This window comes from Lepidochelys olivacea, assembly GCF_965140295.1.
Source record: "Lepidochelys olivacea isolate rLepOli2 genome assembly, chromosome: 14".
NCBI classification, from domain to species: Eukaryota; Metazoa; Chordata; order Testudines; family Cheloniidae; genus Lepidochelys; species Lepidochelys olivacea.
In genome coordinates, this window is record NC_140424.1 from 42,378,897 (window position 1) to 42,507,295 (window position 128,399).

Consider the following 128,399-nt stretch of genomic DNA (forward strand, 5'->3'; position numbering starts at 1 on the left):
TCACTTAAACAGAACCATGTTGAGATGTCTGGATAACGTGAGCATGCTTTCATCCATTTCCCAGAGGGTGAAATTTAAGGTAGAAGCAGTAACCAACCCCCTGCCATCTTCACATAATTAATGCAGTAACAGACATTGGAGTGGTTTCAGAGTAACAGCCGTGTTAGTCTGTATTCGCAAAAAGAAAAGGAGGACTTGTGGCACCTTAGAGACTAACCAATTTATTTGAGCATGAGCTTTCGTGAGCTACAGCTCACTTCATCGGATGCATACCGTGGAAACTGCAGCAGACTTTATATACACACAGAGATCATAAAACAATACCTCCTCCCACCCCACTGTCCTGCTGGTAATAGCTTATCGAAAGTGATCATCAAGTTGGGCCATTTCCAGCACAAATCCAGGTTTTCTCACCCTCCACCCCCCCCACACACAAACTCACTCTCCTGCTGGTAATAGCTCATCCAAAGTGACCACTCTCCCTACAATGTGCATGGTAATCAAGGTGGGCCATGTCCAGCACAAACCTTGGACTAGAACTTGAGATCCTCACTCATCCTCTACTTTAGCCATTGTAGAACGCCCCAAACCTGAGCTGGGCATAAAGTATGTGCTCCAACCGCTAGACCTCATGCCCATCCCAGGAACCAGAACAGAGCCCAAGTCCTCACTCTCACTGTGGAGACCCATATGTCATTTAAATCACCTGAAGTGAAACAGCAACTCTGCCACACTGACAATCAAGCAACTACTTGAGCAGAAGTCAAATTATTTTAGTTTGCTCTCCTCTATCTTTCCCCAGGGGAAAAGGAAAATATAAACACTGCTCCTTCAGGCTTATCTTCCCCATGTCATCTCACAGAAAATATAATTTGAGTGATTCCCCCTCCAGAAACTTAAATGTAGTGAAAAAAGGGATTGAGTAGGGATACCTTGGCCACTAATAAGACAGAAAGAGGTATAGCTCCAGAAGTCCTCCCCCCTCCTCCAAAAAATCCCAAATCCATGGTTTTAATGCCCTCCCCCCACCCCAGTCACATCTTCCACTAAAATTAAAGGAAGATAAGTGCTGTCATAAATATAAAGGGAAGGGTAAACACCTTTAAAATCCCTCCTGGCCAGAGGAAAACTCCTTTCACCTGTAAAGGGTTAAGAAGCTAGGATAAACCTCGCTGGCACCTGACCAATGAGGAGACAAGATACTTTCAAAAGCTGGGAGGAGGAGAACTTCAAAGGGTCTGTGTGATGCTTTTTGGGGACAGAACAGGAATGGAGTCTTAGAATTTAGTAAGTAATCTAGCTAGATATGCGTTAGATTATGATTTCTTTAAATGGCTGAGAAAAGAAGTTGTGCTGAATAGAATGAATATTCCTGTCTGTGTCTCTTTTTTGTAACCTAAGGTTTTGCCTAGAGGGATTCTCTATGTTTTGAATCTAATTACCCTGTAAGGTATTTACCATCCTGATCTTACAGAGGTGATCCTTTTCTTTTTACTGTTTCTTCTATTAAAATGTTTCTTTTCAAGAACTGAATGCTTTTTTCATTGTTCTAAGATCCAAGGGCTTGGGTCTGTGGTCACCTATGCAAATTGGTGAGGATTTTTACCAAACCTTTCCCAGGAAGTGGGGTGCAAGGGTTGGGAGGATTTTTGGGGGGAAAGACGTTTCCAAACAACGTTTTCTCAGGAACCCAGAGAAATGTTTGGTGGTGGCAGTGGAAAACCAAGGGCAAGGGGTAAAATAGTTTGTACCTTGGGGAAGTTTTAACCTAAGCTGGTAAAGTAAGTTTAGGAGGTTTTCATGCAGGTCCCCACATTTGTACCTTAGAGTTCAAAGTGGGGAAGGAACCTCAAAAAGTGCACAAGAGGGCCCTCATCTCAGCTGGAACATCTAGGCCAGTGATTCTCAAGTGCTGCTACCAGAGACTTCACAAGCAGCCACCACAACATTTGGGATCCCAGAGCTCCTTCCCACAGTCTCTGCCCCAGGGAGCCTAGGGATGTTTCACTGAGCGTAGCAAGGTTGCTGGTGCTTCTGGATGTGGGACAGAATGAGCCCTCTCTCCATGTCCGCCTTATCTTGATTCATAAGGGGCACTAGCAGCAGGGCCCTGATTAGCCTGACCCCCCTGTTTCCCTGCTCACCTCCATTGGAGGAGGGCAGTGTCACTCATCAAGGGAGCCCATGGCTCTAAGCTAATCAGCTTTCAGGGGGAGCAGCCAGCCAGAAGCAGGTGCCTGTTACCCAGTGGAGGATTCTGCTCTGCTGTTGCTTCATCATACAGCATGAGAAGAGGAAGCAGAAGCAGGAAGATGCTAGCAGGGAGAGGCTATAGGTCACTGCTGAGCCCCAAAAGCAGCTCCAGGGCTGGCTGGCACAGCAGTGACTGCATGGGTCCAACAGGGAGAGGATACAGGCTGTTACTGCTGCAGGGCCAGGGCCAGCCAGAACAGCAGCATAACACAGAGCACCCTGGTGTATGGGCACTAGCAGTCTCCCCAAAGGTTCCAGTTGGGAGGAACCCACTAGCAAGGGCAGCCCGCACCACAAGAGTTGCTTCACATTTTGCGTGCACTACAATGGATAGACAAAACTTTTTTGCTAAAAAAGAGGCACGGAAAGTGACCAGCTTACACCAGACTCAATAAGAGTGACCCAAGGAACTCCAACTTGTCAGCACTACCTTTTGCAAAGTGCAGCAGTGACTTGCACGATAAAGAGGGTAAGTTAGTGTGTGGGAAGAAAAGTCCTTAGTTTTGTTGGAACCAAATTTAACAGGAAGCACTGAAATTTATGCTTTACACTGAAATGATTGTATTTGCATGACACTTCCAAATAACCATGCGACTAAACTGTCAGTGTAATATTTTAACTGTTCAAACTGTGGCCACTTTGAATTTGCTATGACTGCGTGGGCAGACAGAGCAAAAATTCATTTGAGAACTGCTAATCTAGGCATTTCTTCAATTCAGATAATTACGCATCTAAATCACTAAATGACTGCTCGGAAAGTCTCAGCCTCCATATTGCCACCATGTGATTTTATCATGGGTCTCATGGTATTTGAGGTTTCCAAGAGACCACTCTTGGTGCTGACATCCAATGGCTATATGAGAACTTCAGCTTTCATTTAAAAAAATTAAATTGAGTTTCTAGCCCTAGTGGATGCAGAGGATTGAAAATGTGACCTCATTCCTCCTGAAAGGTTCAGAAACCAAACAGCAAAGAGTGCCTCTTACATCAGGGTTTGGGGGACCCTGGGGAAGATGCTGGTAGCTCAGTCCCCAGCCGAGTGGGGAACCCCAGAAATTATCCTGAGACCTGCAGGATCTGCCTCCACCCCACCCCCATGTACTTGGAGTGAGTCAGTTTCCCTGTCACCAACGTGGCACCCCCACCACCACGTGTCCCTTCTCTTCTCAGTTCCTTGCAACCCACCCCATTTCCCCTGCACCCCAGGCTGGGTCACTGCCAGCCCCCCCTTCTCTGCTCCTGACCCCAACATCTCCCTGTCCCTTGCGGGTCTATGGGACTGGATCTCCCTCCTCCCCCCCAAACATCCCCTGCCTCTGGGGGTGGGGATCTCCTTCCCTGATCCAATCCCATGCTCCCCACTATCCCCCCGGCCACCCCCCCGGGTGTCTATGGGGCTGGGTCTCCCCCTGGCCCCCACTATCCCCCCGGCCACCCCCCCGGGTGTCTATGGGGCTGGGTCTCCCCCTGGCCCCCACTATCCCCCCGGCCACCCCCCCGGGTGTCTATGGGGCTGGGTCTCCCCCTGGCCCCCACTATCCCCCCGGCCACCCCCCCGGGTGTCTATGGGGCTGGGTCTCCCCCTGGCCCCCACTATCCCCCCCGGTATCTATGGGGCTGGGTCTCCCCCTGCCCCCCACTATCCCCCCGCCACCCCCCCCGGGGTCTCTGGGGCTGAGTCTCTCCCCTCGGACCCGCGCACCCCTTGCCCCGGCCGGGGGGGGTAACAGACACTCACCGTCCTGCTGCTCGGGCGGCGGTCGCGTAAGACGGACGGCAGCCAAAATGGCGACAGAAGCTTAACCACAAACCCACCGAGGGCGCGGTTGGAGCGGGGCCAACGGCCGGCAGTTGTAGCTAGTGGCGGCCTGGGATTGGCTGACAGGGCCCGGCGGGGGCGGGGCCGGGGGGGTGACGGGCAGGAGGTGGCTGGGGCGGGGCCGGCTCGAGGGGGGCCCCTCGCTACGTTCTGCTGGCAGGAGCCCGGCCCGCTCCCCAGCGTCGCCCCTCGCCCGCCCCAGCGCGGACCCCCTCAGCGACCCCCCCCCCCGCACACCGGGCTGCCCAGCGCCCCGGGGAGACCAGACGCAGCGCACGTGTCGGCGGGGTCCGCGTGGGCTCGGCCCCGGCCCCTGGCGCGGAGCTGTGGGAAGGGACTGATCGCCTTGGCTGGGGCACACGGGGCCGCTTGCCCAAGGGTCACGTTGGCTGCTGCGGGGATCCCCCCCGGTCTCTCTGTTATTAACAAAGCGTTGGTAGCCTGGTTCTGTGAATCAAGGGCAGCAGAGGCGGGGCGGGGGGGTGACTTGAGCGGTGGGCACCCTCCCCCCGGGGGCACCCTCATAGAATATCAGGGTTGGAAGGGACCTCAGGAGATCATCTAGTCCAACCCCCTGCTCAAAGCAGGACCAATCCTCAATTTTTGCCCCAGATCTGTAAATGGCCCCCTCAAGGATTGAACTCACAACCCTGGGTTTAGCAGGCCAATGCTCAAACCACTGAGTTATCCCTCCCCCCCCCCGAATGCCTTCCTCCTGATACCGCCTTGTAGAGAGCAGAGTTACCGAGAGCTTTGGGTTTGACGGGACCGCCGGTAACAGGCAGGCGGAAGCTTTTCCCTTGAAGGTTTCCGGGGGCGGGGGGGGGGAGAGATCCCGATGGAGGAGGATCCTGTAGTGGGAGTCCAGGAGGCAGGTTCTTCCTCCACTGGAAGGTTTGGGGGATTCTATCCATTGAGGTAAACGACTGGGCTGGGGTGGTTCAGGGACGGAAGGGGATCGAAAAGGGAAGAGGTCCAGGGTGTTCTACTGGGGGAATCAGGGAAGCAAGGGGCCTGGGCGTGCAGTGACTCCTGTATTGGCGGGGATATGGGGGGGATCTAGGCAGGAGGTGTCTCCTTTTTGGACTACGAATCCTTGGTGAATCCCAGGCTGTTTCCCCAAGCTCTTCACAGAGCAGGATGTCACTTACCCTGGAGAGAGGTGGAATGGCAGGAAAGGGAATCTCTCCGCTCCTTGCCACAAGCACAGAATGATCAACGTCTATTCTGGCTGAACATCAGTGACTTCTCTAGTCATGATGCTCAGGTGATTTTTTGGCCACTGATCTAATCTGCTGGTTCACATGATTTATTCACTGGAATCTAGCTCCCCTGCAGGCTGGAGAACTGTCCGGTTTGAATCCATGAGAGGGAGCTTTGTCGGCCACCCCAACAGGAGAGGGAAGCAGAGAAAGACAAGGAACCCCCTATTTAATTTTCCAGTGAGGGGCTGTGACAGTAGAGCACAGCATTAACACCTGGAAAGACAAAGAGAACTGACAAGGGGTGGGTGGATGGAACTGGGTGGGGGGTGGAAAGAACTGAGTATGCGTAGATTAATGGGGGGGTGAGGAATGGAGGAGAGAAGTCCCTCCATTGGGAGCTCAAAAAGGGGGGGGGGGCTCTGAGCAGGGAGGGAGGGATATTTTTCCACGGGGAGGGAGGGGGTATTCAGGCAGGAGAGTAGTTTTGTGAACTAGTTACATGCCAATTTAGTGACTGTTTGGAAATTTGAATTGAAATTGAAACATTAATACACACTTATTAATTCTCACTTATCCTTCAGCTCTGAGAAAACTTGCTTTCCATGGGCCACAGGGACTGATCCATGTGCAAAAGGAGTGATGGATTCTCCTTTCCCCAGCTCCCAAAGCAAAGACTTGTGATATGGCCATTACCGGTGGGCAATCAGGAAAAGACATTTCAAAAAGTATGCAGGATTTTTAAAGGGCCAGGGGCGGGGGGGGGGGGGTTTCCTGTCTGCATGACCCCTGGGCAGTGGAGTTCACAGTTGTGACCAGAGTGGTCCCTGTCAGGCATTGTGGGACAGCTGCTGGAGGACGGACATAGGTCACAGAGGGTCTACACTCGCACTGCATCAATCTCAGTAGGTTGGGAAGGTCACGGAGCACGTGGGAAGGTCACAGAGTAGGTGTGGGTGGCAGACAGGTTGGGAAGGTCAGAGAGCGGGTGGAGACAGCAGAGCGGGTGGAGACGGCAGGGCAGGGAGGATGGCAGGGCGGGTGCTGGGAGGGTGGCAGGGCGGCTGAGAAGGTCCCAGAACCTTTCATCAGAACTTGGCCTGTCCACAGCGTGACAATGATGTGCCCAGCCCGGGAGTGCCCCACTGCCCTCTGCTGGCTGTGCGCTGTCCTGCGCGTCCACGCATCGGAACCGACCCATTCAGTCCGGGCTGCAGTAAGAGGAGAGGCGCGGCCGGAGCTCAGAGCGGGCTCTTTATTCAAGCTGTGTTACCGAGTGACAGCAGGGTGGTGGGTGGCGCGGGGAGAACAGGCCATAGGGGGTGGGGGAGAGATCCCAGTGATGGGGCCGGGATCGGCGGGGGAGCCCAGCTGATGGAGAGCTGGGTAGTGTGGGGCTCCCATGCCAGGGCTGGAGGGGAGATGGGTGACATGGGGAGCACAAGCCAGGGCGGATTCGGGGTGTACAGGGTGGCTCCCAGCAGTGGGGGTGAGGGGGAGCAAAGGCCAAGGGGTGATCAGGATGGGATCTAGGCATGGGGGACAGGGCCAGCTGCAGCAGCATGAGACGTGCAGGATGGGGACGGGGATGGGGGGTGGGCAGACAGATTAAGGTCGCTGGGTTTAGCAGGGGTGTGGTGTGGTGAGGGAGGTGCAGGTTTGCTTTGAGTGCTTCAGGCAAAGGGTTTGGGGGCATTTCCCGATGAGGCGCGTGCCTCAGTTTCCCCACCAGACACCGCTTCCCGGTCGCTACTCGTTATAAGTGCTGCGCCGGATCACGCGGCAAATCTCTACAATGAGATCCCAGTACTCGTCGAAGGAGATCTTCTGATCGTTGTTGGCATCCACCTTCTTAAACAGGTCCAGTGCTGCCTGCTGGTCCTCGGAGCTCTAAAATGCACCCGGGAGATAGCAAGTCACTGCTGGGGAACCATCGGGCACCTGGATCAGGAAGGGGCTTTGCTGCCCTTTGTGTGTCTGTGTGAGTGTGTGCACGCTGCTGCCCCCTGCTGCAGGGGGTCAGACTAGCAGGGCTCCCCACACACAGACATACGTGAGGGTGTGTGAAGGAGAAGTGAGATACAAGTCAAGCTTGAGGCCCATTGGCAGAGCTGTGAGGGCTGTCGGGACCCACTGCTGGCATCGCGGGGGGTCTGTGGGTCGGGATTTAGTGGCACTGGCAGAGCTAGCTCCTGGGAGAGCAGGGGGATGTGTATCGGGACTGAGGGGTGCCAGCGGGGCGCTGTGTGTGTGGGGAGCCAGGGCTAAGCTAATTGGGGTCTCTGAGTGGGGAGTGAGGGGCACCAGCAGAGTTGTGGGGGGAGCCCAGGGCTGGGAGAGCAGGGGGCTGTGGGTTGCTATTGAGGGGCCCCAGTGGAGTTGGCGGGGAGCCTAGGGCTGGGACAGAAGGGCACTGGAGGGCAGGGTTGAGGGTCACAGACAGACCCCCCTTTGCTAGGAGCCAGTGGTTGATGTCTCCAGTTGCCTTGGGGGGCCAGTAGCCGGGTCTCACCGTGAGCTGATGGCTCAGCTCATTGCTGAGCAACGTCTGGAAAGCCGCCTGGTCCAGCTCCTTAGCTCCCTCGGAGCCCTCGGCGTATCTGTAGAAGCTGCCCACGATGGCATGGAGGCCCCGTTCCAGCTCAGAGCCCTCCCCCTCCATCTCGGCCGGCTTCCTCCCACCTCCAAAGCAAAGGCAGACGGTGTCACTGTGGGCCCACCAGCCCCAGAGACCTCAGCTAGGAGCCCATGTCCTGGGAAGGCTGGGGAATACCTGCTGCTGGGGACACCAGACCTACTGCAGTCTGGGAGTGGGGTGGATGGCGCTGTGTGTGGGGCTAGCGAGACAGATGCGGCCCAGCTCTGCTACGATGATAATTGTGGGGAAAGGGGGTGGGTGTTGAGAAAATGTTGCATTAAATTGAAGAGAGACCCTAGGATTTGGGCCATTATTATTGGCTGGTGTGGTGAAGGCTCCATGCAGAACTTCAGCGAACCAGTTCCCCAGGGCCCAGAATGGTGAGATTCGTTAACAACGCGTCTCTTACCGCTCCTGTCCCCGGACGGCTCCGGCTGCAAACTCTGCCCCATGGGCCCGCAGGGGAAAGTGCTCCTGGTTTGCTATAGAGACGAGAATTGGGTGTGAGCACCCTGACGACTGCTCGGCAAACCTGTAAGGCTCAGGCCGAGACTGTAGCCTTGAAAAGTAGTAAGTTAGAAATGGACAGTATGCAAACTATGGCCATGACTGTTAAATGGTTAAGACGACACGCCGGGGGCTAGTAACAAGAACAGAAAAAGAGTTAAAAGAAACAAGAGAAAGAGCAGAGGCTGGGAAGCAGGCAATGCAGAGACATGATACCTTAAGGCAAGCACCAAAACAGCCTACAAGGGTGGAAACAGCTGTAGAGAAACTGTGAAAGAGAGACCTGCCGCCCCCTGGTCTGAGTCTTGCTGGGCAGCGACACACTTTGGGCTCTTTTGTAGAGCCTGAACAATGGGGACAGAAAGGGAACCAGAATTAAAAGCTGGAACATGGAATGATTGGAATGGGTGCTGCAATGGGGACATTGGGAATAACCCAAACCGGCCACCTAACAAGCCACGGGCAGGGGTCACCCGTAGGATAAGAGCCAGGTTCCTGTAAAACCTGAACCAAGACCTAGACCGAACGGGAGCAGTAAGTGCCCAGGAGGGAGAAGTAGCAAACAATACTGCCACTGGGTTGGTAAATCAGATGAAGTTAAAAATGGACCAGGTGACAGAGCACCTGAGGAGACAGGAGCTGTGATTTGATCGCAGGGGAGTGATAAAAAAGAACTTCCAAGTGAAAACCCGAGAGTGAGTGGGTTAACACCTGGGATTGCTGCATTGACGCCTGGAGGTGCCCAGGAACAGTTAACTGCAGCTGGCAAGGGCCCTCCTGCAATCCAGTTGGCAGGCAGACAAAAGCAACAGACACTGGGGGAACAAACTCAAGTTTTTCAAGAGCAGGCGACAACCCCCACTCTCCGCTGAGAGCCAGGATCTAAACCAGGGGTGCGGGTTCCCGACGTGTTTCACCCCCGGAGCCTCATTCCTTGCTCACAGCTCATAATATAATCTTTATTCTCAAAGATTTTACCATACTGGTTAAGTTTTCCTTTATGTCCTCTCTCCGTTTGCTAAACTCACTGCTGCTGCCTGTACTTTAAGACAACGTGACAGAGTTCACTAATTGCCCTTGGCTCAGGTCTCCCTCCCTTCCTAGGTCGCTTCTCAGCCCGTTCCCCCCGCCTCCCTTCACTTCTGCCCTCTCCTCCTTTTAAAAGTGAAAAGTTACAGTTATTACAGAACCCTCCCTCGCTGAAAAAGACGAAGCAACTGAAAACAAAACAACAAACGAACAAAGAAAACAAGCTAAAAACTTTCTTTTTAATAAGTACATAAGAACAGCTATACTGGGTCAGACCAAATGTACATCAAGCCCAGTATCCTGTCCTCTGACAGTGGCCAATGGCAGGTGCCCCAAAGGGAATGAACAGACAGGTTATCATCAAGTGATCCATCCTTTGTTATCCAATCCCAGCTTCTGGCAAACAGAGGCTACAGACACCATTCCTGCCCACCCTGGTTCATAGCCATTGATGGACCTATCCTCCATGAATCTACCTAGCTCCCTTTTGAACCCCGTTATAGTATTGGCCTTCACAATCCCTCTGGCAAGGAGTTCCAGAGGTTGGCAGTGCGTTGCATGAAAAAATACTTTCTTATGTTTGTTTTAAACCTGCTACCTATTTCATTTGGTGGCCCCTTGTTCTTGTATTATGAGAAGGAGTAAATAACACTTCCTTATTTACTTTCTCTAGACCACGCATGACTTTATAGACCTCTATCATATTCCCCCTTAGTCACTTCTTTTCCAAGCTGAAAAGTCCCAGTCTTATTAATCTCTCCTCATAGGGAAGCTGTTCTATACCCCTAATAATTTTTGTTGCCCTTTTCTGAACCTTTTCCAGTTCCAAGATTCCTTTTTTGAGATGGGGCGACCACATCTGCATGCCGTATTCAAGGTGTATAAGCACAGGGAATTAATTATTTTAACCCTTCAGGAATGCAGCAGCTGGAATTACTCCTAACTTTTGTGAAGATAGGGCTGCCAAGCAACAGAAATGCAGACCCTGCTTCTAATCCTAAACACGGACTGAGATTTGTAACATGACCTTGTCTTATTTCCGTGTAATAGCATTTTTAAAAACGATTGCAAGTTCATTTTGCATGTCGTATATATTATCCTGTCTTGTATGTTGTTTGTGTCATATGACTATTAATAAAAAAACGTGTTGCAACAAGTCAGTTTTATACTTTTTGTAACAGACGTGGTACCGCTCTGTTTGGCATATAATTATTATCATACCTATTCATTTGTTTGCAAAGCGCAAAAAGGCCTGAGTGATAAATAGATGTGTATATATTTTTGCCTCAACAAGTCATGTAATTGCAAACAAAAAGAATTCTCTTTTTTATTAATCACAGCTTTTTTATTCAAAGGAAACCATGTAAGGGGAAACCTCAGTGTTGATGTAAAGGTAACAAGAGCAAAATGTCAATTTGGGGGGGGCAGGGGTTATTTTATTAGGGCTGTCAAACGCTTAACAAAATGAATCGCGATCAATCGCAGCTTTCATCGCACTGTTCAGCAATAATTGAATACCATTCATGTGCTCCTTCATACTTCGGCCACCATTCCAGAGGGCACGCTGCGGATGCTTGTTTAAAAAATGCCTTAATTTGTGGCTCAACTCCTTGGGGGAGAAGTGTATGTCTCCTGCTCCATGGTTTTATCCGCATTCTGACGTATATATTTCATGTTCTAGCAGTCTCAGATGACGACCCAGCACATGTTGTTCAATTTAAGAACACTTTCATTGCAGATTTGACCAAACTCAAAGAAAGTACCAATGAAAGATTTGGAAAGGGGTGAGGGATAGCTCAGTGGTTTGAGCATTGGCCTGCTAAACCCAGGGTTGTGAGTTCAATCCTTGAGGGGGCCATTTAGGGATGTGGGGCAAAAATTGGGAATTGGTGAGCAGGGGGTTGGACTAGATGACCTCCTGAGGTCCCTTCCAACCCTGATATTCTATGATTCTATGAAAGCGAGCTACAGCACTAGGTTCAAGGATCTGAAGTGCCTTCCAAAATCTGAGAGGGAGGAGGTGTGGAGCATGCTGTCAAGAGTCTTAAAAAAGTAACACTCCAATTAGAGAACTACAGAACCCAAATCCCCCAAAAAGAAAATCAACCCTCTGCTGGTGGCATCTGACTCAGGTGATGAAAGTGAACATGCCTCGGTCCACTCTGCTTTGGATCGTTATCGAGCAGAACCTGTCATCAGCATGGACGCATGTCCTCTGGAATGGTGTTCGAAGCATGAAGGGGCACATGAATGTTGAGCATATCTGGCACGTAAATACCTTGCAACGCCGGCTACAACAGTGCCATGTGCATACCTGTTCTCACTTTCAGGTGACATTGTAAATAAGAAGGGGGCAGCAATATCTCCCGCAAATGTAAACAAACTTGTTTGTCTTAGCGATTGGCTGAACGAGAAGTAGGACTGAGTGGACTTGTAGGCTCTAAAGTTTTTGAGTGCAGTTATGTAAAAAACAAATAATTCTACATTTGTAGAATTTGTAAGTTACACTTTCACGATAAAGAGATTGCACTACAGTACTTGTATTAGGTGAATTGAAAAATACTATTTCTTTTGTTTCTTTTTACAGTGCAAATATTTGTAATCAAAACTAATATAAAGTGAGCACTTTACTCTTTGTATTCTGTGTTGTAATAGAAATCAATATATTTGAAAATGTAGAAAACATCCAAAAATATTTATAAGACGTTTAAATTGGTATTCTATTATTGTTTAACAGTGTGATTAAAACTGAGATTAATCATGATTCATTTTTTAAATCTAGTTAATTAGTTTTGAGTTAATTGCATGAGTTAACTGTGATTAATTGACAGCCCTTGTTTTTATAAACTTGTTTGCACCTTCAAATATAATTATAAGAAATTTATAGCAAAGATGTCAAAAGTATAACAATATATACTATGCCTGCTTATGCAAAATGTTAGTTAACCAAACAGTAGCTTTTACACTGTAGCCACATTTATCCTCATTTCAGTGATAAAGATTTAAAACCACAGCCACGGGAACTCACTTTGCTGAGTAATATACATCTTTAAACACCAGTTAGACCTGGCCCAGCAAGTGGTTTCTAGCTGAAATATGGATACATTTGGCTACAGTGTAAAAGGCACTGTATGATTGCTGTAAACATCTCTGTGACGTGATCTACTAGCCCCTTATCAGAACTGTGCCCAGGCCAAAGGGGCTGGGTAAGAGACTATTCCACAGTCTGGGATCTCTCCAAGTAGCAGACTCCAAAGTCTAGATGGAATGATGGGTTACATTTCGAGATGATCCGGATCTGAAGGCCTATTGGAAACAGGCTAATAGGAAAAATACATGTACGTAACAGAACATTCACTATTGTGACCAGCAGGGGGGAAACCCTCTAAGCCTGGTATTCCCGGCATTAAGGGCTGGCTGCTGGAGAAGCCGTACCCCTCTTACAGTGCGCGTGACATCGCTGAACTGTTTCACCAAACGCAAGCAAAAATTAACCAACTCACTGCTGCAAACCACCTAAAGGCAAGGGGGGAAAGAAACTATTTGTACTGCTGAGGGCAGTGCCATAGTGACGAGAAATTGTGTGGACACATCCCCCCTTAGCCCCAGTCCCAGTCTGGGGTCAATGACACTGCCTCCAAACAGACGCGTGTTCCTCAAAACGCTCATGTTCAGTGTCTGGGTACCAATATTAAATCCTGAGATCGCAATGCCTGATAAATCGGTCACTGTCCATTCAGTAGGTTCTCTGGCAGGCAGCATCTGCAAGAAAACAGCTGGATCTACGTCAATTGCTGGTGTACCATGCAGCAGGGCAATGCCATTCCAGGGGTGTCAGTTTTGTCTGCGTGTCTGTCTGCCCTCTCTGTCTGCTGCGCCAGACCTCCATCTGCCTGCCCTGAACGGCCACATGCTCGGTTCAGCGGTGAAGGTGTCTGGCCAGGTTTATTGCCGACAGAGCACGGTACGAGTGGCCCGTACCGTGCTCGGGTGCTCTAAGGCATGTCTGCCCGTGGCAATGGACCAGCTCAGTCAGCGGCGGGACTTTCCACTGCCGCCTATGCCAGGCAAAGATCCCCCTCCTCTGGATCTCTTCGGTCCCCAGATCCAAACAAGTGGCACAGCAGAACCCACGTGACGTGGTTAGTTACTCCCCTGCGCCTTGTACCCGTGGCCAGCCCCATCCATCACCCTGGCCTCCTCTTTCCTTGGGGTCGTGTGCGCCTGTACCAGCTGTCAGGATTGTGCTTCTGCCCTAGCTTTGTGCTGGGCCTGTCCTAGCCTCTGGAGCGTGTGCCGACGAACACCCAACACCTCGTACGGCAGAGGGGCGCCTGTGTTTTAGCAGCACTCGCGATACTGCTGCCCAGTTCCTGTACCAGATACTGAACTTGTAGGCCCCTGCTTCGACACAGGGCCTGAGTTTGGTTCGCAGCAGGGCCTCGGGTCTTAGCCCAGGCCCTGCGCTCCAGGCTCTCTCCACGACGACGGCGTTGCCAGCAGGAGTTGCGTGCACCCTAGGAGCACTTTGCTGGCACGACGCACCAGGCAAGTGCTTCTGGTGTAGACGCGGCCCCTCCCGCTCTGACTCTGTTTGCTGCACCGATCTGCCCCATGCCCCGCCATATAACAGCCTGGCCAGCCCCTGGGTCCCTCCTGGGGCGGGCAGCCCCGATCCTGCTGCTGGGACCCAGAGGATGGCAGGGGGGAGGAGGCCAGGGCGGCTGAGAAGGTCCCAGAACTTTTCATCAGAACTTGGCCTGTCCACGTCCTCCCTGCAGTGTGACAATGATGTGCCCAGCCCGGGAGCGCCCCACTGCCCTCTGCTGGCTGTGCGCTGTCCTGCGCGTCCACGCATCGGAACCGACCCGTCGGATCTGGGCTGCAGTAAGAACAGAGGCGTGGCCGGAGCTCAGAGCCGGCTCTTTATTCAAGCCGTGTTACCGAGTGACAGCGGGGCGGTGGGTGGCGCTGGGAGAGCAGGCCGTAGGGGGTGGGGGAGAGATCCCAGCGACGGGGCAGGGATTGGCGTGGGAGCCCAGCTGATGGAGAGATGGGCGGGGTGCAGGTCCCGGGGTGCCAGGGCTGGAGGGGGTGTTTAATGGCGAGGGATCCTGGCAGCAGGGGAGGTGGGTGACATGGGGAGCACAGGCCAGGGTGGATTCGGGGTGTACAGGGTGAATCCCAGCAGTGGGGGAGATGGGCAGCATGGAGAGCAAAGGCCGAGGGGTGTTCAGGGTGGGATCCTGGCAGAGGGTGATGGGGGCAGCATGAGACGTGCAGAACGGGGGTGGGGGTGGGGGGATCCCAGCAGGCAGATAGATTAAGGGCACTGGGTTTACAAGCGCGGGGGAGGTGCAGGTTTGCTTTGAGTCTTTAAGGCAAAGGATTTGGAGGCATTTCCCGATGAGGTGCGTGCCTCGGTTTCCCCACCAGCCACAGCTCCCTGGTCACTACTCGTTATAATCGCGGCGCCGGATCACTTGGCAAATCCAGGCGATGAGCTGCCAGTACTCGTCGAAGGAGATCTTCTGATCTTTGTTGGCATCTAACTTCTCAAAGGTGCGCATCACGGCCGCCTCGACCTCTGTGTTCTAAAACACACCGAAGAAACAGCGAGTCACCGCTCGGGGCAGCGTCCGGCACGTGGATCAGCAACGGGCTCTACTGCCGGGATGGAAGCGATACCACCCCCTGCTGGAGAGGATCCACCTGGCAGGGCTCCCCCCCATACACGTGTGTGTATGAAGGAGAGGTGAGATACAAGCTCAAGGCCCATTGGCAGAGCTGTGAGGGCTGTGGGGAGCCAGAGCTGGCATAGCAGGGGTCAGTGGATTAGGATTTAGTGGCAATGGCAGAGCTGTGGGGAGGGGAGCCAAGTCCTGGGCTAGCAGGGGTCTCTGGGTCAGGACTGAGGGGAACCGACAGAGTTTGGGGACACGGTGGGGAGAGTCCAGGGCTGGGATAACAGGGGGATGCAGATCGGGATTGAGGCACACTGGCAGAGCTCGGGGGAGGCTCAGGGCTGGGATAGCAGGAGGCTGGAGGGCAGGGCTGAGGGGTATCAGCAGATCCCCTTTGCTAGCCGTCCGTGGCTTATGGCTCTGGTTGCCTCGGGGAGCCAGTAGCCGGGTCTCACCGTGAGCTGATGGCTCAGCTCGTTGCTGAGCAGGTTCTGGAAAGCCACCTGGTCCAGCGCCTTCGCTCCAGGTGGGCCCTCGGCATATCTGTAGAAGCTGTCCACAATCACACAGAGGCCCCGTTCCAGCTCAGACCCCTCCCCAGCCGTCTCAGCCGGCTTCCTTCCACCTCCAAAGCAAAGGCAGACGGTGTCAGTGTGGGCCCGCCAGCCCCAGTGACCTCAGCTAGGAACCCATGTGCTGGGAGGCTGGGGAGTATCTGCTGTTGGGGCCACCAGACCTGCTGTGGTCTGGGGGAGGGATGGATGGCTGCGGGAGAGGGGACAGATAGATGGATGGGACCCAGCTCTGCTATGGTGATGGTTGAGCATCACCTTGTGATTAAAGGTCAGTGACTCTACGTGCTCTAACATCGACCTGCAAACTCACATTGTCTTGACATTTTCCCACCCAGCTCCACATCTGAACCTTCATCTCCTTAGCCCTCAGTAACCCAGCTGTGAAATGGGGAAAACAGACCTCCCCTTGTCTAGTTAGATTGTAAACTCCTTGGGGCAGTGACTTGCTCTCTCTCCCTGTGTGTCTGGGCAGCGCCCGGCACAATGGGGCCCTGATCTTAGCTGGGGCAGGGACTGTCTCTCACTGTCTGGGCAGTGCCCGGCCCAACGGGGCCCTGGTCTCAGTGGGGTCACCTACCTGTTTCTCTAATACAAATATAGCAAGTGGTAGGTGAGGGTGCCGGGTGGAGTTGATGGGTTCTGGGTGAGTCTGACGGATTCAGGGAAGAAAGGGGGAGGGTGTGGAGAAAAAAATGCATTAAATTGAAGAGAGACCCTAGGATGTGAACCATTGTTACTGGCTGATGTAGAGAAGGCTCCATGCAGAATCAGGGCCCAGAATGGTCAGGTTTGTTAATGCCGTGTCTCTTACCACTCCTCTCCCCGGAGGCCTCCGGTGCTTCTGGGTTGCTAGAGAGACCAGAATCATCAGTGAATGACAATTGCTCAGCAAAGAGCTCTCTGCTGCTCCCGACTCAGAGCGGGGATGGGACGGGAATAGGGTGACCAGATAGCAAATGTGAAAGATTGGGGCGGGAGTGGGGGGTATAGGGGTGTCCCTATATAAGACAAAGCCCCAACTAATGGGACTGTCCCTATAAAATCAGGACATCTGGTCACCCTAGACGGGAAAGAGAAGTGCAGCGGGGCTGAATTTCAATGGGAGGGGATCGGTCATTGGTTAGACGGTACCAGATGGGCATCCTCTTCCCCGGCAAGTTACGACAGCCCAAGGCTGGAGCCCCCTTCAAATCTCATTTGCACACCAACGCAGGTGCATGGGATGGCTAGACAAGGTGCATCATAGCCACCCTTCCAGCCCAGGCCCCAGCCTGCATCCAAAGGACTGCCCTGTGCCCCCGCAATGCTCAAGGGGCTGGTAAAATAGGCTCTGTCTCTTCCCACTGTCATCAAACAGCCCGGGGTCCTAGTGGCTGGGGTCCCAGTTGGGCTGGGAAATGTAAAGCCAAACAGGCTGCTCACTCACCTGGGGTGGGGGCTGCTGCTCCCAGGTATCAGGAAAGCCCGAGATCCAAGCAAGCCACAAACGGAGGCCGGGTATGGGACAGGGCGCTGGGGGCTATTTCTGGGCTGGTGCCTCATCTGGGACGAGACAGCTGGTCATGGAGTGGCAGGTGGCAGAGTGACGGGGACTGGGCTGGCGGGGAGGGATATGGGCACTGACATAGGAACAGAGACCGAGGCCTGCTCTGACAGAGCTAAATCTGGGGGATGGTGGGCTGGTCCAAACCCTGCCCTCCCAGCAGGGTCCGTGATCAGTGTACAGTAGGAAGAGAGCTGGGGAATCGAGGGAAGCCTACTGGGACACAAGCGTAGCCAGAGGGACGCCTTAATCACAACAGAGCCTCTGGGGGTATGTCTACACTGCATTGTAAACCCGGATCTAGTCTGTCGGACCCGGCCTTGAGCATCCATGCTGCATTGTAAACCCAGATCTGGTCTGTGGGATCCGGTCTTGAGCATCCACACTGCATTGTAAACCCAGATCTGGTCTATGGGACGCAGCCTTGAGCATCCACACTGCATTGTAAACCCAGATCTGGTCTGTGGGACCCAGCCTTGAGCATCCACACTGCATTGTAAACCCAGATCTGGTCTGTGGGACCCAGCCTTGAGCATCCACACTGCATTGTAAACCCAGATCTGGTCTGTGGGACCCAGCCTTGAGCATCCACACTGCATTGTAAACCCAGATCTGGTCTGTGGGACCCAGCCTTGAGCAGCCACACCGCATTGTAAACCCAGATCTGGTCTGTGGGACCCAGCCTTGAGCAGCCACACTGCATTGTAAACCCAGATCTGGTCTGTGGGATCCAGCCTTGAGCATCCACACTGCATTGTAAACCCAGATCTGGTCTGTGGGACCCAGCCTTGAGCATCCACACTGCATTGTAAACCCAGATCTAGTCTGTGGGACCCAGCCTTGTGGACATGGTGTTTCCAAGCCCATGCTTTAGCATCCCCACTGCATTGTAAACTGGCTCTGGTCTGTGGGACCCGAACTTGAGCGTCCACACTGCATTGTAAACCCAGATCTGGTCTGTAGGCCCCGGCCTTGTGGACATGGTGTTTCCAAGCCTGTGCTTGCAGTGTAAACCTGGGCTGACAACTGCTAGCCAGTCTGTACTGCACCACACAGACCTTCTGACTCCTGTCTGTGGCTTGAACTGCGTCCACACTGCAAAAATGACAGGGGCTCGGGCACCCTTGAACAAAGAACATTGGCCACGCTGACAGGACCGGGGACTTTATCCTGGGAAGCAGTGACAGATAATTGTGGCAGATAACGCGCTGGACATGAGCTCCCAGGGTGATTCTGTGACCAGAAGAGCTAATGTGATCCTGGGATGTATAAACAGGGGGATCTCGAGCCAGGCGGTTATTTTACCTCTGAATTTCGCCCTGCTGTGACCGCAGCTGGGATTCTGTCCTGGTGCCCGCAGTTCCAGAAGGATGCTGATAAATTGCAGAGGGCTCAGAGAAGGGCCACGAGAATGATAAAAAGATTAGAAAACCTGCCTTATAGTGATAGACTCCAGGAGCTCAAACTATTTAGCTTAACAAAGAGAAGGTGAAGGAGTGAGTTGATCACAGTCTGTCAGTACCTACATGGGGAACAAATATTTAACAATGGGCTCTCAAATTGAGCTCACCTGACCTCTGTGGGACCTGAGAGAGGGCAGCTGGTCCCAGAGGGGAACAGAGAGAGGAAGCTGTGGCAGGGGCTGCAGAGAGCAGGAGGTTCTTGACCAAGAAGTTGGACCGGAAACATGGAGCGAGAGGATGGAGCAGCAGGGGAGTTTGGTCAGGGAACACAGAGCCAGAGGGCAGAGCAGCAGGGGGAATGGGCCAGGAAGATGTAGCCAGAGGGCAGAGCAGCAGGGGGGTTGGGTTGGGAACATGGAGCCAGAGGGCAGAGCAGCGGGGGGGTTGGGCAGGGAACATGGAGCCAGAGGGCAGAGCAGCAGGGGGGTTGGGCCGGGAACACGGAGCCAGAGGGCGGAGCAGCAGGGGGGGTTGGGCCGGATACACGGAGCCAGAGGGCAGAGCAGCAGGGGGGTTGGGCCGGGAACATGGAGCCAGAGGATGGAGCAGCAGGGGGGGGTTGGGCAGGGAACATAGAGCCAGAGGGCGGAGCAGCAGGGGGGTTGGGCTGGGAACATGGAGCCAGAGGATGGAGCAGCAGGGGGGTTGGGCCGGGAACACGGAGCCAGAGGGCAGAGCAGTGGGGGGGTTGGGCCGGGAACATGGAGCCAGAGGATGGAGCAGCAGGGGGGTTGGGCCGGGAACACGGAGCCAGAGGGCGGAGCAGTGGGGGGGTTGGGCCGGGAACATGGAGCCAGAGGGCGGAGCAGCAGGGGGGGTTGGGCCGGGAACATGGAGCCAGAGGATGGAGCAGCAGGGGGGTTGGGCCGGGAACATGGAGCCAGAAGGCGGAGCAGTGGGGGGGTTGGGCAGGGAACACGGAGCCAGAGGGCGGAGCAGCAGGGGGGATGGGCCAGGAAGATGGAGCCAGAGGGCTGAGCCCCATGGGGTTGGGGTGGGAACACGGAGCCAGAGGGTGGAGCGCTAGGGGAGCAGCATAGGGCTTGCCTGCTGCCTCTCAAAGCCAGAGACTAGTTGGCCCTGGGAGAGAGCTGGATCCTGTCCTGGAGAAGAAAGGGCACCAGGTAGAAAGATGGGGGTGTTCTCTGCTGGGAAGAGCCGGCCCATCCACTTGGGTACTAATATAGACCAAATGCATCAGTGTGTATCTGGTGTTTAAACATCATGAAAACGAAGGGGATGCTGCATGCACTGGGTTCACTTATCTGCATCCCGACGGACTGCAATGGCCAACATTCGCACTGTGTCTACCCCTCTCACGAAATAGCCCATCACACGAGACGGACGCCGTGTGGCGCGCAAATGAAGAACTCGAACAGCGACAGTGCGAATTTCAAAGCAAGTCATGGTTGTGGGTGATGACGGGAGATCAAAGACTCTAAATGCAGTCCTCTCTCTTAGCCCTCAAAGAAAGACTCCACACGGGTAGGGACCCTGTCGGCTTGTTTTCCGTGAGAAGAAGCTGTAAGTACGGACACGAGTTACAATTCTTCATCTCTGGGCTGTTTGGATTCCAGAGGGCCGAATAACTGAACGGAAAGACGGAGATCCCCCGCGTTCCTCTGGGGAGCCCTGAGAGGGTTTGAGAAAGTGCCCGAGGGCGACATCTCTGCTACCATTTGGATTTATAGACCGTGACTCACCTCTACATATATTTTTACTTGCTTTAACCGCTCAGTGACTCTCATTCCTTTTACTTGGCTAATAAACCTTGAGTTAGTTATGCTACTGGGTACCAGCGTTGTCTTTGGTGTGAGATCTGAGATGCAAATTGAGCTGGGGGAGTGAGTGGTCTCTTGGGACTGGGAGTAACCTGGAATATTTTGTGATTTTCAGTGTAAGCAACCGTTGATCACACAGTCCAGCTTGCCCGGGTGGGAGGATAGCCTGGCGTGTCGAAGGAGGCTGTCTGCGACTCCCTTGTAAGACAATTGTCGAACTTTGGGAGTTCACCTTCGGCACTGGGTTGGTGAAATTGAATCACAGAACGTACCACCAGTGTGGGGTCTCTGCCCTGCTTTTGTCAGTCTGCCCTGAGGTTGACACTCAAGGTCGTGAGGCACTCCAGAGAGTGGGAAAATCTGTGCTCCCGGCCGAGTGCATCTGTGCTGTAACTAAAAAGGGTTTCTTTTATCAGACCGCAAGCAGCTGCCGTCTCTACCTGGGTGGCACTTCCGCGTAGGGCGGCCAGGTGTCTGGTTTTCGACTGGAAAGTCCAGTTGAAAAGGGGACCTGATGGTATCCGGTCAGAGCTACTGACCGGACACCCAAAGTCCAGTTACTGCGGGTGGGGGAGGCACCTGCACCAGCCCCTACTCAGCTGGGGCTGCTTCCTACCTGCCTTGGCCGGCTGCAACTCCCAGCCCTGGCTCCACAGGCAAGTCCCTCCTGACCCAGGGGGTGGGGAGGGGAGGGAGGAGAGGGGAAAAGCAGTGAGTGACGGGGAGGGGGGAAGAGGAGCAAATGGGGGCGGAGACTTGGGGAGAAGAGGCGGGGCAGGGGCGGGGCCTATAGGGGATGAGGCGGAGCAGGGGCGAGGCAGGAGAGGTTCTGGCATTCCGGCTGGAATGTCCGGTTTTTAAATATTACATAGTTGGCAGCCCTACTTCCGTGCCCCTCTGGCCCTGAATACATTCTGCCGTCCCCTCCTACCAGCGGGCCACGGAGTCCTTCGCCCAGCGCCCCCGGCGGGTCCCGAAGCACTCTGGACTAAGGCAGGCTGGTGGGCATGTGGGCCGAGTCCCTGGCAGAGTCTGGGCCCCATGCAGGGGGCAGAGACTGCAGCGGGAGTCAGACCCTTTCTCAGCTGAGCACCACTGGCCCGGGCACACTCGGGTTCGGGGCTCCAGGAGAGTCAGAGCAGGAGTGATGGGGAAAACAATGGCCCAATTTGTCATTTAATAACAGGAGCCATTGCACCACGTGCTCGGGCAGCAGCTTTGGACTCCGGTCCCCCAGCCACTGCAGCTGCCCCAGGTGCCCTCGCGGCCTCGTCTCTTCCAGGCTACTGGCCTAGCTGCGCTTCTGGGATTCCTGCCGCACGGAGATGCCGAGACGCAGCTTTGATGGCTCCCATCATCGCTCTGGCAGGGGTGGTCCCAGCCCTCTCCCCCCCCACCCGGCTCCATGTGTACCATCCCCCCACCTCTGTCCGACTCATGTTCACTCCCCCCAACCCCCAGCTTCTCTGGATCAGTGCTTGGGTCATAAACTATTTATAGAGGAGGTGGTGTCCAAACTTCCCCTCTGTCTCTGGTTACAGCTGAGTCACTAACCCCTGTTGCTGCCTGGGGTTTCTCTGCTGAGCCCCTTGCCTGGCCTGGTAGGGGTGCCTCTTTAAACAACAAGTGCACCGAGTTAAAGCCGTCCTCAGAGCTGGTCACTCCCATCTCTGGGGCCACTGTGTGGACATCTCTGGCTCATGCTTCACAGGTAACAAAACCTTTGCCCACCCTGTCATTGCTCTAGCGTGGGTGTTTGCTGCTGGGCCCCTGCTCCTCTCTGCCCAGGATCTAAGCTCAAACATCCAATGTAGCTGGACAGGGGCAGGACATCAGCACTGCAGGGGAGGGGTGGGTGTGGCAGTGAGATCACAAGGGCCTTTGGCAGGACCTCAGCCTATTGGACAAAGGTGGTGGGGAGGCGATGACCTCACAGAGAGATCTTGACATCAGCCAGGCAGGACAGGGGGGCAGGACAGGGGCAACCTCGGAGATCCCTGTGGCTTTGCTTCAGCACGTCTCCTTCTCGAGGTCTCTCCTGGAGGACTGAGAGAGCATTCACTTTCACGTACGTGAGCGCAAGGAGGACCCTCTTCGGAGTTTTCTCCTTTTCTTTCAGTGGTTTTGCTTGAAAACAGACGTCCCTGTATAGAAGGTAAGAGCCTTGGAGAGGTTTGGAACCTGTTCAGTCTGATCCATCAGGTGCCGGCTGATTTCTAGGAATGGAAAACACTGGATTGTGGGGGCAGCATTTTATTTCCGACCTAGGACTTTGTCCCTTAGAATTACTGGGGACATTGGGGTTTCTCCTTTTTGTTTTCCCTTTTCCTGTCTCTCCCTCCTTTCTCGTCTTCTCTTGCATCTTTGTCCTTTTCCCCTGCTTTCCTTTCACCACCAGGACCTGTTTGTGCGTGTGGAGTTGGGGATGGAGAGGGGGCGGGGATGGGGGGTTGCACTCCAACTCTCCTTGCGGGAGGTGCTCCCAAAGACATGTGGCTGGAATGGTGCTCTAAGAGTGACACCTTCCGGTGGTGACCTGGGACATCTGGTGAGAACTCTCAGCTTTCTGCTTCTCAGAGTCTCAATGCTGATTGGGGGAGCTTGGGGCTATTGTGAGGGAGGAGGCTCAGGTCCTTGTTACCCTCTTTTAAGACCAAGGAAATAGGCCGTAACCAAACATGTATTTGATTGCTCTTGCCGCTTTTCTCCATTCATTGTCTTTGAGTAATTCACGATTCTCTCTCTAATGGGCTAGTTCTTCTAAAATACTTACTAAATAAGTAGGTTTTAATAAAGCCAAATGCAACCCCATACCTCCAGTAACAAAGGAGTCAGGCGGCACCCTACAGAATTGGGGACAATCCGCTGGAAAGCAGTGACCCTGAAAAGGATTTTGGGGCCATAGTGGACAAGCTGCTCAACATGATCTGTCAATGTGAAACTGTGTTAAAAAAGGTTCAAGCCATTCTTGGCTGGATAGAGTAGTGAGGATGGAAAGAGAAGAGAAACAGCATTGGTGAGACTGATGCTGGAATGTTGAATCCAGTTCTTGTGTCCACATTTTGAATATTATGTTAAAACAACTGGAGAGGGTGCAGAAAAGATTCATAACTGAGTGATGGGGATGATGCCCTATAATGAGGCATGGAAAAAGCTCAATCTGTTTAGTATATACAAGAGAAGAATGAGAAGTGAGTTGCTTGACTTCATGGAGAGAAAATGTTGAGTATAAAAGGGCTCTTTTATGTCGCAGAGAAAGGCATGACAAGACCCCATGGATGGAAGCAGAAATCAGAAAAAGCATAATGACAATAAGATCCAGATTTGTAAGAGGGTGGTTTGTCATTGGCACAAAGTACCAAGAGAAATGATAGCTTCTCCATCTCTTGATCTCTTTGAATAAAGACTAGATGCCTTTCTGGAAAATGTCTGAGTAAAAGAAAAGCCCAGCTCTTCTGACATACAGGAGGCCTTAGGATACGCAGGGGATCAGATTAAATGCTCGAACAGTTCCTTCTGGCCATAAAGTCGACTAACTTGTGAAAACCTAATTGCGGCCTGGGGAAGAACCTCTGTGTTCTACTATGTAGTCGGTGTCACCCCACAAGGAAGAGTCATTGAGTGGGGTGATCCAGGGGAAGCAGCTCAAACATCCAATGTGGCTGGACAGGGGCAGGACATCAGCACTGCAGGGGAGGGGTAGGTGTGGCAGTGAGATCACAAGGGCCTTTGGCAGGACCTCAGCCTATTCGACAAAGGTGGTGGGGAGGCGATGACCTCACAGAGAGATCTTGACATCAGCCAGGCAGGACAGGGGTGCAGGACAGGGGCCACCTCGGAGATCCCTGTAGCTTTGCTTCAGCACGTCTCCTTCTCGAGGTCTCTCCTGGAGGACTGAGAGAGCATTCACTTTCACGTACGAGAGCGCAAGGAGGACCCTCTTCGGAGTTTTCTCCTTTTCTTTCAGTGGTTTTGCTTGAAAACAGACGTCCCTGTATAGAAGGTAAGAGCCTTGGAGAGGTTTGGAACCTGTTCAGTCTGATCCATCAGGTGCCGGCTGATTTTTAGGAATGGAAAACACTGGATTGTGGGGGCAGCATTTTATTTCCGACCTAGGACTTTGTCCCTTAGAATTACTGGGGACATTGGGGTTTCTCCTTTTTGTTTTCCCTTTTCCTGTCTCTCCCTCCTTTCTCGTCTTCTCTTGCATCTTTGTCCTTTTCCCCTGCTTTCCTTTCACCACCAGGACCTGTTTGTGCGTGTGGAGTTGGGGATGGAGAGGGGGCGGGGATGGGGGGTTGCACTCCAACTCGCATTGCGGGAGGCCCTCCCAAAGACATGTGGCTGGAATGGTGCTCTAAGAGTGACTCCCTCCAGTGGTGACCCGGGACATCTGGTGAGAACTCTCAGCTTTCTGCTTCTCAGAGTCTCAATGCTGATTGGGGGAGCTTGGGGCTATTGTGAGGGAGGAGGCTCAGGTCCTTGTTACCCTCTTTTAAGACCAAGGAAATAGGCCGTAACCAAACATGTATTTGATTGCTCTTGCCGCTTTTCTCCATTCATTGTCTTTGAGTAATTCACGATTCTCTCTCTAATGGGCTAGTTCTTCTAAAATACTTACTAAATAAGTAGGTTTTAATAAAGCCAAATGCATCCCCATACCTCCAGTAACAAAGGAGTCAGGCGGCACCCTACAGAATTGGGGACAATCCGCTGGAAAGCAGTGACCCTGAAAAGGATTTTGGGGCCATAGTGGACAAGCTGCTCAACATGATCTGTCAATGTGAAACTGTGTTAAAAAAGGTTCAAGCCATTCTTGGCTGGATAGAGTAGTGAGGATGGAAAGAGAAGAGAAACAGCATTGGTGAGACTGATGCTGGAATGTTGAATCCAGTTCTTGTGTCCACATTTTGAATATTATGTTAAAACAACTGGAGAGGGTGCAGAAAAGATTCATAACTGAGTGATGGGGATGATGCCCTATAATGAGGCATGGAAAAAGCTCAATCTGTTTAGTATATACAAGAGAAGAATGAGAAGTGAGTTGCTTGACTTCATGGAGAGAAAATGTTGAGTATAAAAGGGCTCTTTTATGTCGCAGAGAAAGGCATGACAAGACCCCATGGATGGAAGCAGAAATCAGAAAAAGCATAATGACAATAAGATCCAGATTTGTAACAGGGTGGTTTGTCATTGGCACAAAGTACCAAGAGAAATGATGGCTTCTCCATCTCTTGATCTCTTTGAATAAAGACTAGATGCCTTTCTGGAAAATGTCTGAGTAAAAGAAAAGCCCAGCTCTTCTGACATACAGGAGGCCTTAGGATACGCAGGGGATCAGATTAAATGCTCGAACAGTTCCTTCTGGCCATAAAGTCGACTAACTTGTGAAAACCTAATTGCGGCCTGGGGAAGAACCTCTGTGTTCTACTATGTAGTCGGTGTCACCCCACAAGGAAGAGTCATTGAGTGGGGTGATCCAGGGAAAGCAGCTCAAACATCCAATGTGGCTGGACAGGGGCAGGACATCAGCACTGCAGGGGAGGGGTGGGTGTGGCAGTGAGATCACAAGGGCCTTTGGCAGGACCTCAGCCTATTCGACAAAGGTGGTGGGGAGGCGATGACCTCACAGAGAGATCTTGACATCAGCCAGGCAGGACAGGGGTGCAGGACAGGGGCCACCTCGGAGATCCCTGTGGCTTTGCTTCAGCACGTCTCCTTCTCGAGGTCTCTCCTGGAGGACTGAGAGAGCATTCACTTTCACGTACGCGAGCGCAAGGAGGACCCTCTTCGGAGTTTTCTCCTTTTCTTTTAGTGGTTTTGCTCGAAAACAGACGTCCCTGTAGAGAAGGTAAGAGCCTCGGAGAGGTTTGGAACCTGTTCAGTCTGATCCATCAGGTGCCGGCTGATTTTTAGGAAAGGAAAACATTAGATTGTGGGGGCAGTATTTTATTTCCGACCTAGGACTTTGTCCCTTAGAATTACTGGGGACATTGGGGTTTCTCCTTTTTGTTTTCCCTTTTCCTCTGTCCCTCCTACCTTTCTCTTCTTGCTTCCTTTGTCCTTTTCCTCTGCTCTCCTTCCACCACCAGGAGTTTTGTGGGTGGAGCGGAGGCCGGGGGGGGGGGGCTGTGGGAGGCCCTCACAGAGAGGTGAGGCTGGACTAGTGCTCCGAGAGTGATCCCCTCAGTGGTGACCAGGGCCATTCTTTGGGCTATTTGATGAGAACCCTTAGCCTCCCACCCCTCAAAGTCCCAACCTTGATTGGCTGAGGAGGGGGCTATTGACAGGGAGGAAACTCTGGTCTTTGTTGTTCTCTTTTCTGACCAAGCAAATAAGTCACAACCAGTTAGATGTTTGACCAATGTGGATGCTGCTCTCCATTCATTGTCTCAGAGCAGTTCATGATCCTCTCGAACATTCCAATTCTTCTGAAATAATTACTGAATAATTACTATGAACAATTGTTGGTCTGTAGCTAATTTGAGAGCAACTCTGCTACTGACTGGCTGCATCAGCTAAGACAAGTCCCTGCTCCTTTCTCAGCCTTCGTTTCTCCTTCTGTCAAGTACGAATAACAATCCTCTCCCACCTACCTCGCCATGGGTGGATGCTGGGGATCCACTGAAGAGTGTCACTCGGAGCAGTGCAGACTAGGGGCTGTCCTATCACACTGAGCCATAGCAGATTATGACCTAATATTTGATTTCATTTGTATTTTATTGTTTTGAAATTGTGAAAAGCAGCAACTGCTTAGCTCAGACTGAAGCATCTCGTCTAATTTTCCAGAGCGTCGTGTCTCCCCTTTGAGTACGACGAGACAGTTTAATGCGCTGTGAGGGACAGGAGATGTTCTTGTTTTGCAAACAAATATTTTTGCAAAGAATTTTCATCCTACTTGTTACGATTTCAAGAAACAAAGTGGTTTCGTCTGAATGGATTTTCTGACAGAAAACGGTTTCCATGCAAATGTTCACACCTTATTTCCTGGACTTTATCACTGCCTCCATGGGGGTTGTTGTCTGTTAGAACAGGAGTCAGGACTGTTGTCTTCTCTTTCTGGCTCCGTCACCGCTTTGCTGTGTGACACCTTGGGTAGGTCCAATGGGAACAGGGTCAATTCTCGAACTCCAGGCAGCAGGGAGCCTGGGTGAGATAAGGGATGTTAAGGCCGTCTGCGAAGGAGAAAGGGATGTTTCCAGGTGCTGAATGTCAAGAACTCTAAACTTTGCTAAAATGGCTAGTCTCGAGAAAGAAGAACGAGTTGGGGCCAAACTTTAACCATTGTCTTTTTTAAAGCCCATTCAGGGATGTGAGTCCCAGAGAGCCATAGAGAGGGGGAGCAACTTGCCCAAAGTCCCACAGATGACGAGGCAGCAATGGAAGCAGGAGTGACCCTCCCTCTCAAAGTCAGGGGGACCAGACATTAGGGCCTGGTTACAATTGCCAGCTGTGGGAGGGAGTGTGCGGCAGTGGTTAGTGAAGGGGTCCATCCATGGCTCTGACACTCGGTGTGACCCTGAGCTGGTAGCTGAGGCCCGTTTGCCATCAGTAGGGTTGGGGTCCCATCGCTCCAGCCCAGCGGGGTTGGGAGGCTCCAGGAAGGTGTGTAAAGTGCGGGGATGTCAGGATCCTGGAGGCGCTGTGTCACCTCTGCCCTAGGGCCGTGTTCTGCACCCCCCTGCTGCTGGCTGAGTTTCTCCGTCCCTTGGCAATAAGACAGACTCTTGTTTTCACAGCCGGTCGATCGCCCTCGTGTCATCACCCTGCCTGCTGGCTGGGCAGGGTAACTCCTGAGGTCATCACCCTCTCCAGCCTGCCTTGGGCTTGGAGAGTGAGGAGGAGGGCGAGGGACGTCTGCTGACCCTGAACATCCGCCATCCATCGTACCATCACTGAGAGCACGTGAGTGGCATTCGTGTTCCTCGGTGTCTTCCCCTGTCTGTCTGGGGAGAGGAGAAACAGGGGGAGAGACTATCTCCAAAGGGGGATTTCATTTGCAAACAGCCCCCAAGAGCCCCTCACTCTTAGGCCAGGCAGGGGCTTCTCCAGAGGGGTCTCCAGTGTGTTTGGAAAGGTTCCAGCAATGGGGCTCCCAGCCCTTCCCTTGTGGGACACTGATCCCCAGGCTGAGAGTCTCTGAGCTGGGCCAGACCCTGTGAGCTGCTGAGCCTGGAAATCAATGGGGAACGAGGAGGGCCCTGGTCTTCCGGTGCCTGGGGTCTTTGTGACTTTGACGTGGAGAATGGTTTCGCAGGAGAAGTCCGGGCTCCTGGGTTCTGTTTCTTCTCTAGCCTGGGTGGGAGAGTGGCCTGGGACGACAGGAGGGGGCTGCTTGTCCAGAGTAACCGATGGTCTTTGGGACTGACCCCATTGCTGGAAAAGGATGAGACTTCCTGGCTATTGCAGCAGCAGGGATTACGAGGGGGAACGTTGGGAGCAGATCGTGCAACGAACTCCTGCCCGTGTGTGTAGATGGCTCTCCCTGCACTCCTGTGGGGGCAGAGGGGGCAGCTGTGGTTGAAGCAGGGAGGAGGAGGGACGGAAAAGGGCCAGGAGTGAAAGGCTGCCTTGAGCCCAGACTCACCCCTGCTCCCCGCTCGGTTCCAGGATGGCCAGGCTCCTGCGGATGTTGCGGAGGAAGGCTCTGCAGGTGGCCCCAGAGCCTGAGGGAAGCAGCTGCCGCCTTCCCGAGGGGCAGAGCAAGCCCTGCGTCCCCGCTGGCGGGGAAGCAGGTCCCGTCCAGGCCAGACGGCGGAAGTGCCCGGCCTTCTGGAAAAGGACCCCGGCTCCCGGCGCAGGCGCCGAGCTGGGAGCGGCCCCGACCAGGCCCCGGTGGAGCTGGCCCAGGCTGCGGTTTTGCAGACGGGACCCAGCCCAGGAGGGGCGCCGGGCAGGGTGGCTCTGGGGCTGGTTGTGTGGGCAGCAGCGGCCCCAGGAGCCCAGCCCTCCTTCCCATCAGGAGGCCTCGCCCTGCCCGGTCTCTGAGGCCCTTCCAGCCCCCGCCGGCCAGGAGGGGGAAGGTCCCTGGCCCAGCACCGGCAGCTCAGCCTGGGACCGCGGCAGCACCTGGGCCTCTGGCAGCAGCCAGGCCGATGGAGGCCACTGCTTTGTGCCAGGTGAGGAGCCGGCCTGGGCTCCGGGAGGGCTGAGGACGGGATGTGAACACCCTGGGCCCAGACGCTCTCCCAGGGAGACGGGGGGGGGTCCCCAGCCCAGGTGTCTGGCCTGAGCCCCGCGAACCCCATGGACAGCAGCAGCCGTCACACAGCTGCCCCTTCGCACGGGGCCCTGGGGGTGGGGGCGTGAAGAGCTGCTGCCACCTTGGTCCTTGCTGCTCCGGGCGGGGGGAACAGGCCCCTCCCCTGGGGTCCTGGGCAGGGGAGGGGGGCTCTGCTCTGGGCTTCGGCAGCTGTTGGGGGCTGACGGCATCCCTGAGAGGGAGATATGGGGCCCCATCTGCCCTGGGTGCCTGAGGTGGGAAGTGGGGTCTTGAATCCTGCTCTGCCCACCACGCCCCCGTCCACCCCCCAAGTGGTAGCAGGCATCACCCTGTTCCCTTCTCTCCTGGGTGCAGGGACCCCCCTGGATTCGGAGCAGGAGGAAGGGGTGGACGTGGCCAAAGATGAAGCTGCTCTCAAGGTCATCCGAGAGCAGCTCCAGTGCAGAGATAAGGTACAAATGTTCCCCACCTGGGCTGGAACCAAGATGGCCCTGTCCCTTCCCAGCATCCCCACCCCCTGCCGAGGGTCTTGTCCCTCCTGATCCACCACCCCTAATGGGGCCCTTTTACATCCATGATGTGGGACCCCCAAAATGGGGGTGTTTGTCCCACAACAGCCGAGGTCGTCTCCCCCCACAGCCACTGTCCCAGTTCCTGATCCTGCTTGCGTAGGAGTGGGGGGGGATTTGGAGAATAGGCGGGTCCCCACAATCCCCCATTGAGGCCTGAGCCCTGGAGATGGTGTGGGTGGGGCAGGAAGGTCCCTCACTAACAGGTTCTCTCTCGCTATACCCCACTCCTGGTGGGTCCAGGATGAGGGGCAGCAGCTCCTGTTCCTTCAGGCCATCTACCCCGCATGTCTGGCTGCACAGGAGAGAGGGGAGGACACGCTGGAGCCGCGCTGCTGCAAGGCGGCTGTGGTGAAGAGGATCGTGGTGAGTGAGACGCGCCATACGGCAGCTGGCGGGAGGAGAGAGACATGGGATTGGCAGGGGTATGGCCAGGCTAATGGGTGGGGGCTGGGTGGTGTTGGAGGGGGCAGCAGAGGGCAGGGATTGCTGGGGCTGAAGACTTGGGAGAAGAGAAGGGAGAAATTCTGAGATTGGTGGGTAGTGGGCAGGGGGGGAATTGTGGGGCTGAGGGCAGCTGAGAGTGGGGGACAAGGAATCCCATGGGCCCAGATCGGTCGTCGGGATGGGGCTGAATGGGGGCAGTTTTGACAGGGAGGAGGAGAGAAGGGGATTGGGAGTGAGCTGGGCAGGAATCCGGGAAGGGGGACAAGTTGGATGGGCAGGAAGGAATCGGGGGAGCGGGAGGTGGTGGGGGATCCCGCTGGCCATGTGGGACACTGGCTGTGTCATCTCCTCACTGGGAGGTGTCAGTCGGGCCTGAATCTCACACGCTCCTTTGTCTCCTTCGCGTCTCACAGGAGCTCATCGAGGAGCTTCCCGACGACTCGTCACCCAGCGCCGTCCTCGCCCACTCCCTGGCTGCAGTGGGCTACCTCTGGTACCGAGACAGCCCCACCCCCCACCCCGCTGGCTCCCCTCACCCCAGTGCTGCTCAGGCCCAAGGCTGGGAGTCACCGTCACTGTCCCGCCCAGGTCACCTCCCAAGAGTGGCGCCTCTGGCAGAGATGGTGGGGAGGGAAGGGTCACTCCCTCCTGGCGGGGCTCTTCTTTTCACTCCCATAACATGACAGGGGCCTTGGGGAGGGGCTCACTCCTGGGCTCAGATACAGGAGCGGCCGCAGGCTCCAGGGAACAGGAGCTATTCCTGTCCTGCCACTGTCTGTCTGGGACGCCTTGGCCTTGTCATTCCCGAGCTCAGTGCCTCAGTTTCCATTCTCGCCAGCCTGTGCCTCTATCCCTGTGGGTTGGTGTCCGTGTTGGCGACAGTCCCACCCCCGTACTGCACAGTCTAATACCAGCTCCTCTCTCTTGCCAGCACCATGAAACCTGCCCTGGAGCCAGCCCTAGAGACCCACCTCTTGCGAGCTGCCCTTCACTCCGTCTTCACCCTGGGCACGGAGAAGGACACCACCGGCATCCAGGTACATCCTCCTCCTCCATCCTCCTCCTCTTCCAGAGTGTTCCTTGGTCCTGCTCCCTTGATTCGCTGGAGCTCCAGATTTAGGGGTGGGATAACGGAGTTGGAACAAGCTGCAGGGTTGGATTCTTCCCTCCAGCAGGGAAGAGATTACCCCTCCCTGGGGGATTTCTTTCTTTCTTTCTTTCTTTCTTTCTTTCTTTCTTTCTTTCTTTCTTTCTTTCTTTCTTTCTTTCTTTCTTCCATAAGCCGTGTTTTGCCCAGAATCCCAGCTTCCATCCATAGCAACTTGGCTGTTTCATACTCTTCTGCCTACAAGGCCCTCTGCAGAGACCTCCTAAGCTCATGGATCAAAGGTCCAGGGGTCATCAATTCTTGCGAATTGCCTGCAGTGGGATGTGAAGGAGAGAGGCCAGGATATGTGTTTGGAGTCTCCCCAGTGCTTCCCAGAGACCCCTCTTCCCATCCTGTGGCAGGTGTAGGCCCAGGTTCCCTAACTCTGACCCATGCTTTGCAGGCTCTGCATAAAGTCATCCCAGAGGTCCTGGATGCCATGCTGGGGAACCTGCTGGCAGAGTCCCCAGACACAGACAGGCTCCACTTCATCTTGGAGGTGAGTCCCATTTCACCTGAACTCTTTGGGGGACTGGTAAGGAGAGACTGGAAGATCCATTTTCCACTCTGTCCTCCTAGCTGGGTCCCCAGTGGGCCGTCCTTGGTTGGGGAGGTCAGTGCAATGCAGTGTCAGGTCCTTCCTTCTTGAGGGACAGAGGAAGGAGCTGGGACTTCAAGCCAGAGCTCTGCCTGGTTCTGCTGAGCACTAACCACAGGGCTCCTGGCTGTCTTGGGGAGTGAGAGTCTGAAAACCCACCCTTCCCCCACCCCTCCAACACACACACCCCATGAGATTCGAGAGATGGTTCTCAGAGAAGAGGCACACACTCCTTCCTAGAGAAACAGGAGGACCCCAGGGAATCAGCCCTTCCCTCTGATCTGCTCTGAAATTCCTGGGGGAATTGTGTTCTCAGTCACTCCCTACATCCCCCCAAGGATTTTCGTAGCAGGGAAGGGTCAAGGGTTCAGTCTCCTTTCTGGTGAACTGTTCAGGAATCAGGAGTTCTGGGAGGATGGGACCATCTGCCATCAAGGCCTCAGATATTCCCCCCTGTGCAGAATGTCTCAGGCCCCTGGGGCTAGGGGCATGGGGGGATCATTTGCAAAGTAGGTGCACCTGGCCACTGAGTCTGACCTGCCTCCTTTCCCCACAGGATATCAACTTGTGGGTCGTGTCCAGGGTGTCGCAGGAGCGAGCCAGGGCCATCAGGAGCAGCACAGCCCTGCTGAGATACACGGTCACCCTCCCTGAGTTTGACGTAAGTGACCTCCGATCCCAGCTTGCTGGCTCCAGGCGGAGACGGGCTGGCTCCAGCGGGCTGCAGGATCTGCTGCGGCCGGGGCTGTGGCTTAGGAGGGTTCTTCATGGGGAGGCAGAGGCAGAGCAGGGACTGAGCTAGGCTTGAGTCAAGTTCTTCTTGTCCTGGTTCAGTGTTGTCCCTGGGCCTTTAAGGAGCCCATGCTCCACCCCTGCTTGGCATCCCAAAGCAGCTCCAGGCTCCCTTGGCAGCAGAGCAAATGAAGGGTCGATCTCAAGCTCCTCTCCCCCAGCATCTCCTGCAGAGGAGCTAAGGGGAAGGAGCCCTCTGGCCCAGGGGAGCTGACAGGAAAATGCTGATGGAGTCCCCTCTCCTCTCCCTTCCATTAGATCTCAGCCGAGTTTCCTAGGATGGGGCACCATGTGGCCCAGCTGGCTCTATTTGTCAGCGATCCAGACAAGGACATCAGCCGGCAGGCCAGGGAGGGGACTTACCGGCTCTACCAGCTGCTGCTCCGACAGAGGGGTAAGAAACCCAGCTGGGACACGGAACCCAATAGGGGACTGAGAGTGACCACAGGTGGATAATGGGACCCCAGACCATTTCTCTCCTACTGACCCCAGCTGGAGGACAAGTCTCTCTCTGCCTCTGTTCTTCTCCACTCCACTGTGGAGCCACCAATGGGGTTGGAAGGACACAGAAACTGCAACCAGAAGGAGAAAAGTCTCTCTCTCTCTCTCTCTCTTCCAGGCCTGACCATACATGACGCAGAAGATCTCTGGTGCTATGACTGGCACCAGGACAGCAGGCTCTTGGGCTACAAAAATACAGCCAGAGTGGGGGAGGTAAGGGCACTGTGCCAGGGCATGACACAGCCCGGGGAGTGGGGCTGGCTGGGTTCCCTGCAGTGGATGCCTCCTGGAGACAGGAGAAGAGCCCGCTCCTTATTTCCAGCTCAGAGCTCCTCCTCCAGCAACCAGTGGGACAGGCTGGTGCTAAAGGTCCCACATTGGAACCTCGCTAGTTGCCGTGATTTGAGTGTCTTACATGGCTGCATTGCTACGTAGCATAAGGAGGATCCCCGGGTGGGTGAGTTAATATAGGATTTTGGCTCTGGGTGTCTCTCTGCTCCTTGTCCCCCTGACTGATCCCCAAGTGTCTGAGAGGAGAGCCCTGAGTCAGTCAGTCATGATTGCTTGATCAGACCCTTGTTTAATTCCCTGCATCCTGTAGAAGCAGAGAAAGGAGGTGGGCTTTGCCCAATTCCATTGCAGGTCAGGAAGGAGAATGCCCCAACCTGGGAACTGGGTAGGGGACATAGTGAGCTCCAGAGCCAATATGGACCACATGCGCCCCCCTCATATCTCCAGACCCAGCCAGGGAATGGCAGAGTATCTGGACCTCAGCCACTGTTCCAAAGAAGCACATTGTCACTGACCCAAGTTGCGGCTACTTGCTGCACAAGTAGAAAATCAAAGACACCCCCCAGCCCCCATCTCACAACTGTGGTGAGAATATCCAAACCTTCGAACACACAGTAACACAGTGCCCCCAGCCTGGAGTAAAAGGTGAAATGGGTGATTGCCACAACATCACAGAGGAGGCCCTGGAGCGGCTCCTGGATCGACAAGGGCATCGACAGAATGCTGCTCCACAGACGCCCTGTGAGAGAGACTGTGTGAGGTTGTCCCGCCTCCCACAAGCTGAATTGCTGCAGCGGAAGAAAAGTCTCCGAGGAGCATCTGGGATGGGGACTGGGCCATGAGTCTCCTTGTCCTTGTCAGGCTGCAGGTTGGATTCCCCTTGAAGAAACCAAGGAGATGCAGAGGCCATTCCCAGCAATGAGAGAAATCACTAAGCTGGGGTGAAGAGACTTTTGGTCTGTCAGCTCCAACCCCCTCGCCCCCCACAACACACACACACTCCTCTAGCCGCTGAGGTGCAGGAGATCTCTCTGCTGGAAGCAACACAGGGTCCCCTGTCATCTCGGTGCCCTGCACAGCAGAGTGGGCCTGCTCACACACATTAGAGATCCATTTCCAGCCCATCCTGGCCCCTGCCAGAAATTGCCCTCCCGGAAGAGCCACTGGAGGCTTTGGTCCCTCAGCATCTACGACCTTTTAATAAAGGGGCTTCCCTGAGCCCTGGGACCCTGAAAGCCTCCTGGGGAATGAACTGCCTTGTCCACAGCAGCTCTCTTCCCCGCCCTTTGGGGCACTAGACGGTGATGCCATTGTACGGCCAGGACTTGGAGGCTGGCTCTGGCCAATCTGCTTGAGCCTCGTGTCCTCTTGGTTTTAGGTCTTTGGAAAATTCTTCTCCATCGGTCAGAAAAGATCCTTCCTTCAGACAGCAGTGCTGGCTATCCACGACCCTGTGCTACGTGTCAGCCAGGCTGGGCTGGTGCTCGTCTACTCCCTCCTGGGGGAAGCCCAGCAACTGATGGGGGTCACGGTAAGCAGCTGCAATCGACTCAGGAGCTTGGGGTGGAGGCCAGGGCCTCATTCCCATCTTATCGCCATTCGCTGGCCTGGTGGCAAGGAGCCTAGTCGGGACTTCTGGACTTCATGGACTTCTCTTCTTAGGATGTGGTGCTCTGCTATCACTCCTGGAAAGGACAGGAGAGTCCCCTAAGAGCCCTCTGGGAACCTTTCCTGCCCCACAGAGCTGCACCCATTTCCCCATAGCCTAGTGTCCATGTCACCTGAGCCACCATCGAGAGTTGCTCCCTTTCCCGGCAGCCTGGGAGGCCAAGGACTGACTGGTGATGGCGACTGAGCAGGAAGGGCTGAGGCACATGGGCGTGGGAAGCTGGTCTTGCTGCTGGTAGGGCTGGACCCGCTCTCGAGAGATTGGGAGGATTCAGTCAGCAGGGGCTGCTGACCTGCCTCGTTCACCAGGGCTGCCATCCTGTGGCTTCAGCTTTTGTCACTAGGGTGACTTGGGGAAAGGTCTCAACCTCTCCCCATCCCACTTTACTGCTGCCAGAATCCCTCCTGCCCCCCGCCACCCTGCTAGAGCCCCCTCCCTGCCCTACCTGGGTGGGGATGGAGGTGGGGGTGGAGGAGAGGGTTCTATGAACTTGAGCGGTGTCCCCAGGTGGGTTGGAGGTGGAACAGCTGTCAGGGGCACTGATGGGGAGGTGGCAGGAGCTCACTCGACAAGGAGGGGGGTTGGCACTGGAGGTCACTAGAGAGGACAGCAAGCCTCCATCCTGGGGGTCGGGAGGGTGAATCCACCACTCAGACATGAGCAGCCGGTGGGTGGAAATGATGGTGCTGGTTCCAGGTGCCCTTAATCCTCCCTGATTCCTGGGGAGTGTCTCCGTCTCTGACATGTTCTCGTTCCCCTGCAGCACGAGGATGTCACAGCCAAGGTCATGGGCCAGCTTCACATCATCAGGCACTTGCACCAGATGCCCGAGGCGCTGCAAGGGCTGTGGCTCATCTGATGCTCTGAAAGGTTCCCCTCCCTGTTCAGCAAGTCCCGCTCCCTGCTGCAGGTACTGCTCTGTCTCACTGTAAATGCGGGGCTAGTGGAAGCGGAAATGGAGGCCCCTGGCACTCACAGAAATTCTCTGCCCTCTCTGTGGAGCCGGGTCCTTCCCTTGGCCCCCCAAATTCATTCATCTGGGGCAGGAGCTCTTTCCCTCACACCCATACCCCTCCCCTCTTTCCTTGGTCTCACCCCCATCCCATTCCCCGTGCTCCCAGGCAGAGATCTTCCTGCCCCATATGGCGCAGAAGGACCTTTGGGTCAGGGCTACAGACTGTCTGCCCAACTGAAGCTCAGGAAGCTCCACATTTGAGGAGGTGAGGATGGGACAGAGGCTCAGGGCTAGCTTCATCTCCTGCCCTTTATTCTTCCTTTGGCCCCTCTATGGGCTCTCAGAGTCTGACATGAAGAGGAGCCTCCTCTGCCCGTGTCTTCTAGGCCCTGGAGCGTCTGACAGCCTCCCAGATGGGTGTAGTCAGAAGCTGAACCACCTCAGGGAGCAGTGGGGGCAGGTCCCTTGTCCGAGGAAACCAAGCAGTGGTAGTTCTCAAAGAGGCTGAGAGGGAAGACCCCGCTCCCTCATGGAGGTAAGAGCCATTGACTTCTTTGGGCATATGGGTTTCTTGGGGGAGAAATGGGATCCCTGCTGCATAGCCTGGCTGGGAGCTTCCCCCATCCCTGGGACAGAGACATCTCCAGCAATGTGCCACCCTTGTTTTTTTCCTAGCAAGAGGCTCCCCAGAGAACTCCTCAAACCTGTTCTCCTGGGAGCGTTTCTGGGAGGAGGCTCCCGTCCCTCAGTCTCCAACTCCATCATGCAGTCTCTTTCACCTAACATCTCTGCTCTCCAGCTCCACTTCCCGCAGCAGGACAAACGGACCTTCAGCTCCTAGAGAAAAGACTCTGACCTCCTTCTGATCAGCAATCGGGTTTCACCATCCCCTCAGCAAACCTGTCAGCCGGGCTGGACCGGATTTGAAGGAGGAGGATATCTAACAGGGTGGCTTGGCCTATGGCTGCCTAGCCTGGGGCTAGGCCAAATTGATGACCAAGTGAGCCCCACCTGAGAGGAAACAAGGGGAAACAGCAGCAAAAGTACAGAAGCAGAGGGAACTGTTCAGTTGACGGCCTTGGGCCAAAACCTGGAGTCCAGGGTAGGACTGGGTTCTCTCACCGTCCCTAAGGAAGGGGACACAGAAGACCATAGAAACCCAAGAAGGGCAGGCCGAGCCAAAATCAGGCTGAGGAAGAACTCCCCACGAGGGTGGAAGGCCTTGTTTCTGTTCAAGACATTTTTGGACTTTGTTTGGAAGGAGCACGACCCAGGAAGGAGTGGAGTAAAGGCCAGTCACCTGGTTGGAGGGCTGAGTTCCCAGACAACAAACTGCAAGAGTGAGTATCAGCGGGGTTGCTAGACCAGCGAGAAAGTGGTGACACGAGGCCTGGCCAGCATCTAGCGGTGAGTGAACTCTGGTACGCACCTGCTTCCATTCTGGAAACAGCCTGGTATTGGAGAGTGGTTGGGGAGAGCAGGGAGGTGGGAGGGGTTCCTGAGGCTGGGGTGGGGAGGAAGCTGTGGGGCTGGGAGGGGAAGGACATGGCCCAGCTTGTGGGAGGGATCCTGCTGGCTGTGTCTGGAGCCCAGTGTGGCCTCTTCTGTGGGAAGTTCCCATGGGTCAATGGGGCCTGAATCTCTCCTGCTCCTTTGGTCCCTTTGGGCTTCACAGGAGATGTCTGGTGAACTGCCCTTGGACTCTGGGCCCAGCACCGCTCAGAAATTATTCGCTACCTTCAGAGAGACAGGGCACAGCTCAGCCTGTTGGGTAGGCTGGAGACTCACGCTTCACTCGAACATACGACACTGAGGTGCTTGGGGAAGCACAGTAACAAAGAAGAAATTTAAGTGAAACTAAGCAAGAGAAAAAGACAAATTTCAAACAGAGAAACAAAACAAAACACACTTTGTAGTGACTTAAACTGAACGTTAACAAGTCACAATCTTTGCCTTAGCAGTTTCCAGACTAACATCTCAGCTTTCCTAACAGACCTTCTTTGATGTCCCTGTAGGGTACAAAACTTCTCTGTCGAATCCGCTGATTTGATTGCTTCGTCTTCTGGTTTCAGACCCTCTGTTCTCCTTCTGGGGTGCCTGGACCCTGACTGTAACATCTCTCTGGCCGAGCCCCTTTCACAGATGTGTGCTGCAGCCAGCCCAGCGCAGGGAGCAGTGGGGACAGATGATCTCATCCCGTCAGACCAAGAAACAGGGGTCCCAGTGAGGCTTAGATGGAAGATCCCAGGCATCTCCTGGAGGTAAGAACCGTCCACTCTTCTGGGAACTTGGGGCTGTTGCAACAAAGAGGGGGCTCCTATTCCATAGCCTATTTGTCATCATGACTGTGTATTTTTATTCTCAGAGGATGCGTCTGGGACCCTGGAGACTGTTTCGTGCAGGAGGTTTGAGCAGCGAGAGATCACTCACTGTCATGACCCATGGGTCATTAACCCGGGTGTGCAGGGTTCCTGGGTTCAGCCACCCTCCAGGACGCCACCTGGAAGCCTACGAAAAACTGCTTACCTAGGACTGATGAAGTCCAGACCCAGTTTGAGGCTCCATCCCTGAGGTCCATTGGCAGAGTCCCAGAGCAGCTAATCGGCCCCCAGGACCTCCTTAAACCAGCAGCAGGAACAAGAAGCTGTCTGAACACCCGAGCTCCCACCCGCCCCCTCTGGACCGTGTTGGCTGTTCCTGCTCCCGGTCCCCAGGCTTGATTTCCTGGCATGCGGACTCGGGGTGACTCATCTGACTTGAGGTGCTGAACACAATTTGGTCTTTTGCTTCTGCTCTTCCCGTGTCCTGACCCAGCTGACTCTCGACTCCTGTCTTGTGAGTGTGGACTCTGCCTCTGACCACTAGGTCTGGTTGCCCATGACATGGCCATCACACTGACTTTTCGACAATTCCTCCAGTGCCCTTTTCTGCTCTCCAGCTCTGCTCTCCCAGCAAGACACCCCGATCCCTGGCTCCCAGAGTCCTGCTTGCCTGCTAGTCAAGGGCTCAGGGGGAGAGCTTGTCTTGCCCGCTCCCCCACCACAGCTGTTTTTCCTCTGGGACTCTCCCTAGCGCAGAGGAGAATCCGTCCTGGCAGAAATTCAGGAAGTCACGGAAGGGACGGTCTGCTCAGCTCCCTCTGCAATGTCACTGCCCGAGACCATTACGAGTGGGTGCCCAGTGACTGCGCCGGCAGCTCCTTGAGAGACTCCTGGGGCAGGGGAGTCGTGTTTCCCGGTGACCGCGGGAAGCCATGCAAAGCATGCGGCATTGAGGAGACTCTCCTGCTGTCCCAAAGGGTTTCTGTTCTCCTGCACGGTCAGACCGTGGGGCCGGCTGGCAGAATGGGGAAGAGCTGGTTGGTGATGAGTCGGAGGATTCACCATAGAGGTGGCAGCAGCTGCAGATCCTGGAGTCCCTGTGGTCGGGTTACCATGCGTCCGGATTTTCCCGGACATGTCCGGCTTTTTGGGTTTTAAATCGCCCTCCGGGAGGAATTTGTAAAACTCTCCAAAGGGCTGGGATTTCCCTCCCAATGCAGCACTCTGGGGGTGGGGTGGGGAGCTGCGTGCTCTGCGGGGGAGCACGGCACTGTGTCTGGCTCCGCACCCCAGACACACTGCTCTGAGCAGCAGGGTAAGGGGGCCGGGGGGCTGGAGAAGGGGCACGGGGTCCCAAGGGGCAGTCAGGGGACAGGGAGCAGGAGGGGTTGAATGGGTCAGGGGTTCTGGGGGGAGCCTGACAGGGGGTGGGCATATGGAGAGGGGTTGGGGGAGACAAGGGACAGGGAGCAGGGGGGGTTGGATGGGGCGGAGGTTTGGGGTCAAAGTCAGGGGCAGGGAGCAGGGGGGGTTAGATGGGTCGGGGGTTCTGCGGGGGCAGTCAGAGGACAGGGAGTGGTTGGATAGGTGTGGGAGACCCGGGGGTCTGTCAGGGGGCAGGGGTGCGGATAGGGGGCGGGGCAGTCAGGGGACAGGTAGGGGGGGAAGTTCTAGGGGGGTAGTTAGGTTGGGGGGGTCTAAGGAGAGGGCAGTTGGAGACAGGGAGAAGGAAGGCTTAGATAGAGGGTGGGGTCCTGGGAGGGGGTGATCAGGGGACAAGGAGCAGTGGCGGTTGGATGGGTTGGCAGTTCTGTGGGGGGCAGTCAGGGGGCAGGAAGTGGGAGAGAGTAGATAGGGGGCAGGGCTACCACTCCCTCCCCCCCAGAGTGTCCCCTTTTTTGAAATTTCAAATATGGTAATCCTACCCTATGGGTCCAGCCTCCACTCCTGAGAGTTGAGGCGAACCTGCCCCTGTTCTCAGGGAGTCTTTGGCTTTGGCAGCTGGGCCTGCCTGCCGAGACAGAGGACTCAGTGTTTCCATCAGGCTGCTCAGCTGCAAATGCAGCCACCCAAAGACGTGAAGAAAGGAAGCGAAAGAGCAAAGCTGGACCCTCCGCTGAGCTCCTGCTATCAAGTGAGCCCAGCCTGGGAGAGACGAGGGAAAGCTCCAAGGTGGCTGGTGGCTGCAGGAATCCAGGGGAGGAGAAATAAATAGTTCATGATGAATCCTACGGGCTTTGTCTTGTGTGGTGAAGGGTTTAAAACGGGTCTAGTTACTATCACATTCAACTTTACAATCGCTGTGTCTGATTGAAGGGCAGGTCTGGAAAGGTCAGAGGTCACTCGAGGAGCTTCAAGTCTCCGATTCTGTCCCTATTGCCTGCTTTGACCAGCTGATCTCACCCCAACACATCCCTCAGGTGGTCGCAGTGGTGAGCTCTTTCCCTCTTTTTCTGGATTAGCCGCCAGCAAGGGGACAGGATACATGTGGCCAAGGAAATGGAGAGGCATGGGGGTCACTGGCAGAGGCATGCAGAGAATTTGCAGAGTTGCCTGTTAATGCAGCTCCTCTGGGGGAAGCACAGTAGGGTCCCGTGTACTCAGGGCACCATTTCAAATTTTGGTGGTGGCGGGGAGGATAATTTCACCATGATTCCAGGGGCTATTTAGGCACCTGAAAACTCTAGTGTTTTGGCAGATAACCTAGCAATGAGCTGACAGGAACACTTGCCAGACTGCTTTCCGGGGAAGACAGCTGTAAGAATGGATCCAGGGAATGGTTCTGTATCTCTGAGCTGTTTGGACACTTTCAGGGAACATTCACGATGCAAGACAGAGATCCCCAAAGTTGTCCTGGGTGACCCTGAGAGACTTATGGAAAACTAGCAGATACCACATCTCTGCTGTCACTTTGCACTGACAAACTTGGACTGTCTGAACCTGTTCATGTATTTTACCTGCTTTAACCTCTCAAGAACTTTCACATATAAAAGAAAGAAAATTAAATAAATGACGTAGTTACACCGATATAGGGCTGTAACCTAAACCCGACCTCAGAGTTGTCCCATTGAAATGGAATTATTCACAGCAGTCATTAAAGTTAAACATGCACGTAAATGTTTCCAGGGCCGAGATTAAGGCCACAGCTTATGAGAGGTGCAGACGCAAGAAGAGAAGATCTGTGCAAAAACTGAAATACCACTTGCAACTTGGCCCAAACAATGCAGCATGAAAAATAAACTCATCTTGTTATACAGTAATAGAGCTGGTTCAAAATGGTTTTACACTCACAATGCAACCTTTTAACTAGAAATGCCACTTTGGATTACATTGATCATTTGAAAAGAGTTCCCTTTTTAAAAAAAACATTTTGGATTTCTCTGCCCACTTGAGAGAGAACGTGGAGTTTTTCCCACCAAAACTAAACAAAACTTTGATCATTAAAAACATTTGCAAATAAGTTTGAAGAATATCGTGGGGGGGGAAGAGTGGTTTCTTCTTCCATTTTCATGACCCTCCCCACCCCCGCTATTTTTGACCAGTTCTAATTATGAATAAATGTCTGTCTGTCCATGAATGATAAATATGTCTGCTACTGAAACATTTACAAACAATGGCTCTCAGCAGGAGCGCTGAGGTCACATTACAGAGAGAAACACCCAGGCCTGCAGGGTTCACATTCTCAAAGACATAAACCGCCCCAGGACGGGAATGTCACACACAACACAGCGTGACTGGCCCGGGTTGGTTAGGTGCGTGTTTTGCTGTTGCTGGCGAATTGTGCTTTTGTGAGGTGGGGGGAGTTATATTTGAAATATTTCATCCTCTCCCACTCTCATGCATGGGAGACCAGGGCCCACCACTTTTTACTGGCCATAAGTGTGAGCGACTGGATGAGGGGGGAGAGAAAGGAGCGGGGGGGCGGTGTTTTGGGGGCAAGGGGCAGCGTGAAGTGGGAGCTCAGGGAGAAAGGTGGCGTGAGGGGGAGGCTTCAGGGAAAGGGGCAGTTTGAGGGGGCAGGACCTCGAGGAGAAGGGCTGGCACAGGGGCTGGGCCACAGTTTGGGTGCCAGCAGCCCCCCCACTTTTAGGAAGCTTTTGCCCATCCTGCCCTCATCCCAAATACATTTGTTACAGTAAGAAAACTTTGAGCAACAAGGAGACTCAGAGACCCAAAATATAAACCACTAAAATCCTCACCTGCCCCTAGAGCAGGTTGAATAAAACTAAAATTTTTCCAAGTTTTTGATGAACCGAAAAGCTTTAAAAAAAAAAAAAAAGACCCAGGAACATTTCAAGGGTTGTAACTTTTTGAATTTTTAAAATAAAACTGAAGGACTTTTTTAAACAAAAAATTGTTTCAAGCTGAAAAATCAAAATGGTTTGTTTGGAAAGTGTCTAAACGAAATGCTTCGACTTTTTAAGAACTGGGGGGAAGGGCTGGACGTGAACAATTCAGCAGACCAGACATGAATTCGCAAACTGCTGAATTGGCATTTTTCACCTAAAAAAGGCATTTTTCACCTAAAACTGGCCCTTGATACAGACCTCGCATGCCCCCTTTGGTAAACTATTCTGTAGACCACTGGTTCTCCACCAGGGGAACATGTACTCCTGGCCATACGCAGAGGTCTTCCCGGGGATATATCAACTCATCCAGATATTTACCTCGTTTTAAAACAGGCTGCATAAAAAGCACTAGCGAAGTCAGTACAAACTAAAATTTCAGATCGTGACTTGTTTACACTGCTCTATCCCCTCTACACTGAAATGGAAGTACAAGATTTATATTTCCATTGATTTATTTTATTATATACTAACAATGAGAAAGTCAGCCGTTTCAGTGATAGTGGCTGTGACGATTCTGTATTTTTTATGTCTGATTTTGTAAGCGAGTAGTTTTTAAGTGAGGTGAAACCGGAGTCGCACTTTTTAAGTGAGGTGGCAAATCAGACTCCTGAAAGCGGTACAGTCATCTGGAAAGGTTTAAAACGACTGATGTAACAATCAGACCCAGGGGATTCCTGGAAAACCTTCTGCGCTGCCTGCCACTGGCACCAAGGGGTCCCTGGGTCACATACATCTGTCCCCCAAACTCCATCTCTGGGCAGGCTCAGCTCCTCTCTCCTGCAAGGAGGGAACTGGAGCCAAGGCCGTGCAATAGCACTGTCTGCAGTGTCCTGAGAGAGTGGCACCAACCTCAGGGCAGACTGCTGGGAACCAGGGCACAAATCCAAACTGGCTGAGAATTCTAGACCTAGATTTCACCAACCAAACATGCAGGGTAACCTCCTCCGGCATCCTAACAGCCTAGCCATGCAGTCCCCTTGGGTACTGTACCGATCTGTCTCGCAACCCAGGTGAGCCTGCCTCTGAGAGACAGATGGTCTCTCACACTCAGAATCACAACAGTATTCAGGTTACTCCCAGTCCCACAGGTCCAGGCACCCCAGGTGAACTGCACCTTAGACGTCACACCAAAGACCGCGCACGTAGCCAGTCTGATTATAGGACAATTTATTAAAAAGGAAATAAGATTTATTTACAAGGCTAAAGCAGGTGAACATACGCACACAACTAAGCTACAAAGTTTCAAAAGGTAACAGAAGCATCTATTGCAGTGATGCTCCAAGCTCAGTGGTTCAGGAGCAAAATTAGTGATCAGCCGTACCCAAAAGAGCCACAGTAGCGGGAATTCATTGTTTCATTTACTATAGTATTACTCCTATTTAAACAGAAGGGCAGGGGAAATATTTAGGTTTTTATATAAATGCTCGCAGCAAATAACTTAGTGGCTAATAACATAGTAAAAGCATCCTGACTGGTTAACAATTAAATCACAGTGTTTTAATATCAGGTGCTACGAAGAGCGGCAGGAGACACATTAAAGAGTCACTTGCAGCTCGTGAGCCGCAGTCTGTGTATCACTGGTCCATTATAAACTCTGTGTCCTTTAGGGCTAACCCAGGCTAAGCAGCTGGGGATCTCTTGCTTATGCCTAGAAAACCCTGCCCCCAGCATCAACAGGCTATATTCAGTTCCTTCTTGTATCCCACCTCCTCCCCTGTGCTCTGAGCTGCTGGAGATCAGCACTTCACACTCCTGAATGCCTTAATTCACTCTGTCTGGTGATTTACACAGTCACAGAGGCTGCCAAAACAAACGCTCCAATATTACCTTACAGTGTGGGATACAGAGGTCAGAAGAAATGAGATTAATGCGGCAGCAGCTCACAAGCATTCAATAAAGGCTGAACACATTCTTATAACGCTAATACCTATCTTAACACACAGATGAGCCAGCCTGATCCCAGCTGTGTATTTCTCAGGGTCCCCTTGAGACATGGGGACTTTGGCATGACCTGGCACCTGGTCTGTCTGTGTCACACCAATCCCCTCCCTGCCCTTTTCAAACCCACTGGGCTCCAGGAAGGGAGAGAACAGACATTTCTCCTCTTACTCCTACGTTCCAGGCCCTAAGTGTCCCACGAGGAGTGTAACAGGGGGTCTACTCCCTTGGCAGGTGCAGCGCTCTTAAAACTAAAAATGGAAAATTAAAACCAGTTTAAAACGTTCATGCTTTTATCCAAAGCAATATCTGGCAACAACAACAACAAAAAAAAGGAACTGGAGGTGTAAACCTGTAAACTTCAAAATCAATTGGGTTTCCAAAAAAGACCCCAAAAACTGACCCATAAAAAACTTTGTTAAAAAGTTCCTGGGGAGGTACGGGGGGGCACGCGGGAATGTAGAACATCCCCCCTCAGCTCTATTCCAGACCACCGAATGGGAATGATGAATATTTTTCAAAGATTCCATAGATAATTTTCTAGAGTAAAAAGCTTCTGTGGGGGAACGTCAGGGCAGCGAAAGCTGAGGCTGGTGCCTTGGCTCAGTTAGGCAGAGCTCCTGGTCCAGCTGAGGGAGGTTGGTAAGGCTGGATTTGAGCCGTTCCACTGGCGGAAAAAGAGACGGCACGGGTGCGGGGACCAGATGTGCAAATAGCATCTCTGGTTTTCACCTGAGTCCACAGTGCTCTGCCCAGTGATGCGCAGAGCATTCCCCGATATTCCGGAATTGCTCAGATGTGATGGTCACAAGAAATCACAGTCAGGCTTTTCCAGGGCTAGATTCTAGAATACTCTTGTTACCAGCCCCCTTCCACGGCAGCCTCCTGTGCCTGTGTAAATGCATCGGGTTTGGTGCAGATCCAGAGTCTCTCACTGGTGCATCGCAAGCTGCTGACCGCACTCAGACCATTCAGATACGCGCAGTCTCCTCCTCCTCCAATCGGAAACCTGCAAGACAGAAGCCAGGGAGCTGGTGTCAGGTAGGAGTTGGGTGTTTCCGGTCAGTCACAGGCAGGGAGAGACGCTCTCGCACAGTGCAGGGAGCTGCTGCACTCACAGCCCCTCATGACTCCCCTTCCTGCACCTGCCACAGGCCCCAGCTAGAAAGGGGGCAGTGGGGCAGCAAGGCCAGGAAAGGTTCGAAGATCAACAGACCTCCATGGAGCATTTATGCCGGGTGGGTATTAACCCAGTTCCTACTCTCCCCCCCCGGACACCCAGCTGGCCCAACCCACCCAAACTGCCCCAGGCACAGGTTCCAGGTGACTCTCAGCGTGGCGAGGAGCAGCAGTAACGCCGCACAGAAGAGCTGGGTCCAGGGCTCCCTGGACAGTTTCCATCAGCTCTCAGGCCAGAGGCCTGTCAGGACAGACTGTATTGCAGGGGACGGCTGGGGTGAAATGCCAGCAGCGCAAACCCAGCGGCCATGGGGTGACCCCAGCCACTCACACAGAGCTTCCCGTGAGAGCTGGAGGCCAGCGCTTCCCACCTGGGAACAGGGTGGGATCCAGGCCCACAGGCAAATTCTCCCCCATGGTCCCATCCTGGCTACTCACAGGGCTGGGAGGAGGCCCAGCATTACTCTTTGGGCAGGCCGGGATCTCCCTGCCCTCAGGCCACCAGCTGAGAACCCAGCTCACAGCCACCTGAGCAGATGGTTGTGGGTGGCTCCCCCACCAGCATCACCCCAGAAGAGCTCTGAGGGGATGGCAATGATGCACCCAGAGCCTTCTGCTGGGGTGGGCGCCCACAGGGTGGCAGATTTCAGGGTTAACACCCCACTGAGATGCCTGTTTACCCAGTTTGGGTAAATTGGCATCACATTAGCTATCCTCCAGTCATCTGGAACAGAAGCAGATTTAAATGGTAGGTTACAGACTACAGTTCGTAGTCCTGCCATTTCACATTTGAGTTCCTGGTCCTGGTGACTTGTTACTGTTTAGTATCTCAATTTGTTCCAAAACCTCCTCGAATGACACCTCCATCTGGGACAGTTCCTCAGATTTGTCACCTAAAAAGGATGGCTCAGGTTTGGGAATCTCCCTCACATGCTCGGCCATGAGGACTGCTGCAAAGAATTCATTTAGTTTCTCTGCAATGGCATGGTGCCCGCTGCCGTGTAGACAGACCCCAAACAGACCTGCTAACAGATGGGCTCAGGATGCAATCACAGAGACAGACTGCTGCCGACATCAGGACATCCTTGCTGGAATATGTGAAAATATCTGACTGGGATCAAATAACAGGTCATCAACTGACTTGTTTTCTAAGCCTCCTCTGGGCACATTTTCCAGCTTCCCATCAATCGCAAAGGGCTTTTTTAAAAATGCCATTCAGCTGTAAGTACCTAAGACTGTCTACATTGGGTCAGACCAATGGTCCATCTAGCCCAGTGTCCTTTCCTCCGATACTGGCCAGCAGTAGGTGCTTCCGAGGGAATGAACAGAACAGGGTCAGTATCGAGTGATCCATCCCATTCACACCCAGCTTCTGGCAGTCAGATGTTTATGGACACTCAGAGCATGGGGCTGCATCCCTGACCTTCCTGACTGATAGGAACTGGTCGAGCTATCCTCTGTGAACTGATCTACTTCTTGTTTGAACAGAGTTATACTACTGGCCTTCACAACATCCCCTGGCAACAAGCTCCACAGGTTGACTGTGTGTTGTGTGAAGAAATACTTCCTTTGGTTTGTGTCAGACCTGCTGCCTATTTATTTAATTGTGACAGGTTTCAGAATAGCAGCCCTGTTAGTCTGTATTCGCAAAGAGAAAAGGAGGACTTGTGGCACCTTAGAGACTAACCAATTTAGTTGAGCATAAGCTTTCGTGAGCTACAGCTCACTTCATCGGATGCATTCAGTGGAAAATAACAGTGAGTAAATTTATATATACACAGAACATGAAAAAATGGGTGTTTAAAACTATTTCCCCTTGTTTATTTCTCCCCCCCGCTCCCCCACTGTTCCTCAGACGCTCATGTTAACTCCTGGAAATGTACTGGAAATGGCCCACCTTGATTATCACTTCAAAAGGTTTTCTCTCTCTCCCCCCACCCCACTCCCCTGCTGGTAATAGCTCATCTTAAGTGATCACTCTCCTTACAGTATGTATGTTGAACACCCATTTTTTCATGTTCTGTGTGTATATAAATTTACCCACTGTTATTTTCCACTGAATGCATCCGATGAAGTGAGCTGTAGCTCACGAAAGCTTATGCTCAAATACATTGGTTAGTCTCTAAGGTGCCACAAGTCCTCCTTTTCTTTTTTCATTTAATTGTGTGACTGCCAGTTCTTGCATTATGTGAAGGAGTAAATAACACTTCCCTCTTCACTTTCTCGACCCCACTCATGATTTTATAGACCTCTTATATCCCCCCCTTAGTCGTCTCCCCTCAAACGGAAGCTGTTCCACATCTCTAATCATTTTCGTTGCCTGCCTCTGTACCATTTCCAATTCTAATAGATCCTTTTTGAGATGGGGCAACCAGATCTGCACACAGTGTTCCAGGTGTGGGGGTAGCATGGATTTATACAGTGGCATGATGATATTTTATGCCTTTTTCTCTAACCCTTTCCTGATGTTTTTTAAAGGATGCTCGTTTTTTGCCTCTAACCACCTGGCATTTCCCCCCCAGACAAGGATGTTAAATTTAATTACATTATGGTCACTATTACCGAGCAGTTCAGCTACATTCCCCTCTTGGACCGGACCCTGTGCTCCGCTTAGGCCTAAATCAAGAATTGCCCCTTCCCTTGTGGGTGCCAGGATTAGCTGCTCCAACAAGCCGTCACTGATGGTGTCTAAAAATCACTTCTCTGCATCCCATCCAGAGGGGACATGTTCCCAGACAATATGGGGATAGTTGAAAACCCCCATTGTTATTCAGTTTTCTACTTTTGTAGCCTCTCTAATCTCTGTAAATTTCACAGTCACCATCCTGGTCAGTAGTATACTCCTGCTGCTAGATTCTTATTCTTCAAGCATGGAATTTCTATTCTGAGACATGCTACCATACAGTTGGATTCGTTTAAGATTTTTACTCTAATTTCCTCTATGCTCTCCTGGACATATAGTGCCACTACCCGGCCACCGTGACCTACTCTGCCGTTCTTTCAGTGCTGATGGTCCAGGGTCAAACCCTGCTATCGGCTCAGCTGGGGTTTGGTTATTTGATCACACCCAGATCCCACTGAAATCCCTCTTGGGATGTCGTCTGGGCCATCTCTACTGTACCCCAGTTCTCATGGCAGCCCCAAGCACTCAGCATTTGTGACTATCAGGCATCTTTAACGCACATGGCCCCACTAAAGCCAGACAGATCTGAAAGCTTTGGCCAGTCTCCCAGCAGACAACCCTTGCTTCTACCCATCACTAATACACAGAGTACATAGCACTGACTGGTGAGTCGGTTGAACTCGGTATCTCAGACACCAGGGACCCAAAGCCCAGGCAATTCACAGAGGACTTACAGGTTGTTGAATTTGGAGCCATCGGCCCATTTCCAGAGCTGCCCAGGGTCCCTCCGGAGGCCAATCCAGTGGTCAAATTTGCCTTTATAGCGCCGCAGGAAAGCCTAAAAACAGCAGAGGGGGAGGTGGGGTCAGAGCACAGGCTCTGTGCACCAGAGAATCACAGGGATACACTGAAGGGCTCTGTTTTCCTGGAACAGCTGGGGATTTTCGCCTCCCTCTTGCCCAGCTCTGGGTAATTCAGTATTAACTTTCCCATCCCAAACCCAGCTCCCCCTCACACCAATCTGCCCTGGGCTGGAGCAGCTCTTGGGTGCTGCCGGGTCTAAGCTGCCCCCAAAACTCTCCATAGAAGGCCACATTCTGTGTCAAAGCCTCGCCTTACAGAACAGCTGAGCTCCCCTCCCCATCACAGGGGAAGGGGAAGGAAAGAGCCCAGCTGAGCTCAATAAGGGATGCTGGGAAGGGCCAGGGATGAGAGTAGAGCCACCGAATCCTCAGCCAGAAGGGGCCAGGGCTAAGAAGAGCCCCCCCATCCTCATCTGGCTGCCCAAGAGCACTGGCTCTTCAAGTCAGTCTGGGATCTCAGTACCCCTTTGGCCCCATGCCACCCAGAAGACACTCAAGCCAGCCTAGCCCGAGAGAGGGGCGGTCTCCTTTTGAGAGGGCTGACAGTGAGTGATCCCTGCAGTCAGACAGGGACATTAGAGGTGCCCCAGGCCAGCCAGCCAGGCCTGGCATTCAGCAACTGGAAGCTCATTTACTCAGAGCTGCTCCTCGAGCCCAGGTTCTCCTGCAGCAGCTGCTGAGCCAAGACCAGAAGGTTGCAATTGGAGCATCTCTCACCATTTCCTGCTCACTGTTGATCTCAGCCAGGGAGGCGTTGAGCGCAGAGCAGTAGGTCAGGCTGTAGGTCCAGTTCCTTTCGGCCTCAGAGAAATAGTAGCATTTCCCTCGGTATCCGATCCAGCCGTCTGGGCACGCGGGGCCAGCAGGGGGGCCCAGATCAGCTGACGGAAGCTTAGGTCTCCACACTGAGAATGAGACAGTGACACGTGGTGTGAGCGAGACCCGCCAACGAGGAGAACATGGGGAGATCAGCCCCTGCGCCCCAGGCTTCTGAGACACCTCGAACCAGGGTGGGTACTGAAAGGCCGTGAGGGAGCCAGGAGGATGCTGGGAATCCAGCCCCAGAGGGGGGGTTATCTGACTCTGGTCTCCCTCTCTTGGGTTCACATTCAACAGGGATGCAGCTGACAAACCGCTCATGCCATGAAGCCCAGGACAGAGAGTTGGGCCCAAGCTCAGTGTTACAACACGGGGTGGGCAGAGAGCTGCAGAGGGAGGGGACAGTTACCAGGGGGCCAGCAGGGGGGCAATAATTAATGGGTAGGAGATTAACTTCAACATGATTTACCAGGTCTAGTACCCCAAGGAGTTCTGCTAGCCTGGACTGCTGCCCCCTCCCCCTGCTCTGCGCTTTGCTTCCCTGGAGAGGCAGGTTGAGATGAAGAGGGGAACAAACTCCCTTCCCTTCAGGAGACCGGACGCCCGCTGCCCGGCCTGTCCAGCACAGCCAGCCAGCTTCACGGTCACCACAAACAGCTGCCATCTGCGCTCGCACACGCTGTCTGTGCAGGGGGGGACGTCAACAGCGCGACGAGACCCTGCCCTGCCGAGGTCACCAGTGGGTGGGTTTCACTCTGCGTTAACGGGGCTGTCGGTACTGTGTTCCACGGCTCCTTTCAGTGACACGCCAGCACCTGCCCAGCACTGGGCACGACCCGGCGATGCAGGAAGGCCAGGCTGGCACCTCAGGGCGACACGCTGCAGGCAGAGGGCCCAGCTCATTGCTGCCCTGCACCGTCAGTCACCCCCACTCTGCACAGGTATCCGTGACCGTGCCTGGGGCCCGGCAACAGTGACTTGGACCCAGAGTGCTCAGAGATGGGCTGGGGGGAGCTAATTTCAGTCCCAACAGAGAGAGTGCCCAAGTGCAGGGGTCTGGGAGGGAGCAGGAGGGGGGTCTTGGAGGAACATCCCCCAGGAATCCTCTGTCCCAGGGGCACAAGCCAGACAGGCCAGGAGGAGAGACTGACTGTGGTGGCTCCAGGGGGAATGGGATGTGCAGACAGGGGGAAGGGAAGGGTGAGAACTCACCTGCCAGGACAGTAAGAGTGATGATGAGACTTAAGGACACAACTGCGAGGGCGACTGCGAGCACAATTGTACCTTTCTTGTAGTTACATTTCCTGCAGTTGCGACGAGGGTCTGAAACAGAAAGACCCGTCAGGCAGGGCCGCGAGGACACGTCTCCCCGACGGCACCAGGGCTGGAGCTGCCTTAGAACAGTGGTTCTCACCCACCGGTTCGTGTACCCCTGGGGGTAAGCAGAGGTCTTCCACGGGGCACATCAACTCATCGAGAGATTTGCCTCGTGTTACGACAGGCTACATAAAAAGCACTAAGTCAGTACAAGCTAAAATTTCCTACAGACAATGACTCGTTTATACTGCTCGATAGACTATACACGGAAAGGTACAGCGTTGATAGTCCAATCGATCTATTTCATAATTAAATACGCAACAATCAGAGAGAGTCAGCAATTTTTCAGGAATAGTGGCTGTGAAACTTTTGTATTTTTATGTCCGATTTTGGAAGCAAGCTGTTTTTAAGTGAGATGAAACTTAGGAGAGTGCAAGACAAATCAGCCTCCTGAGAGGGCGACAGTCCTCTGGAAAGGCTGAGAACCACTGGACTCGAACATGCACCGTTCTGCCGATTGGTCCTTCCGTCAGACGCTCTGGGAGAGGAGCCCGGAGGGTCAGGCCGGCTGGGGCTGGCAGAACAGCCCCTCCTTCCCCCTCAGCCCAGTGCCCTCCCCTGGGCACTCCCAGCCAGGCTGCCAGGAGGCCTGGTGAGCTCAGGGGCGCAGAGATAAGGACCCGCATGTCCTGGTGGCAGTTGCTCAAACTGTCCCCCCACCATCCCCATCCCCATTCTGCCCCCTGCCAAGCGCTGGCTGGGCCCACGCTGCCGAGTGCCCCTGTCCCCGCACACTGGGGTCTCACACTGGCCATACGCAGCAGAAGGGGCGAGAACCAACCAGGCAGAGATGGGCCAGGGCTGTCACAGGGGGTCTGACACACCCAGCCCAGGAGGGCCCTGCACGGCCCCACGGCCACCGCTGTGTGCGCCAGACAGCATCTGTGAGCCAGGGATCGGTGCCCTGAGAGCCCCTGGGGGTGATCCAGTCCCTGCTGCCCACAGACAGGGGGTGTTGCTGGGCACTGGCTGCTGCCACTGAGAGCCTGGCCCCATGTGGGGCAGCCTCAGGGTCTCTCTCCAGCCTGTTCCCAGGCAGCGACACCCCATTACCTGGCTCCCCTCCAGTCTCCAGGTGTCCCTTGCCCTCAACAGGCCACTCCTGCAGCGGCTCTTCGCTCCCAGCAGGTCCAGCTGCTGGCCCCATCGTCTCTCTCAGCGACACTCGGGCTGCACGCTGCTGGAGACGCTGGGCTGGGGTCGGCTCCTCTCTGTGACTGGGTCCAATTCAGCAGCAGCCGCCGAGCATATAGGAGAGGGGCGGTTCAGAACAACTTTGAAATCCCCACCCCCTGCATAAAGCGTGTGTGAAAGGAAGGACTCCACCCTGACATCTGGCAGTTTTAACTTCCGTTCACGCTCCTCCGTTGCCTCTGTCCCCTCTCCCTCTCCCCCTCTCCGGGCTGGGGGGGGCTCTGTCCCCTCTCCCTCTCCCTTCCCCTCTCCGGGTTGAGGGGGGGAGGCCTCTGTCCCCTCTCCCTCTGCCTCTCCCTTCCCCTCTCCAGGCTGGGGGGGGGGCTCCGTACCCTCTCCCTCCCCCACCCCGGGCTGGGGGGGGGCTCCGTGTCCTCTCCCTCCCCCTCCCCCTCCCCCTCTCTGGGCTTGGGGGGGTGTGACGAAGTGGGACTGTTCTTAATGTTTCCTCTGAAGAGTGTGGTGGGTGCCTCAGTTTCCCCTATGCAGTTCTTAAGTATCTAGGGGGTGGGATAAGGGTGTATGATCATTACAGAGCCCTAGAGGGCAGGTGTGTGCAGGCGTCTGGACACAGACAATGGCCGACACCCTGTTTCCTGGCAACTGGTGGCCTGGCCCTTCCCCCCTGCAAAGTGAGAGCTAAAGGGTTGGAGAACAAAGGAATCAGGTGACCTCCTGGCCCGGGAAAGGGACAAAGCCCAGAGGAGGGGGGGGCTGGAGGTTTTTCAGTTTGGGGCTGGCTGGGACATGGAGTGAAGGGCAGACGTGGTTGTCTTGCTCACTGCCCCCAAAATGGATCCAGCTGAGGGGTCCCGTTCTCTGCACCTACAAGCTCTGTGTTAGATCATGTTCCTGTCGTCTAATAAACCTTCTGTTTTACTGGCTGGCTGAGAGTCACGTCTGACTGCGAAGTTGGGGTGCAGGACTCTCTAGCTTCCCCAGGACCCCGCCTGAGCGGACTTGCTGTGGGAAGTGCAAGGAGGGGCAGAGGATGCTGAATGCTCCGAGGTCAGACCCAGGAAGGTGGAAGCTGGGTGAGCTGTGTGTCCTGAAGACAGGCTGCTCACAGGAAGGCGACTGCCCCAGAGTCCTGACTGGCTTCATGGGGAGCAGTTCCAGAGCGTCGCCCGGGGACTCCGTGAGAACTGGTGGCAGGGTGGGATCTACTGCACCCCGTGGACGGCGCTTCCTGCAGTAAGTGACTGGGGAGCAGTAAAACGGAGGGGGATTGATGAGGACCAGGTGTGCTGAAGGCTCAGAGGAGCAGTTTCGGGGGGCGCTTAACCCCTGGGAGTGTGTGACCAGAGCGAGAAGGTCTGTGCAGTAATGGGGGTCCCCCTGGGGACTGCGGTGAGCAGTCTCAGGGGTGGAGGAGCCTGCAGCTCGACCCTGGCAAAGAGGCGGTGACCTGGAGAAGGGCTGGCACAGTAGGGGTTCTCCCTGGAAACTGTGAGGAGCTGAGAACACACAGACCTGTGAGTCCACAACAACTTGGGAAGAGCGGAGTGATGGCCTGTCACCGTCTCCTTAAGAAGGACATTGTAACCCTGTGCAAAAAGAGCGGGTTGAGCATTGGAAAGTTCACCAAAGCAGAGTTAATCGTGCAGCTGGAGGAGGATGACGGCTCTAAGGGACAGATTCCTGACCCCAAATGGAGCTATAGCAGGATCTGGGAGCAGCTGGAGTAGGAGCCAGGCATCCCCAAGACTCCTGTCCAGGACCAGACAAGGGTCTTCATGATCCGGTTCCCCATCGGGGGATTGGAGACAGACGGGATTGGAGCTGAGTCCGAGAGAGCAAGAGGACTGTGAGAGACAGCGAGAGCCTGAGAAAGAGCTGCAGAAGCAGCATGAGCTGGCTGGTGGGGGGAGCGGAGAGGCCCAGGGGACCTCCCCGGGGTGAGTGGGGATAGACCCCGGGGGGCCAGTTCCGCAGGGAACCTCGAGACTAAATTGCTGCCCCTAGTTAAGGAGGGGGGGATGTGGATGCCACCTCACTGCCTTTGAGCAGGCTGGCGATTTGAACCAGGGGGACCCTGCGGAAAAGCCTCAGTGTCTAGCCCCCTTGCTGGGTCCCAAGGTCGTAGTCTCCGTCAGCCAGATGGGTGGGGAGGTGGACAGGCTCCCACTCCTGACCCCAACCGATATGTCTGTGTGGAGTTTCCTGGGGTCAGGCTCCTCGGACCTCCAGTGGAAGTGGAAGGTGATGGTCAATGGGGAGACATTCGTGGGGTGGCGAGATCCTGAGACAGAGAGAACTGTTGTCAGGCCCTGGGTGGTGCAGCCTCAGATACTGAGGGGCTGTGTGAGCTGGGTGAGGTTCCCAGGGATGAAGCCCCTCGCCCTACCTATGGCCCAGATCCCTGTGCAGACCCAGGAGGGGTCGGGCTGGCTGGCCGTTGGGGTGCTCCAGGATACCAGCTGCGAGACCCTGTTGTGGGGTGACTGTGTCTCTTTGGGACAGGATCCAGGCCCTGCTCCTGTAACTGCCAAGGGTTTGAATTTGAATCCAGGGAACCAATCGGTGGAGAGGGAAATGGTCTGTAAAAATGCAGGTGACCTGGCTGGCAGCGGGGAGGAGCTGCTAGACTCAGGCTACCTGCCTGCCTGTAACCAGATCCCTGGGGCTGGGTGGGACAGAGGAATGCTCCCCACCCCTTGCACACCAGAGTGGGGCTCTCGCTGGCTCTGATGCAGTGAGGAAAGCAGCAAGCTCGCTGCCTACCCCACTGGGACAGCAAGGGCAGCGCTGAGCACCGTGGGAGCTGAGACCCCAGCTGAGTGGGGGTAGACATAGGCAGGGCAGGGGATCTGTTGGGAGTGGCAAGGTGCTTGGTAAGGAAAGTCTGGATGAGCCTAGGCAGTCTTGTGAGCTGATGGCTTTGTCTAGGCAGCAGGGTGGGAAGGCGAGGAGAGTGGAAGATGAGTGTCCCTGGCCCTTACCTGTTAGCTGGGTGGAGAATTGTGACAGTGAAGGAAACATGCCCGTGTCTGTCAAGGGTGTTGACTTGCCTATGGAGGGAGCTACCCTGATCTCCAAGCACTTGTCTGTGACCAGCCTTGTGTGCTGGGACAAGGGGAATGAGATCCCAAGCTGTGGGTCTGGGAAAGGAGAAAGTGTGTCCGGCTCTTCTTTGTCTGTGGAGCAGACAGAAGGGGCCTTTCAGCCTGTGAGGGTTGAGGGTCGTGCAGTTGTCTCAGAGCTGGTTCTGGATTCAGCTAAAGCCCAGGAAGGGAAGGGTCCTAAGTTTGTGTCTGCTCGGGAGAATGGCCCTGTAACTAGGTCGCATCCAGTCAGTGTCTATGTAAAATCCCAGAGCCCAGACAATGCCGTTGCTTGTGTTTTGCCTGTTCCTAGTGTGTGGCAAAGAGAAGGAGAAGGCTTCTGACCTTTTATCTAGGAAGTCTGTAAGTTTGCCTGAAAGGGGGATTGGGTAGGAATCCGCCTGATGGGCTAGAGGTGATTCTGGATGTAAGGGAGACCCAGAAAGAGTCTGTTGTTGCTCAGGAAAGTGTTCCTCTAGAGCAAGCCCTCGGTGAAGAGGGTAAGAGCCGAATTTCTGTGAGGGGTGAATTGTTGCATAGACAAGCCCTAGGGAAAGGAATCCTCATGGAGTCTTTGCAAGCAGTTTACTGCAACTGAAGGGTGTAAAAGTGATTTAAGCAGAAAGTCTCTGTTCCTAACAGCCAGAAATTTTCTGTTGTGAATGAAGCCACTGACTTTCCTGTTGAAAGATCCAGGGTGGAGAGCTTTGAGAAGGTCTCAGATGGAGTGAAAGCTGTTAAGAAAGTTAAACAGTCCTCTGACCAAGTGGCTGTGTTTAGCCAGCTTGTTGGGGAGACAAGGTTGTGGAGAAAGGAATGTCTCCATGCTAGTTCTGTAAGTGAACAGTATGTGGCCCAGGTCAAGAGGGGGGCTCTTAACCAAGAGAGCCCGAATTGCAGGCCTCCAGACTGGAGCGCTGGGAGAAGACCCGATTCCAGTTTGACCCTCTGGAGTTTTGGGGTGGCCAAAGGGCACAGGCCGCATAAACCTTCCCACATGCGGCCTGCGAGTGCTATCGACACCCCCGACCTAAGGGAGGGCATGAAACTGGAAGGCTCTGGGGTAACTCCCACCAAGGAACGGGAGAGATGTTGGGGCATCCATGGGAACATTGGTGGCTTCGAACTTCCCCAGGTCACCAGCTAAAGTGACCCCACTCAGTTCAATCTCGAAGGGAAGAGAGATGTGATGAAGTGGGACTGTTCTTAATGTTTCCTCTGAAGAGTGTGGGGGTGCCTCAGTTTCCCCTAAGCAGTTCTTAAGTATCTAGGGGGTGGGATAAGGGTGTATGATCATTGCAGAGCTCTAGAGGGCAGTGTGTGCAGGGGTCTGGACCCAGATAATGGCCAACACCCTGTTTCCTGGCCATTGATGGCCTGGGCCCTTCCCCCCTGCAAGATGAGAGCTAAAGGGTGGGAGAACAAAGGAATCAGGTGACCTCCTGGCCCGGGAAAGGGACAAAGCCCAGAGGAGGGGGGGCTGGAAGGAGTTTCAGTTTGGGGCTGGCTGGGACATGGAGTGAAGTGCAGACGTGGTTGTCTGGCTCACTGCCCCCCAAAATGGACCCAGCTGAGGGATCCCGTTCTCTGCACCGACAAGCTCTGTGTTAGATCATGTTCCTGTTGTCTAATAAACCTTCTGTTTTACTGTCTGGCTGAGAGTCACGTCTGACTGCGGAGTTGCGGGGCAGGACCCTCTGGCCCCCTCAGGACCCCGCCTGGGCGGACTCGCTGTGGGAAGCGCACGGAGGGGCAGAGGAGGCTGAATGCTCCGAGGTCAGACCCAGGAAGGTGGAGCCGGGTGAGCTGGGTGTCCTGCAGACAGGCTGCTCCCAGAGAGGAGACTGCCCCAGAGTCCTGCCTGGCTTCATGGGGAGCAGTTCCAGAGCATCACCCAGGGACTCCGTGACACCCCCCCAACCCAGAGAGGGGAAGAGGGAGGGAGAGGGGATGGTGATCCCCCCCCAGCCCAGAGAGCGGGAGGGGGAGGGAGAGGGGACAGAGCCCCCCCCCAGCCCGGAGAGGGGGAGGGAGAGGGGACGGAGCCCCCCCCAGCCCGGAGATGGGGAGGGGGAGAAGGGACGGAGGCCGCCCCCCCCAGCCCGGAGAGGGGAAGGGAGAGGGAGAGGGAGAGGGGATGGAGCCCCCCGCAGCCCAGAGAGGGGGAGGGGTACAGGGGACGGAGGCCTCCCCCCCTAGCCTGGAGAGGGCGAGGGGACGGAGGCCTCCCCCGCCAGCCCGCAGAGGAAAAGGGAGAGGGAGAGGGGACGGAGGCCTCCACCCCCTAGCCCGGAGAGGGGGAGGGAGAGGGGATGGAGCCCCCCACCCAGCCCGGAGAGGGGGAGGGGGAGCGAGAGGGGACGGAGACCCCCCTGACCCCAGAGAGGGGGAGTGGGAGGGAGAGGGTGCCCTCACCCAGCCCGGAGAGGGGAAGGGAAAGGGGATGGAGCCCCCCCAAGCCCGGAGAGGGGGAGAGGGAGAGGGGACAGAGGCAACAGAGGAGCGTGAACGGAAGTTAAAACTGCAGCAGCCACAAGCTCCAGATGTCAGGGTGGAGTCCTTCCTTTCACACACGCTTTATGCAGGGGTGGGGGGATTTCAAAGTTGTTCTGAACCGCCCCTCTCCTATATGCTCGGCGGCTGCTGCTGAATCAGACCCAGTCACAGAGAGGAGCCGACCCCAGCCCAGCGTCTCCAGCAGCGTGCAGCCCGAGTGTCGCTGAGAGAGACGATGGGGCCAGCAGCTGGACCTGCTGGGAGCAAAGAGCCGCTGCAGGAGTGGCCTGTTGAGGGCAGTGGACGCTTGGAGATTGGAGGGGAGCCAGGTAATGGGGTGTCACTGCCAGGGAACAAGCTGGAGAGAGACCCTGAGGCTGCCCCACATGGGGCCAGGCTCTCAGAGGCAGCAGCCAGTGCCCAGCAACCCCCCGTCTGTGGGCAGCAGGGACTGGATCACCCCCAGGGGCTCTCAGGGCACCGATCCCTGGCTCACAGCTGCTGTCTGGCGCACACAACAGTGGCCGTGGGGCTGTGGAGGGCCCTCCTGGGCTGGGTGTGTCAGACCCCCTGTGACAGCCCTGGCCCATCTCTGCCTGGTTGGTTCTCCCACCTTCTGCTGTGTATGGCCAGTGTGAGACCCCAGTGTGCGGGGACAGGGGCACTCGGCAGTGTGGGCCCAGCCAGCGCTCGGCAGGGGGCAGAATGGGGGTGGGGATGGTGCAGGGGGGCAGTTTGAGCAACTGCCACCAGGACATGCGGGTCCTTATCTCTGTGCCCCTGAGCTCACCAGGCCTCCTGGCAGCCTGGCTGGGAGTGCCCAGGGGAGGGCACTGGGCTGAGGGGAAGGAGGGGCTGTTCTGCCAGCCCCAGCCGGCCTGACCCTCCGGGCTCCTCTCCCAGAGCGTCTGACGGAAGGACCAATCGGCAGAACGGTGCATGTTCGAGTCCAGTGGTTCTCAGCCTTTCCAGAGGACTGTCGCCCTCTCAGGAGGCTGATTTGTCTTGCACTCTCCTAAGTTTCATCTCACTTAAAAACAACTTGTTTCCAAAATCGGACATAAAAATACAAAAGTTTCACAGCCACTATTCCTGAAAAATTGCTGACTCTCTCTGATTGTTGCGTATTTAATTATGAAATAGATCGATTGGACTATCAACGCTGTACCTTTCCGTGTATAGTCTATCGAGCAGTATAAACGAGTCATTGTCTGTAGGAAATTTTAGCTTGTACTGACTTAGTGCTTTTTATGTAGCCTGTCGTAACACAAGGCAAATCTCTTGATGAGTTGATGTGCCCCGTGGAAGACCTCTGCTTACCCCCAGGGGTACACGAACCGGTGGGTGAGAACCACTGTTCTAAGGCAGCTCCAGCCCTGGTGCCGTCGGGGAGACGTGTCCTCGCGGCCCTGCCTGACGGGTCTTTCTGTTTCAGACCCTCGTCGCAACTGCAGGAAATGTAACTACAAGAAAGGTACAATTGTGCTCGCAGTCGCCCTCGCAGTTGTGTCCTTAAGTCTCATCATCACTCTTACTGTCCTGGCAGGTGAGTTCTCACCCTTCCCTTCCCCCTGTCTGCACATCCCATTGCCCCTGGAGCCACCACAGTCACAGTCTCTCCTCCTGGCCTCTCTGGCTTGTGCCCCTGGGACAGAGGATTCCTGGGGGATGTTCCTCCAAGACCCCCCTCCTGCTCCCTCCCAGACCCCTTGGGCACTCTCTGTGTTGGGACTGAAATTAGCTCCCCCCAGCCCATCTCTGAGCACTCTGGGTCCAAGTCACTGTTGCCGGGCCCCAGGCACGGTCACGGATACCTGTGCAGAGTGGGGGTGACTGACGGTGCAGGGCAGCAATGAGCTGGGCCCTCTGCCTGCAGCGTGTCGCCCTGAGGTGCCAGCCTGGCCTTCCTGCATCGCCGGGTCGTGCCCAGTGCTGGGCAGGTGCTGGCGTGTCACTGAAAGGAGCCGTGGAACGCAGTACCGACAGCCCCGTTAACGCAGCGTGAAACCCACCCACTGGTGACCTCGGCAGGGCAGGGTCTCGTCGCGCTGTTGACGTCCCCGCCTGCACAGACAGCATGTGCGAGCGCAGATGGCAGCTGTTTGTGGTGACCGTGAAGCTGGCTGGCTGCGCTGGACAGGCCGGGCAGCGGGAGTTCGGTCTCCTGAAGGGAAGGGAGTTTGTTCCCATCTTCATCTCAACCTGCCTCTCCAGGGAAGCAAAGCGCAGAGCAGGGGGAGGGGGCAGCAGTCCAGGCTAGCAGAACTCCTTGGGGTACTAGACCTGGCAAATCATGTTGAAGTTAATCTCCTACCCATTAATTATTGCCCCCCTGCTGGCCCCCTGGTAACTGTCCCCTCCCTCTGCAGCTCTCTGCCCACCCCGTGTTGTAACACTGAGCTTGGGCCCAGCTCTCTGTCCTGGGCTTCATGGCATGAGCGGTTTATCAGCTGCATCCCTGTTGAATGTGAACCCAAGAGAGGGAGACCAGAGTCAGATAACCCCCCTCTGGGGCTGGATTCCCAGCGTCCTCCTGGCTCCCTCACGGCCTTTCAGTACCCACCCTGGTTCGAGGTGTCTCAGAAGCCTGGGGCGCAGGGGCTGATCTCCCCAGGTTCTCCTCGTTGGCGGGTCTCGCTCACACCACGTGTCCCTGTCTCATTCTCAGTGTGGAGACCTCAGCTTCCGTCAGCTGATCTGGGCCTCCTTGCTGGCCCCGCGTGACCAGATGGCTGGATCGGATACCAAGGGAAATGCTACTATTTCTCTGAGGCCGAAAGGAGCTGGACCTACAGCCTGACCTACTGCTCTGTGCTCAGTGCCTCCCTGGCTGAGATCAACAGTGAGCAGGAAATGGTGAGAGATGCTCCAATTGCAACCTTCTGGTCTTGGCTCAGCAGCTGCTGCAGGAGAACCTGGGCTCGAGGAGCAGCTCTGAGTAAATGAGCTTCCAGTTGCTGAATGCCAGGCCTGGCTGGCTGGCCCGGGGCACCTCTAGTGTCCGTGTCTGGCTGCGGGGATCACTCACTGTCAGCCCTCTCAAAAGGAGACCGCCCCTCTCTCGGGCTAGGCTGGCTTGAGTGTCTTCTGGGTGGCATGGGGCCAAAGGGGTACTGAGATCCCAGACTGACTTGAAGAGCCAGTGCTCTTGGGCAGCCAGATGAGGATGGGGGGGCTCTTCTTAGCCCTGTCCCCTTCTGGCTGAGGATTTGGTGGCTCTACTCTCATCCCTGGCCCTTCCCAGCATCCCTTATTGAGCTCAGCTGGGCTCTTTCCTTCCCCTTCCCCTGTGATGGGGAGGGGAGCTCAGCTGTTCTGTAAGGCGAGGCTTTGACACAGAATGTGGCCTTCTATGGAGAGTTTCGGGGGCAGCTTAGACCCGGCAGCACCCAAGAGCTGCTCCAGCCCAGGGCAGTTTGGTGTGAGGGGGAGCTGGGTTTGGGATGGGAAAGTTAATACTGAATTACCCAGAGCTGGGCAAGAGGGAGGCAAAAATCCCCAGCTGTTCCAGGAAAACAGAGCCCTTCAGTGTATCCCTGTGATTCTCTGGTGCACAGAGCCTGTGCTCTGACGCCACCTCTCCCTCTGCTGTTTTTAGGCTTTCCTGCTACGCTATAAAGGCAAATTTGACCACTGGATTGGCCTCCGGAGGGACCCTGGGCAGCTCTGGAAATGGGCCGATGGCTCCAAATTCAACAACCTGTAAGTCCTCTGTGAATTGCCTGGGCTTTGGGTCCCTGGTGTCTGAGATACCGAGTTCAACCGACTCACCAGTCAGTGCTATGTACTCTGTGTATTAGTGATGGGTAGAAGCAAGGGTTGTCTGCTGGGAGACTGGCCAAAGCTTTCAGATCTGTCTGGCTTTAGTGGGGCCATGTGCGTTAAAGATGCCTGATAGTCACAAATGCTGAGTGCCTGGGGCTGCCATGAGAACTGGGGTACAGTAGAGATGGCCCAGACGACATCCCAAGAGGGATTTCAGTGGGATCTGGGTGTGATCAAATAACCAAACCCCAGCTGAGCCGATAGCAGGGTTTGACCCTGGACCATCAGCACTGAAAGAACGGCAGAGTAGGTCACGGTGGCCGGGGAGTGGCACTATATGTCCAGGAGAGCATAGAGGAAATTAGAGTAAAAATCTTAAACGAATCCAACTGTATGCTAGCATGTCTCAGAATAAAAATTCCATGCTTGAAGAATAAGAATCTAGCAGCAGGAGTATACTACTGACCAGGATGGTGACTGTGAAATTTACAGAGATTAGAGAGGCTACAAAAGTAGAAAACTGAATAACAATGGGGGTTTTCAACTATCCCCATATTGTCTGGGAACATGTCCCCTCTGGATGGGATGCAGAGAAGTGATTTTTAGACACCATCAGTGACGGCTTGTTGGAGCAGCTAATCCTGGCACCCACAAGGAAGGGGCAATTCTTGATTTAGGCCTAAGCGGAGCACAGGGTCCGGTCCAAGAGGGGAATGTAGCTGAACTGCTCGGTAATAGTGACCATAATGTAATTAAATTTAACATCCTTGTGTGGGGGGGAATGCCAGGTGGTTAGAGGCAAAAAACGAGCATCCTTTAAAAAACGTTAGGAAAGGGATAGAGAAAAAGGCATAAAATATCATCATGCCACTGTATAAATCCATGGTACCCCCACACCTGGAACACTGTGTGCAGATCTGGTTGCCCCATCTCAAAAAGGATCTATTAGAATTGGAAATGGTACAGAGGCAGGCAACGAAAATGATTAGAGATGTGGAACAGCTTCCGTTTGAGGGGAGACGACTAAGGGGGGGATATAAGAGGTCTATAAAATCATGAGTGGGGTCGAGAAAGTGAAGAGGGAAGTGTTATTTACTCCTTCACATAATGCAAGAACTGGCAGTCACACAATTAAATGAAAAAAGAAAAGGAGGACTTGTGGCACCTTAGAGACTAACCAATTTATTTGAGCATAAGCTTCTGTGAGCTACAGCTCACTTCATCGGATGCATTCAGTGGAAAATACAGTGAGGAGATTTATATACGCACAGGACGTGAAAAAATGGGTGTTCAACATACATACTGTAAGGAGAGTGATCACTTAAGATGAGCTATTACCAGCAGGGGAGTGGGGTGGGGGGAGAGAGAGAAAACCTTTTGAAGTGATAATCAAGGTGGGCCATTTCCAGTACATTTCCAGGAGTTAACATGAGCGTCTGAGGAACAGTGGGGGAGCGGGGGGGAGAAATAAACAAGGGGAAATAGTTTTAAACACCCATTTTTTCATGTTCTGTGTATATATAAATTTACTCACTGTTATTTTCCACTGAATGCATCCGATGAAGTGAGCTGTAGCTCACGAAAGCTCATGCTCAACTAAATTGGTTAGTCTCTAAGGGGCCACAAGTCCTCCTTTTCTTTTTGCGAATACAGACTAACACGGCTGCTATTCTGAAACCTGTCACAATTAAATAAATAGGCAGCAGGTCTGACACTAACCAAGGAAGTATTTCTTCACACAACACACAGTCAACCTGTGGAGCTTGTTGCCAGGGGATGTTGTGAAGGCCAATAGTATAACTCTGTTCAGACAAGAAGTAGATCAGTTCACAGAGGATAGCTCGACCAGTTCCTATCAGCCAGGAAGGTCAGGGATGCAGCCCCATGCTCTGAGTGTCCATAAACATCTGACTGCCAGAAGCTGGGTGTGAATGGGATGGATCACTCGAAACTGACCCTGTTCTGTTCATTCCCTCGGAAGCACCTACCGCTGGCCAGTATCGGAGGAAAGGACACTGGGCTAGATGGACCATTGGTCTGACCCATGTGCCCAGTCTTAGGTACTTACAGCTGAATGGCATTTTTAAAAAAGCCCTTTGCGATTGATGGGAAGCTGGAAAATGTGCCCAGAGGAGGCTTAGAAAACAAGTCAGTTGATGACCTGTTGTTTGATCCGGGTCAGATATTTTCACATATTCCAGCAAGGATGCCCTGATGTCGGCAGCAGTCTGTCTCTGTGATTGCATCCTGAGCCCATCTGTTAGCAGGCCTGTTTGGGGTCTGTCTACACGGCCGCGGGCACCATGCCATTGCAGAGAAACTAAATGAATTCTTTGCAGCAGTCTTCGTGGCCGAGCATGTGAGGGAGATTCCCAAACCTGAGCCGTCCTTTTTAGGTGACAAATCTGAGGAACTGTCCCAGATTGAGGTGTCATTCGAGGAGATTTTGGAACAAATTGAGAAACTAAACAGTAACAAGTCACCAGGACCAGGAACTCAAATGTGAAATGGCAGGACTACGAACTGTAGTCTGTAACCTATCATTTCAATCAGCTTCTGTACCCGATGACTAGAGGATAGCTAATGTGACGCCAATTTACCCAAACTGGGTAAACAGGCATCTCAGTGGGGTGTTAACCCTGAAATCTGCCACCCTGCGGGCGCCCACCCTAGCAGAAGGCTCTGGGTGAATCATTGCCATCCCCTCAGAGCTCGTCTGGGGTGATGCTGGTGGGAGAGCCACCCACAACCATCTGCTCAGGTGGCTGTGAGCTGGGTTCTCCCTTCTCTGGGACAGACCTCACCCCGAGCCAGAGGCTGGTAGCCTGAGGGCAGGGAGATCCCGGCTTGCCCAAAGAGTAGTGCTGGGCCTCCTGCCAGCCCAGCACATGCCTACTGTGAGTAGCCAGGATGGGACCATGGGGGAGGATTTGCCTGTGGGCCTGGATCCCACCCTGTTCCCAGGTGGGAAGCGCTGGCCTCCAGCTCTCACGGGAAGCTCTGTGTGAGTGGCTGGGGTCACCCCATGGCCGCTGGGTTTGCGCTGCTGGCATTTCACCCCAGCCGTCCCCTGCAATACAGCCTGTCCTGACAGGCCTCTGGCCTGAGAGCTGATGGAAACTGTCCAGGGAGCCCTGGACCCAGCTCTTCTGTGCAGCGTTACTGCTGCTCCTCGCTACGCTGAGAGTCACCTGGAACCTGCGCCCAGGGCCGTTTGGGTGGGTTGGGCCTGCAGGGGCCCATCCAGACCCAGCTGGGTGTGTGGGGGGTGCGGGGGAGAGAGTAGAACTGGGTTAGTACCCACCCGGCATAAATGCTCCATGGAGGTCTGTTGATCTTCGAACCTTTCCTGGCCTTGCTGCCCCACTGCCCCCTTTCTAGCTGGGGCCTGTGGCAGGAGCAGGAAGGGGAGTCATGAGGGGCTGTGAGTGCAGCAGCTCCCTGCACTGTGTGAGAGCATCTCTCCCTGCCTGTGACTGACAGGAAACACCCAACTCCTACCTGACACCAGCTCCCTGGCTTCTGTCTTGCAGGTTTGTGATAAGAGGAGGAGGAGAGTGCGCATATCTGAATGATGAGAATGGGGTCAGCAGCTTGCGATGCACCAGTGAGAGACACTGGATCTGCACCAAACCCGATGCATTTACACAGGCACAGGAGGCTGCCGTGGTAGGGGGCTCGTAAGGAGAGTACTGTGGAATTAGTCCCGGAAAAGCCGGACTGATCTCTTTACAAAATCACATCTGAGCAATTCCGGAATATTGGGGAATGCTCTGCGCATCACTGGGCAGAGCACTGTGGACTCAGGTGAAAACCAGAGATGCTATTTGCACATCTTGGCCCCCCCACCCGTGCCGTCTCTTTTTCCGCCAATGGAACAGCTGAAATCCACCTCTTAGGAGGAGCCTCTCGCCACTGAGCTAGGGGACAGTCTGAGGTGGTGGTCGGGTGGGGGTCCCTTATTCTCTCCTGTTAACCCTGTTCCAGACTCGGGATAAAGAGTGATTGGAGCAGACAGACTAACTGTCACCTCGGGGCATCATGCAGAGAGATGATTTCTAGCCCCCACCAGTGACTGCTGCTTGGAGAAGTGGGCCCTGGCCCCCGCAAGGGGAGAGGCAATTCCTGATTTAGTCCTCAGTGGAGCACAGGATCTGCTCCAAGAGGTGCAGGGAGCTGAACTGCCCAGCAATAGTGCCCACAGTGTCATGACATTTAGTATCCCTGGAGGGGACGGAATACCAGACCAGCCCACAGCAGTAATATTTCACTTCTAAAAGGGGAACCACAAAACCATGCGGATACTTGTTGGATGGAAATTGCACAGAGCTGTCACCAGGGTCAAATGTCTCCTAGCAGCACGGACACTCCTTAAAAACAGCATGAGGCTCGGACGAGGGGCTTGTCTCCACTCACAGCGCTGCAGGGAAGACGCTACCTACGCTGAGCAGAGAGCTTCTCCCATCAGCGGAGCCAATCCCCCTCCCCAAGGGCGGTAGCTATGGGGACAGGAGAAGGGCTCCCCTCAACGTGGTGCTGTCTGCACTGGGGGTGAGGTCAGGATACCGGCATCGCTTGTGGGGTGGATTTTTCACACCCTTGAGAAACATCGTTACACCGTCATAAGTCTGTAATGTAGACCGAGTCTAAGGGCAGGTCTCTACTACCCGCCGGAAGCGCAGGTAGCGATCTATCTATTGGGGGTCAATTTATCGCGTCTAGTCTAGACGCGATAAATTGAACCCCGAGCGCTCTCCCGTCGACTCCGGTACTCCAGCACTGCGAGAGGTGCAGGCGGAGTGGAGGGGGGAGCCCCGGGAAGATGCCAAGGGAAGTCGACCTGGAAGTCCACTTCAGCTATGCTAGTCTCATAGCTGAAGTTGCATATCTTAGGTTAGATCCCCCCCACACACACACACCCAGTGTAGACCAGGGCTAAGGGTGTACCCCAAATAAAAAAAGACAGGAGGAGGACCAAAAAAATGCTATCCTGGCTAAACAGCAGAATAATGGAGGCAATTAGAGGCAAAAAGCATCCTTGAAAAACTGGAAGTCTAAACCTAATGAGGAAACTAGGACGGAGCAAAACTCCAGCAAGTAAATTGTAAAGTATAAGGAGGCAGGCCAAGGAAGAGTTTGAGAAGCAGCTTCCTAAAGATGCAAAACCTAAAAAAATTAAGTACATTATCCACTGGATCTAATGGGGAACCGTCCACCCAGGTCTATTTCCCCCGGGGGTGTCACTTTAAGGCCAATCCAGATGTCGTTTGCATCTTGTACAACATCTTGCATGAAATCCTGTGATGTGCAAAGCAGAGGGGGTGGGGATGAGTATCCTGTAACATGCTAGAATTCCCTTAGTGATCCCATGAAGTGCCTGCTCTCTCCTTCAGTAGCTCTGCCCATAATGCCAGCAGGAGACCCCACCAGCCCCTGAGTTAGTTCACCCTCTCCCCTGGGCGGGCAGGGTCCCAGTGCAGGTAAACGTGGCTCTCTCTATGCAGACATGGTAACACCAGTACCCGTCCTTGGTGGCACAGGGTGAGCTGGCCCTTTAAGGAAGTCCTGGGTTGAGCCTCACCTGTGACTAGGTGCCCCTGGACTCAGAGGCAAAGGTGATGGAAGCAGGTGACCAGGAGCCAGGCCTTGTGGGGCTACAAGGGCAGCCAGTCTGGGCAGGGAGAGATTTGATGAGGTAGGAGGTTTGTGTGAGTAGCTCTATGCAGAAGGGCTCTGCTGAGCTCTCAGACAGAGGGCCTGGGAGTGAAACGCCTGCAGGAGCCAGCTGGGCAGTCTGGGGTGGGAAAGCTGTGGGGTTCTTGTTCTGAACTGTATGTTAATAAGCCAGACCCCCAGAAGGGGAGAAAACACCCCAGTGTGGAGTTTGATTCGGGGGCGGGGGGAAAGAGTCAGGCTACACTGGGTTTGTAACTAGTGACACACGTCTTTCTCCAGCTGGAGTTGGATGAGCCTGTATTTTCTGTTACCATCTCCTCCCGGTTCTGGATCACGAGCATGCGAGAGCTCTTCCCCGAGCAGTCGTCACGGCTCCCAGTCCAGTCTTTACGCTCCTTAGACAGCCAGTAGCACTTGTCCCCGTGCAGCAGCCAGTCCCTGGGGCAGAGTTTGCACCCGGATCCCTCTGGAGGGAGAGATGGGAACCGAGGTGTCATTAATCCTGAACCTTCAAACTACAGCTGGATGAAAACTCTTGTTCAAAGTTGTTTTTTAATGGAAAATGCCATTTTGACCCAAATGAAAGGTTTTATTTTGATTGCCATTTTTCATTTTTTGATGGGGGGAGTGGACTTAAAATGGAAATACTGGCTTTGGGGGTGGGAGGGAGGATTTCATTCAGTTTTGGAGGGGAAAGAAACATTTACTCTTAACATTTCCCTCCATTTGAAAAGTGGCGGAGGACTTTCACTTTTCTACTTCCTTCAAAGGACATCAGACTGTCATTTCTTTTCACGTTTTTCATGACCTAGGCGTACACTCTATCAGCTCTAGTTCTAGACATTGCTGACGTTTCCCCTACAGTTGTGTAAAAAGCAGGGCTGTCAATTAATCGCCGTTAACTCACGTGATGAACTGAAAAAATTAACTGTGATTACAAAAATTAATCGTGATTAATCACACTGTTAAACAATAGAATACCAATTGAAATTGATTAATATCTTTGGATGTTTTTCTACATTTGCAAATATATTGATTGCTATTACAACACAGAATACAAAGGGCACAGTGCTCACTTTACATGATTATTTTTGATTACAAATATTAGCACTGTAAAAATGATAAAAGAAATAGTATTTTTCAATTCACCTCATACAAGTCCTGTAGTGCAATCTCTTTATTGTGAAGTGTAACTTACAGATGTGGATTTTTTGCTTACATAACTGCACTCAAAAATGAAACAATGTAAAACTTTAGAGCCTACAAGTCCACTCAGTCCTACTTCTTGTTCAGCCAATTGCTAAGACAAACAAGTTCTGTTTACATTGACAGGAGATACTGCTGCCCCCTTCTTTTTTACAATGTCACCTGAAAGTGAGAACAGGCATTTGCATGGCACTTTTGTAGCCGGCATTGCAAGGTATTTATGTGCCAGATATGCTCAACATTCATCTGCCCCTTCATGCTTCGGCCACCATTCCAGAGGACATGCTTCCATGCTGATAATGCTTGTTAAAAAAAATAAATGCGTTAATTAAATTTGTGATTGAACTCCTTGGCGTAGAATTGTATGTCTCCTGTTCTGTTTTACCCACATTCTGCCCTATATTTCATGCTATAGCAGTCTCGGATGATGACGCAACACATGTTCATTTTAAGAACACTTTCACAGCAGATTTGACAAAATGCAAAGAAGGCACCAGTGTGAGATTTCTAAGGATAGATTCAGCACTCAACCCAAGGTTTAAGAATCTGAAGTACCTTCCAAAATCTGATCGGGACGGAGCGTGGAGCATGCTGTCAGATGCCTTAAAAGAGCAACACTCTGATACGGAAACTACAGAACCCAAACCACCAAAAAAGAAAATCAACCCTTTGCTGGTGGCATCTGACTCAGATGATGAAAATGAACATGCCTCGGTCCGCTCTGCCATGGATCGTTATCGAGCAGAACCCATCATCAGCATGGACGCATGCCCTCTGGAATGGTGGTTTAAGCATGGAGGGACATATGAATCTTTAGCACATCTGGCACATAAATATCCTGTGCAGTGCCATGCGAACGTCTGTTCCCACTTTCAGGTCATATTGTAAATAAGAAGTGGGCAACATTATCTCCTGCAAATTGTAACCAAACTTGTTTGTCTCAGCAATTGGCTGAAGTAGGACTGAGTGGACTTGTAGGCTTGAAAGTTTTACATTGTTTTATTTTTGAATGCAGTTATTTTTTATACATAATGCTACATTTGTAAGTTCAACTTTCATGATAAAGAGATTGCACTCCAGTACTTGTATTAGGTGAATTGAAATATTCTTTTTCTTTTGATTTTTAGAGTGCAAATATTTGTGACCAAAAATATAAAGTGAGCACCATACTCTTTGTATTCTGTTCTAATTGAAATCAATATATTTGAAAATGTAGAAAACATCCAAAAATATTTAACTAAATAATAGTCTCTTATGGTTTAACAGTGTGATTAAGCGTGATTATTTTTTTTAATCGCTTGCCAGCCCTAGTAAAAAGCCTTCAGGCTCAATGTACGAGTGAGGGCTTTTCTCAGGGTCAGCACTCAAACAGCCGGGCACGCCGTAGGTCAGGAAAGCAAGGTGCTGGGAGGCCAGAGAGGAGAGAATTCACTCCAAGTCTTTACACGGAGTTGCTCTCTTACGAATGATCTGCTCTAACTCTGTCACAAGTTCTGGGCTCGATGTAGGAATCACTGGCTGGGAGGAATCTCTGGCTTGGTGCATTCAAATGTAATTCCTTGAGGTTTGCCCGAGTGAGCTTATAAAAGCTGAACAGAGACAGACCCAGGCTGTTTCCCAATGGGAAACGTCAAGGGAAACTCAATGTTGAAACAAATAAGACGGATGACACCCCCGACTAAGGCAGAACTGAACCCAGAGACTCAACCTGGCCGCTGGGGGCGCTGCACCTCTGCTGGTGTCAGGATTCAGCTGGGAGTTAAAAGCAAGGTCCCATTATGGTCGTTACAAATCTTATGGCTCTTCTTTAACGGGGGAGACCTGAGTCAGTTCAAATGACAGTTCGGGGGAATACAATTTGCCTCCCTCAAAAGCCCTGTGAAATTCCAATAGGTGACAGGTTTCAGAGTAACAGCCGTGTTAGTCTGTATTCGCAAAAAGAAAAGGAGTACTTGTGGCACCTTAGAGACTAACCAATTTATTTGAGCATGAGCTTTCGTGAGCTACAGTCTCTAAGGTGCCACAAGTACTCCTTTTCTTTTTCCAATAGGTGAGTGGATTCTGCTTCAACCATTCCCCTAAGACATCGTCTGCCCGTGTTGTGTGCTGCTGAACAGTTGTGGAGTTTCACCCCAGAGGTGGCTGCATGTCAGTAGTGGGGGGAAAGGATTCCCATAAGTACGGCATGGTTGGTAAAGCCCTTTGGGATCCAAGCTCTCCAGCAGTTGTATTCTTTATTACACTATTGTTATGATTGTCTGTGCTCCAGCAATGGGAATTCCTCTTCCCACTAGAGGTCACTGCTGCTCCTCTGCACAAGCGGCTGAGAATTACTTATTGTGCTTCGCCTGCACACTCCCTGGGGAAAGGATTGTCTTTTTGTGATGTGTTTTTTATGGCATCTGGCACAATGGGGCCTCCATCCCTGAGACAGGACTGCAGTGGAAAGAAATAGGGTAGAGCTGAGAGGTTCCTGTCCTGGATCGGGTTAGGGGTTGGTCTGGGGATGCTGCGCACAGAGAGTAAGACAATCTCTGCCACAAAGAGCTCCCAGCCTGAACATCTGATGTGAAACGGGTGGCGAGAAAGAGGAGGACGGCAACAAGGCAAGAGAGAGACCAGCCGGGTAATTCCTGTTCCTGGACTAACTTCCAGTGGTGGAAGATACAAACTGGGAGCGCCACAGAGCTCGTCTTCAGGGCTGGGGGAGGACATCAGAGGAAACCCGAAGAAGAGCTCTGTGGAGCTCCAGAGTTTGTACCTTTCACCACCAGAAGTTGGTCCAAGAAAAGCTATCAGCTCCCCGCCTTGCCTCTCTCACATTCTGGGACCAGCCCGGCCACAACACCCCTGCCCCCAAGGAGGGAGAGGAGCCCGGCCATTGGGGTACAGACAAAGGCAGCCACAGCCTGGGTCTTGCACCCACCCCCTGGGAGAGATGAAGTGAAAGAAGACAGGGTCGCTGGGGGTGACAGCGCATCACAAGGGCACCCAGAACATTCAAGCAGATTTAAAGGTGTCTCTCCCCCCGCCCCCCCCAACTTAAACATCACCCTGGCGTCGGAACATTGTTCTCCGCTGGAGTTACGAGCAGAGCAAGCCCGCCCGCCCCAGCCAGGCCAAGGCAGGGTCAGACACCGTCTGCCCTTCACCCGGAGAGCTCCCCGCCACGCGGCCTGTTCGCGGCTCCTGCTCGCAGCCCCCGAGGGGCAAGCGCAGCGGTCGGGTTGCTCGGGTGTGAGCTTCTCTCGCGAAGGCTCCTGCAAAGACCCCGGCTGCCCTGTCCCCCAGGAGCCTGCCCCCCGCCCAGCTGCCCTAACACCCCCCCCAGCCACGAGCATGGGACCCCAAAGGTTGGAGGGGCCGGGGCAGGAGGCCAAGCGATGCGCGCCGCGCTCTGGGCCAGGCTCCTCGGGAAGGGATAAGTGGCGTCTGCACACGGGGTTGATTTGTCCCCCGAAGGGAGGATTTGCCAGAAAACAGGAGCCCTTTCTGAAAGGCAGGACGTCTTGCCGACTGGGGAGCAATTCTGGGTTTTTTACTGGGTTTTCTGGTACGTCTAAAAGCTACTGTTCATTTCCTGGAAACCCCCCCGCCCCCCAGTCTCCCCTTAACCCAACGCCTCACTTTGGGGGAAAAGAAAATATTCCATCTCAATTTGTGGCCAAAGAATGGACACACAATTCAACAGCGGCTGCCGTACACATCGTACGTCATTCACAGACACTGCGAGGCCCTGCGGCCTGCCTGTGGGGGCTGTAAAAATAATCACAGGGCTGCGATGACACTGGGATCTTCAGAATAACCCCCCATTTCCACCCTAACCCCAGTCCCTCCATTGTAGAGCCGGGGTGGGAGTCAGGTTCCCAGGGCACTGCTCTGGAGGAAGATCACAGCTTACCTCCTCCAGGGACTCCATGGCTGCAGCAGCCTTTGCAAGGCAGGTCCCTGCTCCATCTCCCCCACTCTGTGCATTAGCTGAAGGGGGGAGCCCCAACTCCCCCCTTCACACACATCATGTCTTCCCCCATGGCTCGTGCAAGGCAAAGCGAGCGGAAAAAGCCAGGCGCGAGGAGAATGAAACGACACAGCGCGGGGGAGATCATACGCCTTATTAGCATATTGCTTCTGATTGGACAAGGGGTGGGAGCCCCGGAGCGGGAGGAGGGGCCACTTGCTCTGGCCCAGGGCCCCAGGAAACCCTCGTGCGCCTCTGCGCGTCTCGCTATTGGCCTAGTTTTACAAGGGGCTGCCTGAAAGCACTGGTGACCTCAGTGCAAACCAACATTCCTGACAGTGACGTCAGTAATAGTGGCTGTGTGACACTTTTGTATTTTTATGTCCGGCTTTGGAAGCGAATGGTTTTTAAGTGAGGTGTAACTTGGGGTCTGGAAATCAGACTCCTGAAAGGGGTACAGTCGTATGGAAAAGTTGAGAGCCACTGCAATCCTTGGGCGAGCAGGGGCAGAGACTGGTGGGACGGGGGGAGAAGGGGCAAAGAAGGGCCTCTCTGCCCCGGGCACAGACTGGTTTTTGAAGTCTTTTTGTTGTAATATAGCAACTTTTAGGTCAGAGATCGAGTGACCAGAGAGATTGAAGTGTTCTCCAACTGGTTTATGAACGTTATAATTCTTGACACCTGATTTGTGTCCATTTATTCTTTTACGTAGAGACTGTCCGGTTTGGCCAATGTACATGGCAGGGGGCATTCCTGGCACATGATGGCATATATCACATTGGTAGATGTGCAGGTGAACGAACCTCTGATAGTGTGGCTGATGTGATTAGGCCCTATGATGGTGTCCCCTGAATAGATATGTGGACACAGTTGGCAACGGGCTTTGTTGCAAGGCTAGGTTCCTGGGTTAGTGGTTCTGTTGTGTGGTTTGTGGTTGCTGGTGAGTATTTGCTTCAGGTTGGGGGGCTGTCTGTAGGCAAGGACTGGCCTGTCTCCCAAGATCTGTGAGAGTGAAATGGCCCACCTTGATTATCACAACAAAAGGTTTTCTTTTCCCCCCCTCCCCTCTCCTGCTGGTAATAGCTCATCGGAAGTGAGTGTGTATGGTCACACCCATTTTTTCACGTCCTGTGCGTATATAAATCTCCTCACTGTATTTTCCACTGAATGCAGCCGATGAAGTGAGCTGTCGCTCACAAAAGCTTATACTCAACTAAATTGGTTAGTCTCTAAGGTGCCACAAGTCCTCCTTTTCTTTTTTGCGGATACAGACTAACACGGCTGCTACTCGGAAACCTGTCATTATGCAAGGCACTGCATTTAGCCGTATGGAGTGGAAATCTATCAACTTCATGAAAAAACTCGTACAGATACAGACAGACATCATCTTCCTCTGCAAATGCAAACAGATGGACATCGTACCAAAAGGACTGAAGGTAAAAAATCCATTACAATCGACATACCACACAGACTGTGCTGACAGCTTGTGCCACACGCTCTCAAAGAAACTGCGGAATCACCTGATCAACATCCTCTACAGCAAACAGGGAAAGATTAAGAATGAGCTCTCAGAACTGGATCCTCTCATAAAAAAACAACCTTCCACACAAACCTCCTTGTGGCTGGACTTTACAAAAACGAGACAAGCCATTTACAACACACACTTTGCTTCTCTACAAAAGAAAAAGGACACTAAACGATCTAAACTACTACATGCCACAAAAGGCCACAGCAATGGTTCCCTTAACCCACCCAGCAATATTGTTAATCTGTCCAACTATACTCTTAGCCCAGCAGAAGAATCTGTCCTGTCTCGGGGCCTCTCCTTCTGCCCCTGCACTTATTCCCTTCACCTTGGGATAGGTTCAGTTGAGCTACTACCCCTTTCATGGCCATGTCACCCTGGGACAGCCTGAAACTGGAAACCTGGGCTCGAACAGTAACTGTTTGCTAGGAAAGGTGCTGAAGACACAATGGAAGAGGAAATCCTTTGGACTGGATTGAAATTATTCCAAAGGAAAGTAAATGAGAGAAAATGTCCAGTGTTACCCTCCTAGCGAAAGAAAAAAATGAAGGTCAGAAAGGACCATTCTGTCCATCTGCTGTGTAACACAGGCCCTAGAACGTCACCGAGCACTTCCTCCAGAAAACCCACGACATGGGACTGAGCCAGAGCACGTCTTCTGGAAAGACATCTCCATGCATTAGAGCCAGCTGGTCAGAAACAATCTTTCTTCTGCAGTGACGTGAAGTTAAAGGACATGGAGACGAAGAAAACCTCGACTCGGGTTGTCGCTGGAGCTGAAGCAGAGAGGCCAGGACAAACAGGGCTAGGGCCCAGGATTGACTATCAGCAGATATGCCATTTTCTATTCCTGGCTCTTTGACCATGAGCGAATCTCTTTGCTTCTCTGTGCCTCAGTTTCCACGACTATAAAATGAAGCTAATCAAGGTTATGTTTTTTTCTCTCCTCTTTTTCAAGGCGGGACACTTAGATGCATTTGGGGCCTGTCTACGCTACCGGACTAGAGTGTATTTGTAAGCTGATGACCCCCCACATGTTGTTCAGAAGCTATGGATGACACAAGGTCCTAAGGTTGTTCTGTGCTTAGCCCCTATGGCACAGCTGGGCTGGACGGCCTTTTCTCGCTGTGCTGTGTGGAGCAGGTTCTGGGCACTAGGGATATGAAGAGGCTCTCAGGGACTAATTCTTGAAAATAAATATCAATGAACTGCAACCCAAATAAAAAATCACTGCTGCTAACATTGGTGGGTGATAAAATAGTAGCAAAGTGGTAATTAATGATGAGGAGAGGGCAGTGACACAGAGCAATCGGATCCCTTGATAAGCTGGACCCATTCAAAGAAAACAAGTTTGAAAAGAACCAAAGGAAGGGTCCTATAGCTAGCAACAAAGCATGCAGGCCACATCTACAGAATGGGGAAGTGTATCCAGGAAAGCACTGACTGTGAAGAGGATTTCGGGGCCATGCTGGGCAAGCCATTCAACATGAGCACCCAGGGTGATGCTGTGGTGAACGGGGCTAAAGCCATCATTAGATGTATGAAAAGAGCAGTGAGGAGCAGAGGGAGGTGACACACCATGCGGAAGACTGATCATGGAATACTGCATTCAGTTTTGCCGTCCACCTTTGAAAAAAGATTTTGAAATATTGGAGATGGGGCAGCAAAAAGCAATGAAACGTTTTGAGGGCTGGAGAAAAATGCCTGCTCGTGAGCCATTGAAAGACCTCAGCCTGTTTAGATGATAAAAAAGATCTGGAGGTGACGTCATTGAAGTGTTGAAGTGACTTCATGGAGAGAAAATATCGGGTATTAAAGGGCTCATTAATCTAGCAGAGAAAAGCATAACAAGACCCAGTGGCTGGAAACTCAAAAGAGACCAATTCGTATTCGAAAGAGGGCACACATATTCAACCATGAGGATGAATCACCAAAGGAACAAACTAGAAAGGGAAGTGGTGGGAATTCCCCACCTCTTGATGTCTTCTAATGAAGACTAGATGCCTTTCTGGAACATGTGTAGTCAAAAACTAGCTCCTATTCTCTACAGAAAGCATGTGATATGCAGGGGGTCAGATGACATGCTCTAATTGTCTCTTCTGTCCATAAAGTCTGCTAATTTATGAAAAACTGAGCATAGCATGGGGAGAAGCCTCTGATGTTTTACTATGTTCGGCTTGAGCCCACAATGAACGCTCATTGAGAGGGGTGATCCAGGGGAAGCGGCTAAAACATCCAATGTGGCTGGACAGGGGCAGGACATCAGCACTGCAGGGGAGGGGTAGGTGTGGCAGTGACATCACAAGGGCCTTTGGCAGGACCTCAGCCTATTGGACAAAGGTGGTGGGGAGGCAATGACCTCACAGAGAGATCTTGACATCAGCCAGGCAGGACAGGGGGGCAGGACAGGGGCAACCTCGGAGATCCCTGTGGCTTTGCTTCAGCACGTCTCCTTCTCGAGGTCTCTCCTGGAGGACTGAGAGAGCATTCACTTTCACGTACGTGAGCGCAAGGAGGACCCTCTTCGGAGTTTTCTCCTTCTCTTTTAGTGGTTTTGCTCAAAAACAGACGTCCCTGTATAGAAGGTAAGAGCCTTGGAGAGGTTTGGAACCTGTTCAGTCTGATCCATCAGGTGCCGGCTGATTTTTAGGAATGGAAAACACTAGATTGTGGGGGCAGCATTTTATTTCCAACCTAGGACTTTGTCCCTTAGAATTACTGGGGACATTGGGGTTTCTCCTTTTTGTTTTCCCTTTTCCTGTCTCTCCCTCCTTTCTTGTCTTCTCTTGCATCTTTGTCCTTTTCCCCTGCTTTCCTTTCACCACCAGGACCTGTCTGTGCGTGTGGGGTTGGGGATGGAGGGAGGGCGGGGATGGGGGATTGCACTCCAACTCTCATTGCGGGAGGCCCTCCCAAAGACATGTGGCTGGAATGGTGCTCTAAGAGTGACTCCCTCCGGTGGTGACCCGGGACATCTGGTGAGAACTCTCAGCTTTCTGCTTCTCAGAGTCTCAATGCTGATTGGGGGAGCTTGGGGCTATTGTGAGGGAGGAGGCTCAGGTCCTTGTTACCCTCTTTTAAGACCAAGGAAATAGGCCGTAACCAAACATGTATTTGATTGCTCTTGCCGCTTTTCTCCATTCATTGTCTTTGAGTAATTCACGATTCTCTCTCTAATGGGCTAGTTCTTCTAAAATACTTTCTAAATAAGTAGGTTTTAATAAAGCCAAATGCAACCCCATACCTCCAGTAACAAAGGAGTCAGGCGGCACCCTACAGAATTGGGGACAATCCGCTGGAAAGCAGTGACCCTGAAAAGGATTTTGGGGCCATAGTGGGCGAGCTGCTCAACATGAGCTGTCAATGTGAAACTGTGTTAAAAAGGTTCAAGCCATTCTTGGCTGGATAGAGTAGTGAGGATGGAAAGGGAAGTGAAACAGCATTGGTGAGACTGATGTTGGAATGTTGAATCCAGTTCTTGTGTCCACATTTTGAATATTATGTTAAAACAATTGGAGAGGGTGCAGAAAAGAGTCATAACTGAGTGATGGGGATGATGCCCTATAATGAGACATTGAAAAAGCTCAATCTGTTTAGTATATACAAGAGAAGAATGAGAAGTGAGTTGCTTGACTTCATGGAGAGAAAATGTTGAGTATAAAAGCCTCTTTTATGTCGCAGAGAAAGGCATGACAAGACCCCATGGATGGAAGCAGAAATCAGAAAAAGTATAATGACAATAAGACCCAGATTTGTAAGAGGGTGGTTCATCATTAGCACAAAGTACCAAGAGAAATTATGGCTTCTCCATCTCTTGATCTCTTTGAATAAAGACTAGATGCCTTTCTGGAAAATGTTTGAGTAAAAGAAAAGTCCAGCTCTTCTGACATACAGGAGGCCTTAGGATACGCAGGGGATCAGATTAAATGCTGAAACGGTTCCTTCTGGCCATAAAGTCGACTAACTTGTGAAAACCTAATTGCGGCCTGGGGAAGAACCTCTGTGTTCTACTATGTAGTCAGGGTCAACCCACAAGGAAGTGTCATTGAGTGGGGTGATCCAGGGGAAGCGTCTCAAACATCCAATGTGGCTGGACAGGGGCAGGACATCAGCACTGCAGGGGAGGGGTGGGTGTGGCAGTGACATCACAAGGGCCTTTGGCAGGACCTCAGCCTATTGGACAAAGGCGGTGGGGAGGCGATGACCTCACAGAGAGATCTTGACATCAGCCAGGCAGGACAGGGGGGCAGGACAGGGGCAACCTCGGAGATCCCTGTGGCTTTGCTTCAGCACGTCTCCTTCTCGAGGTCTCTCCTGGAGGACTGAGAGAGCATTCACTTGCACGTACGTGAGCGCAAGGAGGACCCTCTTCGGAGTTTTCTCCTTCTCTTTTAGTGGTTTTGCTCAAAAACAGACGTCCCTGTATAGAAGGTAAGAGCCTCGGAGAGGTTTGGAACCTGTTCAGTCTGATCCATCAGGTGCCGGCTGATTTTTAGGAAAGGAAAACACTAGATTGTGGGGGCAGCATTTTATTTCCGACCGAGGACTTTGTCCCTTAGAATTACTGGGGACATTGGGGTTTCTCCTTTTTGTTTTCCCTTTTCCTCTGTCCCTCCTACCTTTCTCTTCTTGCTTCCTTTGTCCTTTTCCTCTGCTCTCCTCCCACCACCAGGAGCTCTGTGGGTGGAGCGGGAGCGGGGGCGGGGGTTGTGGGAGGCCCTCACAGAGGGGTGAGGCTGGGCTAGTGCTCCAAGAGTGATCCCCTCGGTGGTGACCAGGGCCATTCTTTGGGCTATTTGATGAGAACCCTTAGCCTCCCACCCCTCAAAGTCCCAACCTTGATTGGCTGAGGAGGGGGCTATTGACAGGGAGGAAACTCTGGTCTTTGTTGTTCTCTTCTCTGACCAAGCAAATAAGTCACAACCAGTTAGATGTTTGACCAATGTGGATGCTGCTCTCCATTCATTGTCTCGGAGCAGTTCATGATCCTCTCAAATATTCCAGTTCTTCTGAAATAATTGCTGAATAATTACTATGAACAATTGTTGGTCTGTAGCTCATTTGAGAGCAACTCTGCTACTGACTGGCTGCATCAGCTAAGACAAGTCCCTGCTCCTTTCTCAGCCTTCGTTTCTCCTTCTGTCAAGTACAACTAACAATCCTCTCCCACCTACCTCGCCATGGGTGAATGCTGGGGATCCCCTGAAGAGTGTCACTCGGAGCAGTGCAGACTAGGGGCTGTCCTATCACACTGAGCCATAGCAGATTATGACCTAATATTCGATTTCATTTGTATTTTATTGTTTTGAAATTGTGAAAAGCAGCAACTGCTTAGCTCAGACTGAAGCATCTCGTCTAATTTTCCAGAGCGTCGTGTCTCCCCTTTGTGTATGACGAGACAGTTTAATGCGCTGCGACGGACAGGAGATGCTCTTGTTTTGCAAACAAATATTTTTGCAAAGAATTTTCATCCTACTTGTTACGATTTCAAGAAACAAAGTGGTTTCGTCTGAATGGATTTTCTGACAGAAAACGGTTTCCATGCAAATGTTCACACCTTATTTCCTGGACTTTATCACTGCCTCCGGGGGGGTTGTTGTCTGTTAGAACAGGAGTCAGGACTGTTGTCTTCTCTTTCTGGCTCCGTCACCGCTTTGCTGTGTGACACCTTGGGTAGGTCCAATGGGAACAGGGTCAATTCTCTAACTCCAGGCAGCAGGGAGCCTGGGTGAGATAAGGGATGTTAAGGCCGTCTGCGAAGGAGAAAGGGATGTTTCCAGGTGCTGAATGTCAAGAACTCTAAACTTTGCTAAAATGGCTAGTCTCGAGAAAGAAGAACTAGTTGGGGCCAAACTTTAACCATTGTCTTTTTTAAAGCCCATTCAGGGATGTGAGTCCCAGAGAGCCATAGAGAGGGGGAGCAACTTGCCCAAAGTCCCACAGATGACGAGGCAGCAATGGAAGCAGGAGTGACCCTCCCTCTCAAAGGCAGGGGGACCAGACATTAGGGCCTGGTTGCAATTGCCAGCTGTGGGAGGGAGTGTGCGGCAGTGGTTAGGGAAGGGGTCCATCCATGGCTCTGACACTCGGTGTGACCCTGAGCTGGTAGCTGAGGCCCGTTTGCCATCAGTAGGGTTGGGGTCCCATCGCTCCAGCCCAGCGGGGTTGGGAGGCTCCAGGAAGGTGTGTAAAGTGCTGGGATGTCAGGATCCTGGAGGCGCTGTGTCACCTCTGCCCTAGGGCCGTGTTCTGCACCCCCCTGCTGCTGGCTGAGTTTCTCCGTCCCTTGGCAATAAGACAGACTCTTGTTTTCACAGCCGGTCGATCGCCCTCGTGTCATCACCCTGCCTGCTGGCTGGGCAGGGTAACTCCTGAGGTCATCACCCTCTCCAGCCTGCCTTGGGCTTGGAGAGTGAGGAGGAGGGCGAGGGACGTCTGCTGACCCTGAACATCCGCCATCCATCGTACCATCACTGAGAGCACGTGAGTGGCATTCGTGTTCCTCGGTGTCTTCCCCTGTCTGTCTGGGGAGAGGAGAAACAGGGGGAGAGACTATCTCCAAAGGGGGATTTCATTTGCAAACAGCCCCCAAGAGCCCCTCACTCTTAGGCCAGGCAGGGGCTTCTCCAGAGGGGTCTCCAGTGTGTTTGGAAAGGTTCCAGCAATGGGGCTCCCAGCCCTTCCCTTGTGGGACACTGATCCCCAGGCTGAGAGTCTCTGAGCTGGGCCAGACCCTGTGAGCTGCTGAGCCTGGAAATCAATGGGGAACGAGGAGGGCCCTGGTCTTCTGGTGCCTGGGGTCTTTGTGACTTTGACGTGGAGAATGGTTTCGCAGGAGAAGTCCGGGCTCCTGGGTTCTGTTTCTTCTCTAGCCTGGGTGGGAGAGTGGCCTGGGACGACAGGAGGGGGCTGCTTGTCCAGAGTAACCGATGGTCTTTGGGACTGACCCCATTGCTGGAAAAGGATGAGACTTCCTGGCTATTGCAGCAGCAGGGTTTACGAGGGGGAAGGTTGGGAGCAGATAGTGCAACGAACTCCTGCCCGTGTGAGTAGATGGCTCTCCCTGCACTCCTGTGGGGGCAGAGGGGGCGGCTGTGGTTGGAGCAGGGAGGAGGAGGGCCGGAAAAGGCCCAGGAGGGAAAGGCTGCCTTGAGCCCAGACTCAGCCCTGCTCCCCGCTCGGTTCCAGGATGGCCAGGCTCCTGCGGATGTTGCGGAGGAAGGCTCTGCAGGTGACCCCAGAGCCTGAGGGAAGCAGCTGCCGCCTTCCCGAGGGGCAGAGCAAGCCCTGCGTCCCCGCTGGCGGGGAAGCAGGTCCCGTCCAGCCCAGACGGCGGAAGTGCCCGGCCTTCTGGAAAAGGACCCCGGCTCCCGGCGCAGGCGCCGAGCTGGGAGCGGCCCTGACCAGGCCCCGGTGGAGCTGGCCCAGGCTGCGGTTTTGCAGACAGGACCCAGCCCAGGAGGGGCGCCGGGCAGGGTGGCTCTGCGGCTGGTTGTGTGGGCAGCAGCGGCCCCAGGAGCCCAGCCCTCATTCCCATCAGGAGGCCTCGCCCTGCCCGGTCTCTGAGGCCCTTCCAGCCCCCGCCGGCCAGGAGGTGGAAGGTCCCTGGCCCAGCACCGGCAGCTCAGCCTGGGACAGCGGCAGCACCTGGGCCTCTAGCAGCAGCCAGGCCGATGGAGGCCACTGCTTTGTGCCAGGTGAGGAGCCAGGCTGGGCTCCGGGAGGGCTGAGGACGGGATGTGAACCCCCTGGGCCCAGACGCTCTCCCAGGGATATGGGGGGGGGGGTCCCCAGCCCAGGTGTCTGGCCTGAGCCCCGCGAACCCCACGGACAGCAGCAGCCGTCACACAGCTGCCCCTTCGCACGGGGACCTGGGGGTGGGGGCGTGAAGAGCTGCTGCCACCTTGGTCCTTGCTGCTCCGGGCAGGGGGAACAGGCCCCTCCCCTGGGGTCCTGGGCAGGGGAGGGGGGCTCTGCTCTGGGCTTCGGCAGCTGTTGGGGGCTGACGGCATCCCTGAGAGGGAGGTCTGGGGCCCATCTGCCCTGGGGGCCTGAGGTGGGAAGTGGGGTCTGGAATCCTGCTCTGCCCACCACGCCCCCGTCCACCCCCCAAGTGGTAGCAGGCATCACCCTGTTCCCTTCTCTCCTGGGTGCAGGGACCCCCCTGGATTCGGAGCAGGAGGAAGGGGTGGACGTGGCCAAAGATGAAGCTGCTCTCAAGGTCATCCGAGAGCAGCTCCAGTGCAGAGATAAGGTACAAATGTTCCCCACCTGGGCTGGAACCAAGATGGCCCTGTCCCTTCCCAGCATCCCCACCCCCTGCCGAAGGTCTTGTCCCTCCTGATCCACCACCCCTAATGGGGCCCTTTTACATCCATGATGTGGGACCCCCAGATGGGGGTGTTTGATCCCACAACAGCCGAGGTCGTCTCCCCCCACAGGCACTGTCCCCGTTCCTGATCCTGCTTGTGTAGGAGTGCGGGGGGATTTGGAGAATAGGCGGGTCCCCACAATCCCCCATTGAGGCCTGAGCCCTGGAGATGGTGTGGGTGGGGCAGGAAGGTCCCTCGCTAACAGGTTCTCTCTCGCTATCCCCCACTCCTGGTGGGTCCAGGATGAGGGGCACCAGCTCCTGTTCCTTCAGGCCATCTACCCCGCATGTCTGGCTGCACGGGAGAGAGGGGAGGACACGCTGGAGCCGCGCTGCTGCAAGGCGGCTGTGGTGAAGAGGATCGTGGTGAGTGAGACACGCCATACGGCAGCTGGCGGGAGGAGAGAGACATGGGATTGGCAGGGGTAGGGCCAGGCTAATGGGTGGGGGCTGGGTGGTGTTGGAGGGGGCAGCAGAGGGCAGGGATTGCTGGGGCTGAAGACTTGGGAGAAGAGAAGGGAGAAATTCTGAGATTGGTGGGTAGTGGGCAGGGGGGGAATTGTGGGGCTGAGGGCAGCTGAGAGTGGGGGACAAGGAATCCCATGGGCCCAGATCGGTCATCGGGATGGGGCTGAATGGGGGCAGTTTTGACAGGGAGGAGGAGAGAAGGGGATTGGGAGTGAGCTGGGCAGGAATCCGGGAAGGGGGACAAGTCGGATGGGCAGGAAGGAATCGGGGGAGCGGGAGGTGGTGGGGGATCCTGCTGGCCATGTGGGGCACTGGCTGTGTCATCTCCTCACTGGGAGGTGTCAGTCGGGCCTGAATCTCACACGCTCCTTTGTCTCCTTCGCATCTCACAGGAGCTCATCGAGGAGCTTCCCGACGACTCGTCACCCAGCGCCGTCCTCGCCCACTCCCTGGCTGCAGTGGGCTACCTCTGGTACTGAGACAGCCCCACCCCCCCACCCCGCCGGCTCCCCTCACCCCAGTGCTGCTCAGGCCCAAGGCTGGGAGTCACCGTCACTGTCCCGCCAAGGTCACCTCCCAAGAGTGGCGCCTCTGGCAGAGATGGTGGGGAGGGAAGGGTCACTCTCTCCTGGCGGGGCTCTTCTTTTCACTCCCTTAACATGACAGGGTCCTTGGGGAGGGGCTCAGTCCCGGGCTCAGATACAGGAGCGGCCGCAGGCTCCAGGGAACAAGAGCTATTCCTGTCCTGCCACTGTCTGTCTGGGACGCCTTGGCCTTGTCATTCCCGAGCTCAGTGCCTCAGTTTCCAATCTCACCAGCCTGTGCCTCTATCCCTGTGGGTTGGTGTCCGTGTTGGCGACAGTCCCACCCCCGTACTGCACAGTCTAATACCAGCTCCTCTCTCTTGCCAGCACCATGAAACCTGCCCTGGAGCCAGCCCTAGAGACCCACCTCTTGCGAGCTGCCCTTCACTCCGTCTTCACCCTGGGCACGGAGAAGGACACCACCGGCATCCAGGTACCTCCTCCTCCTCCATCCTCCTCCTCTTCCAGAGTGCTCCTTGGTCCTGCTCCCTTGATTCGCTGGAGCTCCAGATTTAGGGGTGGGATAACGGAGTTGGAACAAGCTGCAGGGTTGGATTCTTCCCTCCAGCAGGGAAGAGATTACCCCTCCCTGGGGGATTTCTTTCTTTCTTTCTTTCTTTCTTTCTTTCTTTCTTTCTTTCTTTCTTTCTTTCTTTCTTTCTTTCTTTCTTTCTTTCTTTCTTTCTTTCTTCCATAAGCCGTGTTTTGCCCAGAATCCCAGCTTCCATCCATAGCAACTTGGCTGTTTCATACTCTTCTGCCTACAAGGCCCTCTGCAGAGACCTCCTAAGCTCATGGATCAAAGGTCCAGGGGTCATCAATTCTTGCGAATTGCCTGCAGTGGGATGTGAAGGAGAGAGGCCAGGATATGTGTTTGGAGTCTCCCCAGTGCTTCCCAGAGACCCCTCTTCCCATCCTGTGGCAGGTGTAGGCCCAGGTTCCCTAACTCTGACCCATGCTTTGCAGGCTCTGCATAAAGTCATCCCAGAGGTCCTGGATGCCATGCTGGGGAACCTGCTGGCAGAGTCCCCAGACACAGACAGGCTCCACTTCATCTTGGAGGTGAGTCCCATTTCACCTGAACTCTTTGGGGGACTGGTAAGGAGAGACTGGAAGATCCATTTTCCACTCTGTCCTCCTAGCTGGGTCCCCAGTGGGCCGTTCTTGGTTGGGGAGGTCAGTGCAATGCAGTGTCAGGTCCTTCCTTCTTGAGGGACAGAGGAAGGAGCTGGGACTTCAAGCCAGAGCTCTGCCTGGTTCTGCTGAGCACTAACCACAGGGCTCCTGGCTGTCTTGGGGAGTGAGAGTCTGAAAACCCACCCTTCCCCCACCCCTCCAACACACACACCCCATGAGATTCGAGAGATGGTTCTCAGAGAAGAGGCACACACTCCTTCCTAGAGAAACAGGAGGACCCCAGGGAATCAGCCCTTCCCTCTGATCTGCTCTGAAATTCCTCGGGGAATTGTGTTCTCAGTCAGTCCCTACATCCCCCCAAGGATTTTCGTAGCAGGGAAGGGCCGAGGGTTCAGTCTCCTTTCTGGTGAACTGTTCAGGAATCAGGAGTTCTGGGAGGATGGGACCATCTGCCATCAAGGCCTCAGATATTCCCCCCGTGCAGAATGTCTCAGGCCCCTGGGGCTGGGGGCATGGGGGGATCATTTGCAAAGCAGGTGCACCTGGCCACTGAGTCTGACCTGCCTCCTTTCCCCACAGGATATCAACTTGTGGGTCATGTCCAGGGTGTCGCAGGAGCGAGCCAGGGCCATCAGGAGCAGCACAGCCCTGCTGAGATACACGGTCACCCTCCCTGAGTTTGACGTAAGTGACCTCCGATCCCAGCTTGCTGGCTCCAGGCGGAGACGGGCTGGCTCCAGCGGGCTGCAGGATCTGCTGCGGCCGGGGCTGTGGCTTAGGAGGGTTCTTCATGGGGAGGCAGAGTCAGAGCAGGGAGTGAGCTAGGCTTGAGTCAAGTTCTTCTTGTCCTGGTTCAGTGTTGTCCCTGGGCCTTTAAGGAGCCCATGCTCCACCCCTGCTTGGCATCCCAAAGCAGCTCCAGGCTCCCTTGGCAGCAGAGCAAATGAAGGGTCGATCTCAAGCTCCTCTCCCCCAGCATCTCCTGCAGAGGAGCTAAGGGGAAGGAGCCCTCTGGCCCAGGGGAGCTGACAGGAAAATGCTGATGGGGTCCCCTCTCCTCTCCCTTCCATTAGATCTCAGCCGAGTTTCCTAGGATGGGGCACCATGTGGCCCAGCTGGCTCTATTTGTCAGCGATCCAGACAAGGACATCAGCCGGCAGGCCAGGGAGGGGACTTACCGGCTCTACCAGCTGCTGCTCCAACAGAGGGGTAAGAAACCCAGCTGGGACACGGAACCCAATAGGGGACTAAGAGTGACCACAGGTGGATAATGGGACCCCAGACCATTTCTCTCAGACTGACCCCAGCTGGAGGACAAGTCTCTCTCTGCCTCTGTTCTTCTCCACTCCACTGTGGAGCCACCAATGGGGTTGGAAGGACACAGAAACTGCAACCAGAAGGAGAAAAGTCTCTCTCTCTCTCTCTCTCTCTCTCTCTCTCTTCCAGGCCTGACCATACATGACGTAGAAGATCTCTGGTGCTATGACTGGCACCAGGACAGCAGGCTCTTGGGCTACAAAAATACAGCCAGAGTGGGGGAGGTAAGGGCACTGTGCCAGGGCATGACACAGCCCGGGGAGTGGGGCTGGCTGGGTTCCCTGCAGTGGATGCCTCCTGGAGACAGGAGAAGAGCCCGCTCCTTATTTCCAGCTCAGAGCTCCTCATCCAGCAACCAGTGGGACAGGCTGGTGCTAAAGGTCCCACATTGGAACCTCGCTAGTTGCCGTGATTTGAGTGTCTTGCATGGCTGCATTGCTACGTAGCATAAGGAGGATCCCCGGGTGGGTGAGTTAATATAGGATTTTGGCTCTGGGTGTCTCTCTGCTCCTTGTCCCCCTGGCTGATCCCCAAGTGTCTGAGAGGAGAGCCCTGAGTCAGTCAGTCACGATTGCTTGATCAGACCCTTGTTTAATTCCCTGCACCGTGTAGAAGAAGAGAAAGGAGGTGAGCTTTGCCCAATTCCATTGCCGGTCAGGAAGCAGAATGCCCCAACCTGGGAACTGGGTAGGGGACATAGTGAGCTCCAGAGCCAATATGGACCACATGCGCCCCCCTCATATCTCCAGACCCAGCCAGGGAATGGCAGAGTATCTGGTCCTCAGCCACTGTTCCAAAGAAGCACATTGTCACTGACCCAAGTTGCGGCTACTTGCTGCAGAAGTAGAAAATCAAAGACACCCCCCCGCCCCCGTCTCACAACTGTGGTGAGAATATCCAAACCTTCGAACACACCATAACACAGTGCCCCCAGCCTGGAGTAAAAGGTGAAATGGGTGATTTCCACAACATCACAGAGGAGGCCCTGGAGCGGCTCCTGGATCGACAAGGGCATCGACAGAACGCTGCTCCACAGACGCCCTGTGAGAGAGACTGTGTGAGGTTGTCCCGCCTCCCACAAGCTGAATTGCTGCAGCGGAAGAAAAGTCTCCGAGGAGCGTCTGGGATGGGGACTGGGCCATGAGTCTCCTTGTCCTTGTCAGGCTGCAGGTTGGATTCCCCTTGAAGAAACCAAGGAGATGCAGAGGCCATTCCCAGCAATGAGAGAAATCACTAAGCTGGGGTGAAGAGACCTTTGGTCTGTCAGCTCCAACCCCCTCGCCCCCCACAACACACACACACTCCTCTAGCCGCTGAGGTGCAGGAGATCTCTCTGCTGGAAGCAACACAGGGTCCCCTGTCATCTCGGTGCCCTGCACAGCAGAGTGGGCCTGCTCACACACATTAGAGATCCATTTCCAGCCCATCCTGGCCCCTGCCAGAAATTGCCCTCCCGGAAGAGCCACTGGAGGCTTTGGTCCCTCAGCATCTACGACCTTTTAATAAAGGGGCTTCCCTGAGCCCTGGGACCCTGAAAGCCTCCTGGGGAATGAACTGCCTTGGCCACAGCAGCTCTCTTCCCCGCCCTTTGGGGCACTAGACGGTGATGCCATTGTACGGCCAGGACTTGGAGGCTGGCTCTGGCCAATCTGCTTGAGCCTCGTGTCCTCTTGGTTTTAGGTCTTTGGAAAATTCTTCTCCATCGGTCAGAAAAGATCCTTCCTTCAGACAGCAGTGCTGGCTATCCACGACCCCGTGCTACGTGTCAGCCAGGCTGGGCTGGTGCTCGTCTACTCCCTCCTGGGGGAAGCCCAGCAACTGATGGGGGTCACGGTAAGCAGCTGCAATCGACTCAGGAGCTTGGGGTGGAGGCCAGGGCCTCATTCCCATCTTATTGCCATTCGCTGGCCTGGTGGCAAGGAGCCTAGTGGGGACTTCTGGACTTCATGGACTTCTCTTCTTAGGATGTGGTGCTCTGCTATCACTCCTGGAAAGGACAGGAGAGTCCCCTAAGAGCCCTCTGGGAACCTTTCCTGCCCCACAGAGCTGCACCCATTTCCCCATAGCCTAGTGTCCATGTCACCCGAGCCACCATCGAGAGTTGCTCCCTTTCCCGGCAGCCTGGGAGGCCAAGGACTGACTGGAGATGGCGACTGACCAGCAAGGGCTGAGGCACATGGGCGTGGGAAGCTGGTGTTGCTGCTGGTAGGGCTGGACCCGCTCTCGAGAGATTGGGAGGATTCAGTCAGCAGGGGCTGCTGACCTGCCTCATTCACCAGGGCTGCCATCCTGTGGCTTCAGCTTTTGTCACTGGGGTGACTTGGGGAAAGGTCTCAGCCTCTCCCCATCCCACTTCACTGCTGCCAGAATCCCTCCTGCCCCCCGCCACCCTGCTACAGCCCCCTCCCTGCCCTACCTGGGTGCGGATGGAGGTAGGGGTGGAGGAGAGGGTTCTACGAACTTGAGCGGTGTCCCCAGGTGGGTTGGAGGTGGAACAGCTGTCAGGGGCACGGATGGGGAGGTGGAAGGAGCTCACCGTACAAGGAGGGGGGTTGGCACCGGAGGTCACTAGAGAGGACAGCAAGCCTCCATCCTGGGGGTCGGGAGGGTGAATCCACCACTCAGACATGAGCAGCTGCTGGGTGGAAATGATGGTGCTGGTTCCAGGTGCCCTTCATCCTCCCTGATTCCTGGGGAGTGTCTCAGTCTCTGACAGGTTCTCGTTCCCCTGCAGCACGAGGATGTCACAGCCAAGGTCATGGGCCAGCTTCACATCATCAGGCACTTGCACCAGATGCCCGAGGCGCTGCAAGGGCTGTGGCTCCTCTGATGCTCTGAAAGGTTCCCCTCCCTGTTCAGCAAGTCCCGCTCCCTGCTGCAGGTACTGCTCTGTCTCACTGTAAATGCGGGGCTAGTGGAAGCGGAAATGGAGGCCCCTGGCACTCACAGAAATTCTCTGCCCTCTCTGTGGAGCCGAGTCCTTCCCTTGGCCCCCCAAATTCCTTCATCTTTCCCTCACACCCATACCCCTCCCCTCTTTCCTTAATCTCACCCCCATCCCATTCCCCGTGCTCCCAGGCAGAGATCTTCCTGCCCCATATGGCGCAGAAGGACCTTTGGGTCAGGGCTACAGACTGTCTGCCCAACTGAAGCTCAGGAAGCTCCACATTTGAGGAGGTGAGGATGGGACAGAGGCTCAGGGCTAGCTTCATCTCCTGCCCTTTATTCTTCCTTTGGCCCCTCTATGGGCTCTCAGAGTCTGACATGAAGAGGAGCCTCCTCCGCTCATGTCTTCTAGGCCCTGGAGCGTCTGACAGCCTCCCAGATGGGTGTAGTCAGAAGCTGAACCACCTCAGGGAGCAGTGGGGGCAGGTCCCTTGTCCGAGGAAACCAAGCAGTGGTAGTTCTCAAAGAGGCTGAGAGGGAAGACCCTGCTCCCTCATGGAGGTAAGAGCCATTGACTTCTTTGGGCATATGGGTTTCTTGGGGGAGAAATGGGATCCCTGCTGCATAGCCTGGCTGGGAGCTTCCCCCATCCCTGGGACAGAGACATCTCCAGCAATGTGCCACCCTTGTTTTTTTCCTAGCAAGAGGCTCCCCAGAGAACTCCTCAAACCTGTTCTCCTGGGAGCGTTTCTGGGAGGAGGCTCCCGTCCCTCAGTCTCCAACTCCATCATGCAGTCTCTTTCACCTAACATCTCCGCTCTCCAGTTCCACTTCCCACAGCAGGACAAATGGACCTTCAGCTCCTAGAGAAAAGACTCTGACCTCCTTCTGATCAGCAATCGGGTTTCACCATCCCCTCAGCAAACCTGTCAGCCGGGCTGGACCGGATTTGAAGGAGGAGGATATCTAACAGGGTGGCTTGGCCTATGGCTGCCTAGCCTGGGGCTAGGCCAAATGGATGACCAAGTGAGCCCCACCTGAGAGGAAACAAGGGGAAACAGCAGCAAAAGTACAGAAGCAGAGGGAACTGTTCAGTTGACGGCCTTGGGCCAAAACCTGGAGTCCAGGGTAGGACTGGGTTCTCTCACCGTCCCTAAGGAAGGGGACACAGAAGACCATAGAAACCCAAGAAGGGCAGGCCGAGCCAAAATCAGGCTGAGGAAGAAATCCCCACGAGGGTGGAAGGCCTTGTTTCTGTTCAAGACATTTTTGGACTTTGTTTGGAAGTCGTTTAGTCTATGACTCCAGGAAGGAGTAGACTAAAGGCCAGTCACCTGGTTGGAGGGCTGAGTTCCCAGACAACAAACTGCAAGCGTGAGTATCAGCGGGGTTGCTAGCCCAGCGAGAAAGCGGTGACACGAGGCCTGGCCAGCATCTAGCGGTGAGTGAACTCTGGTACGCACCTGCTTCCATTCTGGAAACAGCCTGGTATTGGAGAGTGGGTGCGGAGAGCAGGGAGGTGGGAGGGGTTCCTGAGGCTGGGGTGGGGAGGAAGCTGTGGGGCTGGGAGGGGAAGGACATGGCCCAGCTTGTGGGAGGGATCCTGCTGGCTGTGTCTGGAGCCCAGTGTGGCCTCTTCTGTGAGAAGTTCCCATGGGTCAATGGGGCCTGAATCGCTCCTGCTCCTTTGGTCCCTTTGGGCTTCATAGGAGATGTCTTGTGAACTGCCCTTGGACTCTGGGCCCAGCACCGCTCAGAAATTATTCGCTACCTTCAGAGAGACAGGGCACAGCTCAGCCTGTTGGGTAGGCTGGAGACTCACACTTCACTCGAACACACGACACTGAGGTGCTTTGGGAAGCACAGTAACAAAGAAGAGATTTAAGTGAAACTAAGCAAGAGAAAAAGACAAATTTCAAACAGAGAAACAAAACAAAACACACTTTGTAGTGACTTAAACTGAACGTTAACAAGTCACAATCTTTGCCTTCGCAGTTTCCAGACTAACATCTCAGCTTTCCTAACAGACCTTCTTTGATGTCCCTGTAGGGTACAAAACTTCTCTGTCGAATCCGCTGATTTGATTGCTTCGTCTTCTGGTTTCAGACCCTCTGTTCTCCTTCTGGGCTGCCTGGACCCTGACTGTAACATCTCTCTGGCCCAGCCTCTTACACAGATGCGTGCTGCAGCCAGCCCAGCGCAGGGAGCAGGGGGGACAGATGGTCTCATCCTGTCAGACCAAGAAACAGGGGTCCCAATGAGGCTTAGATGGAAGATCCCAGGCATCTCCTGGAGGTAAGAACCATCCACTCTTCTGGGCACTTGGGGCTGTTGCAACAAAGAGGGGGCTCCTGTTCCATAGCCTATTTGTCCTCATGACTGTGGTTTTTTTATTCTCAGAGGATGCGTCCGGGACCCTGCAGACTGTTTCGTGCAGGAGGTTTGGGCGGGGAGAGATCAGTCACTGTCATGACCCATGGGTCATTAACCCGGGTCTGCAGGGTTCCTGGGAGCAGCCACCCTCCAGCACGCCACCTGGAAGCCTACGAAAAACTGCTTACCTAGGACTGATGAAGTCCAGACCCAGTTTGAGGCTCTGTTGGCGGAGTCCCAGAGCAGCTAATCAGCCCCCAGGACCTCCTTAAACCAGCAGCAGGAACAAGAAGCTGTCTGAACACCCGAGCTCCCACCCGCCCCCTCTGGACCGTGTTGGCTGTTCCTGCTCCCGGTCCCCAGGCTTGATTTCCTGGCATGCGGACTCGGGGTGACTCATCTGACTTGAGGTGCTGAACACAATTTGGTCTTTTGCTTCTGCTCTTCCCGTGTCCTGACCCAGCTGACTCTCAACTCCTGTCTTGTGAGTGTGGACTCTGCCTCTGACCACTAGGTCTGGTTGCCCATGACCTGGCCATCACACTGACTTTTCTACAGTTCCTCCAGTGCCCTTTTCTGCTCTCCAGCTCTTCTCTCCCAGCAAGACACACCGATCCCTGGCTCCCAGAGTCCTGCTTGCCTGCTAGTCAAGGGCTCAGGGGGAGAGCTTGTCTTGCCCGCTCCCCCACCACAGCTGCTTTTCCTCTGGGACTCTCCCTAGCGCAGAGGAGAATCCGTCCTGGCAGAAATTCAGGAAGTCACGGAAGGGACGGTCTGCTCAGCTCCCTCTGCAATGCCACTGCCCGAGACCATTAGGAGTGGGTGCCCAGTGACTGCGCCGGCAGCTCCTTGAAAGACTCCTGGGGCAGGGCAGTCGTGTTTCCCAGTGACCGCGGGAAGCCATGCAAAGCGTGCGGCATTGAGGAGACTCTCCTGCTGTCCCAAAGGGTTTCTGTTCTCCTGCACGGTCAGACCGTGGGGCCGGGTGGCAGAGCTGGTTGGTGATGAGTTGGAGGAATCACCATAGAGGTGGCAGCAGCTGCAGATCCTGGAGTCCCTGTGGTCGGGTTACCATGCGTCCGGATTTTCCCGGACATGTCCGGCTTTTGGGGTTTTAAATCGCCCTCCGGGAGGAATTTGTAAAACTCTCCAAAGGTCCGGGATTTCCCTCCCAATGCAGCACTCTGGGAGTGGGGGGGGAGCTGTGCGCTCTGCGGGGGAGCACAGCACTGTGTCTGGCTCCGCACCCCAGACACACTGCTCTGAGCAGCAGGGTAAGGGGGCCAGGGGGCTGGAGAAGGGGCATGGGGTCCCAAGGGGCAGTCAGGGGACAGGGAGCAGGAGGGGTTGAATGGGTCAGGGGTTCTGGGGGGAGCCTGACAGGGGGTGGGCATATGGAGAGGGGTTGGGGGAGACAAGGGACAGGGAGCAGGGGGGGTTGGATGGGGCGGAGGTTTGGGGGCAAAGTCAGGGGCAGGGAGCAGGGGGGGTTAGATGGGTCGGGGATTCTGCGGGGGCAGTCAGAGGACAGGGAGTGGTTGGATAGGTGTGGGAGACCCGGGGGTCTGTCAGGGGGCAGGGGTGCGGATAGGGGGCGGGGCAGTCAGGGGACAGGTAGGGGGGGAAGTTCTAGGGGGGTAGTTAGGTTGGGGGGGTCTAAGGAGGGGGCAGTTGGAGACAGGGAGAAGGAAGGCTTAGACAGAGGGCGGGGTCCTAGGAGGGGGCGATCAGGGGACTAGGAGCAGGGCGGGTTGGATGGGTTGGCAGTTCTGTGGGGGGCAGTCAGGGGGCAGGAAGTGGGAGAGAGTAGATAGGGGGCAGGGCTACCACTCCCCCCCCGAGAGTGTCCCCTTTTTTGAAATTTCAAATATGGTAACCCTACCCTATGGGCCCAGCCTCCACTCCTGAGAGTTGAGGCGAACCTGCCCCTGTTCTCAGGGAGTCTTTGGCTTTGGCGGCTGGGCCTGCCTGCCGAGACAGAGGACTCAGTGTTTCCATCAGGCTGCTCAGCTGCAAATGCAGCCACCCAAAGCCGTGAAGAATGGAAGCGAAAGAGCAAAGCTGGACCCTCCGCTGAGCTCCTGCCATCAAGTGAGCCCAGCCTGGGAGAGACGAGGGAAAGCTCCAAGGTGGCTGGTGGCTGCAGGAATCCAGGGGAGGAGAAATAAATCATTAATGATGAATCCTAAGGGCTTTGTCTTGTGTGGTGAAGGGTTTAAAATGGGTCTAGTTACTATCACATTCAACTTTACAATCGCTGTGTCTGATTGAAGGGCAGGTCTGAAAAGGTCAGAGGTCACTCGAGGAGCTTCAAGTCTCCAATTCTGTCCCTATTGCCTGCTTTGACCAGCTGATCTCACCCCAACACATCCCTCAGGTGGTCGCAGTGGTGAGCTCTTTCCCTCTTTTTCTGGATTAGCCGCCAGCATGGGGACAGGATACATGTGGCCAAGGAAATGGAGAGGCATGGGGGTCACTTGCAGAGGCATGCAGAGAACTTGCAGAGTTGCCTGTTAATGCAGCTCCTCTGGGGGAGCACGGTAGGGTACCGTGCACTCAGGGGCATCATTTCAAATTTTGGTGGTGGCGGAGAGGATAATTTCACCATGATTCCAGGGGCTACTTACACACCTGAAAACTCTAGCGTTTTGGCAGATAACTTAGCAAAGAGCTGACAGGAACACTTGCCAGACTGCTTTCCGCGGAAGACAGCTATAAGAATCGATCCAGGGAATGGTTCTGTATCTCTGAGCTGTTTGGACACTTTCAGGGAACATTGCAGATGCAAGACAGAGATCCCCAAAGTTATCCTGGGTAACCCTGAGAGACTTATGGAAAACTAGCAGATACCACATCTCTGCTGTCACTTTGCACTGACAAACTTGGACTGTCCGAATTTGTTCATGTATTTTACCTGCTTTAACCTCTCAAGAACTTTCACATATAAAAGAAAGAAAATTAAATAAATGACATAGTTACACTGATATAGGGCCGTAGCCTAAACCCGACCTCAGAGTTGTCCCATTGAAATGGAATTATTCACAGCAGTCATTAAAGTTAAACATGCACGTAAATGTTTCCAGGGCCAAGATTAAGGCCACAGCTTATGAGAGGGGCAGACACAAGAAGAGAAGAGCTGGGCAAAAACTGAAATACCACTTGGAACTTGGCCCAAACAATGCAGCATGAAAAATAAACTCATCTTGTTATACAGTAATAGAGCTGTTTCAAAATGGTTTTACACTCACAATACAACCTTTTAACTAAAAATGCCACTTGGGATTACAGTGATCATTTAAAAAAAGTTCCTGTTTAAAAAAAAACATTTTGGATTTCTCTGCCCACTTGAGAGAGAACGTGGCATTTTTCCCACCAAAACTAAACAAAAATTTGATCATTAAAAACATTTGCAAATAAGTTTGAAGAATATTGAGGGGGGGGAGAGTGGTTTCTTCTTCAATTTTCATGACCCTCTCCCCCCCTACTATTTTTGACCAGTTCTAATTATGAATAAATGTCTGTCTGTCCATGAATGATAAATATGTCTGCTACTGAAACATTTACAAACAACGGCTCTCCTCAGGAGCACTGAGGTCACATTACGTAGAGAAACACCCAGGCCTGCAGGGTTCACATTCTCAAAGACATAAACCGCCCCAGGACGGGAATGTCACACACAACACAGCGTGACTGGCCCGGGTTGGTTAGGTGCATGTTTTGCTGTTGCTGGGAAATTGTGCTTTTGTGAGGTGGGGGGGAGTTATATTTGAAAGGAGTTCTTCATCCTCTCCCACTCTCAGCCAGGGGTGCCGGAACAGGGGAGACCAGGGCCCACCACTTTTTACTGGCCATAAGTGTGAGCAACTGGATGAGGGGGGAGAGAAGGGAGCGGCGGGGGTGCAGTGTTTTTGGGGGAAGGGGGGGCGTGAAGTGGGAGCTCAGGGAGAAAGGCAGCACGGGGGAGCGCCTCGGAAAGGGGCGGTTTGAGGGGGCTGGACCTCGAGGAGAAGGGGTGGCACAGGGGCTGGGCAACAGTTTGGGTGCCAGCAGACCCCCACACACACTTTTAGGAAGCTTTTGCCCATCCTGCCCTCATCTCAAATAAATTTTTTACGGTAAGAAAACTTTGAGCAACAAGGAGACTCAGAGACCCACAATATAACCGCTAAAATCCTCACCCGCCCCTACAGCTGGGCAAACAGAATTTTTTGGTCGCTGACAACTCCAAAAAAGAGATGGAAAAAAACTGGTTTCAGGTTGAACAAAACTAAATTTTTTCCAAATTTTTGATGAACCAAAAAGCTTTAAAAAACGAAAACAAAAACCCAGGAACATTTCAAGGGTTGTAACTTTTTGAATTTTTAAAATAAAACTAAAGGATGTTTTTAAACAAAAAATGGTTTCAAACTGAAAAATCAAAATGGTTTGTTTGGAAAGCATCTAAACGAAATGCTTTGACTTTTTAAGAACTGGGGGGAGGGTCTGGACGTGAACAATTCAGCAGACCGGATAGGAATTTGCAAACTGCTGAATCTAAAATAGGTTTAGATGAAAAGTTTTGCCCAGTCTAGTCCCCACCATTGAGGGGCATTGTAAGAGGGATCAGCTCTTCTAGTTCCCCAGCCCAAGTCTGTCTCCCTTTACTGGGTCCCTCCCCCCTCTCCGGTTTATGGTTGCCAATTTTAATTGGCCGGATTCCTGAATATTTTATCACATGACAAAATCTTTAATTAAAAATTAATCTTTAATTCCTGCAGACTCCCGGTCATCCTGGAGGACTGGCAATGCTACTCCAGTTTCCTGGGCCACACCCGTGTCCCCACCTAATGGATCCCTTTCTCTGGGTTCCAGGGTGAAGCGTCTGTCCTCCATGAGCAGGTCTCCTTCACCATTCTCCAGGGCTGGGTCTCGATTCCTGTTTCTGGTCCCCTGGGCCTGGTCCCCGTCCCTGTCACACACTGCGGGGTACTCAGATTCCTGTGAATCCTGCGGACTTCCAGGCTGCGGGGAGGGATGAGTCAGCACCTTCCAGAAGACGAGTTGCGAGTAGGCAAACGCTTTCCCCCTACCTTTCCAAAACCCACATAGGTATAGTGAGACTAGCACCCCCACTACCCCCACCACTGCCATCACTCCAAGCACCATGAGACAACTCCAGGACGCTGGCTCTGAAACAAAAGCGAGAGAAAGGCCCCATGACTAAGGGACTTAATTAAATCATCCCACGGCTGCCATGAGGATCCCAGAAGATGAAGACGTTCCTGGGATACAGTAAGAGCTGAGTTGGGTCGTGTGCACATGGGCAGCACTCAGAGCAGCGGGAATGAGATCTCCAGGCTCATTACCCCCATCGGCCAACCTGATGGAGGGAGAAAGGTGAGCCCGGCAAAGCAGCCCCTGTTCCAGAGTCTGGGAACTGGGATTTTTAAGATGCTCCAGGATGGGGTCCCTCAGGTCTTAAGGTTAGAGGGGACGGTTAGGATCATCTACTCCAGTGTCTCCTGAAGAGTGGGGAAGGGCTATCCATGGTGGGATTTGAAGATGTATACAGGAAAATGGGGGGTGGGGTTGCTAACACATTGCTGACGGGTGAGGGGCACAATTGGTTTCTTTGCCTTGAGGAGGGGGCTCAGCTTTTAAAAGCTTTGGGAACAATAATTTAGTCTGAACCCTGGCATAACCCAGGCCAGAGAACGTCGCCTACTGATTCCTGCACCCAGTGCAGTGATTTATGACACTGACTTGGCATTGAGAGGGATTTTATCATACGCTGAAATCCAGCTGCAGAAGAGAAAGGGCATTAGAAGCTGAAAGACCCCAGAAGTGGCTCTGGTTTGCTACTCAAAATAACCACCCAGGGCTGATTTTCCCCGGCCCAGCACCTTGCAGTCATGCACCCAGCGCCTAGTAAGTTCGGTGTGCAGGCAGGCTCCCAAATCCAGACAGCGGTACTTCACATCCACTTTGCCCTGGCGTCAGGGACTGCCCTGAGCGCCCATCCTGCAAACACGTACGCACCTGAGCCCTCCCGCTGCCATCCAAGGCTACTCCTACAGATGGAGTTAAACACGTGGCTAAAGCGTTTGCAGAGGTTCCAAGGAGCTGAGGCTCTGTGCAAAAGGAACATTACTTCAGTTATTCCAATCTTGGGTTTATGAGATGCTCCTGCCCGCCCTCTTCCTTCACAGCTGAGTCTCCCACCCAGTGGAATTCTCCAAGGAACTTCCCACTCCAAGAGACCCTGGACACTGTGGCCAGCACTAGCTGTCCCTCTGGCCCAATCCCATGCTTCAGGACATAGTCTGAATGCCACAGAGGTCAGTAATTAATTCCCCACCTGCATTTACAGCATGGTAAAACTAGCCATGTATGTTACAGCGGGTTCTTGCTTTCCCTGGAAGCATCAGATATTGTCCCCTGGGCTGGACCAGACAGGACAGCAGCCTGAAATGCCCTGCGGAGGTAAAATTTCCAAGTGCACTTAAGTCACTTTGGTGCTTTTGAAAATTGTGCCCTCTAAAATCAGCCCCGATCCCTGCAGCGGCCACTCCTGTAAGCTGTCAAGTTCTGGCCCATTCCTGTAAGTTTGGGTTTGTGGCATTTAATACAAGCCGCATTAAATGCCACAAAGAACCCTGGGTGGGAAATTTTAAAATGCAACAAGAAAAACAGGAAGAGGAAAAATATACTACACACATGCAAGTTGATCAAGTTCGTGTTGTCATAGGAAACTTAACTTGTGTGTCCAAACCATACAACATTAATGCTGCGCTAATATTGATTTTGCATCTCATTATTTTTAAATAGCAAAGAGAAAAAAATAATTTGCTTAATAACGGTGACATCTGGGCTTTGAGTTTGTTCCCCCAAGCTTCGGCTGGCTGGTGCCTGAAATAGCACCTGGCATAAAACGTAGAGCGCCGCTGAGGCTGCTCTAAGTTACACTGGCTGTCGTGGCAGCCGTTCTGAGTCAGCATTATGCACCACACTCTTTGCTACCACACCACGTCCCCAGACTAAAGATTGGGAGGAGGCAGGTGACACAGGGAGACACACCAGCTTTGTGCTACCTAAGAATTTCTAAGCTGCCCCTTATGGGCAGTGGCATGAGGCCCAGGATCAAACTCCTTGTGCTGTGATGGGTGGGTGAGGGAAGAGTTCTGGGCCCCAGTCCAGCCTGACCCTGATCCTAGTGTGTGTCATTTACACTAGTGCCTGCAGTTCTTTTGGTATTTCTTGCTCACTTTGCATCAGTGTAAAGGTGACACAAAGTGCAAGGCAACAGAGAGTCCAGTCCCCCACACTGTTCGCTTTAACTAGAAGTTTCAATTGCAGCCAAAACTGTGGAGAGATTTAAAAAAACAACCCCAGAATCACAGGAGCTCTGGTAATCAAGTGATCCATCCCGTCTCCCATTCCCAGCTTCTGGCAAATATAGACTAGGGAAACCATCTCTGCCCATGCTAGCTAATAGCAGTTGACGGACCTGTTCCATAAGTTCCATGAACTTATCTAGTTCTTTTTTGAACCCTGTTATAGTCTTGGCCTTCACAACATTCTCTGGCAAGGAGTTCCACAGGTTGACTCTGCATTGTGTGAAGAAATACTTCCTTTTGTTTGTTTTAAACCTGCTGCCTATTCATTTCATTGGGTGACCCCTGGTTCTTGTGTTATGAGAGAGTAAACAACACTTCCTTATTTACTTTCTCCACATCAGTCATGATTTTATACACCTCTATCTTATCCCCCATTAGTCATCTCTTTTCCAAGGTGAAAAGTCCCCAGTCTCATTAATCTCTCCTCATACAGAAGCTGTTCCACGTCCCTAATAATTTTTGTCATCCTTTTCTGTACCTTTTCCAATTCCAATATATCTTTTTGGAGATGGGGCGACCACTGCACGCAGTATTCAAGATGTGGGCATACCGTGGATTTCTATAGAGGCTGTGGTCTCAACACACCAGTAACCTAACCAGTGTCCAACTGGTTTCAGGTTTCCTGGCACAGGAGAGTTCAAGTATTCAAGACGTGGGCGTATCATGGATTTCTATAGGCAATAGGATATTTTCGGTCTTATTATCTATCCCCTTTCCTAATGATTCCCAACATCGTTCGCTTTTTTGACTGCTGCTGCACATGGAGTGGGTGTTTTCAGAGAACTAGCCACAATGACTCCAAGCTCTCTTTCTTGGAGTCATTGGGATGCAATGTTCCACGCGACAAGGAAGGAGGTGGGAGTGGGCCAAGAGGCCGGGAGGGGGAATTCCACCCAGGTTGCGGTCGGGAGAGCGGAGAAAGTACCGCAGTAGCAGGGCCAAGGAGCTGCAGGCAGGATATGACCTCACCAGTGCAAGGAGTCACTGACTGACAAGCACAGCCTTGCGGGATGGAGATGTAAGCAAGCACAAGCTCTCAGGGGACAACAAAGGGAGTTCAGGGTCAGGAACGCCATCCTGGTGACAGGCACTAGGCCTGACCCTTGTGCATGCCCAGCTCGCCGTGACGTCAGGGGGAGTGAGAAGAGGTGCGTGAGAGCTGGGACGAATGGAGGCAGCGAGGCCTAGAGCGCTGGACTCGGAGTCCCGCTGCTGTGGGAAGCGTCTGTACTGAAGGGCTGCAGCAGCTGCAGTGTTTTAAGTGCAGACAGAGCCTGAGCCGTAAAGCAGGTTCCTTCCCACCTCCTCCCTTGGCCGAATACACCCCCTCTGCTTAAACACCGACAGAATCCGCATGCAAAGCGAGTTCTTCTCTAGGCCGTCTACAAGCCTCTCTCCTTGCAACTTGAAGAAAACTGAAGGGTTGACAAACGTTTTTCTGATGCTGCTGCTTACTTCCGCCTAGCCCCTGTTTCTTTTAACAGGTGCACCAGCCTGTCATGGAATGACCTTGCTAAACCGGTTACAAATTCCAGAAACCCGTTCAGTATAATACTTAGATTAATTGGACTGTTAAGTAATTATTTGACAGTGCCTAAGCAACTCCCTCACTGAACCCAGACAAACACGAGTTGCCTGTCTGAGATCATTAAGAGGAAGGGACTGACTTCTTTTAATGATGGAGAATTTGAACGGGGCTCTCCCAGCTGAGTGCTCTGACCACAGGGCTGGGTTAGGACAGCTCCTCTGCCATTTTGCATGGAGCAAGTCAAGTACCTAACTTATTCCTGCAAGATACGACTTAAACAGCATCTAAATCACCTGACTGCAAGAGATGGGTTTCCCTAGATCACAAGCCACAAGCATCGAACACAGAGAGGGGCAGGGCTTAGGACACACCCCTGTCATCGACATCTCCCCTTGGCTAGCATAGGTGGCTCCCCCCAGAGCATGCTGGTTTTTGGGGATCACAGTTTTTTGCCCCTGAACTCATCCCCTTAATTGACACTCTGCACTCGCGTTGGGAGGCCCCAAACAGGGCTCCTCAATCAGCCAAGGGCTTGTCCTTGGCCGTAGCCAACTCTGCTGTGCCAGCTCCCTGTGGTCCATTTTTGGTCAATTGTGGCACAAGCCATCAGGCAGTCTGAGAAGATCCGGAGCAACTGGATGCTGCCCTCAAGCTCACACTGACCTCAGTGGGAGCTGGGACGGGCATGTGAAATACAGGCAGGGAGGAGAGAGGCTACTGGGGAAGGAAATCTCCCATCACAAGCTACTTCCCATCCCCTTTGGCCTCATCACGAGCTTCCTCCTCAGTACCGGAGGTCCCAGACACAGTAGGTGGGAATGAGCTGGGCTCTGGAACCAGACAATAAGGAGGAAAGTGTTGGTGAGGGCTCCGTATACCATGTGCCTGATTCTCCTCTTCTTGCCTGCACTGCAGAAGTTGGCCTAAGGGGGAGGTGCTGATCTAGGGGCCAGAAGTGCCTGGTTCAATTCCAGCCTCTGCCCCGGAGCCCTTTGATTATTTGGGGGGAGGGATAGCTCAGTGGTTTGAGCATTGGCCTGCTAAACCCAGGGTTGTGAGTTCAATCCTTGAGGGGGCCATTTAGGGATCTGGGGCAGAAATTGGGGACTGGTCCTGCTTTGAGCAGGGGGGTGGACCAGATGACCTCCTGAGGTCCCTTCCAACCCTGATATTCTATTATTCTATCTAGGGCCAGATACTCAAAGGTATTTGCATTCCTGAAGATGCAGGTAGGTCACTAATGGGATTTTCAAAAGTCATTAACTACCATCTTCAATGAGAAGTTAGGCAGCTGCGTGCTTTTGAAAATTCCCCTACATGCCTATTTGCAGCTTTAGGTGCCTAAATATCTCTGACAATCTGGCCCTTAGGCCCAGATCCTCCAAGGTATTTAGGCATCCGATTCCTGTTGATCTTTGAAGATCTGGGCCTCAGAGACTAGGATGACAGTGGCCAGAGATAAAACAGATCACGGCATACCACGTATTTCCTAGGGATTTCAGCGCAGACCCTTCATGAAAGTTTGCTCCTGATCCCGCAGTCAGACAGAGCCAGCGGTATGTTAACGAGCAGCCTGATGAACAAAAGACTTGCTAGCCACCATAAAAATAAAAGTCACCCCGTGGCCTATACAACACATGCCACTTTCCCTGCGAGCCCTTGGGATGCTTTAAACCTTGCCTGCACTGCAGAAACTTTGCAAATATGGACGGCAGGTATCGTAGGCAGGGGGAGCCTGTGATTCCCCAGACAGCCTACCATGGCCCTGCCCACGCTCTGCCCCCAGGCCAGGCCCCCTCCTGCTGTTCCCAGCGCTCTACCCTGGCTGGGGCTGGCTGGCCTGCCTCCCGCAGGGACTCCGGGCAGCACGCCCCCAGCACCAGCCACCCTGAGTGCCAGGCCTAGGGACGCAGCAACTGCGATGCCCGGAGCGCCGGGCCTGGGGCCTTGCGGTGGGAGTGCTTTGGGCTCCTGCAGGGGCAAGGGGGCAGAAGGGGAGGGGTGGGGCCTTGGGCACAAGGGAAGTGGCCAGGGACTAGCCTCCCCAGGGCGGCCAAATCACTAGCTGACCATGTTTGCAAAAAACGTTCATTGTTACTAGAGTCCGTGGTCGGAACATCGGTGGGCCGAGTGTAGACAAGGCTCCTGCTCTGGCACAACAGGATTTACACCTTCCTGGTTCTTTGCCCTAGCTCTAATGCCAGTCCCGTCATTGGTTATGGCAGCCTGGGGGCTGCTCTAGTGTGCCCCGGCTGGCAGGGGGCCCTCAGGGACCATCCATCCACTGAGAATAGCCAGAGTGCATTGTGGTCTGGCTAGTTCCTCTCCTCACGCATTCCCACATGACATGCCCCTTGGGCTGGGGCTGCAGAGGAGATGGCTCTCCCAGCTCAATGTCTGCTGGCGTCTTCCATATTCTGGGAGTTTATAGGATGTTTCCACAGGCTTTACACGGCCTGAGAAGTGCAAGGGGAGCAGAGTTTTTTCTGGGGTCACTGAGTGCACAACTTACCCACCACGGTAAAGTTTACGACAGCCACACACTTCCTGTACATTTCATCTTGAATCCTGTAAACTCCTTCAGCCCCTTTGCTCACGTTCTCCATCTTGAAGTATCCACCAGAAAAGGAGAGTGTCTCCTTGAAGGAACTGAGGACTGTTTGGGAGCCCTCATTAGAGGAGTAAATGACATCTTCCCACGAACTGGAGGTGTTATATTTCTGCACGAAGAAAGACGTCTCTGAAATGGAGCTGGCATTCGGTATGGAGGTGTTCACAGAGCTGCCTTCGGGCTCAGCCACGTGGACAATCAGACAATCTTCGCGAGCTGTGAGATTTCAAGCAAGTAGTATTTTAGTTTGGCTTGGCAATCCTGGGTCAGGGACTGACGTGGGGGGTGGGAGACAATAAAGGGAAAGGGTCTGCGAAAGGGCGTCCCTTACAATAAATCGTTCAACCAGTCACTGTTTCAGTGCGATGCTTTGTAGATGCTCACAGAGAGGCTCTCCTACCAGCTATGAATTTTGGACACTCTGGCTCCCTGCTGGGACCAGCTTTGCTATTCACTTGCAACCAGGGTGGATAAAAATCAATGATTAAAAAAAATCAAAAAAATTGGATTTTTGATAAAATGACTTTTGCCCCTCAAAAAGCAATCTAAAGATAGTTTTAATTAAGATCCATGATGAGAGATCTTTGAGCTATACTGGAATAGGGATTATAAATTCTAATTCTATAGTATGAGACAATATATTCATGAAATGTTTAAGAAAAGTTTTGTACATGAGTTCCAATAGTTGATGGATTAGGGACCCAATTTTATGGGATTCCACAGGCTTCTGTATAGATTATTTAGGTTAATCTTTCCATCTACCCAATGGGACTCAGTGCTCAGTCTAGAAGATCCCATCAGAGATGCTTAGTTTCCCAGTTCTCAAACTGTGGCTTTGTGTCTCCAGAGGTAACATGCTTGTTAACAGCCAAAATGTTTTAAAATAATATAGAGAGGTGAGAAATAACAGACCTCACCTCTATTGTCCCTCTGCAAATTTGTGTACAGAGTCAATCCCTTCCCTCTCTCTCAAAGTGCAAAGTTTCAAAAAGTTCAATGAATAGAAGATTGTTGGGGGCGGAATAGATCTGGACAAGGATAAGTCTGGAGATAAATGTGAGAAGGGAGGGACGTGTGTTTTGTTGAAATATTATATGTTTGCTGTTGAAGAAAAAAATCCAGAATACTTAATGTTGTTGTTTTATTAAATAAAACAATTTAAATGTCTGCCTGGTGATGTTCTCCTCCTATTACAGCCTGGCAAGAAAATCCTCCAAATATTAACAATTAACCTGTTGAATTGGAGATATTTATGAAGTCATTGGGAGGGGAACTATCTGTGTCAATAACCTTGGGTAAATGAAATAACCAAACAATCATTCATTTTCTCATACAGCTGTAAAACTAATCTGAAAAGTTTTCAGAATAAATCACTGTTTACAAATGTATAGTGTGTACCTTTCAAAAATGAAACCTACATCTATCTGAGTTGTGAAGAACATGTATTAAGGTTATAACAACCAACAATACACTTTTATGTAGAAATCCATGATTAAATCGAGTCTTCCTGACTAGTGATTTAAATCAATTTGATTTAAATCAAATCCACCCTGTTTTTGCTGACCAACAGGCAGTTCTGCTCCCCAGGCCCTTCTGGGATGTCACTGCCCCAAACTCAGCTGTTAGAGAACCAGGAAATGCTCAGCTAAGATCTTCCCCATGTAACACTAGGAAAGAATCTTAGCACTACAGGAGAAAACAAACCACAGAGCTCTGCTAACCAGGAGGAGCTCAGTTATAGGTGCCAGTTCCCCCATATAACCTTAACTCTGTCCTCTTGGAATGCCACTTTATTGTATCTTGCAGAGTTTTGCCAACTCACAGCCTTCAAATATCAGCAGGTTGCCTTAAAAATCATGAAATATTTAAAAATAATAAATTTGTGGTGGGGTCTGCTTTTTCATCTTTTGAGTTTTGAGCCTCAGGGGAGTCGGGGGAGAGAAGGGAGTAGGGGAAGTCACTTTTTTCAAGTCTTCCTACATAAACCCCATATTTTGGTTTAAATAAATGGATGTGCTTGTCACAGGACTCCAGGCTCTGGGGCTTTTAGAAAATCAAACACCAAATACCGTGAGATGCATGACAAAAATCAGGGGAGTTGCCAACAGTGGGAATGAGGAATATTTGCCTAAGTCACAGGGAACTAATTGTAGGGAATCCTCTAATTAATGCATCGTTAGGCTCTTTAGCTCTTCCCCCTGTGGAGGTAGAGGCCATGGGTACCCCAGGAACATCAGTGGTCTTGTGCCTGAAGATACCTCTCCCCTTGACAACCCTCCACTCCCCACCCATTGCACTTCATGGGATTCTGCTGTACGGCGGTACAACGGGAAGCGTGTAATGCAATCATTCTTGTGTCTTTCCGTTCATTCTTGGTCCTGTAATGACACTGAAGTGCCAGGCCTTCAGCAGCTGCAGTTAGAGCTAGAGGGTCTCACACTCTTGTGCATCAGGCCATGTTTATAGAGCCCTGTGCGGGTACAAAATTTGTTTCTGCACACGATCCACGGCTACGAAGCAGATCTCTGCAGATTTGCAGGGCGCTGCCCATTTATGCCTGGATCTAGGAGCCGAACTCTGGGGATTATTTTGCAAAACCTGCTCAAGACTTTTAGAGCTTTTTCCTAGCAAACCATGGCATTTTTTAAACCCCCGACATTCCATGACTGAGCAAAACATCTCCAGGAATATCAACAACACTGTGTTAGGATATAGATATTCAGGCCTGTCTGTAAAGGCCTATACTCTAAGAATTTAGGTGTATTCTTATCGCTTGGCTAGTTCTAGAGGTATAAAAGAAAGAATCAAAATCACTGTCTGCTGGTGTAAGGGCCTTCTCTTACTGTGACAGTTTGTGGCCCTGTTCTTAGGCTAAGGCCTTTGGCCAAGCAGCAGAGGCAGCCATAAGCTGGGAAGCGACTGGTCACCTCCTCACATTCCAAACTAGTCACATTGAAATAAGGTGCTATTGGGCTGTTAGGCACTATCAGGACAGGATTGTATTCCTATCACCTCCAGAGAAAGGGAAGTGCCTAGAAAATGTAAAAGGAAACTTAGTTTGATAGCATCCTGTCTGGCAAGAACTCACATCCCAGCTATTGATAAGTGAAATCCTCACTTCTGTATTGTCCTGTCATTATAGTTCCCACTTTGCTATTGTTTGTCTGTATAATCTCTCTGGTTCTGTGATTGTTCCTGTCTGCTGTATAATTAATTTTGCTGGGTGTAAACTAATTAAGGTGGTGGGATATAATTGGTTACATAATCATGTTACAATATGTTAGGATTGGTTAGTTAAATTTCAGGAAAATGATTGGTTAAGGTATAGCTAAGCAGAACTCAAGTTTTACTATATAATCTGTAGTCAATGAGGAAGTGAGTGGGTGTGGGTGGGCATGGGCATGTGGGTAAGGGAGATGGGAACAGGGAATGGGGGTAAGAAAACTGGAATCATGTTTGGCTCAGGGTAGGAATGGGAACAGGGAATGGGAGTAAGGAAGTTGGAATCATGTTTGGCTAAGGGTAGGAATGGGAACAGGGACACAGGTAAGGCTCTGTGGTGTCAGAGCTGGGAAGGAGGATACTAAGGAAGGAAACTGGAATCATGCTTGCTGGAAGTTCACCCCAATAAACATTGAATTGTTTGCACCTTTGGACTTCGGGTATTGTTGCTCTCTGTTCATGCGATAAGGACCAGGGAAGTAAGTGGGTGAAGGAATAAGCCCCCTAACACGCTGGCTCTGAGAGAGGTAGGACTCTTCTTAAACAAAATTATTTTAAACGAACAACTTGCTACAAAAGAGTTTGAGATACTTGCTGTGGCAGAACAAAGGGGGTTTTGATCTAAAAGAATGTGACCCCAGACTTCTTACAATTCGTTCTACACACGTGGGGCTTGTGCATTTTCTGCTGGGGCTTGTCCGGACAAAGAGCCAGAGCTCAGCCCTAACAATCAACCGGGAGAGCGGAGTCAGAGGTGAGGAAGGCCTGGGAAGATCCTGAGACAGTGAATGAAGGGGTGTCACATTCACCTGCTCCTTCCTGTAGGTAGATCACAGAAAGATCTAGAGGTGGGTGCTGGGGTTTCCCTGCGATGAGTGAGCAGCGTGCAATTAACAAGGGCAGCTTCTCACACACACACACCCCCATCACGCCATGCACACCTATCACGCCGGCACCAGATCGGATTTCATCTCATGCATTTACCCAGCACATCTCTGCAAGCAGATTATAACTCGCAGCGTCCATAACTCCAGTTAACTCTGCAGTGAGGACATGCTCCCCCACCCGCACGAGACCTTAAAAATCCAAGGTCCACTCCCCCTGCTAGAGAAGACACCCGCTTCAAATCTGCCCCACCCCCAGTTCCCTAACCTGGGGCTTGCCAGGGGATTCCCTGCTTGTGATCAAGCGGGGCTGGCTGGATGCAAGGCGCTGGCCAATCCTCTGTCTCCAGCTGCTAAACTGCATTCAAAGAAACTTTACCAAATAATCCCTCTCCCCCCTCCTCTGTATGTTCTTTCCATGGCTCTTCCCTCTCTCCCTTTTCTCTGCGTCTCTAAGTGTCACCTGTTCAGCCAGCAGCTGGGGATTTGCAAATAAAAATAAAATAACTGGACCAAAAAGCCCCCAAATATTTTCTGTAAAATCAACATGGGCAGGACCACCGGCCTGAAGCGGTTTCCATCCTATCCAGGGTTTACAGTTTGGCTCAGTGCCTCTCTGCCCCCTCACGGTACAAATTGTTCCAGCACCCCTGGGTGGGACAGGGCCTGAAGAAAGGGGCATGCAGAGGTGTTGGGAACACATGGGCCCTGCAGCTGCAACCCCCCCCCCCAGCTCTACCTTCTCTAACCCCCGGACAACACACAGCCCCCTCCCCTTTTCTGCTTTGGACTCCAGCCCCACTGAACAGTCCGGAGGGGAGGTGGAATCTCTTACCTGATGTGTCGTCCAAAAACCCAGACGGGCGGCCTAGAAGGAAGAGCCCCAGAAACACCCGGACCCATGGCATGACAGAGGTGCAAAAGGAACGGGTGAGATCAGCGGCAACTTCACCAGAAGCTAAGTCCAGCCCACTATCACCTGACTCTACGAAAGCGCAGTAAACTGGTGGTGTAAACGGGGCATGGGCAGTTCCACCAGACGATCAACAGAGCGGGCTAGAGATTAATTTAACAACTCTGGAACCGCTTTGCAATGGGATGAGAGTTTTCCGAGCCATGCTTTGCTTCCTGAGGCGGTCAAGATTTTAGCTTTACTAGAGGATTGTAAAGGATTCGGGCACTTAACCCGCCCCCAACCCCCCCGACACACACCCCGCTCCCCCGAATGTTGCAGCTTTGTTGCAAGTAGAAAAAGCTGGCTATGGCTTTGCTAGCTTGATTTTGACCTCAGCCCTCCAGTTTCATCCCCCTACCCGCAAACTTCTTGAAGTTGCTCATGCCTGCGTCATACTTGTCTGAGAAGTCGGAAGCAAATCAAAGCGATCAGGAGACAAACAGGAACAATGAACCCAGGCTGTGTTAAAAAAATGTCTAACTTGATTTTTTTTTTTAAGTGAGTCATAGCTCAAAACCAGTTTGAGCTGTGGGGAAAGTGTCAGAGGACTTATAACTCTTGGCACTTGTAACTCACACACACAAAACTTTGCAAGGGAAGTTCACAGTTGAAAAGGAAGTTAGGACGAAGAGGGAAAGCTATACTGCCTAATTATCACAATGAGTCTAAAGGCTCTGTCTTTGTTCTATTGTCCAGGGATGTCTCTTGGGAAATGGCTTCATGAGTCTAAAGTATCACTGATTTTAATGTACTTATTTGGCTGCCCCTACGGGTGTGCTCGGATTAACTGACACAGCTAGACATCAAACACACCAGCTGTGCTGAGAGCCGGCCACCCCGTGTAAACAGCTGCCCTAGAGGTAAGCCAGGGGAGAACCAGTCCCATGCTTTCAGCTAAGACACTGGCCACCCTGGGGATTTCAGCCAGTGCACTGGCCAGCCACAGCCATAGCTGCCCCAGCGTAAAAGCCTAGTGTAGACAGGTGAAGCCTCAATACACTGGGATGAGCTGCACCAGCGCAAACCCCAGCCCTGCCTGCATTAGAGCCCCAACCTTACGGGGGGGGGGGGCACGGAGAGACAAGAGAGGGAATCAGGCAGGGGTGGGGAGAGAGAGCAGGAAGGGAGAGTCCAACGCTCCCCAGAGCAAGGCAGGCCAGGGAACCCCTTCTCCCCCCACCCCCTCCCTGGCAAGCCCAGAGCAGCATCAGCTCCCCTGTCTCTGCTCAGCCTGCAGAAGCAATGGCAACAGCAAGGCTATCAGCTACAGAGCTGGGACCCCCACCCCAAGCCCCTTGGGAGTGGAAAAGGCAACAGTCGACAAGCACCTGCTTCTGGTCAGCACCTAGTGTCTGTGCATCAGCTAGAACTGCTCTGCAGCACCCCCTGCTGGCCAAGCTTGGCACTGCAGGCAGCACTCCCCTGCCTCAGTTTCCTTCCTTCAGAGTCCCCACTAATTCTGCACACTCATGCTGGAGATGTAGCTTAACCCTCCAGCCAAGTCACAAACCAAGTCACCCTGGCAGGGGTTAACAAAAGCCCAGCCAAACAAGTCTCAGTAAACAAAAAGTTTCCTCAGTCCTACCCTCCTGGCCCTGTTCCCAGCCCCCTTCTGGGCTACCTACCTCCTAGAGTCTTTCTGGCTGCAGGAGAGAGACCCCAAATTGGTCCCCCCCGTTCTCAGCTCCTGCTGGACCTTCTCTTTTCCAGTGTAGAGCCCTGCACCTCAGGCTGGTGCCCCCCCCCAACTAGGGGCCACCTGCAGACCCTAGCTCAGAGCCCTCCACAGACCAAGCCTGTTTGGCCACTCTCCGACCTTTTATAAGGCCTAGGGTCTATTACATTATCACCTGACCCTCTTAGTCCCACCCCTGAGAAGCAGCTAATTAATAATGGCACAGGTGGGGCTGGTCTCATTTCCCTTTCAAGGGGCCAGTCAGCCTGTAACAGTCGACAGTGCTGCCAACCCCACCCATTCCAAAATCATGAGCCAGATACCCCCAAAATCACCAGACTGGCTTCAAAATCATATTTTAAATTTGGGGGGTTGAGCCTGCCCCAGTACACTCAGTTCATCATCTCAAGCTTTTCTCCCCCACCACAAAGGCAAGAGACCTGCTTTTCTTTTTAAATGAAAGCTGAGGGTCTCTTAAAAATCACATGACTCCAGGAGCTGGGGCTTGAGGGAGAGCACCAGATATTGCGAGACCATGATAGGTTGGCCATGCTGTGTGTCTCACAGCTTCCCGTAGGCTGCTGTAATTTGAAAAAGGGGATCTCAGCTTAACAGCCAACAGCCCCGAGATCCAAGGAAGCTGAAACTACACGGAGGGTCCAGTCTATTGTCCTTACTTGGAACTTTCTTTTAGAGGTGGTCAAAAACCACACATTTTTGCAAAATGTTTAACAATTTCAAAGTTGTTTCACACCCTCCAAAATGGACCCATCTGTGCTCTCTCTTTGGGTGGGGGGATGCAGTGGTTTGTTTTTGTTTAACATTTCCCCCCAACATATTTAAATCCAAGATTTTATTGAATTTTTCATCAAACATGTTACAGAAAAGATAGACAGGGGATATGTTTGGGAATGGGTGGATAAATAGATCTAGAAAGTGCCTATGGGGGTGGATGGGTAAATAGCTAACACTGAGATAGAGAACATGGGCTTTTCTCAGTTCCCCCTTGTGCCGTGTGCTCGCACTGAGCTACAACTATCATCCCCAAACTGGGCACAATTTTGGGGTCCCCCCACCCCAGCCTGACAGTGAGTCTCCCAGACAGGGGTGGGCTGGGGGGAGTTATGGGAAAGCTGAATCATGCTCTTCATGCACAGGAAACACATCTGGGGTTAGATTTTCAGAACAGAGCTCAGCTCCCATTGAAGCACCAGATTTTCAAAAGCAGTGGGAGAGTAAAATAAGCCCTCTTCTTCCTCCCTCCTTGCCTATAAATCCTGTGTGCCGTGGGCCATGGACAGGCGACTGCTCCCCCGACAGCTCCATCTACCCTAAGTGTTAGCCTTTGGATTATTTCCTACAAATCAATCCCAATATTTACCCATATTTCTTTCAAAAATGCCCTGGGAGCTACAGGCCAAGACTTTCCACTGGGACTGGTGATTTGGGGTCCCAGCTTTTGATGTGTGTCTCCAGCTGCTGGGCCCCCAGAATCACCAGTCACAGTTGGAAAATCAAGGCCCCTCAGCTCTTTCCTGGTGTGGCATGGAAATCAGCCCTGGGAGGAATAAAAGCCATCTCTTACCTGCCTCAGCCAGGCCATGGTGGGGAGAGTCTCCTGCATGTTAGATCCCAAAGCAAGCAGCCTGGCTTGCCACATGTCTCAGCGCGCAGGAAACTGCTCACCCCATAGTAGGCAGGAAGCACGCTCATCTCTGTACTAACCCACCAACACAGCAGGCTCAGGGCAAACTGGCTCTTCCCACTGGCTGCCTGAGCTTTGACTCTCCCTCCAAACACATTGCCTGCGCCCTTCCCTTTCCTGGCTGGGTGCTTCTGGGGCTGGCAGGGTGAAATTCACCCAGGCTCAGATCCTCCCCGGTGTAAATCGGCGTCGCTCCGTAGCGACAGTCTAGCCAGGGAGGTTTGAATATGAGCCGAGATCCTGCAGGGCCAACAGCAAGGATCTGACCTTTTCAGCCTCACAGATAACCAAGACACGCAACTACTTCAGTTTATTAAGGCCTAACCCTTTCAACCCCAGTAAAACAATAGCCCTCATTAACCAAGTGTAGCTGCCTGGGCAGCTTTGTCCTTTTGTCCCATCTCTTTGTTGGACACCCGTGAGCTGGTTCTCAGAACCTGGCCATTTCTGCTGTGCCCCCGAACAGGCCTGTGACATCCTGTGGCGAGCCCTGGAGTCACTAACGCCAGACCACATCCTTGGTTCCTGAGAGAGAGAGTGACCGTTACATCGGGTGCATTTCAGACAAACCCAGCCCTGCTCTGTGTGCTTGGTAAATGCCCGGAGCTTTCCTTGCCACCAGGACACCAGCTGGGATAAGGAGAAATTTCTTTGTTTTTCCAAAGCTCAGGCCCGGGCTACAGTTTGAGGTGTGACTAACTCCCACGCGGCGCGGGGACCTGTGGCCCAGGGAAATGATCACCGGCGCCATGTTACTGTTCTCTGCCTTCATGGGTGAGTGCGGACTGTCTCAGGACCTGGTTGGACGGGATCCATCCATGCTTATGTCAAAGGCTGTAGCGAGGCTAAGATCAACGAGAAGGGAGGAGGAGGAACGGCCTGTAGCAAAGTGGGGATGGTTTGTTACATAAGAGAACAGCGATTTCTATGCTACAACTGAGATTAAACCTCTGTCATGGATTATTCTGACCCAGAAGGGCCCAATATGGACATCTAATCTGACCTGCTGTATAACCCAGGCCAGACGAGCTCACCCTGGGATTCCTGCATCCCGCCCATAGCTTGTGGTTGAGCTAGAGTGTATCTTTTAGAAAGACTGATCCCGCAGTGCCATAAAGACTTTGAGTGCTGAAGAGTCCATCTCTCAGGAGTGATTAATCCTCCTCACTATTCACCGCTGGTCTAGTTAAACCAGTGCAGCCCCTCTGGTATGGACGCAGTTATAGCGGTATAAGTGTGTTTATACAGGTAGAGCTTTGTCCCATACAGGAAGGGGAATGAGCTATACTGATGTGCGGTGCCTTTATACTGGTAGACCTGCAGCTGCACTAGGGACAATACTGGTATAAAAAACACATCCCTAACCAACGTAAATATATTGGCCCAAAATCTATGTGCTGACCGGGTCGAACTTTATCGGTGATCATAACTACAGGTAGAGGACTTTACTTGTCATTAGAGCCGGTCAGAAAATCGAAATAAATGTGGCTTGAGAAATTTGGTAAGGGTTTCGCTTCTTTGGAAATTGTTTGCAGGAATTTTCATTTTTTCAACCAAAAAAATGGAAATGAAACCAAGAGTTTTGGCTGGTTCCGTTTTGAACATTTAAAAAGAGTTGCTTCGTTTTGGTGTTTGGAAAAGGAAATGATTTTTGTGAGAGGTTGCTTGTTTTTTCTCCCCTTCCCCCCCTTCCTTTTTTCTGGTGGGAGGTGTGTGTGTGTGGGGGGGGTATAACTATATGTCCTTTTAAAAACAGTTCTGTCCTTCTTTTCCAATGGCAGAAAGCTAAGAAAGGGAGAAGAACAGACATAAAAATGGAGAGAAAAACCCCTTTTTACGTTAGTTGCTCTCCCTTCCAAGTGGAAGTTTGCTCATGAACATTGGTAGGGAGCAGTGGCTGGGCTGTACGCACGCTGGAGAGAAATTAATTCCTTAGCTGTGTCTAGGGATTGCTGATCGGGGACCTTTGCCAGCATTTTAAATCCGCTTTATAGAATTTGTGATTCTTTCTCTGTTCTACAGGTGCCTCCTCCACTCTCTTGATAGCCACTCCGGAGAATCCTGTCCACGCCATCACCAACCAGACAGCCGTCCTGCCCATCTCCCTGCGATTCTCTACCCCGCCGGGGGAATTCTTCCACCTCAAATGGGATTTCCTCTCCGGCGATCGCCCCGTCTTGGCCTACGTGCTGAGCAGGTGCAAAGGCAGCGCCCCCGAGGGCTGGCAGCGCTCCTGCCAACGCAGCGTGAAGGTGGCGAAGGAATATCAGCAGCAGGCAAACGTCTCTCTGCAGAGCGGTTCCCTGGTGATCCAGCATGTGCAGCCCATGGACACCGGGACGTACCGGATAACAGTGCAAGGCCTGGATGTGTTTGTCAAGGCAGAGGTGAACCTGACAGTGACTGAAGGTAACAGACATGTAGAGGAACATGGGCAGCAGGGGAACCCCCCCCTTAGTGGAGACTAGCCCCCAGCCCTGCCCCCTCTGCCCAAGGCCCCACCCCCACGGCCAGAGGAGCCCCAGCCCTCCTGTCCCAATCCACCAGCCAGCCCTTCCCAGCTGGCCCAAGCCCCAAACTCCAGGCTGCTGGCTGGAGCAGAGCCCCAGCCGGCTTCAGCGGAGAGGGGTGCAAGGGCGGGGCCTTGGGGTGGAGCACAGGCGGGCCTATGATAGGCCTCCCCTGGCCTATGATACCCACTGCCCCTGGAAAGGAGTCTCCATGTGGTGTGAGCACATCTAGATTGGGGGAGGGGGCATGGGGCGGGGGAAAGGCACAGATGGAAGAGATCAGCCAAAGGAGAGAAGAATGGTTTGTTCCAGGGATTTCTCCTGATCCAGAGCATCCACCCGGCTCCTTTGCACTTTCCATGGAATCTAGGACACGCAAACCGTGGTCGGGAGCCGGGGAGCCTGGATTTCAAAGATTCCGGTTCAGAATCCTAGACACAGCTCCCGGCGCTCGCTCTCTCTAGCCCAGGGGTGGGCAAACTTTTTGGCCTGAGGGCCACATCTGGGTATGGAAATTGTATGGCGGGCCATGATTGCTCATGAAATTGGGGGTGGGGTTGGGGTGCAGAAGGGTGCTCCGGACTGGAACCAAGGGGTTCGGAGGGAGGGAGGGAGGGGGATCAGGGCTGGGACAGGGGGTTGGGGCACTGGAGGGGGTCAGGGGTGCAGGCTCCAGGTGGCGCTTACCTCAAATGGCTCCCAGAAGCAGCGGCATGTCCCCCCTCCGGCTCCTACACGGAGGCACAGCTAGGCAGCTCCGTGCGCTGCCCTGTCTGCCCGCGCCACCCCTGTAGCTCCCATTGGCTGTGGTTCCCAGCCAATGGGAGCTGCAGGGGCGGCGCTTGAGGTAGGGGCAGCGTGCAGAGTCCCCTGGCTTCCCCTATGCCTAGCAGCCAGAGGGGGGAATGCTACTGTCTCCAGGAGCTGTGTGGAGCGGGGCAAGTCCCCAACCCCACTCCCCACCTGGAACACCAGCCTGGACCCCGTTTCCTCGCAGGAGCTCGAGCGCTGGATTAAAACGTCTGGAGGGCCGGATGCAGCCCCTGGGCCGTAGTTTGCCCACCCCTGCTCTAGCCTATAGGTATTTCAGGGAATATGTCAGATTCCTAGATTCCATGGCCAGAAGGGACCATTGTGATCATCCAGTCTGACCTCCCATATCACACCCGCCAGAGAACATCCCTGAATTAATCACTGCTTCAAGCCCACTAGCTGCGGTTGAGCAAGAGCAGATCTTTTAGCAAAACATCCAATCATCATTCAAAAAGATCCAGTGATGGAGAATCCACCATGACCCTTGGTCAGTTGTTCCAATCGTTAATTACCTTCAGTATTAAAAATGTTTACTTTGTTTGCCAGAAGCTGGGAATGGGCAACAGGGGATGGATCACTTGATGTTTCCCTGTTCTGTTTATTCCCTCTGGGGCACCTGGCACTGGCCACTGTCAGAAAATAAGATACCAGGCTAGATGGACCTTTGGTGTGACCCAGTATGGCCATTTTTATGTTCTTATTTCTAGTCTGCATTTGTCTAGCTTCACTTTCCAGCCATTGGATCATGTTGTACCTTTGTCTGCTAGATTGAAGAGCCGTCTGTTGTCAGATCTTAGTTCCCAATGTAGTTACTCATCGTAGACAGTGATCAAATCACCCTTAACCTTCTCCTCAATAAACTAAAGAGACTGAGCATCTTGAGTTTCTCACTATAAGACGTTTTCTAATCCTTGAATCATTTCATTTCCCGGGCGCTACATGAGCTGTTTTAGTATGCTGAGACCAAGCTGCACACTACAGCCGGTCAAAAAATAAAAACCACAACAAATTCCAAAATGTCAGAGTTGTTTTTATTTTGACGTGTTTGAAACTGACCATTTTTAAAAGTCATAATTTTTTTCAGTCTATTTATTTTTATTTTTTTCTTGCAAACATCGACCTGGCTAGAGACATTTTTCACTTCCCCAAAACACAGTTGGTTTGTTTGTTTAATGAGAAAGTTGAGAAGCTAGAGCACAGGAAGGCAGCAGAAGAAGGGTGCGTGTTTGCTATCCCACCACATCCCCTCTAGCTTGAGCCCTGGTTTATCACAATACAAGCCCTGATCTAAAACCCAGTGAAAGTGTTTCCACTGACATTAAGGCATGTGAGGATCCCCGATATTACAGCAATGGGGACCACGTGAGTATGACGGAGGCAGCCAGACATCAGTGGGCTTTGGATCAGGCCTACAGAGAAGTCAGTCTCTCAGATGCCCCTCTGTCTCTCTCAGCAGCTGCACCAACAAACTCGGGAAGAGTGAATGGAGCCAGAGGCAGCCTGGTGCCCAACGCCGTCCACCTTGGCTTAGCCGGCCTGGTTCTTTGTGTCTTGGGGATGATCGTGGGAGAGGTGAGTGATTCCCACAGTCGTGGCTGCCTCTGGAGGGCATGGGGAAAGGATTCCCCATCTACAAGCCACGCCAGCTCTGTGTATTGCCCGTTAGGGGGCTTGGACCAGATCCTCCAGTGGAGTAAACTGGTGTCGGGTTAAATCCGGCTTTGCAAGGCCTGGAATGCAAATAGTTAGTGAAACTCCATTTTTGCTCAAACTCTGCAACCTGATCTAGGACCTAGGGGTTACAGTGAATGAGAAGCTGAATATGAGTCAACAGTGTGCCCTTGTTGCCAAGAAGGCCAATGGCATTTTGGGATGTATGAGTAGGGGCATTGCCAGCAGATCCAGGGACGTGATTGTTCCCCCTCTATTCGACATTGATGAGGCCTCATCTGGAGTACTGTGTCCAGTTTTGGGTCCCACACTATAAGAAGGATGCGGAAAAATTGGAAAGAGTCCAGCGGAGGGCAACAAAAATTATTAGGGGACTGGAACACATGACTTATGAGGAGAGGCTGAGGGAACTGGGATTGTTTAGTCTGCGGAAGAGAAGAATGAGGGGGGATTTGATAGCTGCTTTCAACTACCTGAAAGGGGGTTCCAAAGAGGATGGATCTGACTGTTCTCAGTGGCAGCAGGTGACAAAACAAGGAGCAATGGTCTCAAGTTGCAGTGGGGGAGGTTTAGGTTGGATATTAGGAAAAACTTTTTCACTAGGAGAGTGGTGAAGCACTGGAATGCGTTACCGAGGGAGGGGGTGGAATCTCCTTCCCTAGAAGTTTTTAAGGTCAGGGTCGACAAAGCCCTGGCTGGGATGATTTAGTTGGGGATCGGTCCTGCTTTGAGCAGGGGGTTGGACTAGATGACCTCCTGAGGTCCCTTCCAACCCTGAGATTCTGTGATTCTATGATCAGTGCATCCTTGGTCTTGGCTTTCTCCATAACTGCTGTTTGGTGATTGCCGATAGATCCTGAGGGGATATGCACTTTGGAAATTAGATAGACAGGAGGGTGAGTGTGTGAAGGAAGAGAGAGCTAGATGTGAGGCTCTGCCCTGGCTGTGACGGGGGGCGGGGGGACGGGACAGTGTTTATTTTTTAAACACAAACATTTTTCACAATTTCCTACAAAAAATAAGTGTCATTTTTCACCCAGCTCCCCCCATGACTCCCTCGGCTGGTGTGGGATGAAGCGGATCCGCCCGCCCCGTGCAGCACACACAGGGGAGTCACCTGTACCTAATCATTTTCTCCTCCCCCCCCCCCCCCAGGCAGTTTACAAGCCAGCCAGCTGCTCCCCGCACCGCCTGGAGGGAAGCCAAGCGCCAAGCTGGAGCCGCTGGACTGAGCTTCCACATACCTGGATCTGCAGCGCTGAAAATCCCCCAGCCGTCTAGTCCTGTATCCCAACGCAGGATGCTTCTGAAGAAAGCAAAAGACCCCCACCCTGCCACACCCTGGGCACTGGTACTTGGTAGGGGCTGCACTAGAGCGCGGTCTTTCACCCCCCACACGGCAGAACGACCACTGGGCCCCGTTAAGAGTTTTCTTTCAGCAGCAATGTGGCCCAGTGGCTAGAGCACTAGACGGGCCCTGCCCTGAGGTGAGCTAGGTTCCGTTCTGCTGCCAGCCTGCTGGTGACTGTAGCCAAGTCCCGTCACCACCCAGTGCCTCAGTTTCCCCATTGGTTACAATGATGCCAACCTGCTTTGTGAAGCGCTTTGAGATGTGCTGATGAAGAGAACCAGATTATTATTATTATTTTAGCTATTTCCCACTCGGTCAGATATGACCCCAGCTCTGGAGGGGCTCCCCCTATTGACAGAAGAACTCCAGGCCAGGTTTACAAGGGCCCAGCACTCAACATTAGGGCTGGAGTTTTCAGTTCCCAATTAGGCACTTACATAAGTGGGCCAAGTTTTTCAAAAGGTCTCAGTGCCCATCATGGCACTCAAGGTCCTGAGCTCTTTAGATGCTCTTGCCCCGACGGTGGGAGCCGAGCCCTTCTGACAATTCCAGTCCCCTATGTACAGGTGACAACTGCTTAAATGGGTCAGGTTCTACCTACTGGTGAAAGAGAACTCTTTACCTCTGCCCACTGCACAAATATTGTCAACGGTCCTAAAGATCCAGCTTAGGGTCGCCAATTTTGTATAGATATGTTCCTGGAGATTTCATCACCTGACGTAATCTTTAATTAAAGATGGATCTTTAATTTCCTGGAGACTCCAGGACAATCCTGCAGGGTGGGCAACCCTAATCCACCTGCTCTGACTCCTGCAGCGGGGAGTTTCACAGGTTGTCCATACATTGCCCAAAGTAGTTCCTTGTGTAGGTTCCAAATTAATGGCCCATTCTTTTCATCTGCTTATCATCACTGGAGGCAAGAGTCTTTCCAGGCGGTAATCCAGTAGTTCTCAACCTTTCCAGACCACTGTACCCCTTTCAGGAGGCTGATTTGTCTTGTGTACCCCAAGTTTAATCTCACTTAAAAATGACTTGCTTACAAAATCAGACATAAAAATACAAAAGTGTCACAGCCACTATTACTGAAAAAATGCTGACTTTCTCATTTACCACCTAATTATAAAATAAATCAATGGGAATATAAATACTGTACTTACATTTCAATGTAGAGTATATAGAGCAATATAAACAAGTCATTGTCTGTATGAAATTTTAGTTTGTACTGACTTCACTAGTGCTTTTTATGTAGCTTGTTGTAATATCTAGATGAGTCGATGTACCCCCTGGAAGAGCTCTGCGTACCCCAGGGGGACGCATACCCCCAGTTGAGAATCACTGCTGTAATCATACCAAGATTCTACCATCTGCCCCACCACTAAGGGGCAGTGTCTCTCCATTCTGTACACCTTAACTGGCACCCAACATAAGAACAACAGACATGGTTCTCCATAGCCCGGCTGCTGGTGCAGTCATTTACACCGAGGTGCGCGTGTAACTGAGCTAGCTGGGCCTTTAAGAGCAAGGTGCCACCAGCCTGTCCACTATGGGTCCTGGCCCCTTTAAGGCCGGGGACTCTGGAGTTGTGGTCCCTGAGCGCAAGACCTCACAGAGCATGTGATTAACAGAAGGGGTATAAAAAGAGGCAGCCCTGAGCTTGGGTGTCTCCTCATAGTGGCCTAAGGAAGAGGTGCTTTGGCAGGAAGTTAGCCCTCTGGTGAGAAACAAGAGTCTATGCCACCCCAAAGCATCTAAATCTACTTGACCAGTGGGGGGAAACTGAGTCACACTGCACCTGGCTCTCCTCCAGTGGGTGAAATGCTACTGCTGATGTAGCTGAGTGGAGCGTTCACTGTTCACTCCCGGTACAGATGCAAATGACTACACCAGGCATAAGGCAGTGGAGAATCCCACCCCGGAATCGGTACTGTACGCGTCAGTAACATGCAGGATGGATTGTCCAGGACTCCTAAGGGAGTTAAAGCCTAGAAGCCAGTGGGTGCTGCCTTAAGCTCCCCTTGACAATTCCACCCATAACGATCGGCCTTAAATGTGCAGCGGCAGCCAGAAAAGCGAACAGAATGTTGGGAATCTCTAGGGGGAGGAAATGAGGGGAGAGGGGGGTCTGTGCTCAGCAGGGCGTGGGAGGCTGGGGGCTGTGCTTGGCCAGAGCTGGGGAGGGTGGGAGGCCCCAATCTGGGGCACGGGCTGTGCCCAGGTTGGGGAGGGTGGGAGGCCCTGCTCGGCGGGATGGGTTGGAAAGCTGATGGCCACCCTTGTGGCGGCTGGGGGCTCCAAGGGGAGTGGGGGGCCTCGGCCAAGAAGCGTCCTCCCTCGTCAGTGCAGCTTCACTCGCACCCAGTGCCTGGCCGGGCAACGCAGGGGCGTGAGGGGCGCGGGAGGCCCCGGATGCCGGCGGCGGTCCTGGGGCGGGCCGGGGAGGCCACTCAGCAGCGCGCACCCGCGGGTGCGGCAGCAGCTTGGAGCGGAGCGGCGGGGGTCGCCGCGCCCGCACTGCCCGCAGCGGAGGGGGTGCTCCCCGGCGCGGGAGCGCTGGTGCGGAGCAGGGCCGAGCGGCGGTGGAAGCGGCGCCCGCAGCGGGGGGCAGGCGTGAGGTTTCCTGCCTGTGTGCCGCCGGCGGTGCTCCGCCAGGCTGGCCCGCTGGGCAAAGCGCCGCCCGCCCTCGCCGCGTTGAAAGGGCCACCGGAGGGTGGGGGGTCTCCGTGCCGCGCCGGCGCCGCCGCCTCCTGGCCCCGCTTCCTCTGCCCCCGCGGCAGGGTCTTTGTGGCAGGCTCCGCATCAGCGCGGGTGCCGCCCCTTCCCGGTGCAGCCTCCTCTGCCCCGGCCACGCCCGCCGGCCGCTCCCCTGCAGGAGCGACCGGGCATGAGCCGTCCCCACAGGACGACAGGGCCCCAACTACGGCCCGAGGCACTGCCCACGTGGCCCTGCCCTGCCCTGGAGCCGGTTTTGAAGGGGGCGCTCACACCTCTTGCAGCGCCGACTCAGCACCGCCCAGCTCAGGTTCACAGGCCTCTCTTTGCCTCCGTGTGGGCTGGAAATATTGTTTGCTGTTTCAGTGAGAGCCAAGACACGGCTCTCGTATGGTTCTGGGGGCCCCGGGCACAGGTGGTGGGATGGGTGCCCTGGTGCACACAGATCAGGGAGAGGGTGGTGACAACCTCGGAGAGGAGCTGGGCTTGCAGGGGTGGCTGTGGGGGGGGGGTCCCAGCTGCCCCCACCCCTCTCAGCTGGGCTTATTTATCCCTCACCTGTTTGGGGGCCCGGCCAGCTCTCACTGTCCTGGCGTTTGCTGAGAACTGGGACTTGCAGCTCCTCCCCTCGCTCCATCCAGTATCGGGACTGGGGCCCTGCTGGGAGAGAACAGAGCAGGTGGGATCCAGGTAAATACCCGCCCAGCTCGGCGTTCATCCACCGCTCTGGGCTGGCACGGACGGGACAGCCAGGAAACGCCCGTGGAAACACAGGAGGGCCACATCGGACACAAAAAATCAGAGTGGAGGGGAGACGACCCCCCCCCGGGCTCCCCCAGCCATGGTGCCAGTGTGGCCCCGCAGCCGCTCGCTAACACAGGGGTATAAAAGCCTCTTGAACCGAACTGGCTCCGTGCAGCGCCAGGACTGAGCCTCTGAACGGGGCGGGTGGGAAACAGCTGGCCTGGCTAGTGCCACCCTGTGTGGTGAACACCAGCTCCGTGCAAAGGAGCAAGCCAGGGAAGCGCCAGTGACCTCGCCCCACATCCCGCGAGCCAGCAGCCGCACCGGGGACCCCACGGCATGGGGCAGAACCCCTGATCCCCTCGGTCACAAGGGGGTGGCAGAGACTCCTGCGCTTTCCAGAGCAGACCGCGTACTCAGGCCCCACAGGGGCCTTCCCGAAAGAGCCCCCCACCAGCCTGGCCCCCTCAGCGCACACGGCCTGGCCACCAGAGCTCTACAGGGAACAGCTCTGTGGTCTTCTGAGCCACAGAGACCTGAGCATGCTCCTGCTGGAGACATTTGACAGCATCACCCCACTGGACTTGACCTAGGGAGGACACGCCTCCCACTAATGAGGAAACCCCCCTCACTCCACAGCACACCCAGGGACCCCTGCACTGCCAGCCTTGCCCCTGGGACAGCGCCCCAACTCCTTGGCCCAAGGAGCATTTTCGTTCTGTCCTTGTGCAGGGCCCGGCGCCATAAGGCCTGATCTCCAAACGGCTCTTAGTGCTACCGCTGGCCAAAGAGCAATCGCCCGCTGGTGCTGCCATCGCAAATCAGCACCTCTCCCAATTCCCCCTCATCATAGGATTGGAAGGGACCTTGAGAGGCCATCTAGCCCAGTCCCCTGCACTCATGGCAGGACTAAGCATTATCTCTGACAGGTGTTTGTCTAACCTGCTCCTAGAAATCTCCAGTGATGGAGATTCCCCAGCCTCCCTAGGCAATTTATTCCAGTGCTTAACCACCCTGACAGGAAGCTTTTCCTAATGTCCAACCTAAACTGCGCTTGCTGCAATTTAAGCCCATGGCTTCTTTATCCTCAGAGGTTAAAGAGAACAATTTACCTCCCTCCTCCTGCTAACAATCTTTTATGTACTCGAAAACTGTTAGCATGTCCCCCCCGGTCTTCTCTTCTCCAGACTAAACAAACCCAGTTTTTTCAATCTTCCCTCGTAGGTCATGTTTTTTAGACCTTTAATCATTTTTGCTGCTCTTCTCTGGATTTTCTCCAATTTGTCCACATCTCTCCTGAAATGCGGTGCCCAGAACTGGACACAATACTCCAGCTGAGGCCTAATCAGCGCGGAGTAGAGCAGAAGGATTACTTCTCGTGTCTTGCTTACAACACTCCTGCTAATAAATCGCAGCATGAGGTTCGCTTTTTTTGAAGCAGTGTTACACTGTTGACTCATAGTTAGTTTGTGCTCTACTCTGATCCCCAGATCCCTTTCCGCAGTACTCCTTCCTAGGTAGTCATTTCCCATTGCGTATGTGTGCAACTGATTGTTCCTTCCTAAGTGGAGTACTTTGCATTTGTCCCTATTGAATTTCATCCTGATTACTTTAGACCATTTCTCCAGTTTGTCCAGATCATTTTGAATTTTAATCCTATCCTCCAAAGCATTTACAACCCCTCCCAGCTTGGTATCATCCGCAAACTTTATAAGTGTACTCTCTATGCCATTATCTGACTCATTGAAGATATTCAACAGAACCCTAACCCAGAAATGATCCCTGTGGGACCCCACTCGTTATGCCCTTCCAGCATGACTGTGAACCACTGATAACTACTCTCTGGGAACGGTTTTCCAACCAGTTCCGCACCCACCTTATAGTAGCTCAGGGTAGATAAAAATCAATGAATTTTTTAAAAAAATTTGGATTTTTTTGATAAAATGCTTTTTGAGGAAAAAACCTATCTAAAAATAGTTTTAATTAAGATACATTATAGCTCAAAAATCTCTCATCATGGAATAGGGATTATAAATTCTATAGTATGAGACAATATATTCATGTAACGTGTAAGAAAAGTTTTGTAAATGAGTTCCAATAATTCATGGATTAGGGACCCAATCTTATGGGGTTCCACAGACTTCCGTATAGATTATTTAGGTGAATCTTTCTAGCTACCCAATGGGACTCAGTGGTCAGTCTAGAAGATACCATCAGAGACGGTTAGTGCTGCACTTCTCAAACTGTGGATTTGTGTCTTCAGAGGTAACATGCTTGTTAACAGCAAAAATATTTTAAAATAAATAATATACAGAGGTGAGAAATAACAGACCTCAACTCTATTGTCCCTCTGCAAATTTGTGTACACAGAGTCAATCCCTTACCTCTCTCTAAAAGTGCAAAGTTTTAAAAAGTTCAATGAATAGAAGATTGTTGAGGGCGGAATAGATCTGGACAAGGAGAAAACATCTGGAGATAAATGTGAGAAGGGAGAGACAGGCAGTAGAAACAAAAGTGAAATTGTTTGAGCAGCATATTCCAGAAGTCTTGAGGTCTTTCCGAGTGTAGCCTTCATTGATTTGAGATCTACCATACCATTCTCTCACTAGAAGGGAAAACCTATAATGGCAGCAGGCCATAGAAGAGACCCAGTTTGGGAATATTTTAATGAAGTTACTCTACCTGTGAGTAAGACAGACATGCGTGCAAAATGCAAAAGAAATGCAAGGCCTGGTCGCCTGAATGAAACAACATCATGAGAAGCATTCCTTCTCAAGAGGAAGCTGCCTTGAAGATGATGAAAGGAACACGTCTGAACATGCAAGACCTTCAGGTTGGTAAACTTCATACTTCTTTCTTAAGGACTGCCTGTCTTTCCTCTGAACTATTATTGAATTCTCATGTTTGAGCAAAAAATACAGTTGTTACTCTGTGGTACTATCATTTTAGATGCAGTTGTGATAAAAAAGAAAGAGCTGAAATAAGCAGATCTTCCTTTTACAATTTCACCTTTAAAGTGGTACTGAGTGTCAGTGAATGCAATGAGCAATACTAAATGATGAGCAATACGGTAATAATAGTTAAATAACTGCATTGACTTATTTTGTTCAGGAGAATCCATCCTCAACAAACAAAGGGTTCTGAAGACTGTCCACCTTCAAGATCACCATCATTTTCTATAGTTTCAGAGTTATCTGCCAAGGACAGTGTTTCAGTCACATCATATATGTCACATACCCACAGTGTATCTGTCACCTGTAGCAAAAAGAAAAAAAATTCTCCATCATCTAGAAACAACCATAGATAACAGGTTTCAGAGTAACAGCCGTGTTAGTCTGTATTCGCAAAAAGAAAAGGAGTACTTGTGGCACCTTAGAGACTAACCAATTTATTTGAGCATGAGCTTTCGTGAGCTACAGCTCACTTCATCGGATGCATACTGTGGAAACTGCAGAAGACATTATATGCACAGAGACCATAAAACAATACCTCCTCCCACCCCACTCTCCTGCTGGTAATAGCTTATCTAAAGTGATCATCAAGGTGGGCCATTTCCAGCATAAATCCAGGTTTTCTCACCCCCCACCCCCCTCCAAAAACCACACACACAAACTCACACTCCTGCTGGTAATAGCTTATCCAAAGTGACCACTCTCCTCACAATGTGAATGAAAATCAAGGTGGGCCATTTCCAGCACAAATACAGGTTTTCTCACCCCCCCCCCCACCCCCATACACACACAAACTCACTCTGCTGCTGGCAATAGCTCATCCAAACTGACCCCTCTCCTTACAATGTGCATGATAATCAAGGTGGGCCATTTCCAGCATAAATCCAAGATTAACCAGAACGTCGGGGGGGGGGGGGTAGAAAAAAACAAGGGGAAATAGGCTACCTTGCATAGAGACTGGGAGTGGCTAAGTCATTGTGCAAGGTAGCCTATTTCCCCTTGTTTTTTTCTACCCCCCCCCCCCGACCTTCTGGTTAAACTTGGATTTATGCTGGAAATGGCCCGCCTTGATTATCATGCACATTGTAAGGAGAGTGGTCAGTTTGGATGAGCTATTGCCAGCAGGAGAGTGAGTTTGGGGGGGGGGGAGTGAGAAAACCTGGATTTGAGCTGGAAATGGCCCACCTTGATTATCATGCACATTGTAGGGAGAGTGGTCACTTTGGATGAGCTATTACCAGCAGGAGAGTGAGTTTGTATGTGTATGGGGGTGGGGGGGGGGGTGAGAAAACCTGTATTTGTGCTGGAAATGGCCCACCTTGATTTTCATACACATTGTGAGGAGAGTGGTCACTTTGGATAAGCTATTACCAGCAGGAGAGCGAGTTTGTGTGTGTGGTTTTTGGAGGGGGAGGGTGAGAAAACCTGGATTTGTGCTGGAAATGGCCCACCTTGATTATCATACACATTTTAAAGAGAGTGGTCACTTTGGATGGGCTATTACCAGCAGGAGAGTGAATTTGTGGGGGTGGGGGGGCGGAGGGTGAGAAAACCTGGATTTGTGCTGGAAATGGCCCAACTTGATGATCACTTTAGATAAGCTATTACTAGCAGGAGAGTGGGGTGGGAGGAGGTATTGTTTTATGGTCTCTGTGCATATAATGTCTTCTGCAGTTTCCACAGTCTGCATCCGATGAAGTGAGCTGTAGCTCACGAAAGCTCATGCTCAAATAAATTGGTTAGTCTCTAAGGTGCCACAAGTCCTCCTTTTCTTTTAACCATAGATAAGTTTGTGATAAGAAACTAGCAGATTGCAAAGAGAGGTAATTGATGAAAATATTTTCTGGTTTGTTTCTGCAACAAACTCTCCTTTCCGTATGACTGAGAACCCGCACTTCATTAACATGGTTCAGTCATTGAGACCAGGATACTGTCCACCCAACAGAGCAGATGTCGCAGGCGAATTGCTGGATAAAGTGTATGAAAGAGAAATTGAGCAGTGTGCAAAAGGTCGAGAGGGTAAAATTGTTAACCTGAGTCTTGATGGGTGGAGCAATGTCCACAATGATCCTGTTGTATGTGCTTGTGTGACAAAAGAAGAAGGGAACGTCTTCCTTACAGAAACAATTGATACATCAGGAAATGCCCACACAGCAGAATACTTACAAGAAGTAACAGTAAAAGCTATAACAAACTGTGGGGAAAAAATTCAAATATCTAGTACGCAGCTTGGTCATAGACAATGCTGCAAATGTATCCAAGGTGAGAAGAAATTATTTAGAAGAGAGTCCCAAGCTAACAACATACGGTTGCAGTGCTCATTTGATGCACCTCCTAGCCAAAGACTTCAGTTTTCCAAAAATAAAGGCTAATGTTGATGAAATTGCAAAATACTTCCCTAACAAGCACTTGGAAGCAGCTGCTCTGAAAAAAGTGGGAGGAACCAAGCTAACTCTCCCACAAGATGTGCGATGGAACTCAGTCGTGGACTGTTTTGAGCATTAGATCAAGAACTGGCCTAATCTGACGACAGTTTGTGAACAAATAGATGGCACTGTCACAGCCAAAGTTTAGAAGGAACTGAGGGAGATCTTAAAAAGAGAAATATGCAATGACAGAGTTAAATTACAAGCATTAAAAAAACGAATGGGACAAGCACTATCTCCGGCTCATTTTCTTGCAAATATTCTCAATACTCGGTAGCAGGGTCAAACCTTAATTGCTGAAGAAGAGGAGTTGGCGAGGACATGGACATCCAGCAATCATCCCTCCATAATGCCAACTATAATAAACTTCAGAGCTATGGGTGAACTATTCAAGAAATATACGTTTGCTGATGATGTTTTAAAGAAAGTCACACCAGTGAACTGGTAGAAGTCACTTAAGCACTTGGATTCAGAGACTGTTGAAGGGATAATCTCATTTTTAACAGCAGTAGCTTCTTCTGTCGGTGTAGAAAGAATATTTTCTTCCTTTGGACTAATTCATTCCAAATTGAGAAATTGTTTGGGACCTGACAAAGCAGGAAAGCTTGTTTTTCTTTTCCAGATTATGAACCAACAGGAAAAAGAAGGTGAAGACGACTGAGTTAGCTGCAGAAGGCAATATTTTAAGTTTCTCATGTTGATCTGCCTGACAGAGTCGATTTAACTTTTGGTTTTTTTTAAAAATATTTCATTTCACTATTTTAGTTAAAAACAATTTTAACAAAAACAAACCTGATTTTAAAAAAAGTAACTGTTTAACTAAACTCAAAAAATCGTGCTTGTTTTGTTAAATATTATGTTTGCTGTTGAAGAAAAAAATCCAGAATACATAATGTTGTTTTAGTTAAATAAAACAATTTAAATGTCTGTCTGGTGATGTTCTCCTCCTAATTCAGCCTGGCAAGAAAAAACGCCAAATATTAATGATTAACCTAAAAAGAAAAGGAGGACTTGTGGCAGCTTAGAGGCTAACAAATTCATTTGAACATAAGCTTTCATGAGCTACAGCTCACTTCATCGAATGCATCCGATGAAGTGAGCTGTAGCTCACGA

At 52.8% G+C, this 128,399-nt stretch overlaps 7 protein-coding genes across 9 annotated transcripts; 3 read left to right on the plus strand and 4 right to left on the minus strand.

The window, feature by feature from the left end:
- Nucleotides 1-6,515: 6,515 nt before the first annotated feature.
- Nucleotides 6,516-8,722, minus strand: LOC311531296 (protein S100-A16-like). The gene is made up of 4 exons (XM_084648544.1): nucleotides 8,703-8,722; nucleotides 8,322-8,394; nucleotides 7,787-7,956; nucleotides 6,516-7,164 (listed from the first exon to the last, which is right to left on the minus strand). The coding sequence occupies exons 2-4, from the start codon at nucleotides 8,362-8,364 to the stop codon at nucleotides 7,024-7,026; spliced, it is 354 nt and encodes a 117-aa protein (XP_084504670.1). The 5' UTR covers nucleotides 8,365-8,394; nucleotides 8,703-8,722; the 3' UTR covers nucleotides 6,516-7,023.
- A 6,179-nt stretch (nucleotides 8,723-14,901) lies between these two features.
- On the minus strand, nucleotides 14,902-17,249 carry LOC311531026 (protein S100-A16-like; the record flags this gene model as incomplete). The annotated part of the gene is made up of 4 exons (XM_084648084.1): nucleotides 14,902-15,042; nucleotides 15,588-15,757; nucleotides 16,519-16,556; nucleotides 17,134-17,249. The coding sequence occupies 4 exons, from the start codon at nucleotides 17,247-17,249 to the stop codon at nucleotides 14,902-14,904; spliced, it is 465 nt and encodes a 154-aa protein (XP_084504210.1).
- A 15,068-nt stretch (nucleotides 17,250-32,317) lies between these two features.
- Nucleotides 32,318-35,417, plus strand: LOC311531027 (maestro heat-like repeat-containing protein family member 7; the record flags this gene model as incomplete). Its single annotated transcript, XM_084648085.1, has 5 exons — nucleotides 32,318-32,379; nucleotides 33,035-33,139; nucleotides 33,529-33,664; nucleotides 33,890-33,984; nucleotides 35,361-35,417. The coding sequence occupies exons 1-5, from the start codon at nucleotides 32,320-32,322 to the stop codon at nucleotides 35,415-35,417; spliced, it is 453 nt and encodes a 150-aa protein (XP_084504211.1). The 5' UTR covers nucleotides 32,318-32,319.
- A 10,177-nt stretch (nucleotides 35,418-45,594) lies between these two features.
- LOC311530177 (C-type lectin domain family 2 member D-like) lies at nucleotides 45,595-73,614 on the minus strand. Of its 3 annotated transcripts, XM_084646645.1 has the most exons (5): nucleotides 53,209-53,407; nucleotides 51,991-52,101; nucleotides 50,677-50,864; nucleotides 49,831-49,934; nucleotides 45,595-46,303 (listed from the first exon to the last, which is right to left on the minus strand). In XM_084646645.1, exons 1-5 carry the CDS (start codon nucleotides 53,300-53,302, stop codon nucleotides 46,153-46,155), a joined length of 648 nt encoding a protein of 215 aa, XP_084502771.1. In that variant the 5' UTR covers nucleotides 53,303-53,407; the 3' UTR covers nucleotides 45,595-46,152. The 3 variants fall into 3 exon arrangements, 1 of the variants encoding a protein (XP_084502771.1); XR_014713948.1 differs by lacking the exons at nucleotides 49,831-49,934; nucleotides 50,677-50,864; nucleotides 51,991-52,101; nucleotides 53,209-53,407 and adding exons at nucleotides 68,642-68,796; nucleotides 73,438-73,614 and having other exon boundaries at nucleotides 46,182-46,303; XR_014713949.1 differs by lacking the exons at nucleotides 45,595-46,303; nucleotides 49,831-49,934; nucleotides 50,677-50,864; nucleotides 51,991-52,101; nucleotides 53,209-53,407 and adding exons at nucleotides 60,429-61,172; nucleotides 68,642-68,796; nucleotides 73,438-73,614.
- On the plus strand, nucleotides 58,088-68,648 carry LOC311530176 (early activation antigen CD69-like). The gene is given in 7 exon segments (XM_084646644.1): nucleotides 58,088-58,194; nucleotides 59,055-59,218; nucleotides 60,325-60,435; nucleotides 61,558-61,610; nucleotides 61,614-61,745; nucleotides 62,488-62,591; nucleotides 66,188-68,648. Coding segments are annotated over 7 exon segments (750 nt in total). The 5' UTR covers nucleotides 58,088-58,159; the 3' UTR covers nucleotides 66,339-68,648.
- A 12,404-nt stretch (nucleotides 73,615-86,018) lies between the features above and the next one.
- Nucleotides 86,019-90,649, plus strand: LOC311531028 (maestro heat-like repeat-containing protein family member 7; the record flags this gene model as incomplete). The annotated part of the gene is made up of 6 exons (XM_084648086.1): nucleotides 86,019-86,066; nucleotides 86,159-86,263; nucleotides 86,653-86,788; nucleotides 87,026-87,120; nucleotides 88,577-88,723; nucleotides 90,608-90,649. The coding sequence occupies 6 exons, from the start codon at nucleotides 86,019-86,021 to the stop codon at nucleotides 90,647-90,649; spliced, it is 573 nt and encodes a 190-aa protein (XP_084504212.1).
- Nucleotides 90,650-96,892: 6,243 nt separating this feature from the next.
- On the minus strand, nucleotides 96,893-109,114 carry LOC311531029 (uncharacterized protein; the record flags this gene model as incomplete). The annotated part of the gene is made up of 5 exons (XM_084648087.1): nucleotides 96,893-97,156; nucleotides 98,174-98,265; nucleotides 103,572-103,886; nucleotides 108,612-108,761; nucleotides 109,090-109,114. The coding sequence occupies 5 exons, from the start codon at nucleotides 109,112-109,114 to the stop codon at nucleotides 96,893-96,895; spliced, it is 846 nt and encodes a 281-aa protein (XP_084504213.1).
- Between the last annotated feature and the right edge of the window lie 19,285 nt (nucleotides 109,115-128,399).

Excerpts from the sequence above, each read along its gene's own strand:
- LOC311531296 (XM_084648544.1), bottom strand. The coding sequence starts at position 8,364 with ATGGGGCAGAGTTTGCAGCCGGAGCCGTCCGGGGACAGGAGCG. Across the intron at positions 7,957-8,321 it reads GCCGTCCGGGGACAGGAGCG|GTGGGAGGAAGCCGGCCGAG; the intron begins GTAAGAGACGCG and ends TTTGCTTTGGAG. Across the intron at positions 7,165-7,786 it reads AGCTGAGCCATCAGCTCACG|AGCTCCGAGGACCAGCAGGC; the intron begins GTGAGACCCGGC and ends GGTGCATTTTAG.
- LOC311530177 (XM_084646645.1), bottom strand. The coding sequence starts at position 53,302 with ATGGGGCCAGCAGCTGGACCTGCTGGGAGCGAAGAGCCGCTGCAGGAG. Across the intron at positions 49,935-50,676 it reads TCAACAGTGAGCAGGAAATG|GCTTTCCTGCGGCGCTATAA; the intron begins GTGAGAGATGCT and ends TGCTGTTTTTAG. Across the intron at positions 46,304-49,830 it reads GGCTCCAAATTCAACAACCT|GTTTCCGATTGGAGGAGGAG; the intron begins GTAAGTCCTCTG and ends TCTGTCTTGCAG.